We start from the raw sequence: 144,179 nt of genomic DNA on the forward strand, positions 1-144,179 counted from the left end.
CCTCTGTCAATTTGCGTCAAAACTATTTTTAACGCGCCTTACCTACACTTCGACAAGCCGTTTTGACTTTTATTCATTCCCAGGATATCAATTGTTGATATCAAGAACTGAATTGTTGATATCAAGAACTGAATTGTTGATATCAGGAATTACATTTCCACTAGTAAAAACTTCATTCTTACTAGTAAGAATGAAGTTGTTACTAGTAAGAATGAAGTTTTTACTAGTAAGAATGAAGTTGTTACTAGTAAGAATTAAGTTTTTACTAGTAAGAATGAAGTTGTTACTAGTAACAATGAAGTTGTTACTAGTAAGAATGAAGTTTTTACTAGTAAAAATGAAGTTGTTACTAGTAAGAATGAAGTTTTTACTAGTAAAAATGAAGTTTTTACTAGTAAGAATTGTATTTCTGATATGTGAAATTGGAATTTCAACTAGTAAGAACTCAATTCTTGATATCAACAATTGAATTTGAATGGCAGCCTATGGTGACATTTCACTAGTGAAAATACAATTACAGATATCAATAATTCTAGTTTTTACTAGTGGAAATTCAAATGTTGATATCAAGAATTAACATTGTTACTAGTGGAAATGTAATTCCTGATATCAACAACTGAATTGTTGATATCAAGAATTACATTTCCACTAGTAAAAACTTCATTCTTACTAGTAAAAACTTCATTCTTACTAGTAACAACTTCATTCTTACTAGTAAAAACTTCATTCTTACTAGTAAGAATGAAGTTTTTACTAGTAAGAATGAAGTTGTTACTAGTAAGAATGAAGTTTTTACTAGTAAGAATGAAGTTTTTACTAGTAAAAATGAAGTTTTTACTAGTAAGAATTGTATTTCTGGTATGTGAAATTGCAATCATGTCATGTTCACTGTGGTTTCACAGGAGACCTGCAGTTGACAGGTGATTGCCTTAAAAAAACATTGCAAACAAGTGAAATGTAAAATTTAATTAAGTGAAATTTAAATAATCTTAATGTTTACAATTCTTACGCACCCCATTAACTTATTACTATATAGATTCATACACAATATATTCAATTCTAAAACAAAACATGATCATACACACACATTGACTTTTGCACTGGTTTAATGCAGTGGATTTATACATTTGTAATAAACTGCATGTCAAGCATTTCGTCTGTCCTTTCCTACATGATCTTGTAGTCTCCGCTATGGTTTGCAGTGCTGCACGAGGATGATCCAGTTGATCAGAGAAAGGAGTATGAATGCATGGTTTCCCCACTTACACAGAAAGGAGGAAATATGTTCTAGTGAGCAGGAGCAATCTAAAGAACTAAAGATTGTGTGCCAAGTTGTGTGTTAATCATATACAAGTGTATCTGCCCTTTTTCACAAAAAGCAACACTGGGAACTTTTATGTTTATTGAAGGTTTATTAAAAATAAGGAGCAAGGAAAAGCTTGCAAAATCCATGGAGCAGAGACTGGCGGTGAGGGTACAGCGAGATTGCATGGAGTCTTCAGGATCTGAATCCCCTTTGTGCTTGTATTGAAAGTAAGATAAAAGGAGACAAAACAGGACAAATTAAATATAGTAGTAGTATATAATACAGTTTTGGTATTTAGTATGATTTCCCATTTAGCCTAGTGTAATATATATATATATATATATATATATATATATATATATATATATATATATATATATATATATATATATAGTGCTGCTTTTAAGCATTGTTTTTTTTTTTATAAACTTCCCTCTCCCCATCAATCCAAAAATCAGCCGAGCTGACACATATAGACAGTCAACAGAATCACAATGTAGTAAAAAACGAAAGTATACTACAGTATTTATTACAGTATCAGTTCACTATACTGCAGTATGCTGTAGCATTCATTAACAAAGTGTTGTAAATACTATAGGCTAGACAGTATTCTACAATTTACTATAGTATGGTTCAAAAACACAATAGGCTACTATTTACTATAGTATTTTTTTACACCTGGGTTGTACATTTAATAAGGAATAAGGATATTCTCATTTTACCACTTTCACCGACCACAAGCCCCAAAGTTATATAATCCCGTTGAGAAGCCTTTTTCTCTAATTACACGACGATGAATAAAGCTGTTTTAATCTATTATCTAATCTACTATCATATACTGTAACTTCCCCTGAAACTATTTATTTAGTGAGCAATATCAGCTATCATGCTTTAATACACAAGTTAATTTGATTCAGATGTACTGATGATATAAAATCTTATTTAAACGGCTTACCTTTTAAAAGTGCATCACAAACGGTCTGTTCTGCTGTAACTCTATGGCGCGGCTGCTACCGATGATGTAGGCCTAACCGTAAAACAAGGAAAATAAACGCCTGGTTTCAATTTTTTGGTTTTGCATTTGCATTGTATGGTCTGAAAACTGAATTGTGAAGCGTTTAATTTGCCTAAAAACCTCCTTTGCCATTGCCAGTTTGTCCACAGTTCACCACAGTTCTGAGCACGTAAAAACATCACGCTCTTATTTGAATATTAACAAGCAGTCGTCATTACTATGCACATATCCGAAAAGGAATTCATTATTATGCACATATCCTAAACGGAATTCATGATATCTGCAATAAGAATTTTTACTAGTGAAAATTAAATTTTAACATGTAAGAATTAAGTTACAGATAACAAGAAGTATGTTTTTTACTAGTTGTGATTTCATTTTTGATATCATAAATGTATTTCTTTGAGTGATGACGTCATTGTTGATATCAAGAAGCGTAATTCCTGATATCAACAATCAGCATTTCCACTAGTGAAAATTGCATTTCTGATATCAAGAATTGAATTGTTGATATCAACAATTCATGTTTTTAAATGTTAAAAGGGCGACAAAACCATTACAGATATCAAGAATTGAGTTCTTACTAGTTGAAATTCCAATTTCACATATCAGAAATAAATTCTTACTAGTAAAAATGCTAATTTTTGATATCATTAATTACTTTGTTACTAGTGCAAAATCTATTCTTGATATCAACAATTGAATTGCTACTAGTAACAATGTTCATTTTTGATATCAATAATTTGATTGTCACTAGTGACAATGTTAGTTTCTGATATCATGAATGTGATTGTTACTAGTAAGAAAGTAATTTTACATATCTGAAATTATGTTGATATCAGAAATACATTTTCAGATATCAAAAACGAACATTTTTACTAGTAGCAATTCAATTGTTGATATCAAGGACTGACATTTCAACTAGTGACAATTGAGTTCTTGATATCAAAAATTCGCATTTTACTAGTAGCAATGTAATTATTGATATCAAAAATTACTATTTTTACTAGTAAGAACTGCATTTCTGATATGAGAAATTGGAATTTCAACTAGTAAGAACTCAATTTTTGATATCAACAATTGAATTTGAATGGCAGCCTATGGTGACATTTCACTAGTGAAAATACAATTACAGATATCAAGAATTCTAGTTTTTACTAGTGGAAATTCAAAAGTTCATATCAAGAATGAACATTGTTACTAGTGGAAATGTAACTCCTGATATCAACAACTGAATTGTTGATATCAAGAATTAAATTGTTGATATCAAGAAGTAACATTGTTACTAGTGGAAATGTAATTCCTGATATCAAGAACTGAATTGTTGATATCAAGAATTCATATCCTGAGATGTGAATAAAAGTCAAAACGGCTTGCCATACGCTCCAGACCAAGACGATATCAGTCCGCTTCAGATATGTGTCTGCATCAGGTCAGTAACTGTTTGGCATGTCTGTTCTTCCTATGTGGAGTAGCGTATAACATTAATGAGGGTATAAACCCTTTAATTTAAACGTGCTCATTTCTCGAATTCCTACATAACTATTCTAAAACAATATTCTAAAAACAAAAGCAATAAATACAATTCAAAGATTTTGTGTGTTGTGTGTACTAAAGTCTGTCAATCATCATTAGAGCGCCACCCTCAGGCTGAATAACGCAAGGACATTCGAATTCTGCCAAAAGTGTGTCTGATGTGTTCAGCGATTAGAATATAAAGCTTGCAAAATGTTTATAATAAACTAGCGTTAACACCCAGAATCTGCCCTATCTATATTTATGGCAAGGAGCCGCTACTGTTCTCTAGTGAGACTTCACCCGCATAACTCTCACGCAAAGTTTGCTCATTGTTTGTGTGATATCAACTGGCTCGGCTTCATGGTTTAAAATCGTAATACCTATTATCAATATTGCGACGTGACATTTTTCTTTATCATCAGTTGCTCGCAAAATGATGAACTCTGATTCCAGATATCGTCTGCGTCATTTCCCGTGATAATACAATTAAGTGAATTATTAAATAAATAAGTAAAAAAAAAGAACAAGCAAACTTAAACTTGTTTGCTTAAAACTTCCGCGAATAATTTGCTGATGCAGGTACAAAAAGATGTTTACCTGCAAAAAAAAAAAAAAAAAATTCTTGCCCCCCCTAACTCGAGAGTCAAATGTCGCCCATGTATATATATATATATATATATTAGTTGACTTGTGTTGACTTGGATTAAAATATTAAAAAAACCACTAATAGTGGAAACACCAAAGACGCTTTAATATATTATGTGTTTTATTGGACAGGTGAGCAACTGTTTGGAAACATTCATCAACAGAAAATTAATCATGTTATGTAGCTCAACACAGCAAGAATTATTGTTTAAATCTCGTTTTCTAGATATACAGCGTGTGCCACGTTTTACCATGAATAATATCGATCTAACTTACTGCAGTGTGCAACAAGTGTCTCAGCCACCAAGGGAACGCAGGGTAGCATTAAAACAACTTTCAACATAATATATTTTATTATGAGGCATAATAAAAGCTCGACTGTTCTGCGCTCGTCTCTCATTAGCAATCGCTCCTCGTTCTACTCCAACATCTTTCAGCCACACCCTGCTTCATACTACAGTAATGTTAATAAATCATTATTCATTTACTCATTCATAAATATGACTTCTGCCTGAATCCCATTGGATTCTTTTCCACCGGCTGTAGACGTGAAGACAACACCTCTCATAATTCTGTGAAATCAAGGCATCATCAAGCTATGCTTTTGTTTGAATAAGTGGCCTCTAATGGTTATAATTACATATTGTGCCTTTAAGTGTCAATTTACAGCAGATCTGAAGACATCAGCATAATAAATGAGGTGAAAACAGGAACTATTGACATGAAATAAAGAGTGTTTTCAGCAGCTGATGATCCTCAGACTATCAACACTCATTAAACAAGCCATTCAGGATTTCACATCAGCAGATCATCTCACTTTATTCTGAGTGTTTGCTGTTAGAAACACATTATTTCAGTCAGGGTAAAAGCCAGAGATGTTTACGAATCCACTCAACAGCGCTCAAAGCGTCACGTTTTTAAAATTTCAGTACCGACTAGGTACCGAAGTCGGTACTTTTGACAACACTACTCCAATCAATCCATTCGAAACAGGCTTGTAAAGCCCGCTCTGTTTCAGTGGTCCATCTCTTTACAGTCTTTGCTACAGGTTTAGCTGATTTCAGTTTCTGCCTGTAGGTTGGTATGAGATGAACAGTGATCAGAGAGCCCCAAAGCTGCCGGTGGGACAGAGTGATATGCATCCTTTATTGCTGTGTAACAATGGTCGAGTATATTACTATCTCTGGTGGGACAAGTAACATGCTGTCTGTATTTGGGCAGTTCACGTGAGAGAATCGCTTTGTTCTAATCATTCTCTGGGACTTTAATAGAGTCCGGGTGTTGTTGCTCGCTCTCTGTGATCATATTAGCAAGTATCTGTAAAGCCGAGCTCACGTGCGCTTGCGGAGGAATGTGGACGCTCACCAGAATGAACGAGCAAAACTCCCGCGGCGAATAGAACGGTTTGCAGTTAATGAAGAGTGTTTCAAGAGCTGGACAGCACATCTTCTTTAACACAGTTACATCTGAACACCACCTTTCGTTGATGTAAAAGCACGTCACGCCGCAGCGCGATTTCCCCGTTGATTCTGCGTCGCGATCTGATCTAAACAGCCGAAAGCCTGACAGACTTAACACGCAGTCCGGAATGGCGTTGTTCAGCCAGGTTTCTGTGAAGCACAGAGCAGCAGAGTTCGAAAAATCCTTATTTGTCCGGGAGAGCAGAAGGAGTTTGTCCGTTTTGTTGGGCAGAGAGCGGAGATTCGCCGGATGGATGCTAGGCAGCGGCGTTCTTAATCCGCGCTGTCTGAGCTTCACGAGGACGCCGGCGCGCTTCCCCCGTCTGCGCGCCCTGAAGCGTCTAAACAGCGTTTGGTGCTCCACCGACTACAACAATCAACAAAACGTCTGATTAATCGAAATCTGGTAAAAGATTTTGTGGTGTGTACTGCCGAATGTTCAGCAGTTCATCCCTGGTAAAACTGATGCTGTTTGAAAAACAGAAAACAGGAAAAACTAACAAAAACAGAACAAACACTGAAGAGCTAAGCACTGTGGCTGCCATGCGCGGTGCCATCTTCCACCAAGCATCTTCGCCACCAAGCAGGTCAAAACCCAATAGAAAGTAATAAAACTTTGATGTTTGTGTTAGAAAGTAACATAAACGTCAATTGTCTCTGTCTGTCAAACAGCCGCTAGCCATGTAAGGACGCTCGGCTCATTGTTGCCAAGTCTGGGATTGGGATACTTTTACACTTGTGCTGTGATTACACTACTTTTGGGATGGTTTTGATGTGCAGACAAGTTGGAAGCGACAGAAATTCCATTATTCTAGCATGAAACTTTAATGTGAATAACAATACTTCACTGATGGTTATGGGCATGTATGTGTTTTTCTTTAGAAAGTTTTAGCAACAGGATTTACACTACAAAACCTTTATAAACAAATGAATCAAATAACAATATGTAAAATAATGTAAATGTAAAAATAATGTTAAAAAAAAACAAAAAAAAAAAACAGTAAACATGATATGTAAGATGAAAACAACATGAAATATGAATTGTAGGCTACTGTTTTGAAAGTGCGTGTATGAGCATGAGTGGAACTGAAGAGGCTTACACTTACAGATTTGTAGGCATTCGTGGAACTGAAGACGTGAAAATAAACACGAAACACACGTGATCGTTGCCATGAAGTGACTCAGGCCAATCGTGAAACAGCTGTGTCGTCATCACAGCTCGTGCAGGTCCTCTTGAGAAGCTGCACTGGCGCACGTCCTGATATTGCTGAGTTCGATGCGTTCCTAGGTCAACATATTTTGTTGATCCTGGGACAACATTCTAGTCTGAAAATTAAGTCTTAACCCTATTCCTACCCCTAAACCTAACCCTACCCATAAGTTATCCCAAAAATCAGATGGAAATGATAGATGAATAACACTGATGTAGAAGCATCAATTCATGATTTTAAGCCTAAACTTGACATAATCTGTAAACTTGTCCCTCAAATCTGATTGGTTGATTTGAATGTTGTTCCAGGGTCAACAAAGATGTTGACCCAGGAACATGCTGAACTCAGCAATATCAGGTTGTGCCTGCGCGGGCTGACACGGGCGGCTGATCTCGAATTGCTCTCGCGGTACTTTAAAGCCATACGTCACAGTCACATGACGTCATCGCTGTCTCAAGTTGGACAACATTTCTTACCGGCATGCACTGCTTCAAGTCAGCCGCTGATCGGTCTTTGCGGCGCTGCATCAAGTCGAACAAGCCTTTTGTCTTTGTTTGTGTTTGCCATGTGCTCCTCTTGTCCTGCCTCCTTATTTGCTGTCACCACGCCCACTTGTTTAGTCCTGTCTAGTCCTCATTTCACTAATTGTGCTCACCTGAACCTTGTGTGCTTTGGTCCCTTTATATTGTGCTTCTTTCCCTCATGTCTTTGCTGGGGCGGTTGACGACACTGGACTGTGACTGGAGCGTTGATGGAAGGAAGTGACGGTAGTACCGGAAGTGATCCGGACATGGAGGAGGAATGTAGCGGTAGGAGTTCAGGAGTAAATGACTTGAGTGAAATTGTTAATCGTAAAAGAAAGAAAACTTGTAGACCAGAATCGGGAACTGACAGTGAAAAAGACAGTATGCTGGTATGGACAAGCAAGGAGGATTTCAAGGTATTGATGAAGTTTGCAGTTGATTTTGTGATCAATCCCGTAAAACTGACCAAAGCTATAAAGAAAGCAGTAGGAGATGTAGAGAGTGCCAAGACTTTGAGAAATGGGAATATTCTAATTTTTTGTAAAAATGAAAAACAGAAAGTGGCACAGGGCATAAAATCAATGCTAGGTCAATCGGTGAGTTGTACAGTACCAAATAAGAGAGTTTGGTTAAAGGGAGTGATCTATGGAATTCTACTGATACAATAAAGAGTAATATAAAAGGGGTCAAGGTGACTGAAGTGAAAAGACTGAAATGTGTTCGCAATAAAGAGAAAGTAGATAGTCTTTCTGTAATGCTTCAGTTTGATGAAGGAAAAATGCCAGAGAGAGTATATATCGCATATGTCAGCTATGCGGTAAGAGCATATGTACCACCTCCAATCAGATGATTCAAATGTCAAAAATATGGGCATGTTGCGGCAGTCTGTAAGGGAAAACCGCGACGTGCCAGATGTAGTGGTAACCATGAGTACGGAAAGTGTGAACAAGGAGCACATTTAAAGTGCTGTAATTGTGGAGGCGAGCACAGTGCTGGCTTCGGGGGATGTGAGGTGCACAGGAATGCTGTAAAAATTCAGAACGTCAGGATGCAAGAAGGAATATCGTATGCAGATGCTATTAAAAAAGTGAAACCGACAGAAGTTGGGCAAGGAAATGGAACAACAGTCCTAATGAACAAGAATAGTAGGCCATTATTGCTAAACAAATCAAATGATGACTTTCTAAAAGTTGGAAAAGTTGAGTTCATGACTTTTTTAGCTGAGGTAATAAACTGTGACTTCGGTAAAGTTGGTTTTATATTCACACATTCGGCCATCCGTATTCAATAGCCTTGTTAATCACACTACATTGGACATTCAGAAGTAAATATGCCTTTAAAACAATACTTGCCTATTTTGATCGACTGTGAAAAATGTTGTAAGTTGACAGTCGTTGGTTGTCAATATCATGTCGCTGCTTAAAATTCGCAAACATTAATTTATTGCACATTTATTGGAAAGTCTGAATTCAACAAAAGTCCGAATGTGCGAATAAAAAAACCAACTTTACCGAAGTTAAACTGTGCTGCACAAACTGAAAGCAGAACTGAGAGGATAAAAATCATAATCAAGGCAGCTGAAAAACATCTTCAGATTGAGGGAATTACTCTGGAACAAGTAAATGAAAAACTTAAGGGTCAAATATTAGATACACAGGCTTCATATGGAGGTACTAAATGGTAATATCTGTTATACAGTGGAATGCAAGGAGTTTAATCGCAAATGGGCAAGAATTTAAAAAGGTGATGGATGATAAAAAATACAAACCACATGTCATTTGCATTCAAGAGACATGGTTGAAATCTCATTTAGATTTTGTAATACAAGGTTATATAACTATTAGGAAAGATAGACAGACAGGCAATGGTGGAGGGGTGGCAATATTTGTTAAGAATGAAATTTCACATTAGGATTATAGAAGTGAGTAATGGAACATGAAACCAACCATAATAGAGGTGTTTTTAAGAGGACAGAGTATCACAGTAATTAATTTTTATAATCCTTGCAATAGACTAAGTGTGGCAGTATTAGAAAGTATCTTGGGAATGGGTAATCAGAAAGTGATATGTTGTGTGGATTTTAATGCGCACAAGACTTGTAGGATTGGGAATTGGACTTTGAGCTCTATTTCTTATGGACTGTACTTGGGTAAAGTTGGTTTTATATTCGCACATTCGGACATCCGTATTCAATAGCCTTGTTAATCACACTACATTGGACATTCAGTGGACATTCACAAGTAAATATGCCATTAAAACAATACTTGCCTATTTTGATCGACTGTGAAAAATGTTGTAGGTTGACAATCGTTGGTTGTCAATATCATGTCGCTGCTTAAAATTCGCAAACATTAATTTATTGCACATTTATTGGAAAGTCTGAATTGAACAGAAGTCCGAATGTGTGAATATAAAACCAACTTTACCCAAGTAAGGACTGTTTGATAGGAAACACTCGCCCTGGTCTCTGTACAAAGATAAATAATTACAATAAGTAAATAATACAGATCCAATTATTTAACAATCCTATATATTAAACAATAATTCACGCAGTGTGGAATATTACTTGCAATGAATGAAATACTAATTAAACATATCAGCATCTGAATAAAAACCATTTAGCTATATTCTTCAACTCACACTTATATTTACAATTTACTACAAACATCTAAAATGTGAATAACAATTTCTCTCAACAGAAGATCTAACATCAGTATAATTAAAGAGATCATATAATCTGACGACAGATGTAAATATGCACGTGCATGTACCAATCGCTAGATAAACACGCTTAATCACTCGAATTTAGTTACATTAACTTCAACACTTAATTATATGCAAGATTACAAGCTAAACTTTATCCTAAGTGTATATTAACAGTGAATCACTCACTTTATAAGATGCACGCACACATATAACACTCCAACTTGGATCGGCTTGCATTCCCTCCACACAACTTTGCTGCGTCACTTCTTAAAGGGGCAACAAGTCTTAAAGGGGCCACACACGCAAGCCGTTTACAATACTCTTTGGGGACGTGATTATGGAGTTTCTTTTGTGTCTTTTTTATTCAAACAAACATATTGTGTTTGAGAGTAAAACTAATCATTTTGTAATTAAAAAATATATATATATTGCAAAAAAAGTCTTCTTAAGGTTCAAAAATAAAGAAGTTGATAACAGAATTATTTGCAGTGCGTGTAAATCTTTAAAAACCTTTATTTTTCCTTGTGCACTTCGAGAACTTTTCATCCCAAACCCACACATTTTGCTCTCTTTTCTGCTGTCTTTTTTGCGGGTCAAAATATTTTGCTTGCGAGGTGAATAGGTTTGCAAGCTGAAAAGTTTTGCAAGTTGAAAAGTTTTGCGAATTGAAAAGTTTTGTTTGCATGTGAAGCTGTAGCTCAGTGGGCGGTCTCTACCAACCAGGATGAAAGGCATTTTTCTATTGGTCACCCTCGATTGAAGTGACAAGTTGGCCACGCCCACTACGGTTTCCCGCCGCTGCTGCTGCCACCGAGAAGATAAGAGAAGCGAGAATGGCGAGCAACAGGTCGTTTACTGGGTAAGATAACTAATTTAATATCATAAACGCAGTGACAAGTGAACTGAATGATTCTCTCTTCTTATGCTGTCCCATTTAAATACTTAACGTTGGCTAGACCAGTCTGTAGTTAGTGTTACCGTTGACTAGATTTTATTAACGTTAGCCAACACTAGCAGCCAGAGCCACCTTTAGTAACATTTGCCGTGTGGTCGATGTCCAGTGTTGCTAGCTGAGCTGACATTCATAATCACATTTGGATTTTCTCAGCGTAAAGGTTGAGAGGCACTATTTTCGATGTTCGTAGAGTTGGGCCTAGGTTCTGGGGTAAAAATATCCGCTTGTTATCTCGTGACGTAAGGAACGCCGTTTCTGGGTCCAAGCCCCGGCTAGTTTGATTTGAGAATGCCATCTCCGCGGCCGTTTATGAGCGCTATTTATTCATAATAAACATTTATCATTTTAAAGTTACACGTTTAAAATACTTAGTCTATACAACAGTCTCCATGGTCACAGCGTCACAGACATTAATATTTTAACGATTTATAAAAGATGAATCACTGTCTGGCCATCTGGGATTTTGGTATGGAGGTAAAGGTTATGATTATATTTTTTGTAGTATTACACCACATTATGTCTGTATATTAGCACCGTTTGTTGTTTTCTTACGTCACGAGTTAACAAGCGGATATTTTTACCCCAGACCAAACTATACGAATTGTAGATCCTGCAATAAAAATAAAGGTATGAGTGACAGGTGCACCAACACCTCACAGCACCAGTAACTGAACCCTACCTAGAGTGGTTTTCCTCAGTGTTAGTGATGTCTGCACAGAGGCAACATCAGACAGCTGCTCGAAGATCTCGTCTTTGTACTCAAAGTAGTAAAAAATACTTAAAATTAAGATTACACCAGAATGAGCTGCTTTTCTAACACACCCTAACACTTACACACACAATAATGATGATAAATGCTGACAACTTATTACTTTTCATTTTACTACTTTAATAAAACAAGGAAAATGTAATGTTTAGTTATATGACAGCTGTGCATGAACACAGCTGATGTGAATTCATGCATTAATTCATTGCTTAATATATACATTTACTGATAATAGCATAATTAATAAGTAAAGAATTAATAAAAGTAATAATGACAAATAAATGCATATACAAGTCAACAACACACAAAACAAAGCTTTATTCAAATGTATTGATCTAACAATCAGGTATTTACAGTCCTGCTGCCATCTCACATAGCTGTGCCAATTCTGCAGCTTTATTCTGATCAAGCAGCTGATGAACACCTTCATCATCATGTCCCTCACTGCTGAAGATGAAGATGATGATGATGGACCCCTGAACCCCTCAACCCTGGAGCAGGAGTGGGAGAAGTTGTGCGGGACAATCTGCTGCTGCAAACATTCATGTGCGCTCCATCAGCAGATTAAAACATTTTACAATTAATTCATGTCAGCATTCTGTTTCTTGCATATGGCATTTCATATTTTTACCATTACTTGGTAATTATGGTAATTACCATTACCATTTTTGTCGTGGCTTCATTCGTTTTGTGGTTTTATGGTCTAAACCACTGAGCTGGTCAGCAGAAGGTTGCTGGTTCGATCTCTGCAGCGTCTCCTCCAGTGTGTCCTTGATAGAGACACTTGAAAGGAGGAGTGATGGAGGATCTCGTCCATGACATTGAACCATTCCCAGGATCTGCTGTGTCTCTCCATCCAGTCTGAGGACATTCACATTGTACAATAATGCACAAATATAATACAAAAGCAGTCATTTTAACAGCACAATGTCACTTGATTTCTGTATTAGAAATAACAAAGTGATCTTACTTTATATTTTGTTACTTTATATATATTTTTATTTAGTTTCAGGTTTTCCTCTTTTTTTCCTAACAAATACTGTCGTCAGCTTTTCTTGCAGGTCCTGCTCCACCAAAGCTTTGCAGCAAATGCACAGACATCAAGAATCAGAAAAGTGCTGTAATAACTGTTTAAATTCCAATAATTAAAATAAACTAGACTTTAGATTTAAATAGACTTTGTATTCATTTCTGTAGTATCCACACTCAAAGCCTTTGATGGCATCATTCCCCAGATTCAAGTTTCCTCTGAGATTTATGTGCTCAAATCTACATTCACATGTTGATGATGTGTTAACTCACTTCTTATCCAATACAAATGTTCCTTAATTTATTAACAGTACTAATGGACAAATAAAATAGATTAAACTTGTGTAGTTACTGTAGATTTGTTTATTTACATTCTTTTCATTCATGTAATGTAAGCAGTGTTGACAACAGTGAATAATAGCACAAACACATCACTCATAATACATAATCCAGCACTCATAAATCATAATACTTGCAGAAGATATTCGTGTCAGATGTTAAATAAACATTTAGTAAGCATCTTTAAGATGTATATGGTTTAGAATATGTAAATCCACTTTGGAAAATTAAGGTGTTTACTAGAGATCCCGTTATCTATACATAATAAATCGTGATTTTACTGCAAAATCACAACAATAGTGTCTAGCATCTTTACACATTCAGCAGTTTACTCTACAGTAGTTCAGCAAATGTGTTTTTGGTTTTCAATACTCACTTTTGACACATTTTTCTCCTCCGTGTTTGTTTATGACGTATCCTCAGCCGTGGCCTCCTGGGATAGAAAAGTATCCAGCGAGGAATACTTCAGAATCCGGGCGGAAGTAGTAGGCCATCCGGGAACTCCTCGACTACTATTTTATGACTACTGAGGTTTCTGACATACTTATTTGCTCGCCTACTGCTTTATTAGGTAAGTAGGCGGTTTCGGACGCACTTTAAGTAGGCGCTCGTCCGAATCTCGCGAGAATTAGTACGTCACGCAGGTAATTTTCGCCTACTCTTTTTGCTTCAGACATACTTATTCGCTCGCCTACTGCTTTTCCCTTACTAAATAGTAGAGAAGTAGGCGGTTTCGGACACAGACAATGTGATTATGAATGTCAGCTCAGCTAGCAACACTGGACATCGACCACACGGCAAACGTTACTAAAGGTGGCTCTGGCTGCTAGTGTTGGCTAACGTTAATAAAATCTAGTCAACGGTAACACTAACTACAGACTGGTCTAGCCAACGTTAAGTATTTAAATGGGACAGCATAAGAAGAGAGAATCATTCAGTTCACTTGTCACTGTGTTTATGATATTAAATTAGTTATCTTACCCAGTAAACGACCTGTTGCTCGCCATTCTCGCTTCTCTATCTTCTCGGTGGCAGCAGCGGCGGGAAACCGTAGTGGGCGTGGCCAACTTGTCACTTCAATCGAGGGTGACCAATAGAAAAATGCCTTTCATCCTGGTTGGTAGAGACCGCCCACTGAGCTACAGCTTCACGTGCAAACAAAACTTTTCAATTCGCAAAACTTTTCAACTTGCAAAACTTTTCAGCTTGCAAACCTATTCACCTCGCAAGCAAAATATTTTGACCCGCAAAAAAGACAGCAGAAAAGAGAGCAAAATGTGTGGGTTTGGGATGAAAAGTTCTCGAAGTGCAAAAAAAAAAAAAAAGGTTTTTAAAGATTTACACGCACTGCAAATAATTCTGTTATCAACTTTTTATTTTTGAACCTTAAGAAGACTTTTTTTTGCAATATATATATTTTTTAATTACAAAATGATTAGTTTTACTCTCAAACACAATATGTTTGTTTGAATAAAAAAGACACAAAAGAAACTCCATACGTGATAACACTGATCATAATGGTAAGATAATAGAAGAAATGATGGATTTGAAGGGTTTGGTGTGTATGAATGATGGGAGAGCTACTAGAATTGATTTGGCCCAGGGTAAATGTTCTTATATTGATCTAACTATGGTGTAGTTGTATAGCAGGGGTATGTACATGGGATGTTTTGGAGGACTCCTTGATAGGAAGTGATCACTATGTTATTTGTTGTAAAATAGGATTAGATGATAATGAAGATTTAGAGGATGAGATGGGTAGATGGAAATTTAAATCAGCAAATTGGGAAGCATATAAATTTATTACTAAAGTTAAGTTTCAGGAGTTGAGCATAAATGAGGACAATGAGGATGTAGAAAAATATAATGAGAAATTATGTGAAGTATTGTACAGTTCAGCTGAAATGGTTATTGGGAAAAGTAATGGGAATAAAAGAAAGAAATCCGTACCTTGGTGGACAGAAGTATGTAATAAAGCAATAAAAGATAGAAATAAGGCTTTTAAAAAGGTTAAGAAGACATTTATATTTGATGACTTGATTATATATAAAAAAAGCACAGGCAAATGTAAGGAGGGTAATTAGAGATGCTAAAAAGAATTACTGGAGAAATTATTGTAATTCTATAGGGGATGAGGTTGATATTAGTGAAGTTTAGGGTATGATTAGAGAGATGGGTGGTTTTAAGAGAAATTTTTGAATTCTTGTTTTAAATAATGGGGAAAGAATAGCTGTGACTAATGCGGATAAGGCAGAAATGTTAGCAGAGGTGTTTGTTAAAGTACATAGTAATAATAATATATCAGAAGAAATGAAAATAAATAGAGAACAAGGTATAAAGAAACATCCTAATATTAGGATAGAGAAAAGGCCTACTAATGAACATCTTGATGTGGAATTTTCTTTAAATTAATTAAAGAGAGCTGTTGGAAGAGTTAAAAAAAAAAGGTGAAAAGATGAGATATGTTATATGATGATTAAAAATTTATCAGATTTTTCTCTGAATTATTTATTGTGCCTTTTTAATCAAATTTGGAGATTAGGGAGACTTCCTTTTTCATGGAAACATGGGGCTATTATTCCTGTTTTAAAGCCAGCCAAGAACAAGCATAATGCTGCCAGTTATAGACCTATAGCACTAACGTCTAATTTGTGTAAATTAATGGAATGTATGATTGTGTGTAGATTGAACTATATATTAGAAAGGAAAGAGTTTTTTTTCACCACATCAGAGTTGATTCCGTAAAGGACGAAGTACATTAGATGCTGTTATTAGTTTAGAAACAGACAAGCTCAAGTTAATAAAGAGGTGGTAGTAGGTATCTTTTTTGACATTGAAAAAGCATACGACATGCTTTGGAAGGAGGGGCTTTTAATAAAGTTTGAACAAATAGGAATTTAAGGCAGACTGTTTAACTGGATTAAATATTTTTTTACTTAATACAACTGTTCAGGTAAGGGTTCGGTCTTCATATTCTAAGATATATAAAATAGATAATGGTACTCCGCAAGGGTGTGTATGCAGTCCAGTGTTGTTTAATATCATGCAAAATGATGTTTTCAAAAATGTAAAAATAGATATAGGAAAATCTCTCTATGCTGATGATGGAGCGATATGGAAAAGGGGTCGTAATGTTTCTCATGTGACAAGAGTCATTCAATCAGCAGTTAATGAAGTGGAAAGATGGGCTAACAAATGGAGTTTTAGATTATCAGTGGCTAAAACTCAATTAGTCTGTTTTGCGAAGAGAGATCATAATCCTGAAATAAAAGTGAAGTTATAAGGACAAGTACTTGAACAAGTTAAATATATAAGATATCTAGGAATATGGATGGATTCCAGGTTGACTTTTAAGATGCATATTCAGAAGTTGGTAGATAAGTGCAAAAAGAGTAATAATATTCTACGATGTTTAACAGGGATGGAATGGGGAGCTAGTAGGACATCTTTACAGAGAATATATAGTGCACTAATTAGGTCAGCAATTGACTATGGATGTATAATTTATGGATCTGCATCGATATCCTTGATTTAAAAAAAGTAGAAACCATTCAGCCAATTTTAAGAATATGTAGTGGAGCTTTTAGATCTTCCCCAATATCAGCTGTACAAGTGGAGGTGGGAGAAATGCCTGTAAGTTTACGAAAATTGAAATTATCAACGAATTATTGGATAAATGTAAAAGGGCATTCTGAGATACATCCAGTAAAGGACATATTGAAGGACTGCTGGGAATATGGGAATAATAAAATTAAAAGTTTTGGTTGGACAGCAAATAGAGAAGCTTCGATTTTGGGTATTTCAGAAATCTCAGTTAGTCCCTTAGTTGTTATACCGAATATTCCTCCTTGGTTGCTTCCTATGCCTCAAGTAGATTTTTAATTTAGAAAAGATGATTAAGAATGAGAAATCTAATCTAAGGAGGTAATTGTTCAACAATATCTAGATCAAACTTACTCTTCTATGCTTCATATCTTCACAGATGGATCTAAAGATCCTACATCAGGAAATTCAGCTGCAGCTGTATATATCCAAAGTTTACAGCTTAACATTCAGAAAAGGTTAACTAATTATGTATCTGTCTTTACAACAGAGCTAATAGCAATTTTATTAGCTATTCAATGGGTGGAGGAAGTTAAGCCTTCAAGGGTAGTCATCTGTTCTGATTCTTTATCAGCTTTAAATAGTTTAATAAGTGAACAATCAACATCAAGGAAGGATTTAATCTATGAGGTACTTATTAATATGCATAGGATTCAAGAAATGGGTAGTCCTGAGGTTCATATGGGTACCTGCACATGTAGGAGTACAAGGTAATGAAATGGTTGATAAACTGGCCAAACAAACAATGAAAAGAATGAACATTGAGGTACATATTGCACTAAGTAAAGCAGAAATAAAAGGAAAAATTAAAGAAATCTTGAATATAAAGTGGCAGGAAATGTGGGACAAGGACTTAAAGGGCAGACATTTATACAGTATTCAAAAACAAGTTGGTAAAGGGAGAATATGCTTTAACAATAGAAAAGAAGACATGATTATTACTCGACTACCTATTGGACATTCTGGTTTAAATCATTCTTTATTCATAATCGGGAAACATCAGTCAGGATTATGTGATATATGCAATGAAGCAGAGACTATTGAGCATGTACTTCTACATTGCGCAGTGTATACCAAAGAAAGAGATGAGTTATTTAAGAAAACAGAGCAACATTGGATTATTTAATTTCACTATATCAAATCTTTTAAGCTGTGCCTCAGGACAAACTAGTATTATGAGAGAAATTCTTAGTTTTCTGAAAATAACCGGATTAGAAAGTAGATTTTTTTTTTTTTCTCCCTTTATTATCCTTTACGTCAATGCTTCACACTCCAGTCCAGTTGGTGGCGGCAATACACCATAAGTTGGCTTGTCAACCGCCATTAAATCATACAAGAAGAAGATGTCTTTGCTGGTTTGTGTGTGTTCACCATGGCTGCGTCCGAAAACATAGGTAGCTGTCTTGTGCTGCCTCGCTGTCTTATAAGAGAATGACTTGTACGGCAGCATTTATGCATGAAGGTACCTCACGAAATTGATTTCGGACAGACTTCTGAGGCAGCGTAACAGTTTAATGATCTACAGCAATATAGCGCAAGCTTTGGTGAGAACTAAACAAATATTTAATTACTACAGTAGTAATTTCTCGATAGAAATGATACCAAAATTTAAATATGTTGATCAAAATCGTACATTTATACACAACCTGAGCAGCAAACGCAACTTTCGGACGCCATCTTTATTTTTCTAGCTCAACTGTCACAGAATGGAAAGCACAGGATTGTGGGATATCAAAGGCAGCTAAGGATACATCTATGCTTCCTTCAAAAATCGATTTGAGGAAGGTATCTCATGAGAGAGGAAGTGAAGCTAACATTGGATTCGGACGTGCCTTGATGCCTTACTACCTTGAAATGTGTCCTCGGAAGGCAGCATTTTCCAGTTTTCGGACGCAGCCCATATGTATTGTGCCCATAGATCCTGTCATTCAGTGATAGATTTAGCTTTCCTAGTCTGACTTTCCTTCTTGATAATTTCTAGTTTTTCTTGAGTTTTGTCTAGTTCTCCTTTTTATTTTGCTCTAGTTCTCCAAAGCTTAATTTTTTGGTTTCTTTTGTTTTTGAACTAATCCTTTATTTATTTAAGTTTCATGCAAGGGTGTTCTCTTGCTTTATTTTTGTGTTCGCTAGTTTCAGTCATTTACTTTTTATTTCTTTTGTTTCTCTAGTCTTAGTTCTCTGCCTCAGAATTTGTTGCCTCATGTTTTATTTTATTAACCCTCTCTTGTGCCTTGCCTGTTTGTCTTGTCTATTGTTTGAGTCTTGTCTGTTCCTGCCCTCCTCTGCCCTGTGTCTGGAGTTTGCTGGGCCACTTTAGACTGCCTGGCAGCCAAGACTGGAACTACTTGAAAGAGCCGTGTGAAACCTTGAGTTCCATGTATTCCTGTCTGGTTCTTCCCATCTTCATCCCACCTGGTCCTGCTTCCCAAGCTGTCCTCAAGTCTGTTGTCACCTTAGTCTGTCTTCAGTGATCATCCTCCCTGCTTGTCATCGTGTAGTCTGCCCTGCCCTGCTGTTTGACACCTAATTTGTCACACCTAAATCTCCTTGTTGTGCCTTGTCTTTAGTGTTGTAATAAAATCCCTTAACTGCTCATTCTGCAGCTGGGTCCTCACTCCTGCAAAACCTGACACAACCAATCTGGTTAATCATGTGTTCACCGATTGTGTAGATTTACAGCAGTGAAAAACACATTTCTAAACCAACAGACTGTCCTGTCGCTCAATGAGGCTCTTAGGAAAATAACTTTGTGTACTTACTGTGATTTCAGACTGTGGTGATGTGGTTTCTCCACTGCATGGATCTTCATGTGTATCTTAAGATTACTTTTAATAGTGAAACTCTTTCCACACTGATCACATGTGTGTGGCTTCTCTCCAGTGTGAATCATCTTGTGTGTTTTCAGATGATGTGACAGACTGAATCTCTTGTCACAGTGTGAACACTTGTAAGGTTTTTCTCCAGTGTGGATCATCTCATGTCTTTTCAGTTTTGATGAATCCGAATTTTTTCAAGTGTGACACTTGTAAGGTTTTTCTCCAGTGTGGATCTCTGTGCCGTTTTAAACAGTCTGCTGTAGTAAAAGTCTTCTCACACTCAAAGCACATATAATCTCTTACACCAGTATGAATTTTCTCATGTTTATATAAATGTGACAGCTGTGAAAAACTCTTTCCACACACAGAACATGAATGTGGTTTCTCCTTCGTATGAACTCTCAGGTGTGTCTTCAGGTTTGATGAGGTAAGAAATGTTTTGCTGCACTGATCACATGTGAACGGCTTCACTCCAGTGTGAACTCTCATGTGAATATCAAGACTGTTTTTGCATGAGAAACTCTTTTCACACTGATCACATATAAACTCCTTTTCTCCAGTGTGGATTTTCATGTGACGCTTAAGTTGTGTTGATTGAATGAAACTCTTCCCACACTGATCACATGCAAATGGCTTTTCTCCAGTGTGAATCATCATGTGAAGCTCAAGATATCGCTTGTGTGAGAATGTCTTTTCACACCATTCACACATGAACGGCTTCTCTCCGGTGTGGATCATCATGTGATTATTTTGCTGAGATTTCCCACAATGTCACACTTGAATGGCTTTTTGTGTTGAAAGATGATATTTTCTCTTTCCCACACTGATCACATGTAAACGGCTTTTCTCCAGTGTGGAACTCTCATGTGACTCTCAAGATTTTGTTTGGATGTGAAACTCTTTTCACACTGAGTGCAGGTGAAAGATTTCTTGGCTCTTCTTTTCTTTAAAAATGTCTTAGTCTTTGAGCGGCTCAAAGGTTTTTCTCCAGGTTTGACATGATGTTTCTCCTCCACTTCACTCAGTTCTTCACTCTCCTCCTCTTCTTCAATCATATCTAAAATGGAAGAGAAAAAAGAGAAAATGTCCTCAATGTTTGATGTCCTTTTCAGTACATCAAAATAATTCAAATAAATTAAAGAGAGAAATATGAAGTGAAAGGACATAAAAGTGAACCCTGACGTAACAAAGCAGACAGCTGCTATAAAATATTACGAACACTTTAATGCTTATATAAATGAATTATACGTGCCTAAAAGTTTCCATGAATGAGGTACACTGATCTTCCATTTTATTATTTTTAAAACATTATAGACAAATCTCACTTTTCTAATGTGATATTTACATTAAAATATATGATACTTTCATATTTCGACACCAACTTTTAGATATTTAACCTGTCTAACGCTGTTAAACATGACATGATTTTCCTCATTTTAAGGAAAATGGGCATTTCTCATTTCTTAAATTGTGACACCCAGGAAGTGACATCGTTTGGGCTCTTTCTACAGCATGATGGGAGGACAAGAAACTAATCAACTTTATCAGTAACTATGAATCAGATTTTGCTTAAGATTATGCTTACAACCCTGTCAGATATTCTGGAAAGTTCATTTACTTGATACAGTTTAGTGTTTATGGTTTAATGATAAAAACAACAAAAATCCAATTTCTATTAATCTAAATCTTGAATCTTTCTAAGATGAATGAAGAATAAACACCAACCTCTTTGTTCTTCAGTATCTTCAGTGTGTTTCATTCTGCAGGGTTCTGGATCACTCGTGTTCTCACTGTCCTCTTTAATAAACTCAGTCTTTGCAGATTTCAGCTCTTCCTGATGCTCTGATGCTCTTCTGATGGGAATATCCCAGCATTTATTGGAGAACTGATGTGGGAGGAGCTTCACTGATGATGCGCTTGCTGTGGGAGGAGCTTCACTGATGATGCGATTGTTGTGGGAGGAGCTGATCTGCCAAAATAAAAAAAAGTATATCAGTTATATATACACACACATGTATAAATGTCAATTCGTATAAATAATGGTCAGAAAAACAGTTTAAAGCATAAAAACATAATAAGAAATAAAAGTAGATATTTGTAACCAACAACGACTCTCAGTCTATTGACACCAATGAAATGAGCTTATATGATTTTGTTGACTTGTGTATTTGCTTTATCCCAAATGTTTCCAAGACTGTTTCTCGATTTCTGGTTTTATTTTGTAGAATCCATGGGAACACCAAAGACGCTTTAATATATTATGTGTTTTATTAGACAGGTGAGCAACTGTTTGGAAACATTCATCGACAGAAAGTGAATCATGTTATGAAGCTCAACACAGCAGCATTAAAACAACTTCAAACACACAGATGTATTTAATATGATGAAACAGTGCTGTGTTACTCCACATCGGAAAGAAGCGGAAGCGATCGTCTGGGAATAATAAAAGCTCCACTGCTCTGCGCTCGTCTCTCATTAGCAATCGCTCCAGCTCCTCGTTCTGCTCCAACGTCTTTCAGCCACACCCTGCTTCATACTACAGTAATGTTAATAAATCATTATTCATTAACTCATTCATAACTATGACTTCTGCCTGAATCCCATTGGATTCTTTTCCACCAGCTGTAGATGTGAAGACAACACCTCCCATAATTCTGTGAAATCAAGGCGTCATCAAGCTATGCTTTTGTTTGAATTAGTGGCCTCTAATGGTGACAATTACATATTGTGCCTTTAAGTGTCAATTTACAGCAGATCTGAAGACATCAGCGTAATAAATGAGGTGAAAACAGGAACTATTGACATGAAATAAAGAGTGTTTTCAGCAGCTGATGATCCTCAGACTATCAACACTCAATTAAACAAGCCATTCAGGATCATCAGCAGATCATCTCACTTTATTCTGAGTGTTTGCTGTTAGAAACACATTATTTCAGTCAGGATAAAAGTCTATACCCAAAGCATAATAATATGTCACACAGTTAATAACTCGCCACCAGTTTTATTATATGACAATCATAAAATCTTTAACAATAAAAAAACACCAGCAATATTTTCCAGTGTCAAACTTTATCAATACATTAATAATGATATGAATACATAAAGTTTAATTAACACATAAATTAACATTTATGAAATTTATTCAATACTCATGTACATGTACATTACCCAAATATAATACATAAACACATTTATAAACTTCAATTTAAACCATCTAAAAAGAGAGGATCACAATTTTAAGATGTCTAGACCGTAAGTCAATAAGCCTGCGGAGGAGGAGAAAGAGTCACTGGGCCACGGATCGACGGCCTCAAGAGCACATACCATGTGTGAACTGACGACCGGACCATCAACCAACAACTTTAAAATGGTGTAGTGAATAATGCTAATAACTCATGCCCATGCAGTGAAGGAAAGACCCAGATAACCCCAGAGGAAAGTACTCCCATGCAGACTGACTCCTAAAATACAGAAAAATGGGTTAAAAACTCCTCTTTTCTCCAAACATAATACAGACCTAAGCAGTTGGTACAAGTCAAACTCAAATAATAAAATCAAAAACAGAAAATAAATCACTTCAAAACAAACACAATATGTGACCAAAAATTAATATAAAGAAAATAAATCACAAGCAAAACGGCAGTGCCTAGACATCAGAGGTCCATAGATAGGAAGATCTCTGCCATAATCCGAGAGTGGACTGAAAATCCTGCGTGACAGAGTGGAAAAGAAACGCTAAAATAATAGAGAACATACAAAATACATGCTATTTTTTATTTAGTAGTGTCCTGAGTAAGATATTTTACATAATATCTTGAGATCCGTTTTTTCACATTGAGGACAACTGAGGGACTCAAACACAACTGTTAAAAAAGTTAGAAAACTTTTGAACAGGATAAAGATTTTTCCGGAAAAAAAATTAAGTACAATTTACATTGATATTTGAATTCAAAAGTGTTCACCCTCTGCTCTTAATTCATCGTGTTTCCTTCTGGAGCATCAGTGAATGTTTGAACCTTTTTTAACAGTTGTGTTTGAGTCTTAATTAAGAACCAAAATCTTAATTATTCCAGGATTAGTTATTATAGTCTTCAGCTTAGTCCTTGTCGTAGTCTTATTTGTGATGTCCTTACATTAATGCACCACTAGATGGCACTCGAGTTTTCTGAGTTATATATACACATAGGAAGTAAGTGAGAAGAGTGAGAAAGTATGCTGAGCATGTGCATGCATGTTATCCTGCTTCCTAGGGCTGGGCGATATATCGCATGTGATTGTCACGCGCATTTCGTCAGTAAAGCCGGTTCCCTGATTGCCGCTAAATCGCCATCACCTGCTTTCAAATGGAGCGGCATTTAATATACAGAGCCGTAGATCACTGATAAGCCACGCAATATCGCATTCATTATCGAAGGCGATACATCTGCGATATGAACGCGATATTGCGTGGCTTATCAGTGATCTACGGCTCTATCTATTAAATGCCGCTCCATTTGAAAGCAGGTGATGGCGATTTAGCGGCAATCAGGGAACCGGCTTTACTGACAAAATGCGCGTGACAATCGCATGCGATATATCCCCCAGCCCTACTGCTTCCTAAGACGAATACACAGTTTTGTGCTTCTTGTCTACATGAAGATATAACAAATTTGGCGACGAGGATGTTTTTACAAGATTTCCTGAAAATGGCATCAGTAAGCGGTCCATTTCCCAGACCTTTTTTGCCTTGTCCCGGTGAGCCTGCTATACCACTAGTAACATGGCTGAAGATGTTGCAGAACTACATGCTCGTCATCAATGCTACTGGGGATTCCTGGCCAGAAAACGAGCTTTGCTCTTTCACTGCCTTGGAACTGAAGGTCAGAGACTCTTTTATACATTGCCCAATACCGGCGACGATCTGGCAGATGCTATTAAAGCTTTGGAAGAGCACTTCATTCCAAAAATAAATGTGGTCGTGGAAAGACATGCCTTCAGGAAACGAGTGCAGATGACAGACGAATCGGTAGTGCAATACATTGCTGCATTGAAAGATTTGGCGTCTACTTGTGAACTTGCTGACAATCTTGACAATATGCTGCATGACCAGCTTGTAGAAAACATTGCTAACCCTCGCATTCGTGAAAGATTATTAGTGGAATCTAAATTGACACTGGAGACTGCAATTACAATTGCCACACAGCTAGAGGCTGCTGATGACCAGGCAAAATCAATAGCTACAAGCAACCCTGCTCCAGTACAAGCCACTCCTGCTTCTGGACGACAGCGTCCTAAGGCCAAATTCAAAGCACATACCTCATCAAAACCCTCTGCTTCTGCTCCGTCAGCTCGGACATGCTTCCGCTGTGGCTCTGCTAGTCATCTTGCAAATGCACAGAACTGCCCTGCTGCATCTGCTAAATGTAAGAATTGCAATAAGACTGGACATTTTGCACGAGTCTGTTGTTCTGCTCCTACTCGTTTAGTGCATTCAGTTGAATTACCAGAGGTCTGTATTCTCTATCTACCTGGAGCAACTGACCAACTGATGTGTGATGTGACCATAAATGCCACACCTGCTGCCACCCCTGTGTCTCTTCAACTCACAGTGGACTCTGGTTCATCAGTGTCCATCCTGCCAAAACAATTGTATGAGCTGCATTTTCACACTGTACCATTACAAGCTCCTACTGGCCGTTTAGTTACTTACTTACAAGAGCCAATTTCAGTACTAGGATGTTTATCTGCAACGGTATCCAAATATGGCATTACCTGTCCTGCACACTTCTTCATAGTCGACAAAGGCACAGCTTTGTTAGGCATGGACCTAAATAAGGGACTCCAGCTTAAATTTGATGGACACACTGTGCTGCCGCCGCCACAATCCACTTCAGTCTGTGCCCTCTCCACTCCTCCATCACAGCGTGCTGCATTGGGCTATGTAAAAAATTTTACACACAAGGTTAACATTTCTGACTCTGTACCTCCTGTCAGACACAAATTGCGTCGCTTACCTTTCTCTGTGAGAGATGCTGTTTCCACAGAACTGGAATGACTCTTGCATGCAGGTGTAATTAAAAGGATTGACTCCTCTCCATGGGTTTCCCCAATTGGTGTGGTCCAAAAGAAAACTGGGGGGATCCGCATGTGTGTGGATCTGCGAGGGCCCAACAAGGCAGTTATAGTAGACAGCTACCCACTGCCACACATGGAGGAGATGATGACATTACTGCAAGGTGCAACTGTATTTTCAACTATAGACTTGGAAAATGCATACCATCAGGTACCTCTTCATGAAGACAGCCGGGACCTCACTGCATTCATTACACACGAGGGGCTCTTCGGGTTCTGCAGGGTACCTTATGGCTTGGCATCTGCTCCATCTGCATTCCAAAAAATGATGGTTGTCATTCTAAAAGGACTCCAGAATGTTGCAAATTATCCGGACGACATCATTGTGTGGGGGCGCTCTTTATAAGAGCATGATCAAGCGCTAGAGAATGTGCTGCAACGTCTCAAAGATGCTGGGTTGGTGCTGAATGAGTCTAAATGTCAATTCAGAAAGCAGAGCTTGAAGTTTTTAGGACACATGGTGACGTCACAGGGTATTCAGCTGGATCAGGAACACCTCTCTGCAATAATCGTTGCACCTGCATCATCGGATGCTGTTCAGTTGCGTTCTCTGCTGGGCCTCCTCTCATGGTACAACAAATTTATTCCCAATTTTGCTTCCGTAGTGATGCCTCTGCATGCATGCCTGAGAGATGAGAGTGGATTTAGCTGGTCTGATGAAGCCCAACAAAGCTTGGCTGAGGTAAAAAAGCTACTGGTACACAGTCCTGCTCTTGCACTATTTGACCCGGGGATGTCAGTGGTCATTTCTACTGACGCGTCTGCTTACGGACTAGGTCTTCGCACAAATATGCACTGATGGTCAAGAACGTACTGTTGCTTTCGCATCCAGAACACTGTTGAAAAGGAGGCTCTGGCATGTGTTTTGGCAGTGGAAAGGTGGAGGACATACTTGTGGGGCCGCAGATTTACTCTGCGGACTGACCATCAAGCCTTAACGATGCTGCTGACCACAAAAGAGACTGATAGAGCTAGTATGCATATAGCCCGGTGAGCTGCACGGTTGCTCTGTTTCAACTACGTAGTCAAGTACCATGCTGGATCTGAAAACCACACTGCAGATTGTCTGTCCCGCTTGCCCCTGCCTCTTGCTTCGGATGCTGAGTCGGATACCGAGCCCGAGTTTGTTGCTTTACTGTCCACTGGTCCAACTGCCATATCCCAGGATGAGTTTGCTGCTGCCTCTACTTGCTGTTCTGAACTCTTTGCACTGCGCACACAAATTGCTTGTGGATGGCCTCCATCTTCTGATGCTCTGGATCCTGTTCTTCGCCCGTACTACAAACTCAGACATGAGTTTAGTGTGCAAGCTGATTTTGTGTTTAGAGGGTCTCGATTGGTGGTACCTGGGGAACTGTGTGAGCCATTGGTCCGCATTGCACATGAGGGCCATCAGGGGATTGTGAGAACAAAGCAACGCCTGCGTGAAATGTATTGGTGGCCCAGAATGGACACACTTGTGGTAGAGAAAATCAGTTATGCCTTTCTTTGGATAAAACTGCGAAAGCCTCTGCTGTTCAACTCCATCCTGTTCCTTTACCTTCTGCACCTTGGGAAAAACTGGCAATAGACATTGTGGGCCCTTTCGAGACTGCTGTCTGGGACTGTCGATATGCTCTGACACTCACTGACTATTATAGTAAATGGCCCGAGGTAGCCTTTACTGCTTCTGTTACAACAAAACAGGTGACTGCATTTTTTACCTCTGTCTTCAGTAGACACGGCAACCCGACCACTCTGGTCAGTGATAATGGACTTCAGTTCACTTCCCCAGAGTTCGCTGCTTTCCTGAAAGAGAGAGACATTAAGCACATTCGCACATCAGTGTATCATCATGCTGCAAATGGAGCTATTGAACGCTCCCACAGAGTTCTTAAAAGTACAATTCAATCAGCAATCCTACAATCAGCACCATGGAAAACAACAGTGACTGACTTCCTGCAGATCTCATACTGTGACAGGGGTTTCCCCCTTCGAATTACTTCATGGAGGGAAAATGCGTACCCGCCTCAATGTCCTGAAACCCTCACCTTCTGGTCATGAGCCTAAACAGCTGCAGAAGCGTGTTTCGTCATGTCAGGATGTCATTAAATCTCGCTTTGACCACAAGCATCGAGTGTGCTATTTTTCTTTCCAAAAAGGGGATAAAGTGTGCATTAAAAAGTCAGTACATGTACCAAAAGCCCATCCAAAATTCACTCCTCCAGTTGAGGTTAGGAAAGTTGGTCCTTACACCTACCTCTTGGATGATGGAAAGAAGTGGCATGCATCGTGTCTTGCACCCGTGCTAAATGAAGCCCTGGATAATGGACTGACCATCAATGCTGAAAACTTGATTCCCTCTCATGTTCCATTGTCTGGAAATTCAGTGTCTTCTGATGCTTTTCCACAGGAGAGACGTCAAAGACGTGAGCCAGGTTGGCTAAAGGACTATGTCCATTAGTCACAGAAGCTGACATGGACTTTTGAAACATACATTACACATAATCACATGAAAATTCAAGTACTGAATAGTAGTTGAGTAGTTTTGTTCATACTTTTGTTCAGCACTCTTTTGCATTCATTTAATGTGTTGCTTAGTGTATAATTCATATACATGTGGAATTGTTGATACATTTCAGATTTTATGTTCTTTATTTATATTTCATGCTAATTGTCAGCTTAAGAAAGAATTCATTTAACTAAGTGGGAAATATGTGATGTCCTTACATTAATGCACCACTAGATGGCACTCGAGTTTTCTGAGTTATATATATATATATATATATATATATATATATATATATATATATATACACATAGGAAGTAAGTGAGAAGAGTGAGAAAGTATGCTGAGCATGTGCATCCATGTTATTCTGCTGTTCAAATTAGTTATTAAAGTTTCCTAAGAGGAATACACAGTTTTGTGCTTCTTGTCTACATGAAGACATAACATTATTCTTCATCTTATTCTTGTCTTCGTGATGTGACTATTTCAACTTAGGTGTTTGTCCCACCTCTGTTCAATCTTCAATCCTTCTGGTCAATCAGGTATCGTCTTGTTTCAAAGGTGTTTTCTCCGTCTCGGCAGAGAATACTGTTTAGACGTGATTTCTATTAAATGAAATATGATACGTTTTATATCGATTTCATTCAAGCCATGATTTAAAAGAGAAAAAGAGAATTAAATAGTTATACAGTTACATGAGTTGTGGGTGATCTAAATCATAACTGGTCACATGTAGCATGTGTGGACATGATATTAAATGTATGCAGTTAAAAGCTGTTTGATGTTTTTCCTCAGTCAGGAAGTATGAGTGCCATAAAAGTACCTAGAGGGGGTTGTTCTATAGATGGACTGGAGCCGAAAATCTGATTCTCTGAGCTTGAGTTCCTGGAATTATGTTTTGATAGAATCATCTGAACAAAGCACTTGTCTGGTTCATCCATGGTCCTTACATATTTGAAATTTCTAAAAGTTTACTGTCAATCTACGGTGTCTTTTATACAATATAGATACTCTAGCACCAGTAATTGTAATTTGTGTCATTATAAAAAAAAATTCACCCCCCTCAGAGTTGTCATGAAGGGCAAAATTAGCAGTATAGACCAAAACCACAATTTGTACCAGGCTTTAAACATGTTTTTTTCTGCTGTAAAGTTGGTCATTTTAACATGGGACTCAATGAGGTTCTGCTCTCTTTTGGAGCCTGTCCATGAAGCTCTAGCGCAAGTTCTGCTGGGAAGACTCAAATGTTACGTCACTTATCAATTCAGATCTAACCAATCATTATCTAACACTTGGAGTATAAAAGATCAGCACTTACGCTTGTCTGAGTTCGCAGATGCTGACGGAAACTTTCAGTTAACGGAGCGTCAGTCGCAAACCAATTTGCTATGTCTTCTAACAGATATACCGTGTGCGATTATTCAGATTCCGAGGAGGATTTCGTTCCACCATCTCCTCTTCCCCTGCGTCGTAGTACGCGCATTCAGTGCCGCGACACCTCATGGGTTCAGTGGTCCTCGGACAAAATAATCAACACTCTCGAGGCTGTCGGAATCCCGGTCAGCCAAGGATTATCCAGAGAAGACTTGCTTCTCATGGCCCAAAATACCCTAGGCAGTCCACCTATCACGGCCGACACCGCTGCTTCAACTTCAGCGCCGTCAGGCCACACCAAACAAGTCGGAAAGAAGAGGGCCGCCAAGTCGTCTTCTCCACATTCAGCCAAAAGATCCTCGCAGTCTGCACGGATAACATCTCCTCCGACCGTTTCCGGACCTGTGGATATTAATTCGCAGCTCATTCAGGTTGTTCAAAGCCTTTCTGACACTGTTAAAGGCTTAGAATCAAAGGTTTCGAAATTTGAAAATTCCTTTGCGTCCTCTAACCTTTCAGCAAATTCTTTTCCAAGCGCTCTAGCAACTCCAACGGATTTTCCTCCACCTGCCGGATTAAACTTTTCATCGTGTGTGCCTTCGACCTCTTCTGCCTTGCCAGCTTCTCTTACGATCCAGACGCCATTCCAACATGCTTCGGCCGTGCCCGCTACGCCAAACTTCAGTCTCTCCACGGCTGTTCCAGCTCAAGAGTTTGGTAGGAGTTTTGTTTCACCTGCTGCAGTAACGGTGTCACCCCAAATAAGAGCTAACATCATCCAAGGTAAGAACATAAACCTGGCAACCTTATTGCTTCCTTCACCTGCAGCTGACAGACAAATGGTTGACTGTGGTGACGTGGCAGTCTTTCTCAAAACGTCCGATCCCAGATTACAACGAAATCTCTCATTTGGCGAATTCGTTATTGCTTTCAGCATCTACCGAGACATTCTGTGCCAAGTGTTCCCAGATCGAAGGGAAGAGCTCGATCTTTACCTAACCATGATGGCGGATTTTAATCAAAGATATGGAGGAACTCTATTTTACGAATATCACAAATCTTTTTCTGCCAAATCCGCTTCTTACATTTGCCTGTACAACACAAAACTGAACTGGTCAGTTACCGACACCGAACTGCTCGTCCGTCATTTTGGCGGTCAAAAGATCTTAGCATGCACTATATGTAGCGCTCACGGACACTCGGCTTCATTCTGCCCTAAAGCATTCGCTACTAAAGACCCGGCCGCTGTCCATAGTGCTGAAAACGTAAGCGCTCCTCTCGACCGTAAAGGTCGCCCTATTGTGGAGTTTAACGGCATTAGCCTATGTAATAATTTCAATGAGTCTGTGTGTTCCTTTTCTCAATGTAAATTTGCTCATATTTGTAGCTTTTGCAAGGATCCACACCCGAAATCAGTCTGCCCTCGCCGGTACAGGCCAGCAACCCGAGGGAAGACCCAAATTCAGAAAAAATTCTGAACAGACACCCATCAACACCTATTAATATTCCAGTCCTCTCTAGCTACCTCTCTTCTCACCCCGATCCAACTTTCGTTGATTACTTAATCACCGGTCTGTCTCAAGGGTTTCGGGTGGGCATCCTTTCCCATCTTACATCTTTTGTGACAAAAAACCTTCGATCCGCTTTATCAGAGCCTGATGTGGTTTCAGCTCTGTTAGAGAAGGAAGTAAATAAAGGTTACGTTATTGGCCCTTTTGCTTCTCCTCCCTTTTCTCCTTTTCGGATCAATTCTATCGGCGTTGCTACTCGTAAATATTCTGGTAAAAAACGTCTCATCTTCGACATGTCTTCTCCTCATTCTATTCATACCGCAAGTGTTAACGAACTAATCCCTTTAGCTCCGTTTTCTCTGCATTATGCTTCAGTCGACCATGCCATTCATTTAATCAAGATAGCCGGTCAAGGCGCTTGGCTGGCTAAAGCCGACATTACTGATGCTTTCAAGACTATGCCCATTCACCCCTCCGACTGGCCATTATTCGGCGTTAGATGGGAATCAAAATTTTACTTTGCAGTGAGGCTCACGTTCGGGTGTAGAAGTAGTCCCCATATTTTTAATTCTCTTTCTGAAGCCCTGTGTTGGATCCTGCTAAACGCCTGTAAACTTCCATTCGTTTTACATTTGCTCGACGATTTTCTGCTGATCGATTTTCCTTCTCCCCAATCTTCAATTCTCGACACGCTTAAGCAAGTTTTTAGTGATATCGGCGTTCCCCTTTCAGAGGAAAAAACCATGGGCCCCTCAACTTCGCTAGAATTTCTCGGCATCTTACTCGATACTGTCAACATGCAAGCCTCTCTTCCAAACGAGAAGCTTTTACGAATTAGGGAGTTTCTGGAAACTTTTTCTTCGTTACCTTCCGTATCTAAGCGCGACATGCTTTCTCTGCTTGGTCACCTAAATTTCGCTATGAGTATTATTCCTCAAGGCAGGACATTTATTTCTCGGCTGTTAACTCTCGCGCACTCCGTGCCAAAATTAAGCGACCCAATTCAGGTAGACGAAGGGTGTTTGTCTGATCTCAGCTTTTGGTCTCGCTTAATAAATCATTGGAACGGTATTTCCTTTTTCTATAATGATGTTCCTGAATCATCCATAGATTTGCAATTGTTCACTGACGCTGCCCCCTCTATCGGTTTCGGGGGGTTTTTTAAAGGGCAATGGTTTGCCGAGGAATGGCCAAAAGCATTTCCCAAGCCTGAATCAGGTTCCGTCTCTTCCGCTCTTCATGAAATCTACCCTTTGGCGGTAGCTAGTGTTCTCTGGGGCTCCGAGTGGTCTCGCAAACGTATTATGATGTTTTGCGATAACGAAGCCACGGTCGCTATCATCAACAAAGGTAGATCTTCCTCTCTGTTGATCATGCCAGTTCTAAGACGTTTAATTTGGCAATCCGTCGTTCATAATTTTATTATTTTGGCCGCGCACATTCCTGGTCACCGTAATATCATTGCTGACTCTCTTTCTCGCTTTCGTTTCCAGGCTTTCAGACGGCTCTGCCCTTCAGCCAATCAGGATCCAACACCATGCCCTCCACTAGCAAGGATCATATTAAATTAGACCAATTGCTCAAATCGGCTAGTCACTATATCTCCAAAGGCGTGGCTCCTTCCACACTTAAGGCTTATACTTCAGCATGGTCTTCATTTCTAATGTTTTGTTTTTCCCTTCAGATTTCTTTATTTCCCATTCTAATATCGACCGTCTGTGCTTTTCTAGTTCACAATTTTGAAAATCGCAAACTTAAAATTTCTTCCATCCGTAGGTCGCTCGCAGGCATTCAATTTTATGCAAGATATTTTAATCCTAATTACCCAAGTCTTTTCTCCGTGCCATCCATTCGCTTATTACTCAAAGGGATGGCTAACTCGTCCAGCAAACCTCCAGATCACCGCCTTCCAATTACTTTGTCTATTTTACAAAGATTAATTCTTTCCATCCGCAATGGTCTCTTTTCCCCTTATATTAACATTTTGCTGGAAGCAGTGTTTCTATCAGCCTTCTACGGTTTCATGCGCCCAGGGGAATTTACTTCAGATTCTAAACATTTCAATCCTGCCCTTGGTCTGTCTTTTTCTGATTTAGGTTTTTCACCCAATTTCTTTACTCTTTTTCTGAAGCATTCTAAGAATGATTCTCAAGGATCTGGTGTCACTCTAACCTTTTCTAAACTTAATAACAGCTTCTGTCCTTTCAATTCCATGATCAAATATCTCAAAGTCCGGCCTAAAACTCTCGATCATTTTCCCCTTTTCCTCTTACCTGATGGAGCACCCCTCACTAAAGCTTGGTTCAGGACTCATTTAGCTACCACCATAGAAAGCTGCAGCCTTTCCCCCTCGCTATATACTGGTCACTCTTTTAGGATCGGGGCTGCCACCACAGCAGCCCAACGAGGAGTTTCATCTTCAGCCATCAAGCTCCTGGGCAGATGGTCCTCCTCTGCATTCGAATCCTATATTAGACCAGATTCTAAAACCATCCTCGAAGCTCAACAAGCTCTCTCAAGTCAAGTTTAAGGTAAAATCATGCAAATACTGGTGGTGGTGTTTTCGTATTTCATTTCATCATTTCCAGCTTCTATAGCTGTTCAATTTTTGGGGGCTCGTGCGGCCTCATCTCTGTGTGGCCTATCGTGGCCGTGTGACCCATTGCGGCTTTGTCTCTGTGTGGCCGATCGCGGCCTCGTCTCTGTGTGGCCTATTGTGGCTGTGTGGCCCATTGCGGCCTTGTCTCTGCGTGGCTGATCGCGGCCTTGTCTCTGTGTGGCCTATCGTGGCTGTGTGGCCGATCACGGCCTTGTCTCTGTGTGGCCTATCGTGGCTGTGTGGCCGATCGCGGCCTCGTCTCTGTGTGGCCTATCGTGGCTGTGCGGCCGATCGCGGCCTTGTCTCTATGTGCCTATCGTGGCGTGTGGCCGATCGCGGCCTTGTCTCTGTGTGGCCTATCGTGGCCGTGTGGCCGATCGCGGCCTTGTCTCTGTGTAGCCTATCGTGGCTGCGTGGCCGACTGCGGCCTCCTCTCCGTGTTGCTTGTTTTCCTTGTCGCTCTCTTCCTTTTACGTTTTAATATGTTTTTCTCTGTTTCAGGAACTGCAAGATTCTTCTCGGGTGGGTATTCATTCCCCCTCACAGTTTTGAGGGGAAGTGGGCTCCGTCCTGGCAGTCACGTCTCACCACCATTTTTGGGGGTTGGCTACGCCCCTGCCTTCAGCTTCAGGCAGGATACGCAACGTCTGCAACCCTCAGTATCGTGAGCTACGGACGGGGCCTACGCCAAAGATCATAAACTTTCTATATATTCTGCTTACCGTTCGGTAATAAATATCAGTGTTACGTCATTTTGCCTCCTGAGTCTTTCTGGTAGAAATGAAGCTCTAGCGCAAGTTCTGCTGGGAAGACTCAAATGTTACGTCACTTATCAATTCAGATCTAACCAATCATTATCTAACACTTGGAGTATAAAAGATCAGCACTTACGCTTGTCTGAGTTCGCAGATGCTGACGGAAACTTTCACCTCCATCCTCCCCACCACCACCAGGATGGTCCCTGTCCATACTCCTCGGGGGTTGGCTACGCCCCTGCCTTCAGCTTCAGGCAGGATACGCAACGTCTGCAACCCTCAGTATCGTGAGCTACGGACGGGGCCTACGCCAAAGATCATAAACTTTCTATATATTCTGCTTACCGTTCGGTAATAAATATCAGTGTTACGTCATTTTGCCTCCTGAGTCTTTCTGGTAGAACTAGCAGTCAGTCGATGGACTGCAGTTTAAGTCACTTCCATATTGGCTTCAAGAGAAACTTGGGTTGAAAACACTTGAGTGAAATATAATTTACTAGGCATTTTAAAGCTCTACTGAGAGATAAAAACATGGAAAGAAAACTAAATCATAATAGGCTACTTTGTGGCTTTCCACACTAAAATTATTACTTAGTCAAGCAGAATCAGAAGAAAATGAAAACAGACAATAACAATGTGTTGTTGGTAAAAGGATTAATGAGTTTAATCAATCAAGTAAAAGTGGAAATGAATAAGACAAATCTCTCTCTTTATGGCTTAAATAAGAGAGTCAAATCACATCAAGAGAAGAAGAGAAGCAAGTGTTCAGTTTCAAAACTACATGAAAGCATATCTTACATTTGCATAGAAGAGTAGAAGTGGAAGACAAACTAGATGTTCTTATGAAAAGCAATGAAGAACAAGTTTAAATGAATATTAGATTCATGTCTCTCTTAAGAGTGTTGTGGCATCTTCTTCAGCTCCTGAACTTTGCCTTCAAAGTTTTTTCAAAGAGAAAGTCTGAACTGCTTCTTCCCAGTGTGAATCTCATGTGAATCTTCAGCCTTGATTTACATGTGAATGTTTTTCCTTTCTTGTTCACATCCATCAGGTCTAAAAGAAACATTAAATCATGTGAGATTTCAAATAAGAGAAATGTGAAATAAAAAGTAAAGCTTTAAGTCAAGATCACTGATGAGTTCAATAGTCACTTTAATCCCATCAAATCTGATCGACAACTGCTGTGTACAATTATGATTTATTTTAATGCCATGAAGAAGATTTGTGTTATAAATCACTAGTTCGGTCATGAAACTCTAGATGACGCAGGTTTGACATGTGATCTTTAAACAATCACAACACGGCACAAGCTGACTTAGTTTTAATAACTAAAGAGAATTAGTTGACAGATGGTCATTTCAAACTGAATGTCAAACAAATGTGTGCTGGACTGAAGGAAACGCACATTCATGCCTGTTCAATAGAGGGCGCTACATGCACTGCACTTTCAGAAAAGCATCTGTCAAACCATAAATGAAAATGTGTCACATGGCAAAAGTGTGACTTTCGATGGACTATTTCTCACAAACAACTTGTTAATCATGATTTACTCGTAGTTCAAAGTGTTCATGAAATGCTGATGTTTGAATTGAAGTACATCAATCTTTATGCTGGTTTCACTGGTGCCATCAAATGCTCTCAGACGTGTCTCTGCAGCAGCTCAAAGTTTATATCTTATTGGTCCACATTTCTTTGAAGGACAAAGAAAACAGTAGAAATATTCTCTGAAGAAAAGATTATGGTTCTTCAGTGTCATGATGAATGAATGAATGAATGAATGAATGACTGAGGAATCATAAATAAACACCAATCCTAAAACTTACATTAACTGGGGCAGCAGGAACTAACTGATAAAATTGATCATGAAAACAACAACCAATCTGATTATATTTTAATCATGTGCTCACCAATTGTGTCGATTTACAGCAGTGAAAAACACATTTCTAAACCAACAGACTGTCCTGTCGCTCAATGAGGCTGTAGGGTCTGCACATTTAAAAAAAATGAGCAGATCCCACCATAAACTGTGTTTTAGCCTCAATTCAGTGAACTTTGGTTTGTAAATCGCACATTGGCTCCAGCCTGGCAGACACTAATGGATCACAAGACCCTTTTTATGACTATTTCGATAGATTCCTGAACATTTCCCTTGCGACTTCAAAGGGGCTGCGGCCACCTTGGATCGGTTACTACGAGCCAGGCGCAGCATACCAAACAGCAATAAAAGCGAAAATACATGCACGCACCCACGCACACAGGCACGCATGAAGTTTGTATGCACAAATATGATTGTACCCGCAAATATGAATGTATCCGCCATTGTAGTTCAAGCTGCATTTATGTATTCCTAGTGTAGAAGTTTAGAAATGACTATAGTGGGTTAATTTTTCATGTTAAGCGATAATATTAAGAATATAAAGTGTATCTTCCTTAAATGCTGTTGGGCACCTGTCAAGTTTGGACTCTTCGTAAAGCTCCTTGTCTGCCTTATTCACCAATGTATGTCATATTATTGTAAAATGCATATTTTTTTAATTGCTTCTTTTTTAAATGCTTCTATTTTTAATGGGACTATGAAGAAAGTACACTCCAATTTGCCACTCTTTTGATCACCTCTGTTTTCTTGACTTTACTTTTATTTTATACTGTATATATATTTGTAGTACTTGTGTCTATTTAACTGTATAACTTTTGTATTATCAATTTTATATATTAAACACATTATGCTTGATTACTCTGCCACTCATTCAACAAAAACCAGGTCACTTCTTCATTTCGATCCGGAACCATTGCTTTACACTTTGATTTCTATAATAGGAATGCGGAGAATAACATTCCTTTTATAATAGTCTCTAAACAACTATTAAAGAACTAGAACTGATCATATATGTAATTAATTATAATTTGTTGTAGTTAATTTACAGTATATATGCACAATTCCCTCCTGGGTCGATATATGTATCATAATTAATCATAAAGCTTTATAATTTATTATATTCATATATTTCACCCATAAATTAATTAAATACCTGTACGAATTCGCTACAGCTCTTAGGAAACTAACTTTGTTTCTCAGCACATAAAGATTAACTACTTACTGTGATTTCAGACTGTGGTTTCTCCACTGCATGGATCTTCATGTGTATCTTCATATTACTTTTAATACTCTTTCCACACTGATCACACGTGTGTGGCTTCTCTCTGCTGTGGATCCTCTCATGTGTTTTCAGATTTGATGACACAGCGAATCTCTTGTCACAGTGTGAACACTTGTAAGGTTTTTCTCCAGTGTGAATCCTCTCATGTTTTTTCAGATTATGTGACAGACTGAATCTCTTGTCACAGTGTGAACATTTGTATGGTTTTTCTCCAGTGTGAATCATCTGGTGTTTTTTTAATGCGCTCCCTGTAATAAAAGTCTTCTCACACTCAAAGCACATGAACTCTTTCACACCAGTATGTATTTTCTGATGCGCATGTAAATATTTCAGCAGTGAAAAACTCTTTTCACACACAGAACATGAATGTGGTTTCTCCTTCATATGAACAGTCAGGTGAGCCTTCAGGTTTGATGAGGTAACAAATGTTTTGCTGCACTGATCACATGTGAACGGCTTCACTCCAGTGTGAACTCTTATGTGACTCTTAAGTTGTGCTGATTGACTGAAACTCTTTCCACATTGATCACATGCAAATGGCTTTTCTCCGGTGTGGATTTTCATGTGTTGATTAAGATGATTTTTTCGTGTAAAATCTTTCCCACATTGATCACACTTAAATGGCTTTTCTCCAGTGTGGATTTTCATGTGACTCTCAAGACTTTGTTTGGTTGTGAAACTCTTTCCACACTGAGTGCAGGTGAAAGATTTCTTGGCTCTTCTTTTCTTTAAAAATGTCTTTTTAGTCTTTGAGTGACTCAAAGGTTTTTCTCCAGGTTTGAAATGATGTTTCTCCTCCACTTCACTCAGTTCTTCACTCTCCTCCTCCTCTTTAATCATATCTAAAAATTGAAGAAAAAAGAGAAAATGTCCTCAGTGTTTGATGTCCTTTTCAGTACATCAAAATAATTCAAATAAATTAAAGAGAGAAATATGAAGTGAAAGGACTTAAAAGTGAACCCTGACGTAACAATGTGAACAGCTGCTATAAAATATTACGAACACTTTAATGTTTATATAAATACATTATACGTGACTGAATGTTTCCATGAATGAGGTACATTGATCTTCCATTTAATATTTTAAAACATTATAGACAAATCTCACTTTTCTAATGTGATATTTACATTAAAATATATGATACTTTCATATTTTGACACCAACTTTTAGATATTTAACCTGTGTAACCCTGTTAAACATGACATGATTTTCCTCATTTTAAGGAAAATGGGCATTTCTCATTTCTTAAATTGTGACACCCAGGAAGTGACATCATTTGGGCTCTTTCTACAGTATGATGGGAGGACAAGAAACTAATCAACTTTATCAGTAACTACGAATCAGATTTTGCTTCAGTTATGCTTACAACCCTGTCAGATATTCTGGAAAGTTAATTTACTTGATACAGTTTGGTGTTTATGGTTTATTGATAAAAACAACAAAAATCCCATTTTTCTTCATCTAAATCTTGAATCTTTCTAACATGAATGAAGAATAAACACAAACCTCTTTGTTCTTCAGTATCTTCAGTGTGTTTCATTCTGCAGGGTTCTGGATCACTCGTGTTCTCACTGTCCTCTTTAATAAACTCAGTCTTTGCAGATTTCAGCTCTTCCTGATGCTCTGATGCTCATATGATGGGAATATCCCAGCATTTATTGGAGAACTGTTGTGGGGAGGAGCTTCACTGATGATGTAATTGTTGTAGGAGGAGCTTCACTGATGATGCGATTGTTGTGGGAGGAGCTTGACTGATGTGGGAGGAGATGATCTGATCTGCCAAAATAAAAAAGTTTATCAGAGTCTGATTTTATACTAACGGACAAAAAAAAAAAAAAAAAAAAAAAAAAAAAAAAAATATATATATATATATATATATATATAATTCAATGTCAATTCTTATAAAGCAGTTGAAATGTAGATATTTGTAACCAACAACTCTCATTCTATTGACACCAATGAAATGAGCTTTAAAGATATATGATTATATATATAGTGTTTTTTTGATATTTTAATCCATAATCATATTATACCTTTAAAGCTATAATATGATGTGAAATGTGTGTGTGTGTGTGTTGCTTTATCCCAAATTTTTCCAAGACTGTATCTTGATTTCTCGAAACCTCGATTTATGGTTTTTATTTGTAGAAACCATGGAAACACCAAAGACGCTTTAATATATTATGTGTTTTATTAGACAGGTGAGCAACTGTTTAGAAACATTCATCGACAGAAAATTAATCATGTTATGAAGCTCAACACAGCAGCATTAAAACAACTTCAAACACACAGATGTATTTAATATGATGAAACAGTGCTGTGTTACTCCACATCGGAAGAAGCGGAAGCGATCGTCTGGGAATAATAAAAGCTCCACTGCTCTGCGCTCGTCTGTCATTAGCAATTATCAGCTCCTCGTTCTGCTCCAACGTCTTTCAGCCACACCCTGCTTCATACTACAGTAATGTTAATAAATCATTATTCATTTGCTCATCCATAAATATGATTTCTGCCTGAATCCCATCGGATTCTTTTCCACCGGCTGTAGACGTGAAGACAACACCTCCCATGATTCTGTGAAATCAAGGCATCATCAAGCTATGCTTTTGTTTGAATAAGTGGCCTCTAATGGTGACAATTACATATTGTGCCTTTAAGTGTCAATTTACAGCAGATCTGAAGACATCAGCATAATAAATGAGGTGAAAACAGGAACTATTGACATGAAATAAAGAGTGTTTTCAGCTGCTGATGATCCTCAGACTATCAACAGTCAATAAACAAGCCATTCAGGATCATCAGCAGACCATCTCACTTTATTCAGAGTGTTTGCTGTTAGAAACACATTATTTCAGTCAGGGTAAAAGCCTATAAAACTGATCATCAACCACTACAGCTAAATAACTACAGCAGCATAATAATATGTCCATATGAATCTAAATACAGTTGGATTTTATAACTACATTTTTTGTATTACAGTTTTGTATGTGCAGAAACCGACATCATAAAACCTTTACATTTACATTTAGTCATTTAGCAGAGGCTTTTATCCAAAGCAACTCACAAATGAGAATAGTTTTTTTTTTTTAAAGAGAACTTTTAGTGCTTAGTAACTACACAGTACTAAAATCAAACTAGAAAAAGCACAAAACACTTACAGTATGCAGATCCCCTTGTAGCTTGAATGATTCTCTCTAATAAATGCTAAATTACAATTGTTTAAATACTAAACTGCCCAGCAGGCACCGGACGTCAATATAACGTCAGATTGACGTTGGACCACTACGTCGGATAGACGTTGCATTTTGGTGGAAAATGAAAATCTGGTTGACGTCATAACCAAACGTCAGACTGACGTCAATCTCCAACGTTGGTAAGACGTTGCATTTTGGTGGAAAATTACAATTTGGTTAATGTCAGAAACCAACGTCTGACTGACGTCAATCTGCTACGTCCAACATATGTTGCATTTTGGTTGAAAATTTAAATTGGGTTGATGTCAGAACCCAACGTCAGACTAACATCAATCTCCTACATCTGAGACATTGCGCTTTGATGGAAAATAAAATCAAAATCGGTATCTGTCAAAAACCAACAACAAATTGTCAAGCTGTCAAATTCCAACTTTAAAGAAAGATATGGTTAGTATGGATTTTGTTGGCATGACATTAAACCTTCAATTTTGTTGTAAAATAAAAATCAACATTCAGAGAGAAAAAACAAAACAAAAAAAAAAAAAACATACCAAGAAACTCTAATAAGATCAGAGAGAGATCAAGATCCAATGTGAGACTACACCAAATTATTAAATTTTAAGACATTAGCAAAAAGAATAGTTTAACTTAATTTGAAAATGGAATTTACAAATGTTTGGTTGTTTTATCAGAAAAATGACAAAGAGATGAACTGGATTACAACAAATATGATTTATTTATTTGTTTTATTACCATTATTGGAACAGAACATTTTCAAAATAATTTAATTTTAACACCAACCTTATTGAACTGAATATTTTTCAAAACATATTAACATCAGTTTTATTCACAGCTTTTTTTCCTGCCACCTCCACCCACCCTGTCTGGGGCATATTTTAAACAAATCGCAAAACAATACAAAATGAAGTCTTCAAGCAGCAGTGAGCACAATTAAGTTGTCTCCTCTCTTCTTAAAAAGAGAAAAAGAAACAGGAAGTATTGGGTCCATTCAATCCCGAGATTGCATAGAGAGACAGGAGAATTCACCTCATCACCCGAGCATTTCAAAGATTACTTCAGGATGTCAGTGGCTCTGTACACTTAAATAGCTTTTGGCTCAGAATAATCAAAAAGGCACTCATGATAAGCACTGCATTCATGGATTTAATTTTTAAAATGCTTTAAATGATTTGCAAAGGGTGACTTCTGATTACAAATCAGAATATATAAATTATAATACTAATAAAAATACAAGCTCATATGAACACTTTCTGGAACCCATAATGTAAAACAGCCAGTTTGGTCATCTATCCCTTTGTTTGATCCCTCAGACAAAAAACAAAAAACAAAAAATACAAAAAAATTTGCCAGCCAAGTTAAGGTAAGCTCGTTTCAAGCAAATGGTAATTCTACCTGCTTATTAGGTGTTGTTCACATAATTTCGTAATGCAGAAAGCATGAATTTGACCCCTCATAGCCTACCATGCTCTGTATAAGGGGGTGATCCATGGCTTTGTGTCAGGTGGTTCTTCGACTCTCTGCCATGCACTGAAATAGTATAACACCGAGCCATTTTCATATTTTGTTCCAAATAATGATGCTTACAAACTCCAATGAGCAAACCAAAGGTGAACCTTTTTGATGTTTGAGGAATGAGAAAGCAGCCTTTGGAGGAAACACGCTATACAAATATTCATTTGATTCAAAGCACCTTACAGAATTAATGATACTAACTTCCCAGAGTTGATTATGTCCCAAAGTTGATTGAACATTAAAACAATATTTCAATAATAAAAAAAATAATAATAAAAAGACACTTTAAAATGTAGGAACTGCTGAGAGCATGAAGGTAAAATATTCTCACAACTAAGGGAAACTGTTTTTACAGGGGGGTGAACTTTACTCACAACACACAACAGCCTTTACATAACACCAGTCTCAAAGATTATAATGAGCTCTAATAGAACAATCCATAACATTTGCAATGGACAAGGTGCAGACACTGGTTATGGACTGCACTTAATGAATCGTTGGTGCCAGATGTGGGAATGAAGCTGGACCAGTGGTAGATCTGAGCATCTAGGCTGAACCATCTCCAAAGCTGTTTGGTGGAGAAAAGAAATAGGAGAAATGTTAGAGCATTTTATAAGGAAATGTACAAGTTAACTGTGGGTTAAAATACTTATTTCTCAAACAATATTGGGCAGTGAACACCATGTACAAGGCAGCAACATGCACACAATACTGTCAACAACCTCAGTACTAGATGCCACACAGCAGCTGTGCCAATGACTTCAGACTGATGATTCTCACAGTATATATATATATTTTTGCTAATTTACCAGCATTGCTGTGAAAGCTGAGTAACAAATAAAACTGAACAATGTTCTGACTACCACATACAATCATCAGCACAGATCAACCAGCCCAAAGCTGTCTGTAGAAGTTGCTGACAGATTTTGGCTTCCCCATTTAGCTCATAACTGAATAAAACATGTTATGCAATTATAAGGAAATGATTATTACAAAAGCTAGACTGATGCAGGTACAAGGGACTTAATTTCAGTGGGCCCCTACATTCTGCCCAATTATATCCTCCAAACAATGTGAAAACTGTAAAAAAAAAAAAAAAAAAAAAAAAAAAAAAAGTTAAAGAAAACAAATATAGTAAATGTATTTTTGTAAATAAAGGTTAAAATGTTACATTCTAAAACAAAAACTGTTTGCCCACCATTTTAAAACAAAATATATTTAAAATAAAAAAAACAAAAATGCAGATCAAATGTTAACTGGTAGGAGGAACACAAATTCACTCATCTGAATGTAGTAAATAAACAGCAATTGAAATACATGTAACAACTGTGGTAATTACATGTATACCCCCTTTACAGTTAGTGCTCTCATAAATGCATGTAGAATATTAAACCTACATTTAAAATAAGCATTTTACCTAAATATATATTTTAGTCAGAATTACTGTGCTCCTTTTCTCTTCATTTATTTCCAACATTTGATAAGGACACAACCAACAAATCATACACTGGAGAAACATCTCAAGTCCACACACATCTGCCGAAGCATCTGGCAGGGCAAACCACGATCAGCTATATGCTTGGTTATTTGAAGCCCTTTCTCTGTTCCTGTCTGTTTTGTGGTCTGTATGCGAGTCAAATCTACTCCACTTATAAAAGCTGCTGCTAGTTCAGACTTGACGGATGAAGTCACTCCTTGATTGGACTCTTGTCATTTGTGATAAGATTTTTGTTTGTATGGATGTTGCCATCTTTGATATTACTTTACTCACTATCACTATAATTACAGTTAATAGTCACAAATTGAACACAGGTTTGACTTTGGTTACATCATGCAGCATTCAAAACACTACTGTAATTTCCTGTGTGCAGAGGACGCTGAGACTCACATCTAAGTAAATGCTGTTGTTAAAGGGTCATGAAACCCCAAAACACTTTTTTTGAGATGTAAACAGATATGTATAGGCTGCACATCATTGAAAAACTAAAGGTACTCAATGTTATTCATAAGTGAAAAATAGTTATTTTTGCATTTTTCAGAGCGATTTCTGTCTTCCTGTTTGAAAAGCTGAGTCGAAGCAACGTCACAAAATCTGACGTCATCGTGTACTTTCGGCCCAAGTATGGGCATGGACGAACATGCTGATGTAGACCGTTTCGAGCGATTCTCTACATATATTCATGACATAAAGCTCATTTAATCCAATCACTGCGCTGTAGTATGCTTAAGATCATAATTGCGGTATTATGCATGAGGAAGTGTCACTTCTCTCGCCTCTGTCTCTTGTCATTCAGAGACATATCGTTTGTTTGTTTCCTCAGTGCTACAACCAGAGCTTGACATTAATACCAGCCAAATGCGGGTAGATTTCAGCTGTGGTGGGTAAGTTAGCCACTCCCCACTAGCCACTTTGGCGGGTTGAATATAATTTCAGCCTACAGCCAAATAAAAGATAGCCAAGCTCGTCGTATCACAAAATTACAATTCAGTCACAGTTCTTTATCGATTAACTTGTGGTTAGTGAAGGCGGGATAGGAAGAATCGCGCTGAATGATACAGAACAGAAGCGCTGTTAAATAAAAATGTTAAATAAATTTATACATGCTAAATAAACCTCTGAAAAAAGGTTGTTTTTTTTTAAATTACTATTTGTAATTTTGCTGCTTTGTTCTTTTTATATAGCCTAACAAAAATAACTACATTCCAGCTGATATATACGATGTATAGTCTTCATTTGGGTGGTCAATCTGCATTTGTAAGTATGAAAGGGTTTTAAATCTTGTAAATCAAGTAAAATGACTCAAAATCAAGTAATTTAAGCATGCCAGAGTCAACTTTAATCATATAAAATGTAATTTCCCAACAGCAAAATTGTGGCCAGTGAAAATGCTGAGTGGCTAGTAACTTTGGAAAACCATCAGCCACAGTGGCTGGTGAGCAAAAAAGTTAATGTCAAGCCCTGTGTTACAACACGCGTTTTCCTGCGACGTGACCAGAGCAGAGGTTTGTGTGCATGTGGATTGTTTTGCTGTGATCTACCAGCACAAATGGAAAATATTCACGTGAGATCGCATTACAGCGGAGAATTCTTTCTTTTTTAACGCCATACCAGCTTCAAAGGCTATATTCATGGCGAGAATAAAGTATAATTAAATCAAAGTAAGATTAAAAAAGATCGTTGTGTTTAATAACACTAGCCACGTGGCTCATAGCTCATACAGAATAAAGTATCCGTGTTTAAAGTTTTTATTTCACACATTCTCCTGCACCAAACATTAAACAGCACGGTGTAGTTATGCACACATATTTCATCAAGTCTTCAAATGAATTATATGTGCAAACTGGACACTGATACAGTGGTGTAGCCTATCTGAACGCGACGACACGATTATTCCAATAGACAAAAGACTGATTTTGAGACTGCAGTGCTCGTAAACGTAATCAAAGTAGCCTATTATTAGCCCTATTAAATATTCTTTCACATTTCTCCCTTGTGTTTGGGAGTTTTATTGTCATTTTCTCCGTGCTCATATATTAATATTCATTATTCTGTATGATGAGTGTGTTGTATGTCTGTGCTTCATTGGTTGTTCTCTTCCCTCTTCCCTCCCTCTACACTCCGACTTATCCAGAGCTTTACACGCCCATTTTTACAGAGTTTTTTGAGCTTTGAGGTGTGAATGACCAGGGTAAAACAGGGGGTTTCATGACCCTTTAATCCCAAACAGTGCCAGTGTGAACACAGACTACCTATGAGTCATAACAGTTTGTTCTTTTGATTTTCTTTACTTTTTTTTATAATAAATTGGGTTAAACTGGCTTCTGCTTTACAACTTACAAAAAAACAAAAACAAACAAACAAACAAAAACTTAATCCTGTCATTTGCATTTATATCACAATCACTATTGTGTACAATCCAAGTAAAGGGAAAACAGTAAAGACTGCAGGAGTCTTTAGGTGTGTATATGTTTTAAAGGCTCACAGTATAGCAGTTTTTAATTTCTAAACTATTTAACAACAGGAAGTCAGTCTATTTGATGAGTTTTTATATATATATATATATATATATATATATATATATATATATATATATATATATATATATATATATATATAAATATAAATAAGTGTGCAGTACATATTCTATCGAAACGCCACTCTCAGCAGCGCAGGTCACATCGGGATGTTAAGTGAGCTCTCAGATTCAATGCGTTTCGAGTATTTGGATTTTAACATGGCCTATTTTGCAAACAACATGACTCTTGTCGATCTCCTTAGTGGTTTCTTTATAGTTGAAGCCAAAACTTCAGCTCTACACACCGCGGCAGGAGTGGAATAATTCTATCGTCTTGTGAGCTGGGTTTGTTAATGCTAACTCTAGAGATGTATGCACTTTGACGCACCTCGCACTTCTCCGGCTCCACGTCAGTTTACGTTCTGAGATAACACTGACATCTAGCGGTTGGGTTTTATACAGTCTGTCGTTTTTGATCGCCTAGAATTTTAATAGATGGACAAACAAAAAATAAATAAATAAATCAAAATCTATAACAGTATATACATTTCCCCCCGTGGAATCAAAAATGGTATCGAATATCGGTACTTTTCAAGGTATCGTATTGAAGTTAGAAATTCCAGTATTGTGACAACACTACAGCCTATATATTTACTCCACGAACTAACTCTACAAACATGGAAAAGAGTGATAGATGGACCTCTCAACCTTACAATGAGGAGAAAATCCAGTGCGACTTTGAGCAGATCTGTGGATAAAACACACAACACTGTTTCAGCAAAAAAATACCTGAGAGTGGAGTTTGTGGGAGAAAATGGTGGCCTCCATACACAGCCCAGTTGCCAGAGTGTCTGGATGATGGAAACCAAACAGGACAGAATTCTGCGTGAGTCAGGTAAGCAGAATAAAATGCACTGTAAATAAACATTAATAAAACAAATGAATATAATTACAGCATGAAACATTACTTTTTTTTTTTTTTGAACGAAGTCTCTTATGCTCATTAAGGCTGCATTTATTTCATAATAAATACAGAAAAAAACAAAAATATTGTGAAATATTAATACAACTTAAAATTATGGTTTTCTATTTTAATATACGTTAAAATCTAATTTATTCCTGTGATCAAAGCTGAATTTTCAGCATCATTACTCCAGTCTTCAGTGTCACATGATCCTTCAGAAATCATTCTAATATGCTGATTTATCATCAATGTTGGAAACAGTTGTGCTGCTTAATATTATTTTATAACCTGTGATACTTTTTCAGGATTCTTTGATGATTAAAAAGTTAAAATATCAGCATTTATTTAAAAAAAGAAATCTTTTGTAACAATATACACTACCGTTCAAAAGTTTGGCGTCAGTAATTTTGTTTTGTTTTTTAAAGAAATGTATTCTTTTATTCAGCACGTATGTTAAATTGATAAAAAGTGATAGTAAAGATTTTTATTGTTAGAAAAGATTTATATTTTGAATAAATGCTGTTTTTAACCTTTTATTCATCAATGAATCCTGAAAAAAGTATCACAGCTTCCAAAAAAATATTAAGCAACACAACCGTTTCCAACATTGATAATAACTGAGTATCAAATCAGCATATTAGAATGATTTCTGAAGGATCATGTGACACTGAAGACTGGAGTAATGATGCTGAAAATTCAGCTTTGATCACAGGAATAAATTAGATTTTAACGTATATTAAAATAGAAAACCATAATTTTAAGTTGTATTAATATTTCACAATATTTTTGTTTTTTTCTGTATTTATTATGAAATAAATGCAGCCTTAATGAGCATAAGAGACTTCGTTCAAAAAAAAAAAAAAAAGAAAAAGTAATGTTTCCAAATTTAACCGGTAGGGTATAAAAAAATTTTTGGGGAAAAAAATAAAATTGTTTAATAAAATTTATGCTAGTAAAAAGAATAAAGCCATAATATAGATATTTTAAAATGTCTTTGACATAATGGTGATAAAACTAATATATTAGTTTTATATTATATATATTATATATACACCTAGCTCAAAAAATATAAATAAAAAAACTAAAAAATAAATAGTTAAACAGAATTAATGAATGAATGTCACATGACCGTATACTATATATATCCGATGACCGTTATAATTTGTATCAGATGACCGTTGTGATTTCCTCAGCCTACTGTACTCTCAACTTTTTTTGATTCATTTTCCCACATTAATAACCTGTAAATAGCTTCAACTGTATATATTACGTTCCTGTTCAGTCGTTACACGTTTTTTTACTTTGTTGTTTTTCTAGTTCATTATTAGTCGGCTTTAAGTTTGTAGTTTGTCTTCAGTTCGGCGAGTTGTTGGTAAGTATATGTATACAGTATCAGCCTTTTGATATCTTGAAGTTTAATTATATTCGAAATAAGTATTATTATACATGTATGTATACACAGACAATAAATAATCACCAACACAAACGTCGTAATTAAAACAAAATGCCTACAAGTTTTTATAGGCACGTTTTTTCCGTTCCTCACAACAGCTGTGACTGACAACATCTGCGGGGGCGGGGCGAGGGGAAGGGGCGGGAAAATCTAAAGCGTTGCTTTGCTCAATACTGATTGGTTAGACCATACGTGTCCAAACTCGGTCCTTGAAGGCCGCTGTCCTGCAGAGTTTAGCTCCAACTTGCCTCAACACAGCTACTTCAAGTGTGTTTAATTGTGGCTGGAGCTCAGCGCAGAGAAAAGTAACGTGTAAAAACAAAAAGTGCTGCTCTACTTAACACTTGTGCCGAATGCAAAAATCGCCATTTTATGCCATCAAACAGAGCACTTTAAGTATTTGGTATCCGAAACCATAGTGGACGTTGTCGAGTGTACTCACATTTTTCACAGACGGATTAAGTTACACAAGCACTAAACATATGATGGTCATTAGACCATGCAAGACCCACTATTTGTTAACATGCACAGCTAACAGGTCGTGTTAAAGGGTCATGAAACCCTAAACCAAAATTTCTGAGATTTTAACAGAGGTATGTGTGTTGAACACCATTGAAGACAATGTTAGCATCTGTTAGATTTAATAGTAGGGGGGAAATGGTTAAATTTTAGTTTTTATACGCTATTTTCGTCTTCCGGGTTTAAAATCTTCATCCTGTCACGATAGTGCTTTGATGACTCATCGGTGTTTCATAATTATTAACGAGACTGAGTTTTTTATCCAATGAGAAGACACTCTCTTAATTATTCATGACACCACGTGGATCTTTCCAATGACAAGGACGGTTAACGGCACTAAACAGCGAGAGAGACTGACTGACTGACGGTGCGTGTCCGTTGGCGCGGAGCGAGCGCGAGTGTTTTCGGTTCATTCCTATGGAAGTTGAGCCGCGCGTAAGTTAAATGTGACTGGTCGCTTGCTCTGCTCCAGTCGACACGCAGCCTGACTGACTGAGCGTGTTGCAGGTTCGGCACGTAGATCTATGCTATGTACGCAAGGTTTTTTTTTTAAGCTTTTTTTTTTTTTTCAATTATATGCATGTATAGTGTGTATAAACAACTATATATTTTATAATGACTGTAATTACACATGTACATTAATATGTTTTAAATAGAATTACGATTACTGTAGGATATATGTAGCAGGGCATTCAGTAACTCTTGAAAAGACAAAAATAAAGTGTCAGTGTATTTCATTAGATTTTAACTTTTCCAGTTTTTTTTTTTTTTTTTTAAAAATGTAGTATTTCCTCACATTTTACCACTGATTTTTAGTGACAGTCGATATGCATGGGCTACTGGCGATGAGAGTTTCTCTCCTCTCCTCTCCTCTCCTCTCCCCTCTTCTCACAGCCACCACGCCCATTTAAGTTGCATTTTTCAAAAAGATTGTGAGCTAGACTTGAGCTGAAAGAGGGGGGTTTCATGACCCTTTAAACATGATTAACGTTACCTTCGTGAGTGACGATGACACCCTGGGACAGACCAAGCGCAGGCCGTTTCCAGCTTGAATTCAGACGCGCTTTGGTGAATCACAGAAGGAGCCTGTACGAGGATGGCAGTGCAACACACAGTCAAGATCACGGGATTTAGTCAAGTTCACGAAACCAAGACATGCGTGCTTTGCTGGTACCATGACGCCGATCAAACTCCGTCCATCCGTCGACTTGGGATTTGAACTGGAGTTCTTGGAGCGCGCGCACTTGACAGTGTGACATCAGCAGCGAAGAGCCAATCGCATGCCCTGAAACAGAGAATCCGAATTCACTTCCCGCGAGACACTTGCTATTCAATACTCTCATTTGAAGAACAGATTGAATATGAAGTACAGAAATGCATCTAGACAGCAAGATAACTTTTATGATACAGCAAGATATTTAGTTTATATTGTTGAGTATAAATATGATCAAGACTCCATTTATTAAATCAAATGCAGTAAAACAGTAAAATGGCTCAATTTTATTACAAATTAAAAAAAAACTTTTCTTTTTGAACATATTTTAAAATGTAATTTATTCCTGTGATCAAAGCTGAATTTTAAGCATCATTATACGGTCTTCAGTGTCACATGATCCTTCAGAAATCGTTCTGATGTTTCTAACATTTCTTATCAAAGGATTATCACCACTGGAATCCATACCATTCTTAAATATTTAAATAAAATTACATTTTTTACAATTGTTTTTACTGTATTTTATCAGATAAACATAGCCTTTCTAAACATAAGAAACTTCTTATCCTCCTTACTAGTCCCAAACTTCAAAATTTTGTGTGCGTGTTATGTATGTGTCTGTGTAGACTTCAGATGCAAAAGCCTCCAAGTGCCATCTGAAATGTTCTTATAAAATGTGCATCTTTATCAGGCTTCTATGTTTAGGTTCAGTAATTTAACTTTAATGGCAGTTCTATTTAAAACAGGAGCCTGATAAAAATGCTCACTTTATAAGAATATTTTAGATGACACTTAGAGGCTTTTGCATCTGAAGTCATCATCCTTTGAGTTCAACTGATGATGCTTTATAGTACATCAATTGTGTTGATGCAAATATATTGGTAGGCCAGTAAACAAACAACAAAAAAGGGTTTGTTTGTGTTAAGGTCTTAATACTATGGCTTGCAATGAGCCGTCCTATTGGACGCTGAGGAGAAAGCCAAGGAGAAGGTGGATCAACAACTGCAGACAATAAATGCAACAACTTCAGGGAAGGAGTTGAGTTGCATGCACAGTGACTCACATAACCCCTGTCAATGTCAAATCGATGATGAAGACACATTTATGGACTGTCTCTCTCAGATTGACGAGACTGAAGCTGTCAATATGGCAAGTCTTCTTGATGACAGTGAATCTGACCCCGAGTCAGAGTCTGAAACCGATCCAACTTCCCTAGGAGAAGATTTGGCAACCTGGGCTACTGAAAACAAAATCTCACACGTGGCATTAAATTCATTACTAAACATACTACGTCAACATAGTTTAAATCTGCCAAAAGACTCAAGAACGTTGCTAGGAACGGTGCGTGGGAACCCTCAAATACAACGCAAAGCTGGTGGCCAGTATTACCATTTTGGAGTACTAAATTCAATCACAGAGGTGCTACATCAGAATGTCAAGATTCTGACCAACATTCACACATTGGAGCTTCAGGTCAACATCGATGGTCTGCCACTCTACAAGAGTTCGTCAACACAGTTCTGGCCCATTCTTGGAACACTGCAAAATATCAGACAAGAAGAACCAGTGACAATAGGTTTATTTTGTGGCACAGGTAAACCTACCTCACTGACCGAGTATCTTGAAGACTTCATCACGGAAGTAAATGAATTGGGTAATGGATTTGAGTTTGAAGGAGTGAGGTTAGCTTTACAACTTTCTTCGATGGTTTGCGACGCACCTGCTTGTGCATTCCTAAAAAACATCAAAGGTCACACAGGCTATCATGGATGTGAAAAATGCACACAGGATGGAGTGTACCTGGAAAACAGGATGACATTTCCAAGAAGCGACATGCCTCTAAGAACCAATGAGAGCTTCAGAAACAAGACCGATTCTGATCACCATCATGGCATGTCACCCCTTGAACAAACTTCCCTGGACATGGTCTCTGGCATCCCCCTCGATTACATGCACCTAGTGTGCCTCGGAATCATGAGAAGACTTCTCCACTTGTGGTTGAAGATGGGTCCTCTCACTTGTAGGCTGTCGGGATTTCAAATAAACACATTAACAGAAAGGTTAGTGAATGCTCAGAGAAGCGTGCCCATGGAGTTCGTAAGGAAACCAAGGGCACTGAGGGAAATTGACAGGTGGAAGGCAACAGAGTTCAGGCAGTTTTTACTGTATGCCGGACCTGTTATGTTGAAAGATCTCCTTACCACAGAGGTGTACAAAAACTTCTTGCTGCTTTTTGTGGGAATCTTCATCCTGTGCAACAACAGTCTGATGGAAGATTACTGTGATTATGCCAATGACATACTAGTTCTCTTCGTCAATCACTTCAGTCAACTGTATGGGCCACAATTCCTGTCCTATAATGCACACTGCCTTGTACATCTTGCAGATGATGCAAAAAAGCATGGCGTGCTAGACAACTTCAGTGCTTTCAAGTATGAGAATCACCTGAACAAACTCAAAAGACTTCTGAGGAAACCAACATGCCCTCTGAGTCAAATAATAAAAAGATTCTCAGAGATGCAAAGAAGCTGCAGAAAACCTCACAAAACCAGGCCACATCTGCTCAAAAAACAGCATGCAACTGGTCCTCTACCTGCATACTTTCATGAAGCGACACAGTATAAAGAGTTAAGGACAAGCCCTTACACTCTTAAACTTAAATATCTTAAACTTATATATATATATATATATATATAAAAAAAAGTGTACCTAATCAGTTGCAATTCCACTTTTACATACAGATTAATTCTTTATCAGCACTTTTTGTTCCATAGTTTATGCATTTGAATTACATAGTTGAATTTATCCAAGTTAATACACAATATGGGTTTAAGGCTGGCAGTTCTCTTATATATTAAAAAAAAAAAAAAAAAAAAAAATGTACCTAATAGTGGAGTTTGAGGGAGAAGGGACGACTGGACCAGTTGCCAAGTCCTGGTATGCTGACGGATACTCCTGGTGGCCACCATATAAAGACATTGACAGGCTGTTAAAGAGTGTTAAAATCATGGAGACACCACAGCCAGAGAAGGGGTGGACCCGGCATAAAACAAGAATCCTGCATGAGTCAGGTAAGAGTAAATTATACTGTAAATTAAACATGATTATCTATACTGTAAAATGTAAAATGGTCTCACATAAAGCTTTAATAAACAAAACTGAAACCTTACCTGTATTTCATTTTTCAGCATCTTTTCAAAATGTAGCCAACAACTGGAAGAAGGCCAGCTATACATCCGACATAAATTCAGAACCCGAAATTGCTGGAAAAAGGATTCCAAAGTAAGTCCTCACAAAAGACAAAGAAATGTTTTAACACATGTAAATGCCATATACTTTCATTTCAACCAACTTTACCATAGTTCAACTGAATATTTAAATAATTGAATAGCAGCTTCAGTATGATTGTTACAGGTTTTAAAGTGTTTCTGCCATCAAGTACTCACCCTCAAGTCGTTTCAAACCTGCAAGACTTTCGTTCATCCTCTGAACACAAATTATGTTGATGTCTACGCTCAGACATCAACGCAACTACCCCCCTCAAGGACCAGAAAGGTAGTAAAGACATTGTTAAAAATAGTCCATGTGACTATAGTGGTTCAACCACAATTTTATGAAGCGATGAGAACTCTTTTTCTGAGCAAGAAACAACAACAACAAAAATTGTTGAAAATAATTCAACAATTTCCTCTACCATGTCAGATTCCATCACGCATGCACAAGAGCACCACGATGTACAGGTATGTGCGTGGTGCTGAAGCAGGAGCCGGCGTTTTGACCAAGCGGCAACCTCCCCCTTTTTCTCGTGAAGCCAATACGGAAGTAACTTAAACTGCGATTCATCGACTGGCCGCTAGGGACAGGCTCCAAAAGACAGCAGAATCTCATAGAGTCCCATGTTAAATTGGCCAAGTTTACAGCAGAAAAAAAAACATGTTTACAAGTTGGTTCAAATTGTGGTTTTGGTCTATACTGCTATTTTTGCCCTTCATGACAACTCTGAGGGGGGTGAATTTTTTTATAACTTATCTGTTTAAATTATATTAAGCCTTAAAGTTCTGCATAATTAAGGGCGTGGTCACTTGAGTGACAGGTAGATTGCGCTGCTGTCTGTGAGCCGTCATGTTACCACAGCTGCCGCTGAATTTGGCATCTATATCTTAACAATTATAAAATATGGCTTGCTGCAAATATTCACTGATGTGTGTCGTAGATTGACAGGGGAAGAAACAGAACACACGTAAACCTTTAGAACGTTCTGATGATAAAACTTATCTTCATTAATATTTTAGATCGTATCTAAGATATATAGCTCCTTTGCTGCTAACATGGTCGCGTCGAGCTAGACGGGCGTGGTTTCAGCAACCAGTCATATCAGCTCAAACCACCTCCCCGCCTCTTTGCCCATTTTCAGTTATCCGGGAGTGACGTGCGGTGACGCGCAGCTAAGATGGCCGCAGTCCTCATTTACGCGTCAAAACTGCTGTTCAGAACTCTATGGGTGACGTCACGGACGCTACGTCCATATTTTTTTTACAGTCTATGGTTTTGACACAGAACCCGCTGCGTTTGTGCTGCGTTTACCAAAAAGAGGTGGTAGTGGCATTGCTGTCTACGGGGGGGGGTCAGAAAGTTACTGGATGTCATAAAAAATATTTTCAATTTGTGTTCTGAAGATGAACGAAGGTCTTACAGTAAATTATGAAAATTATTATTTTTGGGTGAACTATCCCTTTAAGGAGAAATAAAGCATAAAATGTTTTTAGTCCATTTATATGAGTATTTGCTACATTACACAAGGGGCAATTAATGTGTGCAGTTGTACTTTTTTCTTTGTGTTCCTAGAAAGAAACTTGTGCTCCAACCACATCTACTCATCGGATGATGAGGCACCAGAACAACCACCTCTTAAAAAAAGAAAAACTGCAGACAAAGAAAGTGTTCCACCAGCACCAAAACCTCCATCAATTCCAAAACGCACAAAGAAAAAAGGTAATGGAAAATAAATGTAAAAACATGTAAAACATGGTAATAAAATGAATGATATGAATAACAATACACATTACATTTAAACTCCAATTTTAATTTTTTTTCCCCCCTGATGAAAGAAATGCATAAATGAAGAAAGCCAAACTATTAAATGTCATGGATGTATATTTTTGTCATGGATGTGTATGGATGTCCATGTGTATTTTTTGTGTGTGTGTGTGTGTGTGTGTGTGTGTGTGCGTGTGCGTGTCAAAATGAATTTTTTTTTTTCAAAACGTTATTTTTACAGAGATCGGTAGTATATTAGTAAAATCTTATGTGTTGATGACAATTAAAAAAAAAAAATGATCCATGACATTCAATATTTTTGCTTTCATCACCATTTGTTTTTCTTTCTTCAACATTTTTTTTCAACATCAAAAAATTGATCTATGTAATTCTCAAATTTGGTTGATTTACACAGAATGGCCCAGTATGAAATAAGTAAGATTAAAAGTGCATAACAGCCAGAATACAAAAACTAAATTTCCCTTTTATCAGGTCCTGTTGTGCAACCTCAGGTTTTGCAGAGCAGAGCTGTAAACTCTTTAAGCAACTGTAAGTCCTGAAGTGTCTCTTATCTTAAATCATTTTAATTGTTCTATCCAAATCTACAATTATTATTTAAAGCTACAACTATGTCAGCGGTTCTTAATCCTGTTCGTCACATTTTGTATATCTCTTATCACTTCAGACATTTGTGCTATTCGACCGTGGATTTCACAGGATCCACCATGATTCCAGTTCGAAGGGAGCATATATTTTCCATTCAAAGGACATTAAAGTGCATAAGACATCCCTTTAAATTGTATTTATTCATAGAGTTATATTACGTCACACTTCTCTAGTTTCATCAGGCAGTGGCGTTGCGCAAATCCTTGAATGAATGTTCCTAATTGAACTAAACCTTAACAGATTTCCTGTGCAGGAAAAGAATTAAGAACCGCTGAATTAAGTAACTGTTGAAACATACAGCTGCAGAACTGTAGCTATCAAAATGAACATCACTAATGACCCCCGACTGTCAACAGCATTTGTTAATCAGCAACAAAGTGATATGGAAGACCAACAGCAGACCTGGTGTGAGAGTCTCCCCAGCTTTCAAGGTAAATTATTAGTTGTATCTGGCTGGTGGGAATGCTCAAATGAAGTCAAACATGTGATCCAATTAATGGGTTATTTGACTCAAAGAAACTTTTGTGAATTGTGTCATTCCTAACCCATAAACTATTTTCTATTTTCATTAAGATGTCTTTAATGAACACAGTAGGGGTGCAACGGTTCTCGGTAAAAAAAAAGAAAAAGAAAAAAAGTACCGTTCTCCACTTACAGTTCGGCACGCACTTGCACCCCGGTCCATCTCGAAAAACGACCCATCTATAGGCTAATATGGTTTGTTTAAAATAGCAACGTGGAAGATGGACAGAGTTCAGATAATGTATATTTCAGTCGATGGATGCGCATTCTGGCTTCTAAAAATGTTACAACGATAATCAGAAAGCGTGGACAAAACAGTCACTCAGTGTAAACTTTGTTCAATGCTAGTGCTGTATGCTCTAATGTCCAGTCATTTACACTGTTATCACCCGGGTGTTGATGTGAGTGCAGGTGAGACCTGAACAGCACACATTGCTATCTGTGTGTTTAAACTAAACTCATTTAAGCCTGGCTAATTTAAATATTCAAGAGCAAGACGCAAAAGAAAACTTGCGCGTGCCGTGAGAGCGTGCATACACTTATTTCAGACAACGTGCAAATACAGAGTTCTCTATCAAGTCTTGCGTAGCAGTAATATTGGAGTGGAGGCTATCAATACATAGAGAAACTTCATATGCATTACTTTTACAATTATGTTTATCATCTTTAAAGTGTGTAAGTTATGGGGAAATGCCCTGTTAATGGAGGAACAGTAACCTCACAATTACATGTGCAACTTACACAATCCATCCTTTTGCAGCTCCAGTGCGTGTTTCTCAGCCAGACCATCACGGAGACGGTTGGAGTATTGATCCACCTAACACACAAGGTACAAGAGCACAATCAGGGATGAGGAAATCAGAAACACATTCACAGCATTTAAACAATCTAAAACTAAATAACATAATATTTTGCGTTCAAACCATAGACCACACCTTTTCTGTCATGAGACCCTCAGGGGACCACCTTGGAAGAACGCAGAGTAAGATAAATGCACATAAATTCACTTAAGTAAATTTTACACCCCTCACCCAAATAGAATCAAGTTAATGAAAAAAAAAAAAAAAAAAAAAAAAAGTTCAAATTGCAATTGCAATGTACTGTTAATTTGCAAATGTAATAAATGCAACTTACCCACTCCAATTTTCTCAGCGACTGTGGGCATCTCTCAGGCAGACCATCACGGAGCCGGCTGGAGTGTTCATCCACCTAACACACAAGGTACAAGAGCATTAATTACAATAAGGAGGAGGAAACAAGAGAAGCTATTTAGAGCACTTTACAGAATTTTAAACAGCATAATATTAGATGATCTTTTCAATCCATAGAGCACACCTTTTCTGTCCTGAGACCCTCAGGGGACCACCAAGGAAGAACACAGAGTAAGTTACATTTGATCACTATTACAGAGTTGTAATAAAGCAATAAGCCCCAAGAAGCTGTGGTTTTCAGTGAATTTATAACAGCTAAGGAGATGCACACCAGTAATGTTTTTTTTCTAGTGTACATTTATAAAAGCTACTTAAATATCCTAATTGAACTAGGATATAAGTTATAAGATATATAACTAAGGCCTAATCCTGGCTTAGCCTAAGCCCTGTCTGTGAAACCGGGCCTATATCACGGATCATATCGAATCATATCACCGATACATATCATCGCGTTTTATATCGCGATATAACGATGTATCGTTACACCCCTATTTTTAACTGTTAATGCGTTTGTTGTGTTAATTTTGATTTTCTTCACACACACAGCAAGATTTGCCGTCTAAACACTTTTTTCCAGCCCGTTTTGATTGAGAACATATAAACTGTCCTGAATATCAGCAGTTTCTAAACAATCAGCTGATAACAGAAATAATTGCTTGTATTGGCTGATACATTGGTGGATCTCTTGTTGTAATTCATGCAATTCTTTGGTTTTATTCTTTTCTAAAATTTCAATTAGCAACACATTTTTCTGTGCGTTTACTTGTGTTGATAAGCAAATCTTATCTTCTCCACCTTTCTCAGCGACACTGGGCATCCCTCAGGCAGACCATCACGGAGCCGGCTATGGTGTTGATCCACCTAACACACAAGGTACAAGAGCATTAATTACAATAGAATAGGGAGGAAGAAACCAAAAACATTTCAACTTCAACAAAATCTAAAACTGTTTATTACATTATCTTTTCAAATCCACAGAGCACACCTTTTCTGTCCTGAGACCCTCAGGTGATTGTGACCACCAAGGAAGAACACAGAGTAAGAAAAAAAATAATGAAAATAAATAAAACAAAAGAAGAAACAACAGCACACTCAAGTTCACTTGTGCATTCACATCATTTTGTGCAGATATATAATACATCCAGAAAGTATTCTCAGTTACAGCCTTATTCCAAAAAGGATTAAATAAATTTTTTCCCCCTCAAAAATTCTACAAACAATACCCCATAGTGACAACATGAAAGATGTTTGTTTGAAATCTTTGCAAATTTATTTAAAAAACAAACAAACAAAAAAAACACGTGCTTAAGTATAGAGGGTATGCATCAACGTCACTTTCCCGCCGGAACGCGCTCCCTCAGCTGGACTGAGTGGCAAAAGAACCTTCTGCGTGACTGGATTTAACAGAGGAAACTCCGAAAACGCAAGTAAAACTAACGATTACACTAAAGGTTGGGCTCGAAAGTGTTCCTTACAACTTGTCAAATAAACCTAATCCATGGATATTGACATGCAGCCAGAAGTCGTGTTTCAGGACATTTATATGTGCCTGATTTATTTTTAATACCGTATATATTCAAAACTGTAATGCAGAATATTTAAGACAATATTGGCTGAATAGACGGCAATACTGAGCTAAACTGCAAACTGTTTGCCCTCTCTCTCTTCACCGTTCCCACATCTCAGACCTCAAATACATAAAATATTCCCCTTTAAAAGACATTAGTTTTTAAAGTAAGAGTAAAGGAAACAATGTACAGTACTTATTGAAACCACCAAGTACCCTTGTAAGACCCCACCCCCTCACCTCCATAAAAACACTTTCTCATTGGATCTATGCAAATCCCATAATTGACCTATTTTAATCTCAAAAAGGTGAGTTGTCACTGAAAGGTGAGGAGTTTGCATCCATGTTTGATGGATGAACTTGCGCTTCAATTAGTCTCGTCACGTCAAAAGTGATAATACTTTTCGAGTTTTATGGACGTCGCCATCTTTAATGTTATGTTGGTCACTGTTGTTATGGTTACTAGTAAGAGAATATGGGCTTGACTCTCGTTGGACGTTCATACAGACGCTACTGTGTTCCAGACGCTACTGTAAGTTGCTGTGTGAACGAGACTTTAAGACTGACACCTGTAAGTAAATGCGATTGTCAATCCCAAAAACTGACAGTGAGAACGTGGCCTTAGTCAGGGAGGTGACCAAGAACCCAATGGTCACTCTGACAGAGCTCCAGCATTTCTCTGGTGGAGCTTGAGAGGTCCTGCAAAGATGAAAGAAACTGCCCAAAAATAGGTGTGCCAAGCTTACCGCATCATACTCAAAAAGACTTGAGGCTGTAATTGGTGCCAAAGGTGCTTTAACAAAGTAAAGGCTGTGAATACCTATGTACATGAGATTTTTAATTTTTTATTTTTAATATATTTGCAAAGATTTCAAACAAACTTCTTTCACATTGTCATGGTGGGGTATTGTTTGTACAATTGAGGAAAATAATTAATTTAATCACTTTTGGAATAAGGCTGTAACACAAAATGTGGAAAAAGTGAAGCGCTGTGAATACTTTCTGGATGCACTGTAAGTCGTAATTAGGGATGTCAATTTACACAAATACCCATGACTGATCATCGTTTAAATGAATTGATCGATTAATTGATCGATTAATCATTAGCCTTAATACTGTGATATGCGTTTACTGCAGTGGCATATAGCCAACAGCATGACAGGGAGTGCACATGCAGCTTTTTAATCTAAATAAAGGGCTAATAGGATTGTAAAATGAGGTGATGTGATTGATCATTTATTAAATCACTTATTTAATAATCAAATATAACAACTAATACAACGTGTCACGAACGCTGCCTCAGATGCTTGATTGTCAGAATGTGAGCTGAAAACAGCAACTAAACTCAATGAATTCACAATGATTTATTAAAGGGTTAGTTCACCCAAAAATGAAGTTTCTGTCATCAAGTATTCACCCTCATGTCAGCCGAAACCCATAAGACCTTCGTTCATCTTCAGAACACAAATTAAGATATTGTTGATGAAATCCAATGGTTTCTGAACCACACATAGGCAGCAACATCATTGCACCTTTTGATGTCTGTAGTCAAGGTAGTCAAGACATAGTTAAAATAGTCAACCTGACTACAGTGGTTCAACCTTAATGTTATGAAGCGATGCGAATACTTTGTGCGCAAAACGAAAATAAAAACAGTACTGGCTGAAGCTGTACACGTGAGCACAACGATGGATGCGTGTGATGCTGACACAGGATTCGGCCAATACTGAGCTGGTGTTCGGACATAAACATGGAAGACTGCACTACATCAACTCTGTATGACAACAGTTCAAATTGTTAAAGTCACTTTTTGTTTTGGTTTTGCGCACAAAAGGTATTCTTGTCCCTTCATAACATTAAGGTTGAACCACTGTAGTCATATTGACTACAGAATAGGGATGTCTCACGATTTTCGAATATTCAATTCGTTGATTTAATTAATAGAATATCGAACAGGTTGTGCGATTTTCATCTTTAAAAAATCCTCGTTTTCAATGGTGACACGTTCATGTAAACAGAGGGTGGCGCGTGGCATGACTAGCGTGGCATGTAACAGAGACGTTAAAATCAATGTTCACACAAGTGCCGTCATTCAGGCTGTTCACAAGGCCTGTTCTGTTATAACGCGTTTAGTCATTAGTTAATCATTATATGGCTTGGGTTAAGACAGCCTATTCCCCAATGAAAGTGCGAACTGTCTCTCTCTCTCTCTCCCTCCCTCTGTGTGTAGTGTATTATAGTAGGCCTACATGCATGTGTGTATGCAGGGGAGGGGTGCGATTTTCGAATAATATTTGAATAATTCCCAGCGATCATCGAATATTATTTTTGCTTGAAATGCCCATCCCTACTACAGAAACCCCCAGATTTCATCAAAAATATCTTAATTTGTGTTGCGAAGATGAACAAAGGACTTACAGGTGTAAATTTCATTTTTGGGTGAAGTAACCCTTTAAAGAGGAAAAGATGATCACGTTCTCTCTCACACTTTGCGCCTGTACAGAGATCTGTCATGCCACATCAAGGAGTGTAAAAATTGACATTTTTGTTTGAATTTTGAGAATGGACAGGGGTACGTTCGGTACACCATGAGAGTATCGTGGTACGTACCGTACCCTAGACCAGACCAAAGCTGCAGGGGGTGCCAGGAATAAATCACACTCAAATATGGACTACAACACATCCCCAGTGTGAAAAACTACATTAGAGTCCTTAATGTACTCAGAAAAACCCTGATTTACTGACTGGAGATTGTTGGTAATGCCAGTGTAATAATGAATAAATGAACCATACTGTTATTATAAGAAGTGAACCAAAATCTGTGTTATGCTTTTCTGTTAAAATATTAGTGTTTGTTAACTTGTGTTGGTAACAAGCAAATCTTACCTGCTCCACCTTTCTCAGCGACACTGGGCATCTCTCAGCCAGACCATCACGGAGCCGGCTATGGTGTTGATCCACTTAACACACAAGGTACAAGAGCATTAATTAGGCCTGAGGAAATCAAACACATTCACAACATTTAAACAATCTAATACTTATAATTACATCTGTTCAATCCATAGAGCACACCTTTTCTGTCCTGAGACCCTCAGGTGGCCACCAAGGAAGAGAACAGAGTATGTTACCTACAAAGTATTTTTGTACATATATTGTTTTATGCCATCATGAAAACTTAAATAAGCTGAGGCTGATGGTTTTTACTTTCCAACTCCCCCATTTTCAGCTCCAGTATGTCTCTTAAAGGGTTAGTTCACCCCAAAATGAGATTTGTCATTAAGTACTCACCCTCATGTTGTTCCACACCAGTAAGACCTTCGTTCAGAACACAAAGTAAGAAATTTTTGATAAAATCTGAGAGATGTCAGTTCCTCCACTGACTGTCTTTGCATCTGACACTTTAACTCTTCAAAACGATAAAAGGCCTGTTTACATCTGGTTACTTCATGCGTTTTTACAGACCGGACGATTTCATTTACACTTGGCCACATAAATGTGTCACCGCAAAACGGATATAAATCCGATCTTCAATTCCCATGCTATATGCAAATTTAATGGATTATACGTCAATGAAAGAAACAGATATGAGCTGCATTTTATTGATCATCAGCAAGCTAATTTCAGAATCAAAGACCGCAATAGGAGAGAGAGCGGCATCAGCACTGGTAAGATCAATGGTCAAGGTTTACATGCAAGTAAAAACCTAAATTGAATCTGTTCATCATATAAAGCAATCGAGTCTTCAGAAAATTTGGACTGAACTGCTAAATTCATATGGATTAGTTTTCTGATCTCTTTATAAACTTTCTAAAGAGTCAAAGTGTTCATTGCAAAGGCAGTATGAAGGAACTGACAGCCCTCGGATTTCATCAAAAATATCTTAATTTGTGTTCTGAAGATGAACAAAGGTCTTACGGGTTTGGCGTCATGAGGGTGAGTAATTGAGGACATGATTTTCATTTTTGGGTGAACTAACCCTTTAACCAAACCAGGTAAAAGAGTGAAACTCAAAAAAAAAAAAAAAAAAAATTATATGAGTGGGGGTCACTTCATGAAAATGTCACATTATTTAGAGTGAAATGTAACCCAGACATGTGGATTGTTACCAAGAACCAAGTCAGAGGCACACGTGACAATGAAAACACAAAAACATGTGACAATGTCACAAAACATTGAAAACCTCACAGTAAATTTTTACTTACAGGTACTTCTGGCGTGAGACAGGAAAATCCAGTCTTGCGTCTGGTTCCAAATCAATGTACATGTAAGTTATTTATCAAGTTAAAAAAAAAATTGTAAAATGCATTATTTTATTAATCAAAACTACATGCCAAATTAAATGTTCTTCTGTACTGCAGCTGTAGAAAGGGCCATTCTAGAAACACTAGAGAAAATGGACATGAAGATAAACCACCTGACTTCACTGGTCCAGTCTCTAGTGGGAAACAGGCGCTTTTTACCCCCAGTGGCAGAGCAAAATGAGGAGGAAGATGGAATCTTTCCTCTTGCATCCACTGAGGATCTAGACCGGCTGGAGCAAAGTCTGTCAGACAGAGGTTTTATGCAGAGAATGGTAAGAAATGGAATTGTCAACCTACAATTACTAATGAAATGTAGTGTGTATGTTTATATGCTACTTGCCAAAAGTTTGAAATGAAGATTGAAAACATTAAAGGGTTAGTTCACTCAAAAATGAAAATTGTGTCATTGATTACTCACCCTAATGTCGTTCCACACCTGTAAGACCTTTGTTAATCTTCGGAACACAAATAAAGATATTTTAGTTGAAATCCAATGGCTCAGTGAGGCCTTCATAGCCAGCAATGACACTTCCTCTCTCAAGATCCATTAAAGGGTTAGTTCACCCAAAAATGAAAATTATGTCATTAATGACACACCCTCATGTCGTTCCAAACCCGTAAGACCTCCGTTTCATCTTCAGAAAACAGTTTAAGATATTTTAGATTTAGTCTGACAGCTTTCTGTCCCTCCATTGAAAGTGTAGGTACGGTATACTGTCCATGTCCAGAAAGGTAATAAAAACATCATCAAAGTAGTCCATGTGACATCAGTGGGTTAGTTAGAAGTTTTTGAAGCATTGAAAATACATTTTGGTCCAAAAATAACAAAAACTACGACTTTATTCAGCATTGTATTCTCTTCCGGAATCCTTTCCACTGAATTGATTCCACTGAATTGATTCCACTGAATCCTTTCATCTGTCGGCGTTGGTAATGCACTTTTACGTCGTTGTTTTTGGCGATTAGGACATCCGCGACATGCACACTTATGCACAATTTTAAAAAATAGCTTGAATACAGCGTGCGTCTCCCTCATACTGTAAACAAAACTCTGGCGCACCAGATAACACGTCAGCAGTGTCTTACGTCAGCAGTGCGCTGCGGAGTCGTGAACCCGGATTGACAACAGACCCGGAAGAGAATACAATGCTGAATAAAGTCGTAGTTTTTGTTATTTTTGGACCAAAATGTATTTTCGATGCTTCAAAAACTTCTAACTAACCCACTGATGTCACATGGACTACTTTGATGATGTTTTTATTACCTTTCTGGACATGGACAGTCTACCGTACATACACTTTCAATGGAGGGACAGAAAGCTCTCGGACTAAATCTAAAATATCTTAAACTGTGTTCTGAAGATGAACGGAGGTCTTACGGGTTTGGAACGAGGGTGAGTCATTAATGACATAATTTTCATTTTTGGGTGAACTAACCCTTTAATGTACTAAAACATATTTAAATCAGGTCATGTGAGTACAGTGGTTCAATATTAATATTATAAAGCGACGAGAATATTTTTGGTGTGCCAAAAAAACAAAACAAAATAGCGACTTATATAGTGATGGCCGATTTCAAAACACTGCTTCAGGAAGCATTGGAGCATAATGAATCAGTGTGTCGAATCATGATTCGGATCGCGTGTCAAACCGCCAAACTGCTGAAATCACGTGACTTTGGCGCTCCGAACAGCTGATTCAATACTCTGATTCATTTGTGCTCCGAATCTTCCTGAAGCAGTGTTTTGAAATCGACCATCACTAAATAAGTCGTTATTTTGTTTTTTTTGGTGCACCAAAAATATTCTCGTGGCTTTATAATATTAATATTGAACCACTGTACTCACATGAACTGATTTAAATATGTTTTTAGTACATTAATGGATCTTGAGAGAGGAAATGTCATTGCTCCCTATGGAGGTCTCACTGAGCTATCGGATTTCAACTAAAATATCTTAATTTGTGTTCTGAAGATGAATGAAGGTCTTACGAGTTTGGAACGACATGAGGTTGAGTAATGACAGAATTTTCATTTTTGGGTGAACTAACCCTTTAACAGTTAAAGGAACACTCCACTTTTTTTGAAAATAGGCTCATTTTCCAACTCTCCTAGAGTTAAACAGTTGAGTTTTACCATTTTCAAATCCATTTCATGATATTACGCAGCAGCTGTGACCCCGTTTGCACAGGGAGCGTGCCTTGCAACCAGGGAGACATTTGTGAGAGGCGCTGCGTAATATCATCGCTCCTGCTGCACCAACAGTACGGCAGCAAAGTTCCTTGATTATTACGCCAGAATGAGAGTATAGTTCCTAGCTATATCGGCCTAGAAAATCATAGCTTTTCATTTTCCGTCAGTCTTAATACACGATATAACTACAGAAGTGTCAAGTTTTAAATAGGAAAAATATCGAAACTCTTTGGTCATTTTTGAGCGAGATGCTAACGGTCTAATCAGATTCAATGAACTATGCTAAAAGTGGTACCGCCAGACCCGGAGATCGAACTGAATTGGTTTGAAAACGGTAAGTTTAGGGGAGTAGGAAAATTAGCCTTTTTTCAAAAAAAGTGTTCCTTTAAATATTATTACTATTTTAAATGATTTTTCTGTTTGAATATATTGTAAATTTCATTTATTCTGATCAAAGCTTGATTTTCACCATCATTACTCCAGTCTTCAGTGTCACATGACATTCTCATAAGTCATTTTTATGCTTGGATATTAGCAATTACTATTGGTGGTCAATTATTGATGATGGTTCTTATTATCCACATTAAAATAGTTTTTTCCACTTCATGTTTGAGAAAACAGTGATTTTTTAGTATTCTTTGATGAACAAAGTTCAAATGAACAGCATTTATTTGAAAATGTAAATCTTCTGAAATGTTATAAATGTGTTTGTCATTTTTGATTTTGCTTATTAAAATTTTTACTCACCCTAAACCAGGGGTTTCCAACCTCGGTCCTAGAGGGCCACTGTCCTGCAAAGTTTAGCTCCAGCTTGCCTCAACACACCTGCCTCAAAGTTTCTTGCATGCCTAATTAGACCTTGATGGGCTGGTTCAGGTGTTTAATTGGGGTTTGAGCTAAACTCTGTAGGACAGTGGCCCTCCAGGACCAAGTTTGCCCATCCCTGCCCTAAACTTTTGAAAGGTAGTTTATCACAGTTTCCACAAAACTATGAAGCAGCACAACTTTAAACATTAATAATAATCAGAAATGTTTCTTGAGTAGAAAATCAGCATATTAGACTGATTTCTGAAGGATCATGTGCTGCTGAAAATTCAGCTTTGTAAAGCAAGAATTGCTTTTCAAAATAGAAAACAGTTCATATGAATATAACAAAAAATGTTTGCTGTTGGATTAAATTTTGTATCAAATTAATGCAATCGGTGAACATGAACAGACTTTCAAAAACATTACATAAGGGTAATTAATTCCAAACATTTGACGGGTACTAGTGTTTAGTATAGTACAGAAGAGGTCCATTTCTTTGCTAAAACGTATTTTAATGTACCTGTTGAAGGTGAACAGATTATCCATCAGCGGCGGGCCAAATATGAAGAAGACCGTCTGGAGAATCTGCTCCAAGGTGTTCAGCACCAACGTCGCCCGCCAACTGAACTGGTGTGGGAGAGGAGACAAGCGGGGGATAAGAAAATTGAATATCGGGTCTCTACTAACCGGTAAGTTCAAAAGTTGTACATGCATTAGATCCAATGGCGGGAAGTTACAGCGTTAAATTAAATAAGTACTTGGCTAACATGTTCAGGAGTCAAACATAATCAAACATGTGGTAAAACTAACAGCAAAGTGCCATTTTAAAAAATAGTTAGCAAATATAATGGCTTTGTTTAACGAACCTTGGGTTAACCGATCAGTTGCCCAACCACAGAAACGGTCACAACTCGCTCGTTAGTAGCTAACTAAGGTGATTATCATGATCAACCTAATCAACATAACGTCATTTCAAGGTTATTGTATAATCGATCACAGACACCACACATAATTAGTATTAAAATATAACGTTATTTGTTTTATACTTACCCTAAGCACATTTTCCCTCACAACTCGTCAGGACACGTGTCTTCTCCACGCAGCATCAGTGTAGACTCGCGCAGGAAGAAAACTCGCTGATAGGCTGTCTTTGACAAATTTATTCGTTTTAAAAAATAAAGTGTTTTTGTTTGTTTGTTTGTTTGTTTTTTTACATGCAGCTTCAGCCATGAGGAATCCCGTCCTGCCGTCACCAACGGAAGCAGAGGCGGAGAAATATATCAAAGATTTCCTCCGCTTGGCCCCAGGGAGGGTGTAATTGTTTATTTAATTTTAATCTTAATTTATTTTATGGTTTTGTTTGAATATGGCGTTATGTTAATATATATATATATTTTTTAATTTTAATCTTAATTTATTTAATTGTTTGTTGTTTTGTTTGAATATGGCGTTATGTTAATATAGATTTTTATAATTAATTAAAAGTTGTAATCAATATAATGAATTAGAAATACGTTTTTGCCTAATAAATATTTTTAAAACCATCAACAAATGCGTGTTTTATTGTGGTTATTTAATCATGTGAAGATGTGGCTGCATTTTATGGGGGTTAATTTTATTAATGGGAGGAATCATGTCTTAAAACGATGTCTGGGCTACATAAATCAGATGTCTTGCAGACGTATAAACATCTGATAAACGTCTGTAAAAGAGCGGATTGCCGACGTTCTAAATTATTAACGTCTTATAGACATCGCCTAGACGTCGTTCTAACAGCTGGAAGGGACGTCTCGGCGACGTATTGCAGATGAGCAAACGCTCTAAAATATACGTCTTCCAGACGAAAATGACGACGTCGCACAGATGTCTGCACGACGTACGTGTGCTATCTGGGAATATGTGCTGTTCTGTTAGACATCGTTTCAGCTATTAAAATAGTTCCGTTTTGTATGTATGGCAAAGTGATTTCGTTTCTGTTTTTATTAATTAAGTTGTAATAGGAAGATTTTTTTATTCGTCAGATATAAATAAGGTATAGGCGCATATCCATTGGTTTGTGCGGAGAGTGGAAGCTTGCACAATGCAATACAGAGGCGCCAGAGCCGTCACTTACACTTTTTTTTATCCAGTGGAAACGAATTATCCTCAAAACAATACATGCCTTACCGACATCAAATACATAGATGGAGAGATTTAAATTATTGCTTAACGAAATAAAACAAATCAAACCAAAAACTCTTTCATTATATCTGTAAAGATGCATTTCTCGCGTCAAAGTGGAGATTTCTATTAAGGATCTTGCGTCACTGATTTAGAATACACTAGTTTATTCATAAATAATTCAAATATCCCCTTACCCTCCGACACATTCATTGTTATGTACAAGGAATACAAGTTGATGTAGACTAATATAGGCTACATTTAAAATACATCGTTTTAATAAATACAAATCAGCAAAACTGTTTCAAGTGATAGGCATTATTCAATTAAAAGTATCAATGAATAAAACATTATCTTGACCAAGTGGATTATTCATTGAAATCATGGAGAATGACATTTAGTTTTATTTTCATCATGAATGACAGCGCACCGTGTATTTACAGACAAACGAAATCTGCAGAAGTCTCTTTACTGCGGAACTGAACTTAATAAAACAGAAACGAAATCAATGTGTCATACATACAAAACGGAACTGTTTTAATAGCTGAAACGATATCTAAACGTTTTGCTATGTTCTGTCTATGCAAACAGAACAGCAGTAGGCTACATAGGCTAATAAATCAACCGCGTCATCGTCACAACCATAGCCTTGTTTCCGCACGGAATAAAGTATTTTATTCTCGGAACATTTCGACTTTATTCTCCGACTTTATTTTTATTATTAATAAGAAATGAAGGGAGGGAGACATGTTTTCCACACTGTCTTTTACAGTTATTTATTTTGGTTTTTCAGTTGTTTTTCAGTGGTCACCATTTGCATGTTTTGAAAAAAAAAAAAAAAAACTACGTTCAGAAAGGAAGAAATGAAGGGAAGGAGAAATGTTTTTGTTAATCCCATACCGTCTTTTACAGTATATTCATTTTTTATAGTTTTTCAGTTGAATGGTGCATATTTTGCAATTAAATTTGTTAAAGAAAAATGAATGTGTGTCCTTTTCATGTCTTTTAGGTAATCAATTCCTGTGTACTTTGGAGTACTATTATTGCCACTTACTGACCTGTCTTGGTATGACTGTAGCATCTGCAGCATTTACTTCCAGTGATTGTACTAAGATGGGCTAATAAGGTCAATGTAGGCACTGAACATATTGAGAAGAAAATGCTGTGTTTTCTTGAATAATACTGAGGGCATAATGCAAATATGAAAATATCTAAAAAAGAGCCACTTGTCAATAATGATGATCAGGGTTATACATACTTAGGCTGTTTATATATTTGGGCCCAGGGGCCAACAAGTTGTGTTAAAAGTGCGTCGCATACATAGTACCCTCTCGGGGGGCAAGGAAAAAAAGTTCAGGCTCAGGAATTTTTTTCACTATCAGCCCTGTTAATGCCATAGAGTCTGTGTTCTGTGTGGAAAATGCAGGGAAGATGCAGATTTTCTGTGTCTCTACTCAGCTCTCCATGTGGCAACCACATTCCTCAGCGCAATAAACTTGTAACTGAAAACTTCCCAGGGGATGGGGACAGACTCCAGAGTGAGCTTAAAACTATTGGTTAACTAACCAATAATTGTGTCTGATTTGCCTCAGTCATTACACAAGTAATATAATGAATTCCAAGGATGAAGAAGTAAACTTAAAAAATATACTCAAATTTAACATTAGATACACTACAACTTCAGGATATTAAATAATGTATTTTTAAATATACTTTCAGTGCATTGTTACAATGATCATTTTCAGCACACTGTTAAAATATACCTCATATATTTTTATAAAGTGCAAATAAATACACTTAAAAAATAAACTGAACTTACACTTCAAGTATATTTTTCTATAGTATATTTTCTAAAAAATATATTTAAGTACAATTATTTTAAAGTGTGTTAAAAGTTGCATTGTGAAAATATGATACTAATATACTTTTTATATATTTAATGATAGTACATTTTTTGTTAGTATATTTGCAGTGTACTATAGAAAAAGGGAATATATTTAAAATACAATAAAGTATACTTTTTTTTCACTAGGGGTCCCAAACAGAAAACAGAACAAAAACAGACTGCCAGGCGTTGAATCTCGGCACACTGCAGCTGGAGAACAGAAGGGGTAGCAACAGTTCGTTCCCTGAAGGAGGTCCAGTACAGAACTGGCTCGGTAGTCGATCTGGAGTGTCTCAGGTAGAAGATGGAAAACACCCTGGCTGGTGGATGGAAGAGACCAGGCCTGACGACAGAAGTCTCAAACAGACGGACCACGAGTTCAGGTACGGGATCTGGTACTGGGACTGGGACTCAAACTGATAACACACACACAAACAACATTATAATAGTAGCAGAGAGATACTGTGGTAGCACGCCACACTAACAGTAGGAACAACCCGACACAGACACAAACAGCAGGGAGAAATAACCAGAGCAATCAACACAGACACAGAACAGGTGCGGACGCGAAAGCACAAACGCAGGCAGAAATGATGAGCAGCTGAAATGCATCAGCATAGACGAAGGAAAAAGACAGAAAACAAAGAAATAATCAAACCTGGCTCATGACACCATCCCTGTAGGTCCAGTCCAAATCAGATGTGTAGTGCTTTTATTAACTTCAAACTGCATACTCCTGTTTGAGAGTTAGGGCAAATTCTGCAAACACTGGTGAGAAATATATATATATATATATATATATATATATATATATATATTTACAGTACAGACCAAAAGTTTGGAACCACTAAGATTTTTAATGTTTTTAAAAGAAGTTTCGTCTGCTCACCAAGGCTACATTTATTTAATTAAAAATACAGTAAAAAACAGTAATATTGTGAAATATTATTACAATTTAAAATAACTGTTTTCTATTTGAATATATTTGACAAAGTAATTTATTCCTGTGATGGCAAAGCTGAATTTTCAGCATCATTACTCCAGTCTTCAGTGTCACATGATCCTTCAGAAATCATTCTAATATGCTGATCTGCTGCTCAAGAAACATTTAATGTGTACAGTTGTACAAAATATTTGTGTACAATATTTTTTTTCAGGATTATTTGATGAATAGAAAGTTCAAAAGAACAGTGTTTATCTGAAATCTAATCTTTTGTAATATTATAAATGTCTTTACTGCCACTTTTGATTGATTTAATGCATCCTTGCTGAATAAAAGTATTCATTTCTTTAATTTCTTTTCAAAAAAATAAAAATAAAAATTCTTACTGTCCCCAAACTTTTGAACGGTAGTGTATAATGCTACAGAAGCTTTGTATTTCAGATAAATGCTGTTCTTTTGAACTTTCTATTCATCAAGGAATCCTGAAAAAAAAAGTACACAACTGTTTTCAACATTGAAAATAATCATAAATGTTTCTTGAGCATCAAATCAGCATATTAGAATGATTTCTGAAGGATCATGTGACACTGAGGACTGGAGTAATGATGCTGAAAATTCAGCTTTGCATCACAGGAATAAATTACTTTGTCAAATATATTTAAATAGTACACAGTTCTTTTAAATTGTAATAATATTTCACAATATTACTGTTTTTTAATGTATTTTTAATTAAATAAATGTAGCCTTGGTGAGCAGACGAAACTTCTTTTAAAAACATTAAAAATTTTAGTGGTTCCAAACTTTTGGTCTGTACTGTATATATATTCTTGTGTGTTAAGGTTAATTCTGAGAATCAACCCTGATGGCACCAAATGCCAAAGTCACAGATCAGATGGAAATCTTGAGCGGTCCAAAAGAAACCAGTCTGAAGGTGTTTCTCATTAGTTGACAGAGCTTGTCAGCTTTGACTGCCAAAATTACTGAAATGAAACACAACAAAAGGCTCGAGCGGCTGGGATTTATTTTATAAATACATCACTGCCTGTAACAACTGAAAGAAACCTGTAAAAAAATTGTCTATGGACTAATATCTATTTTGGTATACTTGTTTTTTTGTCCTGGAAACAGCTGTGCTGCTGAATGAAAGTGAAAGCCATGATACAGAGCCTGATCTGATGATTCACAGAACAGAAAGTTTGAAAAACAGTTTTGAAGCGTTGAAATGTCTTAAAAAAAGTATTTTTAATTAATCTTAGTTGAATTCACTTCATAAGACATTTGAGTATTTTAATGCAAATGCATGTAAGACTGGATTTTCCTATACAAAAACTGAGATCAAGTGCCCTGCAATAAAAATGAATCTGGAGAGAAGATCTCAAAGAAATAGCATATGACAACACCTTGCCCTAAACTCTCCGCACACATCTACAGTAGCCAGAAACCCCATGCAGTGATGGATCAGTGTCTTAAAACACTAACCCACCACTGTGTGTATATGCACTTCTTACTCTTAGAGTCATCTTTGAGCAACTGATGTTATGTATTTATGATTTCTGAATTAGCTTCTAATTGGTTATATGTGTAAGTGACATGATACACTTTTACCTGACAAATAAAATGTTATATTTGATTTACTCTGGATTCTTGTGATATCATTATTACCAGTAAATTATAGGATGGCTAATGCACCTTAAATCGGTGTCAAGGGTAGAACAAACTGAAGCCACATGAATTAAGGAGTAAAATACACTTTTGTTCGATTGAGCAGTAGGCAACCGACTAAAGGTTTAGCTAACATATTACACCCTCTGATGAAGATCAGACTGGCGAGTTTATGTCCGTGAGTTTACCGCAAACCCGGGGTGAGTATCTCTGTGTGGCATCGGGTCCCTGATGAACCAATAATTGAAAGTACAGGATACCCAGAATAATCAAATAATTATCTAAATTAATACATGACCAATGATTAATTCCTTAATTAGAAACTTGATCTAAGAGTAATAATCATTTAATTGGAGTCAGATTAAATGAGCAGTTGAGTGAACTTCACAGGAGCGCTAAAAAGTCATACACACGTTAAACCTTATTTATTTATTTATTTATTTGTTTATTTATTTATTTGTTCATTCATTCATTCATCAAACAGTAATCTACTACTTGAACTTATTAAGGTGTTCTGGGATGCTTGATTTTATTGTGCAATTGAAAAATTAAACCTTGTGGTGTGTGTATCGTTCTTCAAGGAAACCATGAAAAGACAATAGACCTATAGTTTCAGCAACATTTTAGCATTTGTCACCAACCAGAAAACCAGACAATGTTAGTCAGAACAGGTAAGCATAAGCTAAGACATGTATCATCACAAGGTATAAAGGACGAGCACAACAAGCTGAACTCATTGTAGACAATAGCTGAAGGTTGCTCTGCTGTTACACAAAGTGCCTGTCATTCATTTACAGACGACTGCACAAAATATGCATTCTAATGAAAACATTATAAACTGTTACCTAGAAGTAAACAACTGTTTAGGCAAGTCATGCACGAGGCTGAGAATATAGTTAACTAAACATCCACATGGGTTCACAAAATATGCTACGCAAATTTATTCCTTTTGAAAAAGTCACCAAAACCACCCGCGAGAAGGTGGAGGAGGTGGAGGAGGTGGAGGAGGTAAAACACAAAAAAAGAGAACAATACAAACCACCACCACACACCGTAACACTGTTCTCAGTCTGTCTTTTTCTGTCTTCAACTCGATCTTAAGTTGATCTTTTTCTGTTTTTACTTTTTCTGTTTCTTCCTTCATTTCCTCTTTTTCATGTTTAAAAGTCTCTCGATCTCGTCTCATCTTATCTTGTATCTCTGTCTCATGTTTCTCATGTTCTTCTTCTCTTCTCTTTCTCTCTTTGTCATGATTCTGTCGTTCTTGATCCATCTTCATCTTCATTCTCTCTTTCTCTTCTTCTTGTTTCTTCATCATTCCTTCTCTTTCTCTGTTCATTTTCTCCATCAGAATCCTTATCTTGTTTTCTTCTTCTTCATGTTTAGATTGAAGATCTTCTTTCTCTCTTTTCATTCTCTCTCTTTCTTCATTTATTTTCTGGTTAAATTCATCACAAACTCTCTGTTCTTTCTCTCTTCTTTTCTCATCCTCTTCTTCTCTTCTTGTCTTTTCCTTTTGTTTCTGTTTCTCCCATTTATCTCGTTCTCTCTTCATCTCCTCACGCATCTTTTCCTTACTCTCCTCCTTCTCTTTCATTAGTGTTTTATATTGCTCTTCTCTCTCTCTCTTGATTATCTCTTTTTCTTGCCTAATGTCCTCTATTTCATTTTTAAATATCTCTTGTTCTCTCTTAATTTGATGGATTTCTCTCTCTTTCTCTTGTATTTGTGTTTTATATTGTTCTTCTTTTTCTATATATTTTTCTCTTTTCTTCCTCTCATTCTCTATTCTGTTTAGAAGTCTGTCTATTTCTGTGTCGTGTTTGATCTGACATTTTTCTTTTTCTGTTTTTACTCTCTCTTTTTCATGCTTTAGTTGCTCAATTTTATTTTTATATTTCTCTCGTTCTCTCTTCATCTCTTCTTCATGTTTCTTCATCTCCTCTTCTCTTTCTCTGACTCTGTCCATCAGGATCTTGATCTGTTGTTCTTGTTTTTCTCTCTCCATCTCTCTGAACATCTTACATGAGTAGAAACTCCCTCCGTTCGCTGTCACCATGTTGTCTATCTTCTCCAGTAGATCAGACACCTGTGTTCGGTCTCCAGTCTGATTATTATTGAACACATGGAATCTGTTTCCACACGCTTCAATCAGATTCATCAAAGGAGATCCAGGTTTTCCCAAACACTGTTCAATGGTGTTGTTCTTCAGATAATCTCCTCTGGTGAAGAGCACCATGGTGTACTTTAGAGATTTCTCACCGAATGTCTCTTGGATGATCTTCACTGATGTTGCTTCTTCTTGAGTGAATCGTTGTCCTAAATTGAGCACAATGATGAACACATGTGGTCCAGGCAGGATCATGGAAATGCAGTTGCTGATTTCTCTCTGGATATCCTGATTAGAAAGTTTACTAGGCGACTAGCCTAGTAAACACTGCACATTCGGTTCCGGTTGTAGAAGCCACGCAGCAGGCTAACTGGGTGACTGTGAGGCGGCATAGTGGCAAGAACAAACACCACTCTTCCGTTCCGATTAGAACATCAAACAGGTTCTCCCCACTCAGTGACGCACCCACTGAGAATCCTGTTGAAAGTGCCCTAGTTATTGGCGATTCTATTACACGGAACGTGAAAATAGAGACACCAGCCACCATAGTCACATGTTTGCCGGGGGCCAGAGCACCTGACATCAAAGCAAATTTAAAAGTGCTGGCTAATGCTAAACGTAAATATTCTAAAATCATTATCCACGTCGGCACAAATGATGTTCGACTTCGCCAGTCGGAGATCACTAAAATTAACATTAAAGAGGTGTGTGAACTCGCAAATTCAATGTCAGCAGAAGTAATTTGTTCTGGCCCTCTTCCTGTTCGTCGGAGTGATGAGATAGTTAGCAGGTTATCATCACTCAATGGCTGGCTGTCTAAGTGGTGTCCGCAGAATAATATAGGTTTCATAGACAATTGGAAAAGCTTTTGGGGCAGACCTGATCTGTTGAAAAGAGATGGTATTCATCCCTCCCGGGATGGTGCTGCTCTTCTATCTAGAAATTTGGCAAATAGTCTTAGAGCTAAACCATGACAAACCAGGGCCCAGATCAGGACGCAGACAAACTGGCTAAACCGACCGTCTGCTAGCTGCCTCACGTCACAGAACTCAAATAATTCACAGCACATAGAAACTCTTTCACCTAGATATTATCACATAGAGACTGTGTCTGTACCTCGAACTAGTAAATACAAAAAATTTCCGAAACCTTTTAAGGGTAAAAATTTAATTGATGTTCAAAAAATGAAAATCACAGATAAATTAGATAAACAAATGATAAAGCTTGGGCTACTGAATATTAGATCTATTTCTTCAAAAGCACTTATTGTAAATGAAATTATCACAGAAAATAAACTAGACTTGCTGTGTTTGACAGAAACCTGGCTAAAACCAGACGATTACATTATTTTAAATGAGTCTAGTCCTCAAGGTTATGACTATCGACACAATCCTCGACAGAAAGGCAAAGGGGGAGGTGTTGCTGTAATTTATAGTAATATATTCAGAATCATTCAAAAGAATTTCAAATATAACTCCTTTGAAGTGATGGTGCTTTATGTAACATTATGTAAGTTGACATTTGTGCTGGCTACTGTATACAGGCCACCAGGGCACCATACTGACTTTATCAAAGAATTTGCTGATTTTCTATCAGAGTTAGTACTGGCTGCGGATAAAGTCCTTGTTGTTGGTGATTTTAATATCCATGTAGATAATAATAAAGACGCATTTGGATTGGCATTTGCAGACATTTTAAACTCTATTGGAGTTAGACAACACGTGTCAGGACCCACTCATTGTCGTAATCATACCTTAGATCTAATACTGTCGCATGGAATTGATATTGATGCTGTTGAAATTCTACAGCAGAGCGATGATATATCAGATCATTATTTAGTGTCGTGTATAATACAGTTAGCCAAGGCTACAAAACCACCACCCAGCCATAAATATGGTAGAACCATCACGTCTACCACTAAAGATTGCTTTATAAATAATCTCCCCGAGCAGTTTCATCGCCTTAGTATACCTGACAACTTAGAAGAACTCGATGCTGCAACAGAAACTATTGGCTCTCTCTTTTCCAGCACATTAGATGCAGTCGCTCCTTTACGTCTAAAGAAGATTAGGGAAACTAATCCAACGCCGTGGTATGATGAGCACACTCGGGCTCTAAAACGAGCTGTGAGAAAAGCTGAACGTAGTTGGAAGAAAACAAAACTAGAAGTTTTTCGCCTTTCGTGGAAAGAAAAAATGATTAAGTACAGAACGGCTATAAGAAATGCTAGATCTACTTATTTTTCAAATCTCTTAATAGAAAACAAACATAATCCTAGGTACTTATTTGACACAGTGGCTAAATTAACTAGAAACAGAGATTCAACTGCTGACATTTCCAAAGAGCACAGCAGTAATGACTTTATGAACTTCTTTACTTGCAAGATTGACAATATTAGAGAGAAAATTATAAACATGCAACCGTCTACAGTTTCGCTTCAGACAGTGCACTGTAGTGTCCCTGAGGTAAAACTAGAATCATTCGCCGCTATAGGAGAGGAAGAATTATCTAAACTTATCAAATCATCAAAATCAACAACATGTATGTTAGACCCAATGCCGACTAAACTACTGAAAGAAATGCTTCCAGAGGTCGTAGGTCCACTTCTTGATATAATTAATTCATCGTTAACACTAGGATACGTGCCAAAAACTTTTAAGCAGGCTATTATTAAACCTCTTATTAAAAAACCTCAACTAGATCCGAGAGATTTAGTAAATTACAGGCCAATCTCGAATCTACCTTTTCTGTCAAAGATACTAGAAAAGGCAGTTTCAACACAACTGTGCTCCTTTTTAGAAAGAAATGGAATCTGTGAGGATTTCCAGTCAGGATTTAGACCATACCATAGTACTGAGACTGCTCTCGTTAGAGTTACAAACGATCTACTCTTATCATCCGATCGTGGCTGTATTTCTCTATTAGTGTTATTAGATCTCAGTGCTGCTTTTGACACTATCGATCACAACATTCTTTTAAAAAGACTTGAAAACTATATTGGCATTAGTGGAATTGCTTTGGCATGGTTCAAATCTTACTTATCTGACCGTTATCAGTCTGTAGTAGTTAATGAAGAGATGTCGTATCGATCACAAGTTCAATATGGAGTACCACAAGGCTCAGTACTAGGACCGTTGCTTTTCACTCTGTACATGCTGCCCTTAGGAGAGATAATTAGGAAGCATGGTGTTAGTTTTCACTGCTACGCTGACGATACTCAGCTCTATATTTCCTCGCGCCCTGGCGAAACCTACAAATTCACAAAACTAACAGAATGCATAGCTGACATTAAAAACTGGATGACAAGAAATTTCTTATTATTAAATTCAGAAAAAACTGATATCCTAATCTTTGGACCAAAAACTTCCTCACGAAAAAACCTTGAATACTCTCTAACACTTGACGGGTGCTCCATTAAATCTTCGTCCTCAGTTAGGAACCTGGGTGTGCTCTTTGATACCAATCTTTCATTTGAAAGTCATGTTTCTAGTATCTGTAAAACCGCCTTCTTCCATCTAAAAAATATATCTAAATTACGACATATGCTCTCAATGACAAATGCGGAACAGTTGGTTCATGCATTCATGACCTCAAGACTAGATTACTGTAACGCTCTACTGGGTGGTTGTTCTGCTCGGCTTTTAAACAGACTACAGTTGGTCCAAAATGCGGCAGCTAGAGTTCTTACTAGAACCAGAAAGTATGACCATATTAGCCCAGTTCTGTCAACATTACATTGGCTCCCTATTAAACATCGTATAGACTTTAAAATCTTGCTACTTACTTATAAAGCTCTAAATGGTTTAGCTCCCCAATATCTAAGCGAGCTCTTGGTGCATTATAGTCCTTCACGTCTATTGCGATCTCAGAATTCAGGCCAGTTGATAATACCCAGAATATCAAAATCAACTGAAGGTGGCAGATCCTTTTCCTATTTAGCACCTAAACTCTGGAACAATCTTCCTAGCATTGTTCGGGAAGCAGACACACTCTGTCAGTTTAAATCTAGACTAAAAACACATCTCTTTGCTCTTGCATACACATAACACATTATCAGTACATTAACATTTTTCAAATCCGTTAAAGGATTGTTACGCTGCAATAATTAGGTCGGCCGGAACCGAGAACATTTCCTATAACACTAGATATACCTGTACATCAGAATAAGAATGGCATCTACGCTAATATCAGTCTCTCTGCTTATCCTGAGGTTTGCCGGGTGCTGGATCCAGGCCGTATCCAGATCAGATGGAGAACCTGTGTCTGGACCTGACTACAACGTAGCCCAGGAGACAATGGGCCTACAGATCCAGTTCTGGCTGCATCTATAATTCAGATTTTTAAATCTCCGTATCCGCTTACATATATTTATATATAATCTATTTTTAATCTCTATAATAAAAATGTATAATTCAGATTTTGATCTCCATATCCATTTACATATATTATATATATCTTCCAAGGGGTTTTTTCCCTCCTAGGACTTTTTTCCCAGTGCTAGCACGCTGGGTTTTTCTCCTAGGGGGTTTTTTCCACCCCTGGGAGTCAGCCGACATTGGCTTAATGTAGCACCATCTTGTATATGTTACATATTACCACGCTTGCTTGTACAGCTTATTTTTAACCATTTCTCTTTTTTCTGTGCTCCTAATATGTAAAGCTGCTTTGAAACAATTACAAATTGTAAAAAGCGCTATATAAATAAATTTGACTTGACTTGACTTCAATGTCAAACAGTCCTGGAGTGTCGATCACAGTAACGTGTCGGCCGTTGATTTCAGATGTTTCTCTCTGACTCTCTTTAGTCACTGATTCTTGAGATGTTTTTGCTGTAAATGCGTCTCTTCCTAAGATTGTGTTTCCAGTTGCACTTTTCCCAACTCCGGTTTTTCCCAGCAGCACAATCCTCACTTCATCTGTTTTTTCTCTTGAACCTGAAAATTAAAAACAGGACAAATCAAACTGAAATTTAAGAAAACATCTTTATTAATTCAAGTGACTCAGAAACCAACAGGGGGATTGGGGTACAATACGTAATTTTCACCCGTTTCCTTATTTTGATTAATAAAATATAATCTTTGTTATATTTATAAGACTGATTGCCGGACTGTCTGGACCAAGAGAGGGATATTCATTGAGAAAACTAAGGAAATTAAAGTTTTTTTCACAAGATGTAATATAAGTCCTAGTTGTCCCCTGAATGTGTCTGTGAAGTTTCAGCTCAAAATACCCCATAGATTTTTTTTTAATTAATTTTTTTAACTGTCTATTTTGGGGCATCATTAACTATGCACCGATTCAGGGGCTGCGGCCCCTTTAAATCTCACCCTGCCCATCGAGCTCGCGACTGTAATACAGTGCAAAAAACAAAGTTCACACAGCTAATATAACCCTCAAATGGATCTTTACAAGATGTTTGTCATGCATACTGCATGCATGCATCAAATCATGTGCGTATAGCATTTATTTGGATGTTTACATTTGATTCTGAATGAGTTTGAGGCTGTGCTCCGTGGCTAAAGCTAACATTACACACTGTTGGAGAGATTTATAAAGAATGAAGTTGTGTTTATGAATTATACAGACTGCAAGTGTTTAATAATGAAAATAACGACTGATCTTGTCTCCGTGAATACAGTAAGAAACGATGGTAACTTTAACCACATTTAACAGTACATTAGCAACATGCTAACGAAACATTTAGAAATTCAATTTACAAATATCACTAAAAATATCATGATATCATGGATCATGTCAGTTATTATTGCTCCATCTGCCATTTTTCGCTATTGTTCTTGCTTGCTTACCTAGTCTGATGATTCAGCTGTGCACAGATTCAGACGTTAATACTGGCTGCCCTTGTTTAATGCCTTGAACATATGCTGGCATTATGCAAATATTGGGGTCATACATATTAATGATCTCGACTGTTACATAACAGTCGGTGTTATGTTGAGATTCGCTTGTTTTCCAGAGGTCTTTTAAACAAATGAGATTTACATAAGAAAAAGGAAACAATGGTGTTTGAAACTCAATGTATGTCTTTTCCTTGTACTGAACTCTTGTTATTCAACTATGCCGAGGTAAATTCAATTTTTGATTCTAGGGCACCTTTAACATTTGGACTCTCTCTTGCGAAATTAGCATCCCCATCCGAGACACAATCACACTGAGTCAATCACACCTCAGTATTGCCTTAATCTACATTTCCTTTCCTTCTCCCCCTCTTCCCCCATTTCTTCTCTCCACATGCAGAGATGACCTGAAATTCACCCAAAATCTATATGGTTTAATGTGAACAGTTATCATACAACATTATTCATGTTTGGTATCATTTGAAATGTCTCAGTGCGACTGGTACAAAGGTCTTATTCCCACAGAAGTAAACCAGAAGGTAATAAAGGTTTTAAGATTTTAGAGATATGTTGCTCTCTGTAATGGGTGTGTCCACCTTCACAGGGTCTTTAATGCAAATGGCCTTCTGTAAACTACTCAGTCTAGGACCCTGATTAATGCAAATTCCCATTGTGAACTCATGTTTCCATTTGAAAGAAGTTTCTGTCTTGGTCTGGGTATTTAAAGAGATGTTGCAGGAGGCTCCGGGCTCGATCCTGTAATCTTTTACTCTGTTTCTGAGCAGTTGTTGTTTGTATTGATCATCTTTGAATTGATTATATGATTGACATGATATATTTACCTGACTCAAATTTACCTGGTCTTAACCTCTGATTATGGTGAGATTATTCTCAATAATTGTCTGTGGGTAAACCACTGCATGATTATGTAAAGTTACCACTAGAAGAAGCTAAAATGGTCAGCCTGATTTTATGGTAATGGTCATGGCTTATAGTTAAAAGTAATCTTACCTTAATTCGGTGTGTCCAGATATGGGGACTAAATAAACATATTCTAGAATGAGAAGTCGGTATGGCCTCTAGAATATCGCCTCTGTCTAATGACCAAGACTGACGAGATTGTGTATATGAGATCGTATACCCGGCCGGTACGAGACTCATAGCATTATAGGAATCCAAATAAATGAGTACAATAAGAGTAAAGAGTTAAATAGAATAATTAAATGTCTAGATAAATTATCATATAAATGGTCAATAATCAGTTGACATTCTAAACTAAATTTGAGGTCATAATAAAATGGAGTCAGATAAAAGTTTACTTGGAATTAAACAACTTTGCTACACTGAAAAGACCAAACGCGCAAGAAAACTTCCCCGTCCAATTGGAAAACCGCGATTGTAGCCTATTTCCTTTTCCATACCTAAAACAGCTTAATACATTTTAGCACAACTTACCTCAAGCCTCTAGTAAGATGATAGTTGGGTTCAGCCAGATATTAAAGACATTTTATAAATTATCAATTTAATTAATCCTAACATCACAGGTTATGTAACACGGTTCCCTGAGAAGAAGAACAACATGCTGTGCCATGGTTTTGACGAAATGGGAATGCACCACGTGAACCATGTCTGAAATATGTTTAATTACATGCCATCCTGATTGGCTAAAGCAGTCGGATGATGTCACAGACACACAGGCAGGCTATAAAATGTGCCTGAAGAAAACATCATCACCTTCAGATTGTCTAAAGGAAGACACACAGGCATGCTGTGTGAATCATGACTCAGCTTTGTTCCCCCTTCAGCGAGCCAGATTACAATTGTATTACTGAAAGACTTTCACTGCCAAACCTCTATGGATTATCCAGAGTAATCTTTTGGGGCCACTGAGAGAGAAGGGTGCCATATCGCCTCCCTCAACTATTTTCTACCAAATGGACCTTATCAGTTGGTTGCCATTATTACAGCTCTAGCAAGTAGTGCAGAGAGAGTGAGAGTGGGCCACTAATGGGGACTATGTCCACTTTTTATGCTCTGACATTCCATTAATCCTAGCAAACATTAGGAAATGTGTTAACATAGTTTCCTTTGTCCACACCATCACCTGCAGGTCCAAACTGAAGGGTCGACAGATAAAGGAATAAGACACAAGTTGTGGTAAAGCCCATTCTCCTCTTCTGTTCTGCCCATTCATATGTGAATACATGTGGAAACTGTTGCAACCTTCATATCGAAGGGGGCAACAGATGGGAAAGCAGGACACAACTAGCTGTCATGCTCATCCCCTTTGTGAACAGTCCATTCTCCTCACCATTGTCATAAGGGAAGTGCAATAATAATGTTTCCAACTCCATGTATATCCATAGGAATGTGAAACTTCCTCCGTACTCCCAAGTATTGCAAGGGCAACAGATGAGGATGTGGGACGCAAGTGGCGATATCACCCACCAACCTTGTCTGTACTAGCAAATTCAAAATTCAAAATTATGCACCTCTGAACTGTCAGTACTAAAAGGAGGTGACCAATGGAGGTGTGAGATGTGAGTGGCGCCACATCACTACTACCTCTGTACCTCCTGTACTGGGAGAGGCCGACAGATGAAGAAGCAGGATACAAGTGGATGGTATTACCCGCTCTCCTTTCCTATGACAGCCCCTTCGCAAGAGAGCACCTTGTCTCCACCTCCACTGGAGGTCTCTGACTATGGCTTGAATGTCTCTGACTACGGCTAGTAATCTACTTCGCAAATGCCACAGTCATCTTCTTCTGGCCATCTCTTCATCTTCTTCAATTGTACCTGCAATCACTCACATTATCAACACCTCTCTTCACACTGGTACCTTTTCCACAGCATTTAAGCAGACTTAGATAACCCCTCTAAGAAACCCACTGTAAATCCAGCACTTCTAGAAAATTACAGGCTGGTATATCTTCTTCTATTCATTGCAAAAACAAGTCATGAACAACCAAGTCCCTACCTTTATTACACAGAACAACCTCCTGAACAACAACCAGTCTGGCTTCAAAAGCTGCCACTCAACTTAGACTCTCGGTTACTGAAGCCCTGAGACTGGCACAAGCAACATCCAAATCATCAGTACTCATCTCACTGGATATGTCAACCCTCAAGGTTGTCTAAGTTACAACATCTAGCTAACGGGGTGCCTCAGAGCTCAGTGCTTGGGCCACTTCTCTTCTCAATCTACATGTCATAACATAACACAACTCTTCCTTTCATCAACTAGATGATCCGATGGGAGCTGCTTGCATCTCAGTCTCCCTGACAGACATTTCTGGCTGGATGAAGGACCATCACCTTCAACTCAACCTTGCTAAGACAGAACTGCTTGTGGTCTGTGCCAACCCAACATTTCATTACAATTTCTCCATTCAGCTAGATTTTTCTGCCATAACTCCTTCCAGGACAGCCAGGAACTTTGTAGTTGTGATTGATGATCACTTAAATTTCACAGATCTAAAAATGTCTAATCCTGCAGATTTAACTTATTCAACATTGGGCAGATTAGACCCTTCCTATCAGAGCAGGCCACACAACTCCTTGTCCGCTCCTTGTTCTATCCAGACTGGACTATTGTAATGCTCTCTTGGCAGGCCTTCTAGCATGCACTGTCAAACCTCTGCATCTGATCCAGAACGCCGCAGTAAGACTGGTCTTTAATGAGCCGAAGAAAGCGTATATGTCACACCTCTCTTCATAAACTTGCTTTGGTTGCTAATTGTCACTCGCTCATTTAAGGCACTGATGTTTGCCTACAAAACAACCACTGGCTCGGCACCCCTATACCTGTGTTCATTACTTCAGACATACATGCCCTCAAGACGCTTGGAAGTGAATGGTGACTTGTGGAGCCATCCCAAAGAGGCACAAAATCACTTTCATGGACCTTTACCTGGACTGTTTCAAGCTGTTGGAATGACCTGCCTATCTCAACCTGAGCTGCTGAATCTTTAGTTATTTAGTTATTTAGTTACTGCTGAAGACGCATTTTTTTTGTCAACACTTGACCCATTAATACTAACATACAATACTATTTTCTTTTCTTTTTTTTCTTTCTTTAAAAAAAAAAAAAAAAAAAAAAACTGGCGGTGTGTGCTATGCTAGACTAATTGGGACTAGTCACAGCATATTGTTGCTCTATTGTTGGCTTGATTACAGTATATGAACCGAGAAGGACTCTTAGATCTTCTGATTCTTTTCTTCTAAAGGTACCTCATGGTAGAACTAAAAAAATTGGTGATGCTGCTTTTAGCTGTTATGCTCCTCACCTCTGGAATAACCTTCCAGAGAACATAAGATGTGCTGAAAACATTAATAGCTTTAAATCTAAATTAAAAACATATCTTTTTAGTCTGGCCTTCCTGTAAAATCTTATAAACCTTTTTATATTTTGTGTTTACTTTATTTATAATGTTATATTCTATTTTTCATATTTTGATTTTTATAAATTTTATTATTTTTATGTATCTTAATGGTCTATTTTACTTTTTAATTGTTCTTTTTAATTGTATTAATTGCTGTATCCTTGTTCTTATCCTTGTATTCCTTGTTAAGCACTTTGAATTGCATTAATTTGTTTAGAAAAGTGCTATATAAATAAAATGTGCTTGCTTGCTATTGCTGTCTATTGCACACTACAAAATACAAATAAAACACTACTATAAAATAAAAATAAAAAACTGCTGTAGAATTTAAATGTAAAATTCAATTTGTTTTGTCATTTTTCTAGCTCTAATGATTAAGACATAAACTGATTTTCTGATTACCTTGTGACAGTAAATGCGTTTCTAGTGAATAAATTTTCTTCTTCATCTCTTCATATTTCTTCAGTTTTTTCATCTGCGCCTCCAGAAATGTCTCTGTGGAGAAAAACTCTCCTCTGTTTTCTTCCAGCATCTTCTCAATGTTCTCCATCAATGTGGACACTTGTGTGTTGGGACCAAAGAAATGATGTCGACCTCCAAATCTCTCAATGACAGACTGTGTTTCTGCATCGAGTTCTGCTGTCTGATGCTCTGAACTCTGCATTATGAGGATCATCATGTGTTTGTTGATTCTGGAGCTGAAGAGCCTCTGGATCTCCTCCATTTCTGCTTTATCTTCATTATTGAGTGGAGCATCAGGAATAATGAGGAGGAAAACATGAACTCCAGGATGACAGAGAGACACACAGCAGAGAGTCTGACGCATCACTTCCTCCTCTGAGAGACGAGTGTTGAACAGAGCTGGAAGATCCACCAGACTGATCTGACGTCCATGAAGCTCCACGCCTCTCAGGATCTGCTCTGATATGGAGGATTTTAATGTCCCGTCACTCCCGCACACAACCAGATTCAGCTTCACACCCTCTGAAACTGATAATAAAAGAACACGTAAAAACCTTATTATTGTCCCATCACTCTCACCACACTGAATAGCTGTTCATTTATCATTAGAAACATCAAATATTTTCACACTCACATCCTTCTGTGGCTTGTTTCTTCATTGTGAAATACTGTGAAGCTTCTTCTTTAGCACAATCCAGATGTCGTCCATCATTTATTTTCACAATGTCCTCAAACGTCTGCAGAAGATCATCAGAAGAGCTGCTTCTCTGAAGACTGAAGTGTCTGTAGAAGCATTTCTGAATGATCTTCTGTAGGATGTCATTGGTTTCAGTGGGCTCTTGTGTGGTGAGCACCATGGTGTGTTGATAAACCTTCTCAGAGAAAGAGTCCAGCACCTTCTCCACACACTCTTGATCTTCTGCTAAACACTGATCATGTTTGAGGAGCAGAACGATCACATGAGGTCCTGGATCAGACAGATTCACACACTCTCTCACCGTCTGTGTGATCTGATGATCTGAGATGTTTGTCTGGAGCAGCTGAGGACTGTTGATGACCATCACATGTCTGTCCTTCAATCTTCCTCCGACTCTCTCTACAACATCTGGAGGAGCTTCACTGTCAAACGCTGCTCGTCCCAACAGGAAGTTTCCCACTCCACTGTTTTCTGACACACTCTTCCCCAGAAGGATGATCCTCACTGCAAAGAGTCAAATCAGACATTCAGAGCACAGAGAGTGTAACATGTAAACATATATGACCAAAAAAACATAAGTTGAATGTATCACTTCTGCTTTTTGCTCAAAATTTCCATACATTAGGGGATGTGCGGGGCACAAACTAAAGTGGATATATTCCACACATGCTAGCATGAAGAAACCTAACATATTTAGTAGTTGCCATATTGACAATATAAAGGGAAAAAAATGCACAACAATTCAGTAATCTTTTACAGCTATTGTTAAATAAATATCCAATGTATTACTTAAGCTATATATATATATATATATATATATATATATATATATATATATATATATATATATATATAAAATGTATTTAAAATGAGACAAAACTGATATTATTTTAATCTCCAATCTGTTGTTTAGCAGTTAGGGTAGTTCTTTAATGCTTCACTAACTATCAGAAGACACTAACCAGGTTTAAAGTCCAGTTGCACAGATAGGGTTTGTTGTAACACTGCGTTACAATGTGCCCCGCTAGCACTATGCTGTTCTATACAGTTACCAATATAATTGGCATAATTAACTTTTAAGAATTTCTGTTGATAAACTATGGAAAAAAACAGTGAATAAAGACTGAGAGGAAGAACCTGAACATCCAGAAAAAAAATATTTCAAGAAATGTTCAGCATTTGTTCTGGCTCGTCCATGTTCTTTGAGAGCTGTTTGTCAAATTATTTAAATTTGAATAAAAAAAAAAATGCTATTATTTTATATGAAAAAAATAATTATTATCTTTTATTGATAAAATATTTTAGTTTGTCATGTATATTTTTTAATCAGATAACATTTTAAGCTGTCATATGGTCATGTTACAATGTGCTCCACCTATGGGGCATGTTGTCACATTTCACTTCCCTTCTTTCTGGATAAATAAAGAAAAAAGTATACACTGTATTAATGAAACAAAGCCACATATTTGTACCAGACATGTGTGAAATTAATGTGGAAGAAAATAAATTCTCTGAACCCTAAGTAGATTTACACAAACTGAGAAAGTCAAAAAGCGTTAGGTTGTGCCCCGCTCTCCCCTATTCATCAATTCAAGTATTTGTTCATCTTTATAAAGACTTACTCTTAGGAGGTTCGTCTTTGCTCCATCTTTTCCTGCGATGAGCAGCAATTACTGTATGAAACAAAAGTCTGACATTTATATTTGACTCCCATCACAGTAACAAACCAATATATATTAAAAAAAAAAAAAAAAAAAAAAAAAAAAACATCTGTGAAATATTTTTACAATATGAAATGTGAAAGTTAGAGATGCCGAGGAGTTTAGAAAATAGAGTCAGTTTAGAGTCTTCTGTGTTGTTGAGGAAATTTTGCTATTATCAATATCCTCTGAATATTAATGAAGAAACATACAATCTAATATATTTAGCTGCCCTCATTTGGTCAACATCATTTGAAGTTAATGAGGCTTCTCCAGGTAAATCACCTTCTGCATTCTACTGACTACTGATAACATGTTCTTACACAATCATTTTAAACCAGATATTATGTGAGCACTTCACGTCAGCAAACACTGAACACGGTATTTTACATTGATTTGTTTCTGATACAGTTCTGTGACAAAAAATAAAGCCAACCCTTAGGAAAAGTAGGATACTTCAAGATCATGTGTACTTAAGTAATGTTTAAGTATATTTTTAAGTATACTTTATGTAGTAAGTATACTAATATATGTACTAGTAGTAAACTTGTAAGTGTATTATTTCAATACTGCTTGGGACTAAATTGGCCCTTTGAGTACTTTGAGTATATAAAAGTATATGTTTAAGTGTACTATAAGTGTAACAGTAGTAAACTTTAAGTGCACAACTAGTTCAATTACATTTCTCATTTGTACCGCAAGTGAACTTATGAGTATTATGAGTGTACTATTTTAATACTAGTAGTACATTTTTTAGTTTATGGAAGTACACTTTGAAGTATACTCTCAGTAAACTATTAGTATACTTGTAAGTTTGTTTTAAGTGAACATAACATCATACTAATAGTTTACTAATTATATGTTATTTTTGCACTTTAAGTAATACTAATATGTTCATATTTCAATTTCAGTATTAAAATATTTATACATGAAATATACCTTTAAGTGTACTTTTCTATTTTAAAAACATTTTATTCTCATGCTTATCCTTTTTTATTAACATTTGAATGTGGGTAAGTTTCATAAAAAAGTAACATTTTAAACAAAAAGCTGAGAAATCGCAGTTTTGTCGAAGACTTTGTCCAGATGGTTTTTCACGGATAGGCAGGAAATTCAGTCAGTTGCGGGGAAAGAGGGAAGTAGATTTGAAGTAAATTCCTATGTACAGTAACAGTGGACCAGCCTACACAAACATTCAGATACTCAGAATTAGGAACATATCCGTTTTCTTTATAAATCAATATTTTCAAACAACGTAACCCTAGTAAAACAAATAAATAAATAAACACACAAAAAAACTATAACTACAGCAAAATCTATTTAAAATACATTTATTTCATACTAAGTATACTTCAAAACTGTTAACACATTTATTAATTGACATATCATTTAAGACTTATTGATATAAAATTATAATTAAACTTTATTTAGAGTATTTCTTTATTGCACAATGCATATTTCTTAATAATATGCCTAAAAAGTGTTTTAATATCACTATTCATAAGGATCTTTGTATGCATTTGTACAGTTGCAGGGTAAATACAACAACAAGCCAAGTATACTTAGACTACTTAACCCTCTACCGCACGCATTATGATAAATTTATAAAAAAAAAAATATTTATTTTTTCTTTTATTAAAATGGCTTAACTTGAAGTGCTGTAAAAAAAATTTGGAAAAAAATATTATTTTAAGGTACTTTATGATATGTTGCCATATGGCAACAATGCGCTTAAAATGTGTATATAGTTAATATTTTTCCTCAGAAATGTTGTTTGTATTGAATACATTGGTGCTATTATAAGCTTTAGCACTAAATATAAACAACACCTTATACTTATTTTCCAACATCTTGTGCTTTTATTTATGGAATTTATTATTTTGCTGAATAATGCTTTATATTCTTTGAATTTCATTACGTTTTTCGTGAATATTATTTAAATTGCAAATGTAGACAGTTAAAAACAAATCTAATACTGTTCATCATGTATCATAAAACATTTACATAAAACCAAAAATATTGTAGTTCATGAAAATTCAACATTACGCAATCTTATGAGAGGAAGGTTATGAACATGAACCCCCCATAATCCTTGAAACTTCATCTTTTTTCTGTATTAAACTTCAAAAAGCATTTTTTTTCAGAGGTGAGACATGTACACATCACATTTGGTGCACTTCACCCTAACAATACACTTACAGCCACTTGCACCTGCCTTTTTGAGACACAATGGTAGGCCAGTGGTTGGTCTGGGCCAGTAGTACTGGCTGTGATGGCAGGTCTCCGATGTTGATTGAATCCATAATACAAATGCCATGGCAGTCCTTAACATACGACTAATCAACATTATATCACTAGCATTAATGTTGTGATTGTTACAGCTTAACAGACTGCAGTTGGCCTTTGCTAGCTAACCTATTATAATAAAGTCATTCCATTATTGCGCAGTGTTGCCATATGTCAACACAGACATTTTATCGATTTACCAAAAACTAATTTCATAAATTTTTTTTTGAGTGGTGAATATGTTATCATAACTTACCTGAGATGATGTTAACAATTTTTTTGTGAATGTGACATGGGCGGGTCCTTGTTTGTTACTGACGTTTTAATTTGCTTTCAGCAACTACATACAAGAGACGGCAGTCTGTCCGAAAATCACACCACAGAAAAAAATTGCATGTGATTTGACTTAACCAAAGCACATCATTGGCTAAACTAAGGTCTTCTCTTACCAACAAAAAAAAAAAAAAACGAGAATGTTCTGTTAAAGAGACGGTGGCAAGGAAATGAACACAAAGTGTATGTTGCCATATGGCAACACTATGCGGTAGAGGGTTAATTATACCTTTAAGTCTAAGTATTGGCCAGATATATGGACTGTAGACTTCTCTGTCAGTATAAGTCAAGTATACTTAAGTACAATTTTGAGTATATTTCTGAGAAATGCATTAAGTATATTTCTGAGAAGTTCATAAAGTATATTTCTCAGAAGTGCATAACATATATTTCTGAAAAGTATATAAAACGTAGACTGAAAGTATATTTTCTTATTTTTATTTTAAAAGAAGTATACTAATAGCACACTTGAATAAACGTCTTTTTCATAAGGTAAACTCATAGCATTACTGCAGCTCATACATGTTCAATTATTAATTACATTCATAATTAAACTAGTCATTCAGCAATTTATTCTACCATACATTTACATAGACTTCAGTCAGGTTAGACGCATTTTGAATTGTTTATGCAGGTGAAAACTTCGCTCTGAGAGATCAACATACAGTCTTTACGATGCCAACACACTGTACTTCAATCACAGCCTCATTTTCATGCTTGTCAAAAACGAAGTATGACGATACTCTCATGATCTATTTCTTATGACAAACAAAAATGTATTTAATACAGAAATGTAATACCTGTATGTGGAGGATTAGAGGTCATGCCTGTAATATCCCTTCCTCATTGCCAATATGAGAGCAAGAAGAAATCTGTATGTGCAGGTGGAGTCAGTCATGATACAAAGGTCAATTACTTTATTGTCTTGATTCTTGAACAAGTACAGGAGAAAGATCAAGATACAATTCCTGTGGGAATGAGGCATAATATGAATAAAAGACAAGAGCTTCCCATTAAGGCTTTATTTTTAAAAAATCAAATAAATAAATAAAATAAATAAATAAATTCCGTTTTCTCCCAGAACAGCCACAGAGAGGTCACTTTGCAGCACAGACATATCATAATATTAACATAATTTCTATTTCTGTCATTTCTATTCCTGCTATGTTACCATGATTCTTCCTGACCAATTTTTATGCATTCCCTTTAATTTCTGTAAAACGCCCTCTTTCTTTGTTGATCATAATCACGGTGTGTGATTAGAAATCCTCACTAAACTATCTCGGACCATCTGCAGTGTTTCTTATATCAATAAGAACATGAGGAGATGATGCTAATATCCTTCATCACGATTTATTAATATCCATTAAACCTGAAAAAAGCACAATTAAGTGTCACACACAAATCCTTTATAGTTTTAGTATGAGAACACTCAGTCTCAACACATCAAAATCCTCTGTATCAACTCAAGCACATGTGTTCAAGATATGTTAATCCCAAATGTCTTAGTTCTAAATTTGTGAATAAATTTGCTAGTCACCTCACATCAGGAGAAGGTCCCTGATTCTGACCTTTAACTTGCAGTGTGAGTTTTCTTGTTCTTCTCCAGTTTCACAGACAAACATGGAGAAACTAACTTAAGTGTTGATGTGTGTGTTCACTGTGTGATTGACTGGCTTCATTCTACATCCTTGTGATCCTACAGGAGAATTAATGGATGGAATTTGACAATGACAAAAGCTTCAGTTCCTGTATCATGTAAACTGCACACTGTCATCTGGTGGTGAGACTGTAGAACTGCAGCTTCATATCTGTGAAGTTTATGATTTCACAGGGTATCAAGATTTTCTTCAGTACCAAATAACAATGACTTCAACACAATCTATGGTTTAAAAAAATTAATAATTAAAAAAATGAATGAACAAAATGAACAGTTATTTGACTTAAAGTAGGATATCAGCACATTTATTTAGTACCACTAAATTGTACAATTTAGCTGGACAAGTTTCATTCAATCTACTAATACTAAAATGTATTGACTAGTATTGACCAATGCTGGTATGTTTATATATATATATATATATATAAACATAATATTCATGTGCACTTCACATGATTATAAAAGTGGCTGTTTAAAATAAACTTGCATAAGTGAGCAGAAAAATCTAGACATGTACCTTACTACTACCTGAGACTGACATTAAAATTGTCTTTGCAGGATCTGTGATTTGACTCTATTTATTACATTTTTTTTTTTTTTTTTCATCTTATACCACACATATTAAAATTAAATGAAAGCATGCTTTTGGTGCATAAGATTGGTGCACAAACAACAGCTCAGGGAGGTCAAAACACATGAAGAGAAGCGTGAGGATAATACAGCATCAGCAATCACAGACATTCACATTAACAACACTTAACCTGAAAACATACATCTTGTACCTTATTGATCTACAATAAACACAACACTATACTATTTACAACAAGCAGATGAGCCCAGAAAGTGCTTTGCCATATATAAAAAAAATCATGTAACAGGCTTTTCTTTAATACGTCCCATGGGAGAAAAACACTTTTGCATGTTGTGTTAATATTCTGGGCTCATCTGCTTAACTGTACATATAACGAATTTTGTCTTTTATCATCACAATAAATCACATTAAGGTTTTTTTTTTCTTTTAAACTTTTAAAATCTAAAATGCAAATATAGATGTTACCACAAGAATTATTAGTTTTCTAAGTTGAACTGACTAAACATGTTTTTCAGTGTACATTCCCATTTTCAGTGTCATGTGATCTGTCTCTAAAAAAAGACTCGGGATTTTACAGTATTTTTGTGGCATGCAGTCCTCTAACAATTCACACAGCTCTGGTGATCAGAATTCAGGAAGTTGTGTCACATCAAGTCAAACCCGTTTCTGAGTTTTAACAGTACAGAGACTGCTGTACCAAAGTTTCTTACTATGTGAGGTGTACTGCTGTGGAAAGTGACTGGGTAAATAGATGACTTGGACAGATCATTCAGAGACAATCTGGTGAGTCTATTCATAGAGTATCTGTTCATAAGTTTTCAAATAACGCATACACGTGGACTATGGACTCATAAATACTGTACTCAAGGGGGGAATAATGTGCTATATATACTTGCTTAACTTACTCTTAGCTCTTACTAGCAAGATGTTTTACTGATTTATTTCTTTATTTTTTCGGTAGATGACTCACAGACGCTGTGTTTCGCTTCCTCTTTTGGGTAGTTCTGCTGAACTTTCTTGATTGTTTTACATTTGAGTAAACAATGCTATTCAAGACCTTAAAGATATTATAAGAAATTATGTTTTCATTTAAAACAAAGACATCTTTGGGCAAGATTTTTACATCCGTTCTTTTGAGAATTTCTTAATGCAATTCTTAATGAATGTTTTGAAATACTCTGCCTGGCTGAAAAAAAAAGGTTGCTGTTTGAATTTGAATAGGTAAACTCTTTAGAGTCTATGAATGGATCATTATTACAGTGATTATTATGTTTCTAGCATGATATATGTTTGAGAACAGTTCTAACCCTAATTGATGGAGTGTATAGCTTTTCGTTTCTTAAACAAACATGTAGGAAAACACATCATGGCAATATGCCAGGATGACAATGTCAAAATTAATCAGGGTTAAAATTGTGAAAGTGTGGTTCAAAGAGCTTGAAGAATATGTAGCAACATGATAATTACTGCACTAAATTATTACATCTTAAGTATTTGCCTATTTAAATCCAAACAACAGTTTATAATAATCACCTGATGATTTATAACTTTCAGAATTGAATAAAACACAGAACCATATGAAGTTGTGAGTCTGAAGAAATATGGAATTATTGAATTCCCCCCCCCCCCCCCCCCCCCATATTACATTAATAGTTTCTCTTTCGTTTGAGGCCAACAGCAGGAAGTGTGACATTTCTGACACGTGTTCATAGTAGACCTATAATGATACTTGTTTCTTTCTTTCTTTCTTTCTTTCAATAAAAATCAAAACTACAATTCAGACAGAGGGTGATCGCACTGAAGAATATATTAAACAGCACTATGAGTTAATAAACTGCACCTGGTTACAAATGTTGTTTCTATAATTCCAGATTCTGTGACCAAGCAAGAGACTTGATAATAGTGTACGTGAGCATTAAAGACTCTGATGCTGTAGACTCAGTGGACCATCATCTACAGAGGAAAAAAGATCAGTCTCTTCTGAAGGGCATTGAGAAGATGGAGGAAAACAGATATCCTAACCTGAAGACTCCTGAAGAATTAAGCCAAACAAGAAACAATCCACCTCTGGGTAAACTTTACCTTCTAATTAAGAAAAATTATGCCTAATTAATAGTTAATGAAAATTTGTAAAATTTCTCAACTCTATAAAATATTGTACTAATACAGTGACAAGTGGCTTATGTGATTGTGGATATCCATTTTTCTTCTCTGAAGGTCTACGTTCCAGTTTTCGTAGATGGACACGTAGGATGAACCCAACACGAAGTGAGTATGAAAGGAATAATTTCAACAATGCAAAATAATAATAATAATAATAATAATAATAATATTTTTTGTGCTGATTTTTGATTAACAACATTCCTACAGAGAACCATACAGATGAATGGTATATTCATATAATCCCAGCTAACAGATTTTTATTTTAAGTACATTCTCCAAATATTCAGTGTTGGTTCAGCAAATGTAAAAAAAAAAAAAAAAATGTCCAGTTTTCTTGAAGTTAGTGGAACATGTTTGAGAATTAACATAGGTTTAGATGTTGATGTTTGTTTGAAAATGTTTCATTTGAGATCACCATAATGGTGATCAGTGTTTGTTTTAGTTGAGCTCTTGACCCTTGACTTTTGTTAAGTTGCTGCTTTTTCAGCAATTGCAGTTTTTTTTTTCAGAAAACATTTATGCATTGATAAAGCAGCTCAACAACAAACACAAAAACTAAACAAAAACAAGTTTCTTTATTAAAGTGGTTTATACAACAGTTTTTTTTTTCTGTAATTGCTGACTTATGGAATTGAAAAGAATTATTCAACTCAACTGATGTGATAAAATCATTTGTAACACTGAAGTGATTGGTGTAAGATTGTTCAAAACTATTTAAAGGTCCCGTTTTTCGTGGTTTTTTGAAGCTTTGATTGTGTTTATAGCGTGCAAAATAACATGTGTTCATGTTTCGCGTGTAAAAAAACACAGTATTTTTCACATAATTTACTTATCTGTATACCGCTGTTTCCACTGTCATAAAAATAGGCTGATGACTTCCTTGTTCTATGAAGTCCCTCCTTCAGAAATACGTAACGAGTTCTGATTGTGCCAGCGGTTCCTGTGTTGTGATTCGACAGCTCTGAGCGCACCGTGCCCGGAAAGGTCACGCCTCTTACCATAACGTGGAGATGAACGCGCTCAGTGTTATTGTAAACATGTCTTTAATTTTACCCTATCAATTTGAGCCGGAATCAGACCCGGTGATTGGACTGCGGGATGAAAATAACAGCGTTTCGACGACATGGCGACAAACACACTCTACAAACGCAACTCTTGTGTATTCCTGTGGGCGGAGGTTAGTCAAAAAACTGTTTTAGTGACGTCATTAAAGAAGGAAGTAGAGGGATGTAGTCCAAACTGGCCGTTCGATGTAGGCGACTTCTGTTAAATAAAATATCTCGCTTGGCATTGAACTTTGAGCTTAAACATTTTACAGATTTTATTTATACTCTAACAACAACATTACACACTAACTAAAGTTTGAAACATGGGATCACGAAGAACGGGACCTTTAAATGTTAAATATAACACACTTAGACATCATCACTTATCACACAAACCTCAACAATGGTGGCAATAATAATACTAATAATACTAATAATAATAATTCAGCTGCATAATGTATTTGTGCCGCAAAGCTATGAATGTGTTCGGGATTCTGGCATGGCTTATGTCACCATTGTTGTGTTTTTGTCTTTCTATATGTTGGTGTCTGACTGTATAAATGCCACAATATATATATATATATATATATAAATAAAATATTGGAAGAATTAGATGCTTGTCTCCAGTCAAGACTTGTTCATGCTTTCATCACAGCAGGGTGGATTATTGTAATGGGCTCCTCACTGGTCTTCCCAAAAAGACCATAAGACAGCTGCAGCTCATACAGAACGCTGCTGCCACGATTCTGAGCAGAACCAGAAAACATGAACACATCACACCAGTCCTCAGGTCCTTGCACTGGCTTCCAGTTGCATTTAGAATTGATTTTAAAGTACTGTTACTTGTTTCTAAATCACTCAATGGCCTAGGACCTCAATACATTGCAGATATGCTCATAGAATATAAACCTAACAGATCACTCAGATCATCAGAATCAAGTCATTTAGAAATACCAAGGGTTCACTCAAAGCAAGGAGAGTCTGCTTTTAGCTGTTACGCCAGCCGCAGCTGGAACCAGCTTCCAGAAGAGATCAGGTGTGCTCCAACAGTAGCCACATTCAAATCCAGACTCAAAACACATCTTTTTATCTATGCATTTGCTGATTGAGCACTGTGCTATGTCCGAACTGTTTGCATTTTATTTTACACATATTATCTTTTTATTTCTGACTTTTAATGCATTTGAAATCTTGCTGTCTGGTTGAAAGAGCTGGGAGAATTAGGAAGAAAGCATTTGTTATCCCTGGATGGAGCTCTGAATAGAGTTGGTCCAGGAAGATTTGTCTGTAAGGGCACTGTTTAAACACTGTATATATGATATACAAACAAAATTGCCTTGCCTTGCCTATAGTGTTAACTATATCTTGAACTGTGTCTAATGTCTCTTGTTTTTCAGTGCCACTGAATTTCTCTGGAAAACATAAGGTGAATCTTGTGCTGTGTGGATCTGATAGCACATTTAAGATCTCAGTGTCCAGACTTTTACAAGGGAAAAAGTTAAAACCTTCTTATGAGAGAGTGAGAAGTGAAGAGTGTGTGAAGAGAGAGGTGAAGATTCATGGACATCTGATCAGTCTGGTGGAGCTTCCAGCTCTCAGTCGGCTCTCAGAGGAGGAAGTAAGGCGTCAGACTCTCCGATGTGTGTCTCTCTGTGATCCTGGAGTTCATGTTTTCCTCCTCATTATTCCTGCTGCTACACTTAATAATGATGAGAGATCAGAAATAGAAAAGATCCAGAAGATATTTGACTCCAGAGAGCACTTCATGATACTTTTTACAACAGAGCTGATTGTTATTAAAAGAGTAACCACCTTTGTTCAATCCAGCCCAGAATCTCAGAGGTTAATCAGTCGTTGTGGAGGCCAGTACAGAGTGATTGGGTTAAATGAACCTGGAAACTCAAGACAGATCCCAGAACTACTGGAATATATAGAAAACATGAAGATTGAACCATATTCACTTCAGATGTATGTGAAAGCTCAAGAGAACAGAGTCAGATGTGAACTGGAGGAACAAAATAAGAAAGAAATGAGTGAAATGGAGAATGAAATCAAAGAGTCACAAGGGAAGTTTCAGTCAGAAGGTGAGTGTAATTTTTGTCTTGTGTATGACACAGAAATTAGGGCTTGCTGAGTGCTATTCTACTGTATTGGAACTTAGCTACAGTAGCGTAGAAGATCCATTCTGCCAAGACCAAATACATTAATATTGCCATATCCGTTACCATGCCAATCTCTCTGAGAGTTGACATGACAGAAATATATATATGAAGACTTCAGATGCAAAAGCCTCTAAGTGCTGTCTGAGATTTTCTGTTCTGTCTTGTCTTGGTCGGTTCTCGTTTGTGTTTGGTATATGTTGTTTTCTCCCGGTTCTAATAATTAAAGTTTGTTTCTTGGATTCTCCCTCATTGTGCACTTTATCTACAACTATGCACAGTGACAGAAAAACCGACCTAAGAAAGATGGATCTAGCAGCAGCTTTTGTTGATCTCCACCACCGGGGCCAGTTGCATAAACTTAGTCACTATATTAAGACTGTGACTTATGAACTTGTTTGACCAACTTGTAGTTAACCAAGGGGTAATCAGTGTTATTTTTCAAGTTCCAATTATAGCAATCTACCTTTTTATGTAATGGACTTTAAAAAATTAGGACAACTCTTCAAGACAAAAAATAGTGTCTTAACCAGCTGGTTGCTGGTTGGAAGAGAGGACAACATGGGTCTGGAAGAGGAGATTCAACTAGTCCAGTGGTTCCCAAACTGTACGCAAAGTGACGGAGGGGGCACGTGAACAAGCTACTGAAATGCACCATTAATTTAATTATACCGCACTCTTTAATAACATTCAACTGAGCGTGTTTCTCACAGGCAAAATATATTGGCGTGTGCCCCCTCTAGTGTATAAACGACAAAATGGTAGTGCCATAAAAGGTCAAATCCATGACATCCAATTAAATTACCCCGTATTTTGCACTCAAATAATGCATCCACACAAGTGTAATGTGTAAATGCACATCTTGACTTACCGCATGTAATTTATCAACTGCACTAGAATTAGCTAAGATTTAAAATGGATAAGTGGCTACAAAGAACACGGCCAGCATTTACAGATAAAAGGTCTACTCCCAGCAGCTCGGCTGATCAACAATCCTGATCCCCTTGACAGCGCTTCAAGCGTGAGTGCACTGCATGCTATGGTTGACATCAAAGCTAAAACGCCATCTCACCATGAACAGCAAGTTTCAGTTATATGTGCAAATGTACTCTCTCATAGTTGCATGAAACCAGCATTTTTGCACAGGCATTTAGAAACAAAGCATCCCACTTTGAAACCACAAGAACCACAAGAATTTTTCGAAAGACAATTAAGACAACTTGGGAGTTGTAAGTCCCTTTTAACAGCTCCAGACAACCTTAATAGGAAGGGTCTGGAAGCATCCTACATGGTGAGTTACAGAGTGGCTAAGACGGGCAAACCCCACACTATTGTGGAGAACTTGATTCTTCCTGCTGCTGCTGATATAGCTGGTGTATTGCTTGGGGAAAAGGCCAGAAAAACAGTACAGATGATGCCATCATCAGACAACACTATTTCACGTTGCATCGCTGATATGGCAAAATACGTTTTAAAACAACTATTGCTTCACATAAAAGCTAGCGAATTCTATGCTTTACAAATTGATGAATCAACAGATGTTGCTGGTTTAGCTGAACTGCTGGTATATGTCCGGTACATTTACAAAGGTACAATTATGGAAGATGTACTTTTCTGCAAACCGTTGGATGGTAGGGCAACTGGAGAGGAGATTTTCAAAGTTTTAGACAGCTTTGTAACGTTACATGGGCTTTTGTGGACAAAATGTGTTGGCATCTGTACTGACGGAGCGAAAGCCACGACAGGAAAGCATAGTGGAGTGGTTACACACATGCAAGCAGTTGCGCCCTGTGCGTCCTGGGTACACTGCAGCAGCCACAGAGAGGCGTTAGCCACCAAGGGAATGCTGGGCTGTTTGAATGAAGTTTTGATTGATGCTGTGAGAATTTTGTTAAAGCAAGGCCTTTGAATTCCTGTTTGTTTTCTGCATTGTGCACCAAAATGGGCAGCGACCACATCACACTGTTACTCCATACAAATGTACGCTGGCTGTCCAAGGGAAAGGTACTGACACAACTGTTTGAAATGAGGGACAAACTTAAAGCTTTTTTTCTTGACCATCCTTTTGAATTGTGTCACTGTTTACACGATGAAGAGTGGCTCACAATACTGGCCTATCTGGGTGATGTTTTTTCCCGTCTGAATGAACTGAACCCACTGAACTGAAGGAATTTCCTGAACCATTTTCAACGCGCAAGACAAAGTTTAGGCCATGATCAGGAAGTTTGCTCTCTGGTCAAACTGCATTAACGAAAAAAAACCACTGAAACCTTTTTTGGTATTGCATGATTTTTTGTAAGCAAACAAGCTCAGCCTTACAAATGGAGTAAAGTGTGACATAATGAAACACCTTTCTGAGCTGGCTATACGATTGCACAGGTACTTCCCTGAGACAGACAATGCAAACAACTGGATTCACCATCCATTCTCTAACAACCCCACAGCACACCTGCCCATTTCTGAGCAAGAGGGTCTCATTGAGATCGCAACAAGTGGCTCTTTGAAAATAGACTTCACACAAAAATCACTGACAGATTTCTGGATAGCCCTGCGTGCAGAGTATCCTGCCTTGGCAAATCTCGCTGTAAAGACTTTAATGCCCTTCGCGACAACATGCCTTTGCAAAAGTTGTTCTTTACCAGCATAAAGAACAAATATCGACACAGACAGTGTATATAGGACAATTTTATACCCAGGCTCTCTCCGATACGGCCAAACATCGCAGAGTTATGCATGTCATACCAAGCACACCCATACAATTAAACTGTGAGTACATTAAAAAAAAAAAAAGTTTTACCCTCTGCGATATGTACGATACGATATGTTGTAACTTGTGTACAAACGATGTGTTTGATAAAAGATTTTACAAAGTTAAATGTGTTACATGTGCATGTTTTCAAAATACTTTGTGACTGTAGTGTGGGAGAGAGGGGGTACATGGGATGATGTTAACTGCCCGAGGGAGTACGCGACTAAAAGTTTGAGAACCACTGGACTAGTTATTCAAGTGGATGATTGTCTCCATTTCTGTCACAGACCAGTGCTACCTCTCCATGTCCTGTCAAGGCAGTACATTTGAGAGTTCCTCCAGTGACAAGTGCATTCACATTCCCTCTGCATATCAGTCTTGCAGAGATGCACTGACTCTGACATGTCTCCAAAGTTAAAAATTCTCTCCCTTCTGTCAAGCTTCATCCTTTCCTTATGACTCAATGTTGACCTTGTTCCCACATTGCCATGAATTCTGTGATTGACCTCCCTCCATCGGATCTCAACACATGCATCCTTGCAGCAGTAGATTCATTGAATACTTGTGATCTAGTCTAGAAATCATGTTGTTGAAACTTTGACATTTCCAGAGCTAAAAATCTATGATAGATTTTTTGACAGAGATTGTTATTCTCATTCAGTGAGTAAAAAACAAAGACAATCAGTGATGATGTTCTATGGACTAGGTTTAGAAACAAAACAGACTGATGTTTTTTTTAAATTTGAAAAATTGTATTGTAAACTCCTGCATGATATTAATACATGTATGCTATTAACTTTATTTTCAGGTGCTGAAGGTGAAGCAGATGATCAGGAGTGTCTGAGGATTGTGCTGATTGGAAGAACAGGAAATGGAAAGAGTGCAACAGGAAACACTATTCTGGGAAGAAATGAGTTTCAGAGCCAATCAAGCTCAGATTCAGTGACGATTGTTTGTGAGAAGAGAGTTGGTGAAGTTGATGGTCGATCAGTAGCAGTTGTTGATACTCCAGGACTCTTTGACACATCACTGCAAACTGATCAGCTGGTGGAAGAAATAATGAAATGTGTTTCACTTTCGTCACCTGGACCTCATGTGTTTGTCATTGTGTTGACTGTGGGAAGATTCACTAAAGAGAAGATGGACACTATGGATCTGATAAAGAAGATCTTTGGTCCAAAAGCTGCTCAGTTCAGCATCATTCTGTTCACTAGAGGAGATGAACTTGAGAATCTGTCCATAGAAGATTATATGAAGAGATGTAAGTCTGCAGAACTGAAGAAACTGATCAGAGATTGTGGAAACAGATTCCTGGTTTTCAATAACAGAGAAAAACAAGACAAAACTCAAGTGATTCAACTATTAAACATGATAGAAGAGCTGAAAAATACTAATGAGGGTAGATACTTCACTAACAGCATGTTTGAGGAGGCAGAGATGAGCATTAAAAAAAGAATGGAGGAAATACTGAAAGAGAAAGAGAGAGAAATTCAGAAACAGAAATACGAGTTACGAGAAATGAAAAACATGACGAAGAGACTAGAGGAAGAGAAACAAAGAGCAGATGAGGAGAGAATGAAAATGCAGAATCAATATAGAAAAAAAGAAAAGGAAATAAAAGACATGATGAAGAAACATCAAGATGAAGCCAGAAAACAAGCAGAGGAATTTCATGAGTCGACAGAAAGAAAACTGAAGCATGTTCTGGAGCTCACAGAGATGCTTAAAGAATGTCAAAAATAGGATAAAACACACTGGATAAAATGTGTAAATAAAAAAGAAGAAAGGGAATAGAAAAGAACTAAAACTAATTGAAAAACCAAAGAATAAAACAGACTCTACCTTTCTATGATATTTCTGAAAGTCTAAAAATCTAAAGTCAACTAATAAATAAATGAATGCTTTGTTTTTATTATCTGTATTTACTTACATGAAGCTTTTATTACTTTAATTTCTGAATAAAGGATTAGTTCACTTTGAAATGACAATTAGCCCAAGCTTCACTAACCCTCGAGCCATCCTAGGTGTATATGACTTTCCTCTTTCTGATGAACACAGAGTTATATTAATAAATATCCTGCTGCATCTGAGCTTTATAATGGCAGTGAACGGGACCAACAAGTATGAGCTTAAGAAAGTATCTCCATCCACATCCATCCATCATAAACATACTTCACGCGGCTCCAGAGGGTTAATAAAGCCTTCTGAAGAGAAGCGATGTGTTTGTGTAAAAAAAATAAATAAAGATCCATATTTATCAAGTTACATAAATATCTAACTTCTGCCAGACCACCTTCCATATTCTACTTACAAAGAAAGTGTAAAACACTTGCAGTTCAAAACGCTTACGCTATGTTGTTGCAAATAAAAAACAAACAATTCTGAATAAGAGACAAATATACCAATTGTGTTTAATGAGTTTTAATTTCATGTCATGCAGTCACTCAGAGTGGCTGCAGATTGTGAATGGAGGGTAAGGGTATCCTTCCTCTCTTATAGTCTCATCTCTCAGAATGTTATCTCTCCAGGCCAGTGATGGTATTTCAACCACATCTGGAACATTCTTAGACTTCAAGACAGAGGTCTAGAATTCTTATTCTTAGAATTGTCATTCTTAGAATTCTAGACAGAGTGGAGGCCCTCCTGTCACGTATAACAACACCCTTTTACCATTCCATTACAATTCCATATTAGAATAAATAGAATTTCTTTCACATTCCCCTTTTATAATTTATTGATAACTAATTAATAATAAAACATAATTTAAAGTCATTTCATCACATTTATACTCTTCATTCCTGATTTTCATATAAATTATCATTCTCTTAAATTTCTGAAAGAAGAGGCTGTTTTTGTTGCTATTTTCCCCTTAAGTATAAGCAATTAGTAAAACACATTGTTCATCTTTTCATGTCTTGTACAGATAATTTTCTGAGCTAATTTTTCAGCCCCTTCCATTGCCATAAATGGGACTCTTCCAAACAATATCTCAAAAAACGCTTTAATTGATTTTGGGTCTCTTCCTCATTCTTATATTATTGGTAGACTACTGGTAGGGCCTTTACCCCAGTGAGCCCAGTGTCCTCACAGCATTTGGCCAAACTTTTTTGCCCTGTTGCAAGCTTAAATCTATAATCTATTGCACTATAATATTTGATGACTTGTCACGCTTTCTCTCTTACTCACAACAACTGTTGCAGGTATAAAACTCATCCTACGCCTTCCCTATTCAACTTACGGAAAAAGATTAACTGACACGACGATTGTTCTATTTTTTTTTTTTTTTTTATTTGAATATAGAAGCATTTTATTTAGTAACCAAAACTGTATTAACAGTTCTCTATCAACCCAAGAGGCAGACAGAGGAAGCAGAAAGCAGGAGACGAAGTGAAGGTAAAATAATCAAAGTTTATTGAGTAATATTAGTTCAGTGCTGTTTCAATGCTCAGTCAAACTTCATTTGACCAGCACAAATCCTTCTGTTATTATATCACAAGCAATGGAAAACTGCTGCTTCACAAAATCCTCCCGTGATGTTAAAAACCTTTAAATGGAGACATTCTCTGATCTCTTGCTTGTTTGTGAAGACAACAGCACCTAACATTAACTAAACAAGATTAAACAGGAAGGGAAAAATAATAGAAAATGATGAAACAATATATGTATCAGTAAAATTAGTATATAGATGGTTATTAAAAATGGTTATTTCATTAAATGGAATAATAAAAAAGATTATAAATGAATAGAAGAAAATAAACCGCAACACAAATATATGGTTGCCCCCCCAATCATATATGCAAACACAAACTGACTGAATGCAAGCAAACTTTCATCATCATTATCAAACATACTTTGAAAAGCTCAGGTGATCTGACCAGACTCTTCCCTTCTACATGTCCTTTTAAAGAAAAGAACAGGTCTCTTCTGTCATACCGCGTACTGGCGTCTGTTTGGGGGAATGTGTCATAGACTGTTGTTTTATAGCAGTTAAGTGATCTGACAAAGCAAATCAACAATGAGATGTAATGTACAGGAGCAATATGATATACAATCTTGAAATTACAGCTGCTAAAATGCTTCAAATGATTCCAAGTATCTCACTTAGACTTTCTATTTCAGATGAAGGGGAAAATTTCACTGAGTTCAACAACTTGTTCCTGAAGAACTTTAGTTAGATTGTTGACTAAAGTACACATTTGCCCATGTTGTTTGTCAAGTTATAGAGATCAAATCAGATATGGGTAATGAATGTGCAAACAACTGCCAATTTGTGAACTTTTAGAGCTTTGGCATATGTGTAAAGTCAAAGACAGAGTGGCATCACTATGACCTTCTAACCAATGCTAATCATTGAATCACATCATGTTATTTCTGATCACATCTTTCAGCATAATTAAAAACCATCCATTGATTGGCCTGATTTAAAATGTGCAGAACAAGTATGCGATTTAAAAAACACCCCTGCATGAATGTTAAAACCAAAACAAAAATTGAAAACAGTTGATGTCAGTCTAACTTTTTTTTATATATATAGTAATTTAGCCTGTCTTGTTTCTTATATATCTTTTGTAGCTCATCATTTCTGTTCTTAAAATGTCCTGGAAGTCGAAGATTGCAGTTCTGTCTCTTTGTCTGAACTTCCTGTTTTCAGGTGTTTGTCGACACTGAGTGTCCTCGGTATGATAAGGCTAGAACTTTTAACTTTGTTGAAATTATTTTGACTCCATTATAACCAGAGATAAACAAAGACCATATAGACCATTTGTCTGAAAACTAAACTAGTCTGGTGTAAGATAATGATTGTAGCCCCTCATCCACCATATCTTCATCATGAGGTTGGCCTCTGAGTCACTAAAACACAAGGTTCTTCCTCATGAGCTAATTTACAATGACTAATACAGTATACTGCCAAAAGTATTAGGACACCCCTCCAAATCATTGAATTCAGGTGTTCCAATCACGTCCATGGCCACAGGTGTATAAAAGCAACTTTGTGAAAACAGTTTGGGGATGGCCCCTTCCTGTTCCATCATGACTGCGCACCTTGCTTTATGGACCGAAGCAAGGTCCATAAAGACATGGATGAGCGAGTTTGTTGTGGAAGAACTTGACTGGCCTGCACAGAGTCCTGACCTCATCCTGATTGAACACCTTTGGGATGAATTAGAGCGGAGAATGTGAGCCAGACCTTCTCGCCAACATCACTGCCTGACCTCACAAATGTGCTTCTAGAAGAATGGTCAAAAATCACACTCATTAACACACTCCTAAACCTTGTGGAAATCCTTCCCTGCAAAAGGGTCGTCCAACTCCACATTAAACCTTACGGATTAAGAATGGGATGTCATTGAAGTTCATGTGCACGTAAAGGCCGGTGTCTCAAAACGTTTGGCAATACATAGGGTATGTATCTATCTTCTCTTAAAATTTTACATCTAATGAACACCCCACCCCGCTTTGCTTGTTCCCTTGATTCTCTTTTAATTCTTTCCTGTAGATTTCAGGTATATTGGGACAAATCATAACTGCACTAGAAGCTTCTCCTCTCACCAAGACAAATTCCTTGTGTGTGTGTGTGTGTGTGTGTGTGAACATGGCATTAACAGCTCATTCTGATTATGATAGCAGTGTACAATAAGTTTCTCTTTTTCAATGTAATCTACATAATAATAACTCTTTATAAAATGCAAGGGTTAAGGTGTTATAGACAAAATTTGACTACCAAAAGCAACTGTTCAAACTTCAAAGTTTGTTAGCAACTTTATGTCTTTGTGGAAGCATTGCATTGAAAGAGCTGATAAAATAATTCAACTCAAATCAATATTAATGTGTCTAATTATTAGCTCTGTAATAAGAGTCGGGGTCCTGATCATCCTGTCTAGGTTTATATAACTATAACCAAAACATCCTAATAACTGTTGCATTTTAAAAAGAGTTATTACATTAAACAATAATTTGTCCCAATATACCTAAATTCACTGCTCAGGTTTTGAGCTTGATATTGAGAATATTAGTATATGATGTCTTCAAAAATACCAACTAAACCTCCAGCAGCTCCTCCAATAACAGGAACATAGTGACTCCAGTCACTAGCTCGTTTTGATCTGTATGAAGTATTTGCTTCAGCTTCAGCCTTTTCTTTCTTGAATTTGTCTTCAGCTTGTTTTAAAGCGTTATTCTTTTCTCTCTCATATTTTTCTTTAGCATCTTTTAAAGCTTTTGCCTTGTTTTTTTCTTCAACTTTAGAGGCTTCATCCACTTCTTTCTTGTGTCTTTCTTCAGCTTTTTTTAAAGCTTTAGCCTTTTCTATTTCATGTCTTTCTCTAGCTATTGTTAAAGCTTTAGCCTTTTCTCTCTCATACTTTTCTTCAGCTTGTTTTAAAGCTTTAGCCACTCGTCTGTCGAGTTTTTCATTATATTCATGCTCTGCTAGTTCTCTTGTTTCTCTTTGAATTTTCTCCTTGAGCTTTTGTTTTTCTTTCTCATGTTTTTCTTCCATATATTTTATAAAGTACTGTTGTTGTTCTCCTAGAGATTTTTCTTTTCTTTTATTCTCCCCTTCAAATTCTATTTGTTCCTTCTCCAGTTTTCTCTTCATCTCTTTTTGTACAGTCTTATCCGTTTCTTTCTGGATTTCTTGTCCTCTCTTTTTAAACTCCTCTTCTCTTTTTCTCAGATCATTCTGAATCTTTTTTCTATCCATCTCATTTTCTTTCTTCATTTGTTCTATTTCAGCTTCATAGTTGGCTCTCAGCTCTTCTTCTCTTCTCTTGATCTCTTCTTCTTTCTCTTTCAGTATTCTCCCTTGTCCCTCTTTGATTTTCTTCTCCACCAGCTGGAACATCCCATTGGTGTAGAAACTCCCTCCATTTGCTGCCACCATACAGTCAATCTTATCCAGAAGCTCGGAAACCTGTTTATGATCTTCAGTATCATTGTTATTCAACACATGGTATCTGTGACCACACTGATGGATGAGGTTCATTAAACTTTCATCTTCTTCAATGTAATCTTGAATCTTTCTTTCTCTTAGTTCATCTCCTCTGGTGAAAAGCACCATGGTGTACATTCTGGATTTGTCTCCAAATGTCCCATGGATCATCTTTATTATATCTTTCTCCTCTTGAGTGAATCGTCCCAGTTGGAGCACCAGCAGAAACACATGTGGACCAGGTGCCGCCATTGAGATGCACATCACAATCTCCTTCCTGGTTTCAGCATTATCGACTCCAGTATCATAAAGGCCTGGAGTGTCGATCACAGTGATCTGTCTTCTGTTGAGCTCAGATGTTTCTTTCACAGAGCGTGAAGCCAGTATTGATTTAAAAGCTTCTCGTCTCAGTATGGTGTTTCCCGTTGCACTTTTCCCAACACCCGTCTTTCCCAGCAGCACAATCCTCACATCATCACTGTGTGCTACAGAAGAAGACAATTACAACAGTGAAATTCATCAAAATGAACAATTTAATCTGATATTAAAGCGTTGTTTTTCATCCATATTATGCATTTTACACTAATGTTTTTTTTTTTTTTTTTTGAAGCCATCATTTATATAATGTACATATCTACAGCATTTATCTTCAAAGGTGTAAAACTGCCATAGTAGGTATGAAAAAGTATATGACTCACCTGTACCTTCTCTGTTCCTTGTACTTTTCTGAAAAACACATTTGATACTGATTTGAGAAAATGGCAATAAGGGGATAGGTTATTTATAAAAACTCACTGTCACAAAGCTGCATACGTTTCTAATCAATCATCAGCTGATCATCATACCTCTGTTTTAACTCTGATCACGTCACTGTCTATGGTGTAGTTGAGTTTCCCCAGCGCTGCACATTTGATCTCATACTCAGTTCCTGCTCTCAGATCAGTCAGAGTAACTGTGTGTTGATCCTTCAGCACAGGTTCAGATGTCCAGACTGTGTCCTGCTTCACTTTATACAGTAATCTGAGCTCCATTGTAGCAGGACATGATGGAGGAACCTTCAGAACCACATTCTGACCTTTGACCTCTTCAGTGATTGGACAGGCTGGTTTGGATGGAGGAGTAAAGCAAACAGCTTCTTCACATCCATGTTCATACAGGAGAATGCAGGAACCAGGATTATTCTCCATTTCTCTTGATGACACAATGAACCTGTCTTGTTCACCGCTGTCTGAATTGATCAAGTTCTTAAATATCTTCAGGTTTCTCTTCATGGTATTTTTGATCTCAGCAGTGAGCCAAGAAGTTTGCTTTGAATCAGGGATCTTCTGTTCAGCTTCTCCTTGTGTTGAAGGACTCAAGTAGGCAGTTTGTTTAGAAAGAAGCACATCTGAGCAGTCCAGTGATGTAAACGTGTAACACAACAGGTTTCCAACATCCAGGCCCATCCAGATGGCATCAATGTTGTCTTCCACCTGTGCACCATAATCCTTTAGGCGTCCAAGGACTGATTTAATGATCTCAGACTCTCTTTCTCTTTCTTCCAGCCACTCTGCAAGATCACTTCCTCTGAAAGGAGATTTGTCATTTTCTTCTAGAAGATCATTCAGTGCAGTTTCCTTCATCTTGTCCCCGCGGATGTCTGGCAGCAGAAAGCCGAGTTTCTTCACCAGTGACAACTTATACGTGTTGCAGTTTTGATTCATTTCCAGAATTTTATCATGAAATGCATCAAATGTCTGAGCAGGAGAATCTTCTAGAAGATCACTGCATTTCATCTCAGCTGTATTTAAACTCTCAATCACTGATTCAGCCTTCATGATTAGATCCATGCTGATCTCCTTCAGAAGTTTTGAAGATCTTGAGTGAAGTTTGTTCAGAGGACAAAGCCAAACTTTCAGAGGAACTGCCAGCTTTTGATTTTCTCCTAGTAGTTTTGGAAGATCAGCAAAAACATTCATCGCATCTTCAAAAGAGGCTGGGTTAGATTGTAACTGGAAGTCACCATAAAATGTACATGTGAAGTTTTTGACTGAAGATTGTTGGTCTTCATTCATGCTCAGATTAGCACTTCCAGCTACTGAAGCGATGCCTTTTAGTTTATCTAGAGCCACGCTTACTTCTCCATCTACTGTGGTTTTGTCCTCATCAGATGAAACTTCTCTGTCAAACACAAAGCAGGCGTCTGCTCCATACAGTATTCCTGTCACTACATGTGTGGCAATATCATTATCATCATCAGGAATATTTTCAGTAGGCAGTTGGTTAATGATCAGTTCTTTAAACTTGCTGGTTGAATGATAATGTAGCGTTAGTCTCTGCTGTTTGAAAGACTTCTTGGTGTCATTGAGATACTTTGCTGCTCCACTAACACTGATGAGTCCACTTAAAAGACTCAGTTTCAATTCACCACCAATATTTAGTAATTTAGATTTATCCTTAATGGAGTCTGAAGCTGTGACTTTGAATCTTGTAGTAATTTGGCTGCGAGAGGAAATATTCTTCTGAATATCCTCTGGTTTCCAACATCTAAAACCTGAAAAAGGAAAAATGCACCTGCAGTGAATTTATTAGAATCACATTATATATCTAAAAGCTCTTGTTGATTTGGTTTCTTTTGTTTTTCACCTGGCATTACGATGTGTTTTTGTGATTCACTCAGTACAGGTGGCAGCAGGTCAAAAACACTGTGATCGGATCACCAAAACATACTTTTATAAAGAGGACTGATTTCTCACATAACGCAGTGAAGCAGCCCCTGCATAGAGTGAATGGACTATGCACGCTTACTTCCTGGTTGTCTTTAAGCCAGCTCGGGCATTTCCGGTGAACTGTTAAGGCCCGGTATACTTCAAACAAAGTTTTTTTTTCGTTCTTCGTTTAGGGGTAAAACGAAGTTCGAAATGCGTGAGCAGCGATATTCTGTAAACGAACATCTGACGCCGCCCACACTGCTGAGAGCGACAGTTAGATAAATATGTAAATATGTGCCATGCACTTTCTTCTCAGTAACAAAATAAACACAACAAAAATGACAGCAAACATTTATAATAGAAAGCATAAGAAAAGCATCTGATCATAACAGTATGGGAATGTTAGCACGAGCTCTGCAAATTAGCCTCCCAGTCACGTCACGTCTTCATATAGCACTTTATTCAATAGATTGCTTAAAATCAAGCAGCTTTACAGTATCAAACATGAAAAACAGTGTTAGTGCCTCATTTTATCAGAAGCACAACTTCATTTAGTACTATAAAGTGGCTATCCAGTGTGTTCATGTTTTCACCCACAGAGATCTTACCTCGACGAGCTCAAACACACGAAATGAGTCAAAGACGCGTCTCACGCGAGTGAAGGCGGAGCCTCAGCCCACACCTCCTGTTACGTTATCGTCACTGACCAATGGTAGTACGAAGGTGTTTTGCAGCTGGAGCGAACTTTTCCTAAGGCCCTGGTATACTTCAAATGAAATCAAAGAATGAACTGATGTGACATCATTTCGAATAAAATCAAGCCAAAACGAAGTTCGTTTTGTGTTCTTTTTGGAAGTTCGAAAAGGCTTGCCAAAGCGAAGTTTCAGGAAAAGTAGCTGTTAGCTGTTCATTCTGTAGGTACTCGCTGTACATCGACACAAAACCATCAATGGTTGACTCTTTATTGTTGTATTATAATTTAATGCAGTTATCACATTTACCTAATTTGCCAATAAACCTGTTTTATTGATTGCAATAAAGACAAAGCTATTGGGACTGTTTAAAAACGCAGTGTCTGTAATTAGACACGCACATGCATTTTTCCCCCATCACTTCAAATGTTATTTTTAATGTGATGACCACAAACATTATTTGTTCATCCTTCTGAGATCATCCCCACTGTAAAACAGAACGTTTAAAAATGTAGGAAATTCAACATTTGATAGAAAACACTTATTTAAAAATAAAAAAAGACAATTATTACCACTATAACCAGCAGGTGGCGGCAAAGTAGCATTTATTTGCGCACATATCAGTCACTTCCTCTAATCATTTTTCACTTCGTTTTTGACTAAATATTAAACATTATTAAATAACTAGGTTTAAAAATACATTTTGTCAATGTGAAGTATGAAATACTCAAAAAATCTCATGAAACAATGAACAATAACTTGTCTTGTGAATGAATGACACAGATAGCAATCACCTCACTCTCCCTTTATAATCACAGCAGCTGTCAGTCAGAGCAGCGCAAGATCAATGAATTCAGTACACTTGTAAAAACACACATTTTATTCAATTAATCTAACTAAAGTGCACAATAATAAATATTTAATTTTTGAAGCTTTATTTCACATAAAAGTGTGAAAACTGATTGAACGAATTGAATTTAGCAGAGGAGGAACAATGAGGTACGTCGTTATTTATTTATTTTTTATGCTGTCTTACGTTAAAACCAATGCTATGCCTGACTATTTAAGTGACTATATTCTGGTTATAAACTAAGTATTACACTACTGATGCTCAACACACCAGCATGACATCTCACCGGAAGTTTTCAAGCTGGCTTATATTAAGGAACGTTCTAAGGAGCGCTCCGTGCATATAGTCCATTGTCGATTCTCGAGCCAGGAAAATCAACATCAATTTATGTCAGCTTATGATGTTCTCTCAAATTATTCAGTTGTATTCACAATTAAATATGACAGATGACTTGGGAAAACACTGAATGTAACTGCAGATATGAAAGACGTGGGTGAAAAGTCTAAGATTTGCAATGTATATATATATATATATATATATATATATATATATATATATACACACACACACACAAATATACATGTATATTTACAATATAAACAGAAATGAGAAAGAATATTTTTTGTTTGTTTGTTTGTTTTTCAATAAACTGAGTGTAAAGCAGGTAATGTGCTTGTGGTTTTGCAGACTTGGTCTTCAGATTCGGTACATAGCCTAAGTGAATGTTTTACTGATTGTGCCTCAAGTACCACGTTTAATGTGTAAGAAATTTGAAAAAACTGTAACAGCTCTTTTGTTTCTTTTGGAAAACACTGCCATTTAAATGCCACAATCCTTTCCCAATTACCTACACCAAATGATCATGTGTGAAAACACTTAAACATAAATTCATCACTTAGAAATTAAAACTCAATGTTTTGAGAAATAAAGAAATGTATTTTTACAGCCCTTGTATTTCTGTTTATACTATATAATATATATTTTTACACACACTCATACATACAAACAAACATATATATATATATATATATATATATATATATATATATATATATATATATATATATATATACTGAATATGCATACAAGCCAAGTCAGAAAGTCAGCTTTATTTCTAAAGCACTTTATACAATGTAGATTGTTTCACTCCTTGTTTGTTTCACAAATGTATGAAGTGTTGCTTCTGCAGAATATGTGTGATGTTTTGCATATGCATGCTTTGTGGTTTTGAGTTTTCAGAAATGCGGTCATAGTTTCAAAAACTGTGTAAGCAATTTGAAAAAAAAAAAAAAAGTATGTTTTGGCAAGTTTGTAGTTTTACTATTTATCAAAGATTAGCAACTTTTATGTGACTACATTCTTGAATAAGTATATCAAGTCAAGTCACCTTTATTTATATAGTGATTTTTACAATGCAGATTGTGTCAAAACAGCTTTACATTGATAACTGGTACATAATTTTGGCTGCACAGCAGTATATATACTCTTTACTCCATTTTGCATGGTATATGTTACTTTTTTCTGCAGATCTTTATTTCTACAGGAAAGTGAAGGTATTCTATCTTGTGTGTTTTGCCCTTACACTTGTCAACAAAACTACTTGTATTAGAATGCATAGCAGGTAGTTGCTGAATTGCAAATGTTTCATATTAGTCAAAATCTGCTAAGGGCTAATTAAATGTAATAAATCATGTAAAAAACGGAGAGCGAATTTTAATTTATGGAAAATTATCATCCAGTTATACATGTATTACGCCATTTCAAAAATTCATAAAGATCCTCCCTACATTTTTTAAAGATAGATTCACTAACAGAAAAAGTTTCCCAGTTAATTGATTATGAATTGCAGCCTTATGTAAAAAAAATATCATTTTTTAACTAAAATACAATCAATACAAATTGAAAAAAATGATTGGTTGGCTACATTAGATGTCTCCTCATTATATACATCTATTCCCCAATAAAGAGGGAAGCAATTACCTACTTTATAATAAATTCATCAAATTCATTACAGAGATGATCATCAAAAAAAAACATTTTTTGTGTGGCCTGCTCAACGATAATTAAAATCAATCAGTATGTATTAAAAAAGTAACAAAATCTAGAAGAGGTAGATTTAAGAGAGAAGCTTATTGGATGTATCAATTCAAAAGTATGTCCCCTCTTGGTCTTAATAAAGACTTTGATCTTTCTTGTTTTCTTTAATTAAAATTTATGTTGTTTACATTTTCTGACACTTATTTTGAAATCATTTTTTGTTTGTGATAATAGATGATGATATGGATTTATGAATGCATTAGGCCTGATGTGTCGTATCCTCTTCCATTTTATCAATCATTGTAGGTTTTTGTAATATTTTTGTATTTTAGATTATATGATTTGCATGTGTTGTTGATGTGTTGTTTATTTTGTGGTTTGTTGATATTTTCATGTATGTTTATTTTTGTATATACTTTTGGCTTTTTTGGGGGGAGATGCATTTGATTGTAATCAGAGCTGGATTTTCTGATAGTATTGTCTCTTAGTGCGCTACTAAGACTCTAAAGTTATACCTTAACTGAATATATACCTTTTCTAGGCGTGTTCTCCGAACTATATCTTAGGAGGTTGCTTAAGGTATCTTCTTACATGCAATGATGTCAGGTGCTTATGGCAAGCTGTTTTGTCTTTTATTAATTTTAAGGATATGAATTCTTGATATCAACAATTCAATTCTTGATATCAGAATTACATTTCCACTAGTAAAAAATCGAATTCTCTATCATTGTATTTTCACTAGTGAAATATCTCCATATAGGCATTCAAATTAATTTGTTGATATTAAGAATTCATTTCTTACAAGTTTAAATTCCAATTTCACATATCAGAAATACAATTCGTACTATTAAAAAATCATAATTTTTTATATAATTAATTACTTTGTTACAAGTGCAAATATCTTTTCTTGATATCAACAATTGAATTGATACTAGTAACAATGTTAATTTTTGATATCAATAATTTGATTGTCACTAGCGACAATGTTAGTTTCTGATATCATGAATGTGATTGTTACTAGTAAGAAAGCCATTTTAGATATCTGAAATTATATTGATATCAGAAATACATTTTCAGATATCAAAAATGAAGATTTTTACTAGTATCAATTCCGTTGTTGATATCAAGAACTGACGTTTTAATTAGTGCCAAATTAATTTGATATCAAAAATTCACATTTTTACTAGTGTTATTATTGATATAAAATATGATTTTTACTAGCACGAATTGTATTTCTGATATGAAATTCGAATTTCAACTAGCAAGAAATGAATTCTTGATATCAACAATGTCAGCCTATGGTGACATTTCACTAGTGAAAATACAATGACAGAGAATTCTAGTTGTTACTAGTGGAAATGTAATTACTGATATCAAGAATTGAATTGTTGATATCAAGAACTCATATCCTGAGAATGGATAAAAGTCAAAACGGCTGGCCATAGGTGCTGTCCATGGCGCTGGTGCTGAATAGGTTTATCGATGGCTCGAGAATCAAAAATTTACTCTATGCAGGGGCTGCTTCACTGCGTTATAAACAAAGGACTTTATTTATTAGCACTAATGGGATCTTATAAAAAATAATCCAAATTGCAAACTAAATTTATATTGTAATGTAGGCTACGTATATTCTAGTGTGAGTTTAAGGCGACCGTTATTTTACAATATTATTTTAGAAGGTATTAATTCCTTGGAGACGCGTCATGTATGATATGTAGGTATCGCGTTTATTTCGTTTTTCTTTTTTATTTAAAATATTTACATACTTGTTAATGAATTTAAAAAAATTGTGGAAGTGAATGTGTTTTGTCGCGCGATGAGTTTGCACCGCAATTCAGAGCTGTTGGATTTATGAAATTTTCCCAGAAGTGACTGGTGAACTGCGAGAATAATAGAGTAAATAATATGAATAAAAGCCTTCTTCAAATTATATGATTTAAAGGGTTATTATTGCAGCTTCCATATACATCAGCGTAAATTTCAATTTCTTTTGAAATTTCTATTCATCTAATAATCCTGAAAATAACAACAACATTGATAATAATAATTATAAATGTTTCTTGAGCAGCAAATCAGCATATTAGAATGATTTCTGAAGGATCATGTGACACTGAAGACTGGAGTAATGATGCTGAAAATTCAGCTTTGATCACAGGAATAAATTACATTTTTAAATATATTACAAAATTATTATAAAGTTATGTTAAATTGTAATACTATTTAACAAAATTACGTTTTAATACACCCAGTGTTCAACTGGCAAATAATAAAATGCAAAGATTTACTGCTAAATTCAAATGTGCTTTGGCGCTGATCCAGAGGCAGGCGCGCTCACAACTGTTCTGTGTTTTTAACCTCATCGCGCTTTATTTTAGGTTTCAGACATTTAAATACACATTTGAATTAAGTACTAGGCTACATAAAAAAGACATTTATATTTTGTTAAAATAATATTCTATACACATGTCTATGAAAGCTGAAATATTAACACTTTCAATTATATAATTTGACGAAGTGTTTTATTCAGATACAGATTGTGTATGAAACAATAAAGTTTACTATATTCTTCTCCCAGTTCACCGGCCACATACTTTTATGTATTTCAGGTAAGATTTCGTAAATCCGACAGCTCTGAATTGCTGTGCAAACTCATCGCGCAACAAAACACATTCACTTCCAAATATTTTACAATCGGAATATATCATAAAATCCATAATATAATTAAGAAGATTGTGAATATTTTGAATAAAAAAGGAAAAACAAAATAAACGCGATACATGTCTGTCAGCTGCATGACGCGTCTCCAGGGAATTAATATATAATATTCTAAAACGGTCGCATTAAACTCATGCACGCTAGAATAAAAGTTACAACAGAGATTTAGTTTGCAATTTGATTATTTTATAAGATGCCATATTAGTCTTGATAAATACAATTTCTACTTCTGAAATTATTTTTTTAATTTTTTTATTTTATAAAGACCACTGCTTTCACCCATAACGCAGGGAAGCAGCCCTTCATAGAGTTTATTATCGATTCTCGAGCCATCGATATCAACCAGTTCAGCACCGCAGCCAAAGACAGCACCTGGTAACGTCGCATGTAAGAAGATATAGCTTAAGCAACCTCCTAAGGAGTTCGGGGAACACACCTAGAAACGGTATATCTTCCGTTCGTAACGCGCTAAGAGACATTGCATTATTGCTTTCAACAAATGCCATATGTATTTTGGTACCTGGTATTAATGCGTCTTTTCTGCAGTCGTACAGCATACCCAACTCGAAGGATCTCCCAAGAGCTGCAGTTTTAATCACATTCACTCCGACTGAATCCATACTAAAGAAAATCAGATGAGAAAAAACAGATCAGTGAGATTACAGTTACTGCGTATGAACTACCACAAAAAATATGCTGAGAAATAAAGATATAAAGAATAAAGATAACTTTACAACAAGCGCCCGAGATGCACAGTTTGAGAAATAAAGATGAATTTACATGACAGAATTTACATTATTTAATACTCTCTCTCTCTCTCTCTCAATATATATATATATATATATATATATATATATATATATATATATATATATATATTGATATATCAATATAAATCAATATATATATAATTAATTAAGAATAAAAAGCCCCCTAAGTATGGAAGCTGGGTTGCTTGTTTCCAAATAATAATAATAATAATAATAATAATAATAATAATAACAATACAGTTAATTTCGAGTTTATATCTCACAATTCTGTTATTTTAAACAGGTGTTTAACCTGTATTTTGAATCAAGCGTTGTTTTTTGTTATAGGGTTGACAGAAGTATCCGTATATTTAACGGATTTCTTTTTTTCAGTATTTTTATGAATATCATAATCGGAGATTATAGAATAGCAGAATAGCAACATTAATAGTGCACTTGTGAACTAACATGAACGAACAATGAACAATATTTTTAATAAAGGTTAATAAAAGCTATTGTTCATAGTTCATGTTAACCAGTGTCAAAAAATGAGAACGTGTTATCGAAATATGCATTATGGAAATTAGAAATAAACAAAAATACGATTATTATTATTATTATTAATTTATTTGTGTTTTAAACTCTAAGTTTAAAAACAAAAGTATTTAAAATAAGTACTTGCTATTCTGAACCTGTAGCTCGTGCCCTGTTTATTCTACATCGTCAATGTTTTATTAATATTAGCATCTTCCATACAGTCTTGGCATCTTTACAAGTTTAATCTGTGACTGACCTCAGACCAGGTAAAATATTTCAATATTATTTAAAATGATTGGAGAAACAAGTTCCAGTGTGAGACATTTTTATGTATACTATTTCTTATGAATATTCTTATAATGTATTTCAACATAATTCCTTCACTCACCTTCCCTGTTATTCAAAGCTCTTCTTTCAGTTTATTCTGTTGAACAGGAGCTGAACTGAACTTTCTCTGCGACTGACTTTTATTTGCTGGTCAAGTTACACTTTTTTTTTAAGTTCCGCTAAACTTTTTTTTTTTTTTTTTCAAGGTATAGGCATGGAAAGTACCCACATCCTCATTGCTGTTATTCTGACACCTTTATTTGATACTTCAGCGCTTTCATTTCTCAGCATCATTTACTGGAAATCATGTCCTTTCTGGTTCAGTCACTTAACCTCTTGTTTACAAAACAGGATTGGCATCATACAGAAACAAACAGCACATATACAACGTTCTGTTTAGGCTTTATTTGATTAAAACTAGCATTAAAACTAGCTACAATTAAAACATCAGATGTTCTTTTCTGACGAACTACAGGGATTTTCTTATGCTTAAGTTCACTTAGAAATTGCTAGAAAATTTCACAAAGAATTACAAAGAAACAAAGAAATTTTAAGAAGATTTTTTTTTTCTTGTATTTTTTCTCAATAATCTGTTTTATTTACAAGTTTAAAACAGGGCCAGTTCTAGACATTTGGAGGCCCTAGGCAAACTTTATGTTGGAGGCCCCCCTGCTCCACACTAATAAAAAGCACTTAAAACAAATATATATATATATATTATTTTTTTTCTATATTTTATATAGCTTCACATTTATATATATTTGTTTTATTTTTATATGTTCATATTAATCAAACTTAAGGTAACCTCTTATTTGTTTGTTGAATATATATACATATATATACCACACACATATATGACTTTAATTGTCTTTAATTTTAAGTTAAATAAAAATGTACACTGGCAGCGCGAGACTTGAAAGTTAGCTCTCGATCACTGTTGACAGATCTCGCGATAAACATTTCCGCCATTTTACAACTGTTGGAGAGCAAGCAACAGCAAAAGTTTTGGTCTTGTAAGTAGTGATGGGCAGATCGAGGCTTTGTGAAACTGTCTCAGGTTATGACTATAACCATAGTTCCTTGAGAAGGGAACGAGACACTGGCTGCGTCCGAAATCGCCTACTCACTGAGTAGGTACTTAATTTCAGTAAGTACTTACTTTACGAGCCTAAAAGAGTATAATCTCGTTGAGTATGAATGTGATCCGGATATAATCTGCCATGTTGACGTTATCATGTGACCTACGACGTTATCACAAGCGCAACAACTTTACAACAGGTTTAATTCATATCTGTAAATATCTTGAAATTTATTTATTTTTTTAACCCTACTAATGTGACCCACAGTTTTATCCTTAAAGATAGGCTATATATATATATATATATATATATATATATATATATATATATATATATATATATATATATATATATATATGAATATGTTGTTAATTTCTTTATTTTATATGCATACAATTTTATCCACAAGCAAACGTGGCTTAAATCTCCTGTTTTCCTTTTTCTCATATTTAACTGTCGTTTCATCCCTTAGGCTTATAATAAAAATATATATATATTGAAGCCTTATGTTGAATTATTCCGATATTTAACCTTGTCATTGTGCTTTTTTCTGTGTATATAATCTATTTTTTTTTTGTCATTATGTCATTGTTAGTTCTGCAATAATAATATAATAAAAAAGATATGAGTGACAGGTGCACTAACACCTCACAGCACCAGTAACTTGACAACGCTACCTTGTACGGTTTTCATCAGCATTTGCAATATCTGCACAAAGAAGATGTCAGACAGCTGCTTGAAGATCTCACCTTTGGAGAAGACTAATGTATTACTACTAAAGATAAGATTACCCCAGAATGAACAGCATTGCTAGACCACCCTAACACTTAATAATAAATGCTGACCAATACTTAATCATATTAATTTTTTACAGAAAATAAATAAAATGTATTATTAAAACAAGCAAATCGTAATGTTTACTAGACAAATACAACCAAGGTGAACACATCTCAATATACAGTCAAGCAATGAATGCATGAATAAAATAAATATATTTTATTTACGGACAATAAGAAACATAAATGAGTTATAGAATGAATAAAAGTAATCATCACAATAAATAAATATATATACAAGTCAACAACACATGAAACAAAGCTTTATTCAAACTTATTGTTCTTACAATCGCATATTTCAGCCCTGCTGCCATCTCACACAGATGTGCCAATTCTGCAGCTTTATTTTGATGAAGCAGCTGACCACCATGAACACCGTCTTTGCCATCTATAATGTCCCTCGTTGCTGCTCCTCTCAATGGGGTCATCTTTGATCCAGAGGATGAGGAAGATGATGATGGACCCCTGAACCCCACAACCTTGAAGCAGGAGTGGGAGAAGAAGTGTGTCTGCTCCAAACATTCATGTGCTTTCCATGAACAAGACTACATGTAAAACATTTAAACTGATTGAAACATTTAATAATTCATGTCAGAATTCTGTTTCCTGCCATATTTCATTCAATATTTTTACAATTACGTGCTATTTTTTTGTTTCAGCTTTATTATTTTAGTGGTGTAGTGGGCTAAAGGTAAGCAGAAGGTTGCTGGTTCGATCTCCGCAGCTGTCACCATCCTTAATCAAGACACTTTACTCCAGGTTACTCCATGGGGATCATCCCTGTAATAAGAGCACTGTATGTCACTTTTAATAAAGGCATCTGCCAAAAGCAAACCTGTAAATAAATGTAAATGTGATTTTTGTAAATCCTTTTTTGTTAGTGTCTTGGGCACAAACACTCAATAAAGCTGATTATTTCTTAAAGTTTACTTTTTCAAGGTACTACCATAATATAAATGTATACATACAGTTTCTATTTGGGGGCTTAAAGGGTTAATTCACCCAAACATATAAATTCAGTCATTATTCAGGTTTCTTTCCCCCCAAAATGCCGCCATCATCTTGCCTTGCAGGTCCTGCTCCACCACAAAAGCTCTGCAGCAAACATACCGACATCAAGAATCAGAAGTGCTGTAATAACTCTGTTTGAAATTACAGTAATTAAAATAAACTACAAGTAAATATTTAAATAGATTTGTATTAATTTCTGTAGTATACTCACTCAAAGCCATTGACGCCATCATTCCTTCATCAGCCTCTTTCCACTGGATAAACACACGTGATCATCTGTCCCTGTAACATCCAGACAAGATTCAAGTTTCCTCTGAGATTTATGTGCTACATTTACATGTTTAATACTACATTTACATGTTTATGATGTGTTAACTCACTTCTTATCCAACTGTATATAATTTACCAACAGTACTAACGGACAAATAAAATAGATAACTTAGATCTAGTTACTTGTACATTTGTTTATTTACATTCATTCCTGTAGATTTACTTCCATTCATGTAAAGTGTTGGGAACAGACAGTGAATTCTACATAATAGCACACATCACTCAAGATGTATATTTCATATTGTGATGTACTCATTACCTGCAATACTTATTGAATATTTTCCTGTCAGATGTTAAATAAACATTTAGTAATCGACTTTATGATGTATATGGTTTGGAATTCATGTAAATCCACTTTGGAGACGAACGTGTGTTTATTGAAGCTCCCCTCTTACACAATAAAACGTGTTTTTACAGCAAAATCACAACTATACTACACTGACTAGCGTCTTTACACCTCTACAGTAGTTCAACAAATGCGATTTTAACACAAGTAACCAAGTTTTTGGTTTTTAATACTCACATTTGAAAACATCCGCGCCGCTTTTCTCCTCCGTGTTCGAGTGTGACGTATCCTCTCCCGTGGCCTCCTGGGATAGAAGAGTGTCCATCGGATGAACACTTCAGAATCTGGGCGGGAGCAGTAGGCCATCCGGGAACTTCTCGACTACTCATTTATGATTAATGAGGATTTCGGACATACTGCTCCTTTCACGTACTGTTTTTCCCCTACTATATAGTAGATAAGTAGGCATATTCGGACGCACTTCAAGTAGACGCACGTCCGAATCTCGCGAGAATTAGACATCACCCAGGTAATTCTCGCCTACTCTTTTATGAATACTTCGGATTCGGACATACTTTTTCGCTCGCCTACTGCTTTTCCCCTACTATATAGTAGAGAAGTATGCGGTTTCGGATGCAGCCACCGTCACATCTTCAACCACATTATGCACCATGAATGTATCTGTCAAATCAACATCATCCACAACTTTCCGCGATTGTGCGCGAGTGACTACGCACGCAGGAAACACATCTGGATAAACTCTAGACAACTCATCAGAGGCTAGACTCATTTCCGGCGTGTCAGTAACTTCCAGCATAGGCATGACTTTACCCCCAGCTAAGTCATTCCCCAAGATAAAAGTTATCCCATTTACCAGGAGCGAAGGACGTATACCAACCTTCACATAACCTGTAACAAGCGCATACTTCAAGTACACGCGATGTAGAGGGACTTTAACCACTCCCATCTCAATGCCCCGGACAAAGACACTTGAGCCGCAATACGAGTCGGATGACAATGCTAAAACATCAGCCAAAACGAAAGATTGATTTGCTCCGGTATCTCTTAATATCTGTATTTCTTTTTGATCACTCGCATCGTCAGATAAGGAAATTAACCCCTTCATCACAAACGGTTTATAACCAACATCAGGAGCATCTTCCATCCCTTCGGAACTAAAGCGTTCTACATGACACATAGCATTCAGTAAGCCGACGCTTTTAGGCTGTGGTGTTTGTTGTTTATGTTTTAAAGCATTACAGTCTGCGATTAAATGCCCCTGTTTATGGCAATAAAAGCACTCCCGAGCGTCTTTCGATAAAGGAACGACCTTTGATCGAGAAGACTGATCGGGTATAGGGAGAGAAGGCCGGACTACACTCTTATCTGTGTGTGAAGAAAACACCATCTTATGTGTGAGGACAAATTCATCTGCTAACACAGCAGCGTGTGACAGCGATGATACTTTTTGCTCATTCAAATAAACCACAACACGTTCCGATAGACAACTTTTAAAATCTTCAAGCAAAATTAATTCTCTCAGTGACGCAAAATCATCCACTTTACTGGCATTATACCATTTATCCAGCAAAGCACTTTTCTGACGAGCGAATTCTACAAAAGTAGAACTAGAATTCCTTTTATGGTTACGAAACCTCTGCCTATAGGCTTCGGGAACCAATTCATACGCACGGAGAATGGCTAGCTTTACGGCGTCATATTTGAAACTCTCCTCCAAAGGTAAAGTCGAGAAAACTTCTTGTGCCTTACCTACTAATTTGCACTGAAGTAAAATTGTCCATGCTTCTTTTGGCCATCAAAGCGAAGTAGCGATACGTTCAAAGGCATTAAAATAGGAATCAACCTCAGTTTCCCTAAAATGAGGTACTAATGTAATATATTTACCAACATCAAACGTACCCGCTACTGAGCTTGAATCCACCGGCGGAGAGACCGTAGCAGCTCGAGAAGGAATAGATGGAACTTGAGAAGGAGCTGACATGACCTGAGGAGAAGGAACTGACTGCATGGCGGCTGCACCACCAACAATCTTCATAGCATCTAATTCCAATTGTCGCATCTTAACTTGTTTCTCAGCCTCAATCTCAAGTGTGCATATCTTAAGCCGCAAATCTAATTCAGCTTGTCGTTTATCAGCTTTTTCCTGAGCTTCCATCTGTAAACGAGCTATGCGAACTTTCAATCTCGCATCCCCTTTAGAACCAGAGGAAACGGGTGAAAACGGATCGAACGGCGGCAGAACGGTCCGAACCACGTCCTCTGCTCCAGTTCCAGAGAACAGCTCGCTTCGCGCATTCTCTCTATCAGTTACATCAGGACTAGAAACGCCTTCAGCACCAACTAATACAGAGTCTGAATCCGGCACAACTAGAACTTTTAATTCAAGCAGACGATTCCACACAACATTTTTAATCTCCTTCTTGAGTGACTGTTTCGCTACAGGAATTTGGAAATGACTCGCAATAGCTAATAAATCATCCTTTCTACATTTATCAAATAGCTCTACCGTCGGGTCATCAATAAAGGTTTTCAAATCAAACAAAGTCATGATTATTATTACTCCTATCCAGCAAGCAACAACCCAAGACTTAAACCTTGCTCCAACAGACAAACCCTCCCCAAGCACCTGTACCATCACTTAATTTCCAGTACATGAACAGTGCTTAATTGTTCGGGACAAGCTGTTATGGATCCCGGACGAGCCCCCATTAATGTTACAAACCCTTTTTTAAATTGTCTAGGGTAAACAAGGGTGCAACATTAAAACACTGAACGTGCACTGGAAAACAATTACACAGCATTAAGTCAGCAACGTGTTTGTTTATTATCGTGAAACCAATACCAATTAATCCAAAATATATTTACATAAATTTACAAATTATATACATTCGTTAATAAACCAAAAATAATTCACAAAAGAACGGGGAAAAGATAAAAGAACGAGACCGTGCCAAATCAAAGAAAGAAACAAAATATAACCAATCTTACTAAGCAGAAAACAAAACTTCTAACCTAACTCAACCATCAATATTCACAAAAAAACCCCTACATTAAACAGAAAGAAAAATCTTCAGCGTCAAAGATGCCCTAAATACTCTACACTTACTAAAACCAAAAATACAAAAAGTGGCACGTGTCGCTAAACTAGTGTTCTAAACAAAAATTGATAACTCAGTGCTGCACATGTATATCACGTGATATCTTACCTGTTCTTTATCTCTTCCCCAGTTTAGTAATATCGTTTTATCAATCAGATAACAGAGAAAGGCGAGAAAACACCAGAGAGAAAAAGACAGAGTAGCGGTTAACACTGTTTATCAAAGAACACAGACTTTACCAACAAACTTAAATGAAAGATGGTACAGGGCAACAAACACGCAAGTCAGAGGCCAAACAACAAAGCAATGCCGCGTGCCAGAGAGCTCCCGCTTCTTGCACAGGTGCGCTTTTTAATCATCCACTAGGACGCCCTCGTTGGTGAAGCCGCGCGTTGTCGTCACCCCACGTCACGATGATTGACAAAATATTTGTCCATTCAGGTACCTGCATCACCCTGCTGAAACGAAAGTAAAAACAAAGAGAAAAAAAAAAAAAACACACAAAATACCATTCCCAAAAACAGACATGGGACGTAACAATCTGGTACATATATATATATATATATATATATATATATATATATATATATATATATATATATATATGTTACATATCGTTGGAAAGCTTGGGGACTACACTTTCAGAAACTGTGAATAACTCAAAATGCCCCAGAACCGACTTGTGTCCCTACTTTCCGTGACTGGTCACATATATATATATATGTACCAGATGTATATCTCTCAAATGTTCTCTCAAACTAATGAGCACGTGTCCAAAGTATAATTTTTTAAAATAGTGCAGCAGTTTTAGTTATATCCAATCAGTGCTGTCGGAGTTGTATATCCTCCTGGTATTGTCATTGTAGTAAATCTCAGGAACAAAACCTTTAGCCAATCCCACGACGATCCAACAACATGTGTTCTGTTTATCTTCCGCATGCAAGCACATGTACACAGACACACATCTGTCTCTCGAGTATGCAGCAAGCCATTGTATAAAATAATCAAGAAAAAAGCACAAATACGGCTGAGATGACAAATACAGCGGCTGAAATTAGCTGCTGAGGTAACATGACGGCTCACAGACAGCAGCGGCAATCACCTGTCACAAGTGACCACGCCCTTAATTATGCAGAACTTTAAGGCTTAATATAATTTAAACGGATGAGTTATAAAAAAATTCACCCCCCTCAGAGTTGTCATGAAGGGCAAAATTTGCTGTATAGACCAAAACCACAATATGAACCTGACTCTAAACATGTTTTTTTCTGCTGTAAATTTAACATGATGGTCAATGAGATTCTGCTCACTTTTGCGGCCAATCGATGAATTGCAGTTTAAGTCACTTCCGTATTGGCTTCACGAGAAACTGGGGGAGGTTGCTGCTTGATTCAAACCTATTTGTGACCTCAACCCGGCAACCCCGTTGCGCTGTTGACATCTGCACAGTCCATGCGAGAAGTTGAATCAAGGAATAAAAATCATTTTCAAATAATGTTTTTATATTTAGCGATTAATTTGAACCTTTTAATAATATAATGATGTACCAACTGTTGCTCCTGTTTACAGCATTAGTTGACAGAGAGGGGGGAGGATGCCCCCAGACCCCCCACAATTTAGTACGCGTCACCTTTTTAACCTCTTTTGAGTTTGCAGGTAGGCCTATGTAGTTAGTTTGAAGGAAAATAATTTTCAAATAATGTTGTTGGTTTTTTTTGGGGCCAAAAAACCCTGCATATGTGACGCCCCACAACAATTCAAGGAAACAACATTGCTAAAGTTTCTTCTCACGAAAAGCAAGGCAGTTACAGAAAGGAAATAATAAATAACGTTACCAAAAGAAGCCGACTGTGTAAATTCTTGACATAAACAGTTTGCGTTTAAAGTTATTAAAGCATTTTCCCGAGACGTCGCCATTGCGAAGGTAAGATGGAACAACAGATACACTGAGAAAAACAATGCCAGAGAAGTGCCATAATAAACATAATTTATCATCTTATTACAAAAAAGGTACAAAATCTAATTCCCCATTTAAGCCTGGAAATTTAGTTGCTTTCAATGTACAAATCCAGAAAGACTCTTGTTGTAGAAGCTAATTAACCCTATCACCTCCTCTTATTGACCTAGGAACATGTTCTATACCAATTATCTTCAATGTACTTGGGCTACCATGATTTTTCTCTTTATAATGAAGAGCCATAGGATATAAAGGATTACAGACTCGAATAGCATTCTTATGTTCTGCTAATCTAATCTTTAATTTCCTAGTAGTCATCCCTATATAGAAGCAGCCACATGGATGCTCCAACCGATACACCAGAGTGAGAGATCAGTACATCAAAGAAGCTTTGCGACAACTACAGAATTGTGAGTACTATCAGCGCTTGAAATCCAATCCAATAGAAAGTGTTAAGAATTAATTGATTGATATTTTATTACATGCTAAAAATGAGGAATGGATTTCAAAAAATGAATGTGATTTTCTCTTTTGTAAAGATCCTAGGATTCCTACTTTTTATATGCTTCCGAAAGTACATAAAAATCTTAAAGAATCCACCAGGGAGACCTATAATTAGTGGTAATGGGTCTATTACAGAGCCAGCTTCAAAATGTGTGGATTATTTTATTAAACCATTGGTTAATGAACTTCCCTCATTTATTCAAGATATATCGAATATCATTAAAGAAATGAAAACTACAGAATCATCTATATTGGCAACTATGGATGTTGAATCGTTGTATACGAATATAGACCATAAACATGGGCTGGAAGCATTCGCATTCTATTTAGATAAGAGATCATCTACTGAAAGGCCACCAGAATGTTTCATTATGCAATTAGCAGAATGGACACTAAATACTAACTTGCTTGCTTGCTTTACACCATGTTAGTGTTATTTATAGGTTTCACAATAAAAACAGATGGTATGAATATGACTACAAATGTGTGTTTGTCCAACTTTTCTGTCAGGAAGCTTAAAATTTGACTCAAGCCGTGTAGCCGAAAGTTGTGAAACACCGGCCCAACAGCACACAGCAATTTTCTGGTACAAAGTGTGAGTAAAATCATTGGAAATATGAAGAAGTTCTTAAGAAATGTGAATCAGGCACCTGTGTGTCTCTCCTGGTTCTCCAGATTCAAGTGTCTTAAAATGTGATTATTTATAAGGTGTGTGTTCGTTTGTGAGTTTAAGCTGCAGTGATATTGTCTGCTTTATCTGGGAACAGAATTGGTACTGTATGTGAACTGTAGTATATTAGTGTATGTTATAGTAGTACAAGGTAGCACAGTAAAGTACATGTTGTAAAATAAGTGATTGTTTGATCTGTTTTCTTATATATCCACAGCAAAGAATCCCTATCAACAAGCAGGATATTCCTGTTGCAAACCATTTACTGGGGCAGTAAGAGTTTGAAAGTGACTTCAGCCCAGAATTAGTAATCTGTGAATGTTCAGATGCTCATGCCACTGTTTCAGGCAGATCTGTGTCTGTATAGTTGATACTCCTGGATTCTTTGACATACAGGTGCTGGTCATATAATTAGAATATCAACAAAAAGTTGATTTATTTCACTAATTCCAATCAAAAAGTGAAACTTGTATATTATATTCATCCATTACACACAGACTGATATATTTCAAATGTTTATTTCTTTTAATATTGATGATTATAACTGACAACTAAGGAAAATCCCAAATTCAGTATCTCAGAAAATTAGAATACTGTGAAAAGGTTCAGTATTGAAGACACCTGGTGCCACACTCTAATCAGCTAATTAACTCAAAACACCTGCAAAGGCCTTTAACTCCTTAAGACCGGATGGAGCGTCGGCGCTCCCATTTACGTGTCTCTCTTTAAAAGCCAATAAAAATTGAATCCATATAGGTAGCACAAAAATTCTTTTTGCATACAAAACCAGAGACTTTAAACTTTCATATCAAGCCTCCAACATGCTTCTGTTGCGTTGTTTTCACCCTCTAATGAGTCTGAGTAATATGCGTTTACAACAAAAATAGCACAGCCGCTAACTGAATACAAGTATGTATATTTCACTTGCTCATAACTTCATGAAAAATGCACAGATCATAGAAAATTGCACATCAATATTTAAAGCAGATTCTCAAGATTAAAATGAATCCAAATATAATATATTGCGTTGATCACAAGATATTACTCAGGGAATGATTTAACATACTTGGCTAAAAACATGTCTCTCATCTCTCCGGGATGCAGTGTGTATCCAATGTTCCCGGACCCATCCATGTTCGTTTTCCAACGTGGAATAACACATAATAGATATCATTTTAAAGCTTAGATCTTTAAATCTCATCTTTTTAATGCATCTAACCATTTTGAAAAACTCCTAACGAGTGCTGAGAAGCACCTCTAAACCGGAGTTTACAATTTGAACAACAATTTTTCAAACTATTCTTTATGCTATCACCACGAAATTTGAACCAGATGCAGCTCACATATAGGAGAGTATCACCAAAAAATATTTTTTTAGCGATCTTATTGTGTTCCTGAGTTATTCCATGTCAAATAAAAAAAAGAAAAATTATTTTAAAAAAATTATATATATTTTTTTGTCTTTTATCAGCTGTTTCTCAGCAAGAAAATGTCCAAATGTAATGTAATTTATATTTTCTTAAAATTTAAAATGTTTTCTATCAAATGATACCTACCTTTTGACTCTCCTTGCTAGAGTTTTGGAGTTATGAGTCTTTACTTTTGTGTGTGTCGCTCAGAAAAAAAACTCTAAAAAAAGCCTTCAGGTCTTAAAGGGTTAAATGGTCTCTCAGTCTAGTTCTGTAGGCTACACAATCATGGGGAAGACTGCTGACTTGACTGTTGTCCAAAAGATGACCATTGACACCTTGCACAAGAAGGGCAAGACACAAAAGGTCATTGCAAAAGAGGCTGGCTGTTCACAGAGCTCTGTGTCCAAGCCCATTAATAGAGAGGCGAAGGGAAGGAAAAGATGTGGTAGAAAAAAGTGTACAAGCAATAGGGATAACCGCACCCTGGAGAGGATTGTGAAACAAAACCCATTCAAAAATGTGGGGGAGATTCACAAAGAGTGGACTGCAGCTGGAGTCAGTGCTTCAAGAACCACTACGCACAGACATATGCAAGACATGGGTTTCAGCTGTCGCATTCCTTGTGTCAAGCCACTCTTGAACAACAGACAGCGTCAGAAGCGTCTCGCCTGGGCTAAAGACAAAAAGGACTGGACTGCTGCTGAGTGGTCCAAAGTTATGTTCTCTGATGAAAGTAAATTTAGCACTTCCTTTGGAAATCAGGGTCCCAGAATCTGGAGGAAGAAAGGAGAGGCACATGCCATGACTCCATGCCATTCCGCATTGCTGCAGTAATTCAGGCAAAAGGAGCCCCAACTAAGTATTGAGTGCTGTACATGCTCATACTTTTCATGTTCATACTTTTCAGTTGGCCAAGATTTCTAAAAATCCTTTCTTTGTATTGGTCTTAAGTAATATTCTAATTTTCTGAAAATACTGAATTTGGGATTTTCCTTATTTGTCAGTTATAATCATCAAAATTAAAATAAATAAACATTTGAAATATATCAGTCTGTGTGTAATGAATGAATATAATATACAAGTTTCACTTTTTGAATGGAATTAGTGAAATAAATCAACTTTTTGATGATATTCTAATTATATGACCAGCACCTGTATGGATGAATCCTGAAGAGCTCATGACAGAGATAGTGAGAAGTGTTTATATATCCAGTCCTGGACCGCATGCTTTTCTCATTGTGTTTCCTGTGAATATGAGAGTCACTGTGAAGGAGCAGCTGATTCTTCAGCAAAATGAGATGATGTTTGGTCTATATTACATTTAATATAGACTTAATATAAATTAAGAAATCTCATCCAAAATCATATACTAACTCTTGTTCTCTATGTCCAGTCTCTCACAGGACTAACATGTACTTGTTGAAAAAACGGCATATGCTGGTTAGGTATGTTTTGAAGCATGGAAGCTGGTTTGATCTGGGTTATGCTGGTCATAAGCTGGTTTAAGCTGGTCCTAAGCTGGTCCTAAACAGGTCCTAAACAAATAGCTCCAGCTCATGACCAGCTTAGGACCAGCACTTGACCAGCTCAAACCAGCAAAGGACCAGCATAAACCAGCTTCCATGCTTCAAAACATACCTATCCAGCATATGCTGTTTTTTTAACAGGGGTAGGCTAGGCTATTATACAATAATTTTATTTTCAGCCTTGTCAAATTTGTTTGTGGAGGAAAACTTGCTGAGAAGGACACAAAGCAGCATAGGTGAGGTGAAATGTTTTTCTGTCAGATGTGCTTCAACAAAAAAACAGAATACTTTCACTTTCGTATCATGTGTTACTGCTTGTCTCCGGAAGGAATCCTAACCACCCTGCTCCGAGTCGGTCTCGAACCCCGGCCCATCCGCTGCTGGCAGGCAAGGCAAATGCATCAATAATGCCAAATACCGCATTCTCTAACAGTCGTCAGTGTGCAGAGGTTTACCTGCACAAATCTCCCTGTTACACACACAATGCGAGAGTGGACATCTGTTTATCACAGCTGATGCGCAACACAAGGCTTCATGAAAAATAAAGCGCAGATGATGAATGAATGACAAGGAAGCACAAAAAAAATTAACGTACAGTACACCTCTGTGTCTGTTTTCAAGCCTTCCCGCTTTAGCTAACTTCCTCATTCTGTGCTACATGCACTCAATAAGGGTAGTTTCTTGGAGATATGTTGCCTGTTAAGACATGAAAGAATGATGTCATGTGATTTCAAGGAACACATGCCTTTTTTAACATGTGTACATAAAGACCAGCAGAGTAATTTTGCGCTTTGGAGCTCAGAAGCTTAATAGACTGACAGAACACTTTTTAAAATATATTTTTAGTAAGGTTTGTTGTTAATTATATTCAGTTTCTTAATGTAGTAGGTATATAACTACACTGTAGGTTTATGATTCCACTTGTCATTTTCTATCGATGGATGAAGAATCTTCTTGTGCCTGAGAAATTGTGAAACGGACTAGCTGTCATCACATAGGATTTGGCAGTGACATACAGGTAAATCCCTCATCCCTCATATAAATGTGGGATTCACTTATAAAACTGATTGGCAGTGATAACCAATGGACGGATAATGGATAATATTTGAATTTTGAAAATATTTTTGAAATTAAAACAGAATAGCATTGCTATTCTTGTGAAAAGTTATTTGTTATGTGGCATTGCAGAAGTTATTTTTACGTAATTAATACGTAATTTTTTGATAAAAAAACAAAAAACGACAAAAAAAAAAAGTATACCAGTCATCATGACTTTAACTTTGTACAGATGGCAGACAGAACTCTGCTGGTTCTACGGGTTTAGCACTTCCCCCCTCCCCAAACCCCCAAGCTTATTACTCCAAGCTGAATTCAAAAGCCCTGTTTTAATTCTGATTACTTCTCTGTGTTAAATGGACTGAGATTGTTTATGCTGTTGTAACTAAAAACAATTTGTTTGTTTTTTAACTGGAAGATTGGTGTCAACTAATTCCTTTGTTCACCCCTCAAGAATATTTTTATTTTACAGAAATGTTTTGTTGTTGTTGTTGTTAACTTTAGTTGTTTTTTTTGTTTGTTTTTTAAACTATTTAACAGTAACAGGAATGTAGTCAAACCTGTATGCTGTTTGTATACTGGTTTGACTACACTTGAGAGGTGTTTATTGTCCTCACTAATATAGTGAAACCTGTTGAACACTGACTAGAACACTGGACCTCACTGGTTAAAAAAGGCTTATGAATCTGCAAAATCATGTTTCCATTTAAATCTAGTGTTTTTTATATGTTCTGTGAGGGTTATGTGAATGAATGCACATTGTAAAATTGCTGTTAAGTTTTCTGTTAAGGTTAGAGTGTGGATTAGAGAGAGAGATTTCTGTGTTGAAGGGATGTGCTTTGTGCTTACAGTTCTTCACAGTGAAAGAGGTGGAAAGAGAATGAAAGCTAGAGAGATGGAGAGACACAGAAAGGAGAGTGGGTATATCTCACTCCTTCCTTTGCAGCCTGCCATGGGTGAGTGTTTCTGGCTCCTGTGTAGTATGGGTTCTCTATATTTTCTTCAGCATGAGAAAACCCAGATTCTCATGCATCTTCCACAAACATGTGTCCCAATCACTGACATTCAGATGAACAACCTTGACTATGTGTCTAACACATGTCCACTGCAAGAAATAACACATTACAATATTTACTGTTAACCTGTTACATTAACCTCTGTGACCCGATAATTAGAATTTGTCCAAATTCATACTGTAACGTAGTCATATGTTTTTTCCTTAGCCATGCCTGGAAGCATGGGCATTGTTAGTGAACGGAAAGGTAGCACTGAGTACAGGGGACCCTGCAATTTCTACTAAGACAGAACTTCATCATTTATGTGAATAGTATTACATTAACTAAGGCTACATCCACATTAATCAAAAAAAATGTCATTTTGTTTCAAAACACTCTCTGTCCACATTAGTGTGTTTCAGGAATTGCTTGTCTACATTGAAAATGCTTAAATTACCTTTCTGTGCATGCATAAAATGTAATAAAATCTTACTAAGATGATACTGAGATACCAGACATAAAGTTCTCATTTATCTGGCACGAATATCCCAGCAAAATATCTGAATATTAACAAAATATCTGAGAGCTCCAATCACCTTCGAGTGAAAACAAAACAAGCCAATGGCACATTGGAAAGTAAGTTTGTATAGCTAGCCACTCCCTTTTACTATGAGTATATAAGGGAAGCGAGCAGCTCACCATTCAAGTTTTCACATTTCACAGCCGCTCAGCAGTGGTCCCAACTGTGGCAAAGAGACTTCACATGCAATCTTTTCGAGTCATGTACCAAGACAGCCTTACACAGTGACAGTCACACACTGCTGTTCCAACACCCTAATGGTGCTTTCTCACTGTGTGGTACTATTCGGCTCGGTACGGCATGGCTTGGCTCACCATACCTTTGGTTTGCTTTTCTATTGCAGTTAGTACCACTTCAAAGTGGGTGGGATTATAGACTGATCGTATAGTTGTGCCGCCTCTACTGCTCGGCTACCGACGAGTCTGCTGACCACGATACAGCCATTTCTATTTTCAAGTTGCATGTGACGGTTGTTTAAACTGTCGTTTCCTGAACAAGTGTTACTGCGGTGGCTGTTACTGACTATTTAAATCTAGTGGGTTTGGTGTCTCATATTTCAACTCCAATGACGCTGGTAGTGACGATTCTCTTTGACCAATCAGTGATCTGCAATGTTTACACGTCACATTTAGTATCTGAATGGCTCGCTTGTACCGTTCCGTACCGAGCTGTCCGACGCAGTGGAAAAGTGCCAAAACATAAGCTGTATCGAGCCGTACCAAACCATACCATTCAGTGGAAAAGCACCGTAACACAGTGTGGCCGCCTAGTAACAATGGGATAGCATACCTTTTCCAAGAGGAAAGGATGCTGTGGAGGCCACAAAGAGAGGTAACATGTGGAAATACACACATGGACTGACCACAGGGCAATAATACATATGGAAGATCTCTGTAGTATATCCTATGGAATGAAATCAATGCATGCAGAAATGGCAGAACTCAAGGGCAAGACCCAGGCTAGTCATACCATGTAATAATACACATATTGGGTGAACCATAACATATGGTCACCTAGTCTATTGCAAGGGCTGACCAACTGGGCATACACACAGGTAATAGACCTGGTGTCAGATACCTCCACTGTATCTGACTACCACAGGGTTCTGGAGGAAATCCACACAGGGTTTGCCAGCAGGGGAGCTCACCTGAGGAGCAATATAAGCGCTCATATCCCATCTTGGTGAGGAATGGCAAGTGAGATGCAACACAGCCTCTCCAGTATACTAGCTACTTGTAGCTAGTACATGTAAAGAAACAGGCTCCAGTTGGAGGCTGTAAAACCTGAAGAATGTATTCAGTGTCACCCAGCCCGCAGCTCTACAAATGTCTGGTATAGAGGCGCCGTGCACTAATGCCCAGGAGGAGACCACACTCTGAGGCGATGGCATCCACTATCCAGTGGGCCAACCACTGTTTGGAGACTTTCCCATTTGCTGTCCCCCAAAACAGACAAAGAGCTGTTCTCGGGTTCTAAGAGCTTGCAAGCGTTCCATGTAAATGCGGGGACAAATGGGACAAGGGCTGGGTCTGCCTCCAGTGCTTGCAAGTTCACCACCTGGTCCCTGAAAGGAGTGGTAGGAACTTTGGGCATATCAACGCCAGGGTCTCAGGATTACTTGAGAGTCAGCTGTCCAAATTCCAGGCTTGATTCGTTGACCGCAAATGTCTGCAGGTCCCCTGCCCTCTTGATAGAAGTAAGCGCAGTCAGGAGTGCTGTCTTAAGAGACAGGAACTTAAGCTTGACTAACTGCAAAGGCTCAAGGTGATCTCTCTGCAAAGCTCTCAAAACCAGAGAGAGATCCCTTGAGAGTATTGATGAGGCAGAGGAGGATTCAACCTCATTGCCCCCCTCAGGAAACCTGATGATCAGATCATGCTTCCCCACAGACTTACCCCAACTGCATCGTGATTTGCAGTGATAACGGCAACATACACTTTAAGGGTGGAGGGAAACAGCCTTCGCTCCAACCCCTCTTGCAGGAAAGAAAGCACAACGAGAAGAATATCAGAAGAATTGATGAGAAGAATATCAATCAACGAACATAATCCACTTCAAAATATACTACAGAGGGGTTCTAGCTGAAGTGATAGTGTCAGCTACCTCTGCAGGTAGGTCACTGAATTCCTCTGTATCCCATCCAGAGACCACACTCAGAGTTTCCAGATGTCTGGATGTGGGTGTCATCTGGCGCCCCATCCCTGAGAAAGAAGCTGGACAAGAACGTACAGGCCTTGGATGGGAGACGTGGACAAAGCAGCATTGCAACTGTATGCTCCACCTGAGGAATCTCCATGTGAATGGTCATGCTGCTCTGCATGACCCGCCCCTAGATACCAATCATCCTGTTACTGTTTTTACTTTTAGAGTAACAGGATTGAAAGCAAACATGATTTCTTATAGTTGTCTTAATTTTAATTATTTATTTATTTTTTAGTATTGTTTATAATATTTTTTCAGTGATATAAAGACAGGTCCAAATCTAGATTATATATGGACTCATCTGAACAACAGTCTGACTCTGATTTATCAGACAGTAGCATAAGTAAAAAATAAAAAATAAAATAAATACAAAAAACTACTGTTTGTAAAAAGACTCATATTGCAGTGTATTGATGTGTTTCAATTCTGTGTATCTATTTCTCTATTCTAGATAACATATTTCCCAGCCTGACCATTGGGTTATTCGGAAACTCATCATCAGTCCAATTTGCACATGAAAACATCCTACTTGGGGAAAAACAGACACATATGGAAAATGCTGAAGTATTCAGGATTGATCCTTTACAGAAGAAGATATCAAAACATCACGTGTCTGTGATCAACATGATTGACTTACATGAAACTGAACTTTACCTGGACTGTGTGGATCATCTCATTGGTCAACTAGTTAATGAAAATGAAATCCATGCCTTCATCTTTGTTGTGCGACTGGGCCAGTTAACCAATGATGATAAGATGTGTTTTGAATGGCTTCAGAGAGTGTTTGGAGACAGCGTTCTTCAGTTTGTGATGATTCTTTTCACCTATGAGAGGGAAGAAGAGTGTGACACTATAAAAGATGATCTAAAGAAAAACCCTGATCTGGAGCTGCTGCTGGAGAAATGTAGAGGAAGATTTCACACCTGCAACAAGATGATGAACAACCAGTCAGAGATGAGAGAGCTGATGAACAAGATTGAGCATCTTTTTAATGAGAATAAACACCAGTGCTACACTGGAGTGATGTTCAACACTGCATCAAGAAAAAGAAAAGAGCTAGAAACAAGGAAACATCAATGTGGTAAGAATTTAGTTTTTTTTTTTCTCTCTCTCTCTTTCTGAGAGAGTGTTTTAAATGTTGTTACATGTTTTTATACATTACAGATTTTTACACAGTTTTTATTATTTTATCTTTAGCCCACACACCAGAAATGGAACCAAATGCACAATTGAAGTTAGTTTTACTGGGGAAAAAACGAGCTGGGAAGACTGCATCAGTGAACTCAATACTGGGACGAGAAGCTTTCATGTTAAAGAAGAGCTCCAAATCAGTCACTCGAGTTGTAGCTGAGAAATCTGGGACAGTTGATGGGTTTCCAGTCACTGTTTATGACACACCTGGATTCCATGACCCAAAGATGAGAACAGAAGAGATTCAGCAGATACTTGAAAAGGTTATTCAAAAATGTGAATCAGGTCCCTGTGCGTTTTTGCTGGTCATCAAAGCTGATAGTTTTACTGTAGAAGAGAGAGAAACTGTAGAGAAGATTGAGAAGCTGCTGGGAGAAAAACGCTTGGAGAAAACCTGGATTCTCTTCACCAGAGGAGATGAATTACAGGATGAAAACAAGACCATAAAAGAATTCATCAGTGAGACTGAAGCACTGGAAAAACTTGTTCAGAAATATGATCAGAGATACCATGTGTTCAACAACAAGATTAGAGGACAGAGTGACCAAGCTAGATTACTGCTGGTAAAAATCCTCCAGAGATCTTTTGGAGTAAAGGGTGAGTCTTTAAAAAAGATAATCAAATAATTATATGTCTTAAACATCTGCTTTTTTACAAGTAAGGGATAATGTATATCCAGCCAGTTGTTATCGTATAAACCCCTTCAGGCTGATACAAGATCCCTCCCTGTCAGGGTTTATTCTGCGATAACAACTGGCTGGATGTACATTATCCCGCTTATTACATGGCTACTTGCCACATAAGTAAATAATTAGACATGAAATATTGATCAGAGTCTAAATATTTTATTAGCTCTTTAAACGCAAAGCTTCCGCGGAGAGGGGAGTTGCTAGTAGGGCATGTTCAAACTAGATATACATTTAAGAGATACGGTACAGTCATACCACATATTACCAGGCATTTCGCCACATAAATAATTATAACTTAGAGCCATATCAGAGTTTTAAACTTCTTATTTTGACCTTATCTGGTTTTCAGGTGTGATGTATGCATTTGTGTGCTTAAAGTTCAGGACTGTTAAATGGAAAGTTGGTAGTTTGATCTCTGTTTCATCAGGGCACTTATGTGCACTGAGTGAAAATAGCATATTTTCTTAGCAATAGATGCTATTTAAGTGCAAATAATGACAGATTCTATTTACACACTTTGAAAATAAAATAGCAACATTTTATTTGTAATAAGTGCAAATAGTAGATGCTGTTTATACTTATTGCAATAATGGCAGATATTTGCACCTCAGTATTGTAGTACATTATAAAACAGTATGCAGTAATAACATATTAAGTGAAAATTATCATATTTCTTAAAATTACTAAATGGATGCCAACTGATATTGGGACAATATAGCCCTTCCTACACCTACCCATAAACCTACCTGATAAACACTTTATTACTCATTTAATACTCGCAAGACATTTTATTTCCATTTATTAAATATTTCCTTAATTTTTATTGAAAGTAAATGTCTTTCCGATCTGATATGTTACAGGAAAAGAGCTCAATCACGTAAAAGAATTTTTATGTCCTATGCCCTATGCCACTGAGGACAATGCCTATCTTTTGTAATGTTGTCTATGCCAACCAGACTTTTGTGGGCGGAGCTAGTGTAATAGCCTCTGCCAACAAGGTGGGCTATTTGCAATTAGTGGAAATAGACACTCCAGGGTACTTATCATGATGTTTTTTTCTAAAGGATTGTCCACTAAATGACTACTTACTTACATACGTTTTCTCTTTTATAAATCATCAGATGGAGGGGGACTCAGACGGATTCATGTCAGTCCAAACACTCGTAATGAACCAGACACTCCTGTCTCCAGTCTCTCATCAAGACGGATTGTTCTTCTTGGTAAAACTGGAGTTGGGAAGAGTGCAGCTGGAAACACAATACTGGGACAGAAAGAGTATATATCTGAGATGAGAATGAATTCAGTAACCAGTGTTTGTTCAGAAGCTCACGTCACTGTTTCAGGCAGAACTGTGTCTGTAGTTGATACTCCTGGATTCTTTGACACAAAGATCAAAGCTGAAGAGTTAATGACAGAGATAGCGCGAAGTGTTTATTTATCCAGTCCTGGACCTCATGCTTTTCTCATTGTGTTTAGAGTAATTGATAGATTCACTGAACAGGAGCAGCAGATTCCTCAGATCATTGAGATGATGTTTGGTCAGGAGGTGTTAAAATACTCCATCATTCTCTTCACTCATGGAGATCAGCTGAGAGGACAAAATATAGATTACCTCATTAAGGAGAACTGTCAATTAAGACATCTACTTGATCAGTGTGGAGGAAGATATCATGTCTTCAATAATGAAAATCAGAATAACAGAGAGCAGGTGAATGATCTACTGCAGAAGATTGACACAATGATAGAGCAGAATGGAGGAGGACACTACAGTAATCAGATGTTTGAAGATGCTCAGAGATTCAGACTAGATGAAGAAGAGAGGAGTCTGAGAGAGGAAGAGGAGAGAAAACAACAAGAGGATGAACACAGACCAGATGAGACTGAGGGAATGTTAAAAGAGGACATGAAGGAGTTAAAGGCTCAAAATAACTCTAATATAGAAAGACAAAGTGAAAACCCTGAATTTGAAAAATTTTTAACCATGTATCAGCCAAATTTGCGTCTATCAGCTTTTGCACTTGGTCGACATATGATTGCTGGTGAATTAATTGGTGTGTGTATTGGTGGGGCTGTTGGTGCAGCTTTTGGACTTATTGGTGGCCCTGCTGGTGCTGCTGTTGGTGCATTTGTTGGTGTTGCTGTTGGTGGAGCTGTTGGAGCTGCTGTTGGTGCAGCTGTTAGTAAAGTTAGGCATAATGTGTGACAAATTCTCCTGGCCCACAGGTTTAGGGGACCCAAAACACAGTTCTGGCAAATATTGTATATGCTTCTGCCAAATAACTTTAAATTTAAACATTCACATGGTCCAGAATTCCTGTTACTGTATCACACTAGTTCTTGGTAAGTAAAATAAATAAATGTTCAATAAATGATTCTATTTATACATTTACAGTTATTATACCATTTAAAATATTGGATAACATAAACTTGGATAAAACATTGGATTATGGGAAATTGGTGTGATTTTTTTTAAACAATTATTTTTGAATTTCTATTAATTTTTGTTTTTGTTAAATTAAGGCGGGATTCAAATGAATGTATGAAGGTGAGATTTAAAAGAAATGCTGTATGTGGCAATAAAGTTGTGTTGCAATAATCATGATTTAATGTCATCAAAATGAATAGACTCACATTAAAATAGATTTACTATGATTTAATGCAGCATTTCAACACAGTGAAGTAAAGCTGAAGGGACATTTCATGCTGTTTTGAAACTGAAAGTGTCTGATGGCTGGAGGCTACAGAGGAAGGTTTTCTCTGAGCTGCTGGACCAAAGATGAACCCAGAGAAGAAACTGACTGCAGGTTAGAGCAAGTGAGGTTTTCTGTGGAAATCTGTCACATTTAACACTTTCTGTGAAACATCGAGTGTTTCATAAAATCATGCATCATGAGCACAGAATGGTGTTTCTGTTGATATAATAAAGTTGATGCCTTTGTTTGCTTAAAGGTGCCTTATAACTTTTTTTCAAAAGATGTAATATAAGTCTAAGGTGTCCCCTGAATGTGTCTGTAAAGTTTCGGCTCAAATTACCCCATAGATTTTTTTTAAATTAATTTTTTTAACTGCCTATTTTGGGGCATAAGTAGAAATGAGGCGATTCAGGGTGTGTGGCCCTTTAAATCTGGTGCTCCACACCCAAGAGCTCACGCTTGCCTTAAACAACATTTAAAAAAAAAACTTACGTTACAGGCTCCACTATCAGTGACAGGAGCATCATAGATCGACAACAGCAGGCAGCACGGTCTCCCAAACACTCTACAGCTGAAATTAAAAAAAAAATATTAAACATTTTTTGTGTGTAACGTTAGTTTTCACTAGTGTCCAAATTAAAAACAACTAACTTTAAAACGGAAATCTGAAAATATCAAATGCGTCTCATGTGAGCAAATAAACAAACGGGGCATTAATTTTACAAATAAAGTAAAAAAAAACCCTTGACAATAAAACATTATACATTCAAAGTAGCAATGAACATTACATATGTGAAAAATGACGACTAAAAATAAAGTTATAACGTTAGCTCTTACCTTTTACTCCGAGAACTCCCGGTTGACTGACGACCGTTACAGTTCAAAATGACGCGCATGCGCAGTACTCCAAAAGTCCGTGAGCGCTGCTAGTGGTTTCCCATTCAAATTACGTCACAGTTAACATCGTACATCTAGCGATTTTATTCATCTATTTATTTGTATTTGATGTAGATCTAAACGCTATATTACACTGACAATAAATTACAATTAAATAAATAAATAAATGAATTAATTAATAAGTAATAGACTAAAACACACATTTGTGAGGTGCCATGATCACTATTACACAGGTATTTTTTGGGAAGATATGTGAACAAAGTGTCAATGTGGAAAATATGTGGAAATTCATGTTTTTCAAAATTCTTCAAACATAATGGATAGTTTTGTTCGCAAGGCTTTCTTCCACGCACATTTGCATTGTCGACTGTAAGATTGGAAATGTATTTTCTTGCGCCCTGAAATATATTTTCATATATAAATATATTTTTCCTGCCCCTGAAATACATGTTTAAATATATTTTAAGTATATGAAGGTTGAAACAAAATATATTTATATATATATATATATATATATATATATATATATATATATATCAAAAATATATTTCATTGAACTTCACTGTTTGCAACATATATTTACCATATATTTAAAATATATTTTGGCCAGATAAAATATATTTTTTTACCGTATGGGAATGTTTGCGAATTTTAAGCAGCGACATGATATTGACAACCAACAATTGTCAACTTACAACATTTTTCACAGCCGATCAAAATAGGCAAGTATTGTTTTAATGGCATATTTACTTGTGAATGTCCACTGAATGTCCAATGTAGTGTGATTAACAAGGCTATTGAATACGGATGTCCGAATGTGCGAATATAAAACCAACTTCACCCAAGTGACGGCATGAGTGTGTAAATAAATAAGAACAACAACGGAGTGTCTTTAAAACCCTCTTTTGTGCAGCACTACTTCCTTCCGCCACAGATTCAAATCTCAAGTTGTCAGTTGGACCAAGCTTCCGTTACTAACTCTAAAACGTCACTTTAGAACTAGTAATGAAGGAACGTTGAGTCGCTTCATTGAAACACATTGAATTTTATACAGTATTAGAGAGAGAGAGAGTAGGCTATTACCTGTCTGATATATTGCATTACATTCATTCTTCAAGTCGATGTCCATAATATTATATCCATTATAAAAGTCCGTTTGAATGTCCTCTGAGGAAAGCGATCTTTGTATAACACTACAGCGCTAAAAACAACTTCCTTTGCAAAAGTTCCTTTCAATTTAAAAGTCTCTTGTGCTTCACTGACTCATTCCTCCTGTAAAGTGTTACTGCCATCTAATGGCGTATTAATGTAACTTTCACTCAATCCATATTACTTACTAATGGACATATTTATATAAAATAATATTTATTGAACAACAAATAAGCACAATTGTACAGTTCAGTCAAACAAAGCACTAGTTATTTACAAAAAACAAAAACAAAACAAAAAACATTTACGCTTGTATGTGGGTTTTACAAATATTTAACGAATGAAAAGGATTTTAAAGAGCTTGTGACAAAACCTCTTAACTCCATTGGATCCTCAAACTGTCAATCAAACTTCATTACATTAATCCGCCTCACCTCCTGAATGAAGTGTGCACGCAGTTTGGACTTCTCTGTGCAATGCAAAGGTAAATAAAGATCTGATGTTTGAAAAAAAAATTGTAAAGCGTTTTCTTTACTCAAAA

The 144,179-nt window shown here is 36.8% G+C and overlaps 6 protein-coding genes and 2 long non-coding RNA genes across 21 annotated transcripts; 3 read left to right on the plus strand and 5 right to left on the minus strand.

The window, feature by feature from the left end:
- Positions 1 to 1,088: 1,088 nt before the first annotated feature.
- Positions 1,089 to 2,915, minus strand: LOC125260930. The gene is made up of 2 exons (XR_007183172.1): positions 2,262 to 2,915; positions 1,089 to 1,521 (listed from the first exon to the last, which is right to left on the minus strand). It is a non-coding gene; the product is annotated as an uncharacterized LOC125260930 (long non-coding RNA).
- Positions 2,916 to 37,614: 34,699 nt separating this feature from the next.
- On the minus strand, positions 37,615 to 38,598 carry LOC125260928 (gastrula zinc finger protein XlCGF52.1-like). Its single transcript, XM_048179454.1, has one exon. The coding sequence runs from the start codon at positions 38,535 to 38,537 to the stop codon at positions 37,818 to 37,820; it is 720 nt and encodes a 239-aa protein (XP_048035411.1). The 5' UTR covers positions 38,538 to 38,598; the 3' UTR covers positions 37,615 to 37,817.
- Positions 38,599 to 41,800: 3,202 nt separating this feature from the next.
- LOC125260926 lies at positions 41,801 to 55,634 on the minus strand. Of its 14 annotated transcripts, none has more exons than XR_007183168.1 (9): positions 55,607 to 55,634; positions 53,952 to 54,044; positions 53,666 to 53,736; positions 52,983 to 53,031; positions 51,845 to 52,806; positions 50,743 to 50,853; positions 50,563 to 50,654; positions 47,422 to 47,546; positions 41,801 to 43,184 (listed from the first exon to the last, which is right to left on the minus strand). It is a non-coding gene; the product is annotated as an uncharacterized LOC125260926 (long non-coding RNA). The 14 variants fall into 14 exon arrangements; XR_007183161.1 differs by having other exon boundaries at positions 53,666 to 53,839; XR_007183165.1 differs by lacking the exon at positions 55,607 to 55,634 and having other exon boundaries at positions 51,845 to 52,515; positions 52,582 to 52,806; positions 53,666 to 53,839; positions 53,952 to 54,093.
- A 10-nt stretch (positions 55,635 to 55,644) lies between these two features.
- On the plus strand, positions 55,645 to 68,400 carry LOC125260903. Its single transcript, XM_048179406.1, has 15 exons — positions 55,645 to 55,773; positions 56,311 to 56,367; positions 56,841 to 56,915; positions 57,767 to 57,835; positions 57,935 to 57,988; positions 58,159 to 58,227; positions 58,335 to 58,388; positions 59,022 to 59,090; positions 59,196 to 59,255; positions 62,689 to 62,757; positions 62,850 to 62,903; positions 63,989 to 64,048; positions 64,143 to 64,357; positions 67,612 to 67,771; positions 68,303 to 68,400. The coding sequence occupies exons 3-15, from the start codon at positions 56,867 to 56,869 to the stop codon at positions 68,398 to 68,400; spliced, it is 1,080 nt and encodes a 359-aa protein (XP_048035363.1). The 5' UTR covers positions 55,645 to 55,773; positions 56,311 to 56,367; positions 56,841 to 56,866.
- A 3,020-nt stretch (positions 68,401 to 71,420) lies between these two features.
- Positions 71,421 to 88,909, minus strand: LOC125260904 (GTPase IMAP family member 8-like). The gene is made up of 7 exons (XM_048179408.1): positions 88,863 to 88,909; positions 87,178 to 87,744; positions 86,484 to 87,071; positions 80,560 to 80,776; positions 75,588 to 76,146; positions 74,772 to 75,170; positions 71,421 to 71,543 (listed from the first exon to the last, which is right to left on the minus strand). Coding segments are annotated over exons 1-7 (2,454 nt in total). The 5' UTR covers positions 88,864 to 88,909.
- A 5,504-nt stretch (positions 88,910 to 94,413) lies between these two features.
- On the plus strand, positions 94,414 to 103,910 carry LOC125260914 (GTPase IMAP family member 8-like). The gene is made up of 5 exons (XM_048179418.1): positions 94,414 to 94,594; positions 95,683 to 95,882; positions 96,029 to 96,079; positions 98,418 to 99,104; positions 102,737 to 103,910. The coding sequence occupies exons 2-5, from the start codon at positions 95,810 to 95,812 to the stop codon at positions 103,669 to 103,671; spliced, it is 1,746 nt and encodes a 581-aa protein (XP_048035375.1). The 5' UTR covers positions 94,414 to 94,594; positions 95,683 to 95,809; the 3' UTR covers positions 103,672 to 103,910.
- Positions 103,911 to 105,316: 1,406 nt separating this feature from the next.
- On the minus strand, positions 105,317 to 119,583 carry LOC125260911. The gene is made up of 5 exons (XM_048179415.1): positions 119,518 to 119,583; positions 118,364 to 118,464; positions 109,705 to 111,392; positions 109,558 to 109,585; positions 105,317 to 109,344 (listed from the first exon to the last, which is right to left on the minus strand). Exons 2-5 carry the CDS (start codon positions 118,461 to 118,463, stop codon positions 107,939 to 107,941), a joined length of 3,222 nt encoding a protein of 1,073 aa, XP_048035372.1. The 5' UTR covers position 118,464; positions 119,518 to 119,583; the 3' UTR covers positions 105,317 to 107,938.
- Positions 119,584 to 134,030: 14,447 nt separating this feature from the next.
- LOC125260912 (GTPase IMAP family member 8-like) lies at positions 134,031 to 141,561 on the plus strand. The gene is made up of 4 exons (XM_048179416.1): positions 134,031 to 134,198; positions 137,471 to 138,100; positions 138,217 to 138,807; positions 140,021 to 141,561. Exons 1-4 carry the CDS (start codon positions 134,075 to 134,077, stop codon positions 141,100 to 141,102), a joined length of 2,427 nt encoding a protein of 808 aa, XP_048035373.1. The 5' UTR covers positions 134,031 to 134,074; the 3' UTR covers positions 141,103 to 141,561.
- Positions 141,562 to 144,179: the final 2,618 nt, after the last annotated feature.

This window comes from Megalobrama amblycephala, unplaced genomic scaffold (assembly GCF_018812025.1).
Source record: "Megalobrama amblycephala isolate DHTTF-2021 unplaced genomic scaffold, ASM1881202v1 scaffold199, whole genome shotgun sequence".
Lineage (NCBI taxonomy): Eukaryota > Metazoa > Chordata > Actinopteri > Cypriniformes > Xenocyprididae > Megalobrama > Megalobrama amblycephala.

What these genes read in the sequence shown, in the direction of transcription:
- LOC125260928 (XM_048179454.1), bottom strand. Translation starts at nt 38,537, where the DNA reads ATGAAAATCCACACTGGAGAAAAGCCATTTAAGTGTGATCAATGTGGG.
- LOC125260903 (XM_048179406.1), top strand. Translation starts at nt 56,867, where the DNA reads ATGGAAGACCAACAGCAGACCTGGTGTGAGAGTCTCCCCAGCTTTCAA. An exon ending in TGATCCACCTAACACACAAG is followed by an intron (nt 57,836 to 57,934) that starts GTACAAGAGCAC and finishes TTCAAACCATAG; the next exon opens with ACCACACCTTTTCTGTCATG. An exon ending in CCACCAAGGAAGAACACAGA is followed by an intron (nt 58,389 to 59,021) that starts GTAAGTTACATT and finishes CACCTTTCTCAG; the next exon opens with CGACACTGGGCATCCCTCAG.
- LOC125260904 (XM_048179408.1), bottom strand. An exon ending in AACGCATTTACTGTCACAAG is followed by an intron (nt 80,777 to 86,483) that starts GTAATCAGAAAA and finishes TTTAATTTTCAG; the next exon opens with GTTCAAGAGAAAAAACAGAT. An exon ending in CTGTTTGACATTGAAGTCAA is followed by an intron (nt 76,147 to 80,559) that starts GTCAAGTCAAAT and finishes CTAGTCGCCTAG; the next exon opens with TAAACTTTCTAATCAGGATA.
- LOC125260914 (XM_048179418.1), top strand. Translation starts at nt 95,810, where the DNA reads ATGGAGGAAAACAGATATCCTAACCTGAAGACTCCTGAAGAATTAAGC. An exon ending in AAGAAACAATCCACCTCTGG is followed by an intron (nt 95,883 to 96,028) that starts GTAAACTTTACC and finishes TCTTCTCTGAAG; the next exon opens with GTCTACGTTCCAGTTTTCGT. An exon ending in TAGGATGAACCCAACACGAA is followed by an intron (nt 96,080 to 98,417) that starts GTGAGTATGAAA and finishes CTTGTTTTTCAG; the next exon opens with TGCCACTGAATTTCTCTGGA.
- LOC125260911 (XM_048179415.1), bottom strand. Translation starts at nt 118,463, where the DNA reads ATGGATTCAGTCGGAGTGAATGTGATTAAAACTGCAGCTCTTGGGAGA. An exon ending in AAAAGACGCATTAATACCAG is followed by an intron (nt 111,393 to 118,363) that starts GTACCAAAATAC and finishes TTCCTTTTTCAG; the next exon opens with GTTTTAGATGTTGGAAACCA. An exon ending in TGATCAGAGTTAAAACAGAG is followed by an intron (nt 109,586 to 109,704) that starts GTATGATGATCA and finishes TGTGTTTTTCAG; the next exon opens with AAAAGTACAAGGAACAGAGA.
- LOC125260912 (XM_048179416.1), top strand. Translation starts at nt 134,075, where the DNA reads ATGTGCTTTGTGCTTACAGTTCTTCACAGTGAAAGAGGTGGAAAGAGA. An exon ending in TCCTTTGCAGCCTGCCATGG is followed by an intron (nt 134,199 to 137,470) that starts GTGAGTGTTTCT and finishes TCTCTATTCTAG; the next exon opens with ATAACATATTTCCCAGCCTG. An exon ending in AACAAGGAAACATCAATGTG is followed by an intron (nt 138,101 to 138,216) that starts GTAAGAATTTAG and finishes TTTTATCTTTAG; the next exon opens with CCCACACACCAGAAATGGAA.